Source organism: Bufo gargarizans, chromosome 2, assembly GCF_014858855.1.
Source record: "Bufo gargarizans isolate SCDJY-AF-19 chromosome 2, ASM1485885v1, whole genome shotgun sequence".
NCBI classification, from domain to species: Eukaryota; Metazoa; Chordata; class Amphibia; order Anura; family Bufonidae; genus Bufo; species Bufo gargarizans.
The window spans coordinates 114,406,220-114,550,398 of record NC_058081.1 but is presented as its reverse complement, the minus strand read 5'-3'; the positions used below and the strand labels follow the sequence as shown (position 1 = coordinate 114,550,398).

Sequence of the window (144,179 nt, the reverse complement as noted above, 5' to 3'; positions counted from 1 at the left end):
TTGATACTAGAAAAGGCTATAAGCGCATCTACCGACCACAAGGAAAAATCTACCCCCTTTATAGTCATATCAGTGAGTGGCTTAACAACCGAGGAATAATTCAAAATGAACTTTCTGTATTGGCAATACCCAAAAACAGCATCAGCGACTTCTGATTCTCAGGAAGCTCCCAATAAAGCACAGTGCAGACCTTCTCAGGGTCTATGCGAAAACCAGAAGCGGAGAGAAGAAAACCAAGAAATTGAATCTCCTGAACTGCAAACACACATTTTTCCAGTTTAGGGTACAATTTATTCTCCCGCAGAATCAGCAAGACCTGACGTAGGTGGTCTCGATGAGTCTTGAAATCAGGAGAAAAAAATTTGAAATGTCATCTAGATACAACAGTACAAATTTCCCCATTAAATGATAAAAAAATGCTGTTCACAAAATGTTGGAAGGGCATAACCAAATTCTCAAAATAACCCTCAGGGGTATTGAAGGCCATCTCCATTCGTCCCCTTCCCTGACCCTGACTAGGTTGCATGCCCCTCTTAAATCCAACTTAGAAAAAACTTTTGCCCCAACAATCTGGTTAAACAGGTCTGGGATCAGAGGAAGCAGATATGGGTCACGAATTGTGATACGGTTCAGCTCCCTGAAATCCAGACAAGGTCTTAACCACTTCAACCCCCCCTAGCTGAAACACCCTTAATGACCAGGCCACTTTTTACACTTCTGCACTACACTACTTTCACCGTTTATTGCTCGGTCATGCAACTTACCACCCAAATGAATTTTACCTCCTTTTCTTCTCACTAATAGAGCTTTCATTTGGTGGTATTTCATTGCTGCTGAAATTTTTACTTTTTTTGTTATTAATCGAAATTTAACAATTTTTTTGCAAAAAAAATAAATTTTTCACTTTCAGTTGTAAAATTTTGCAAAAAAAAGACATCCATATATAAATTTTTCGCTAAATTTATTGTTCTACATGTCTTTGATAAAAAAAAATGTTTGGGTAAAAAAAAATGGTTTGGGTAAAAGTTATAGCGTTTACAAACTATGGTACAAAAATGTGAATTTCCGCTTTTTGAAGCAGCTCTGACTTTCTGAGCACCTGTCATGTTTCCTGAGGTTCTACAATGCCCAGACAGTAGAAAACTCCCACAAATGACCCCATTTCTGAAAGTAGACACCCTAAGGTATTCGCTGATGGGCATAGTTAGTTCATAGAACTTTTTATTTTTTGTCACAAGTTAGCGGAAAATTATGATTTTTTCTTTTTTTTCTTACAAAGTCTCATATTCCACTAACTTGTGACAAAAAAAAAACTTCCATGAACTTACTATGCCCATCACAAAATACCTTGGGGTGTCTTCTTTCCAAAATGGGGTCACTTGTGGGGTAGTTATACTGCCCTGGCATTTTAGGGGCCCAGATGCGTGAGAAGAAGTTTGAAATCAAAATCTGTAAAAAATGACCGGTGAAATACGAAAGGTGCTCTTTTGAATGTGTGCCCCTTTGCCCACCTTGGCTGCAAAAAAGTGTCACACATGTAGTATCGCCGTACTCAGGAGAAGTTGGGGAATGTGTTTTGGGGTGTCATTTTACATATACCCATGCTGGGTGAGAGAAATATCTTGGCAAAAGACAACATTTCCCATTTTTTTTATACAAAGTTGGGATTTGACCAAGATATTTATCTCACCCAGCATGGGTATATGTAAAATGACACCCCAAAACACATTTCCCAACTTCTCCTGAGTACGGCGATACCACATGTGTGACACTTTTTTGCAGCCTAGATGCGCAAAGGTGCCCAAATTCCTTTTAGGAGGGAATTTTTTGACATTTGGATCCCAGACTTCTTCTCACGCTTTAGGGCCCCTAAAAAGCCAGGGCAGTATAAATACCCCACATGTGCCCCATTTTGGAAAGAAGACACCCCAAGGTATTCAATGAGGGGCCTGGCGAGTTCATAGAAAAAAAAATTTGGGCATAAGTTAGCGGAAATTGATTTTTTTTTAGTTTTTTCTCACAAAGTCTCAATTTCCGCTAACTTGGGACAAAAATTTTAATCTTTCATGGACTCAATATGCCCCTCAGCAAATACCTTGGGGTGTCTTCTTTCCAAAATGGGGTCATTTGTGGGGTGTTTGTACTGCCCTGGCATTTGAGGGTCTCCACAATCATTACATGTATGGCCAGCATTAGGAGTTTCTGCTATTCTCCTTATATTGAGCATACAGGTAATGAGATTTTTTTTTTCCGTTCAGCCTCTGGGCTGCACAGATTTCTTCATTCGCATCGATCAATGTGAATGAAAAAATCTCTGCCCAAAAAAAAAAAAAAGGAGGGGAAAGGCGTCTGCCAGGACATAGGAGCTCCGCCCAACATCCATACCCACTTAGCTCGTATGCCCTGGCAAACCAGATTTCTCCATTCACATCAATCGATGTGGATGAATAAATGATTGCCGGGATTTTTTATTTTTTTTATATACAAAGTGTTTGCCAAAGCATATGAACACCGCCACCTCCTCAGCTCATATGCCTCGGCAAACGTATCTTTTACCGCAGAGGAGAAATCTCGTCTTGCAGCGCCGCATACACCGACTTGTGTGTAATCTGACAGCAGCGCAATGCTTCTGTCAGAATGCACATCAGTGCTGCAGCTAGTCGATCGGTTGGTCCACCTGGAAGGTAAAAAAAACTAAACAAAAAAGAAAAAAACAGGCCGCAACGCAATAAATTTTATTAACTATATAACTTTAGAACAGAACATATAAACTTTTTTTAACTTTTGAAACTGAACTTTAACTTTTTTGCTTACTGGTGCTACAGACACGACATCTTTTTCGGGGTGACGGTTGGGTTGAGGTACCAGGAACGACATTGGGGAAATGTCGCTCGTGTAGACGGCTAACTACACTGGTGGATGGGGCCACGGAACCTCCTGGGTACAGGAGGTTCTCGATGATCTCTTCCTGAAATTTGAGGAAGGATCCTGTTCTCCCAGCCTTACTGTAGAGAACAAAACTATTATACAGAGCCAATTGAATCAAATATACAGACACCTTCTTATACCAGCGTCTGGTGCGTCGGGAAACTAAATACGGAGACAACATCTGGTCATTGAAGTCCACCCCTCCCATGTAAAGGTTATAGTCGTGGACTGAGATGGGCTTTTCAATGACACGGGTTGTTCACTCAATTTGTATTGTCGTGTCTGCGTGAATGGAGGAGAGCATGTAAACGTCACGCTTGTCTCTCCATTTCATCGCGAGCAGTTCTTCGTTACACAAGGCAGCCCTCTCCCCCTTGCAAGACGGGTGGTAACGAGCCGTTGGGGGAATCCCGCGCGACTAGTTTGCGCGGTGCCACAGCAGCCAATCTGTTCTAGAAACAAATGCCTGGTTGAAGTGGTCTATGAGGGGCCGAATTTTGTGGAGCCGGTCAAAAGCTAGGTGGCCTCTGGGACGGGAGGTGGTGTTGTTGCTAAAGTGCAGGAAACGCAGGATGGCCTCAAAACGTGCCCTGGACATAGCAGCAGAGAACATGGGCATGTGATGAATTGGGTTCGTGGACCAATATGACCGCAATTCATGCTTTTTGGTTAGACCCATGTTGAGGAGAAGGCCCAGAAAAATTTTAATTTCGGAAACTTGGACTGGTTTCCACCGGAAAGGCTGGGCATAATAGCTTCCCGGGTTGGCGGATATAAATTGAGTGGCACACCAATTTGTTTCTGCCACAACTAAGTCCAAGAGCTCCGCAGTCAAGAACAGCTAAAAAAATCCCAGGGCCGAACCGATCTGAGCTGTCTCAACCCGAACTCCAGACTGGGCGATGAAAGGGGGAACTACAGGTGAGGCTGAAGTTGGGGACTGCCAATCAGGATTTGCCAGCACCTCAGGGATTCTAGGGGGTCTACGGGCCCTTCTGTGCGGTGGCTGCGACGGGGTAGCTACTGCACGTGCCACCGTACCAGCTTCAACTTCCCTTCTGGTGCTCGCCACTTCACCATGTTGCACGGCAGTGCTGGTACTAGGTCCAGGGAGGGCTGCGCTGCTTGTGTATTCCTCACCACGTAATCCGACAGTGCCAGCCCCACTCTGCTGCCCTTGAATCGGATCCTGCACAACCTGTGGTCTAGCGACACGGGGCCGGGTACGCCTGGTGGTATCAGGGACCTCAACCTCCTCGTCCGAACTTTGGGTCAGACTGCCACTGCTTTCTACAGGTTCATATTCTGACCCGCTAGATTCGTCAGATGAGGGTTCCCATTCCTCATCCGACTGGGTCAGAAGCCTGTAGGCCTCTTCAGAAGAATACCCCCTGTTTGACATTTGGGCAACTAAATTTAGGGGTATTCCCTGAGACTACCCAAGAAAAAAAGCAAGCCTGTCTTACAAATGGGAGGCTAGCAAAGTACCGGAGGCCACTGCGGTTGATAAAAAATATCAAAACTGATTTTTTTATCGCCGCAGCGCGTGTAAAGTGATTGTGCGAACGCACGTGTGGGCGACCGATCAGGCCTGATCGGGAAAACACTGCGTTTTGGGTGGAGGGCGAACTAAGGTGACACTAATACTATTATAGATCTGACTGTGATCAGTTTTGATCACTTCCAGATACTATAAAAGTACAAAAGCTGATTAGCGATACGCTAATCAGCGAATAAGTGACTGCGGTGCGGTGGGCTGGGCACTAACTGATCGCTAAACTACCTAACCAAGGGGCCTAAACTATCCCTAAAACCTAACAGTCAATGCCAGTGAAAAACAAAAGTGACCGTTTACACTGATCACTTTTTTCACTAGTGATTGACAGGGGCAAGAAGGGTGATCAAGGGGTTAATTGGGGTGCAGGGGGGTGATCTGGGGCTATGTGTAGTGTTTGGTGCTACTCACTGTGAAGCCTGCTCCTCTGCTGAGACCAACCGACGAAAAGGACCAGCAGAGGAGCAGGGAAACCATTTAACACATCATATTTACTAATATGATTGTTAACTGGCTTCTGATTAGTTTTTTTAAAAATCGCCAGCCTGCCAGCAACGATCATTGGCTGGCAGGCTGGTGACGTGACCCCCCTCAAACTTTTGCCGGCCCGCGATGTGCATGCGCGGGCCGGCTAAGCGCGTCATCTCGCGTCTCGCGAGATGACGCGTATATGCGTGACTCTGCGCAGCGCTGCCGCCTCCTGAACGCGAATCTGCGTTAGGCGGTCCGGAGGCGGTTAAAGAACCTTCTTTTTTCTTAACAAAAAAAAACAAAAAACAGCAGCAAACAGGTGATTTTGAGGGTCAGATGTGTCCCTTTCTCAGGCTCTCAGATATAAGTACACATAGCGACTCTTTCAGGTTGGGAGAGATTGTATAATTGTGATTTTGGCAGCTTGGCATCTGGGATGAGATTAATAGGGCAGTCGTACTACCGGTGAAGGGCAACTCCTGGACACCACTCTCGGAAAACACATCCGAAAATTCAGAGAGAAAAGATGGTACAGTCTTGGTAGAAACCTCTGAAAGAGACGCCGTGAGGCAATTCTCTCTGCAAAACTCACTCCAACCATTTATTTGCCCTGCTTGCCAATCAATGGTGGGGTTATGTTTAGTGAGCCAGGGTAGCCCCAACACTAGAGGAGTAGGTAATTCACTTAGGACGAAACACGACATATCCTCAACATAAGCGTCACCCACAGTCAAACGGATATTGTGAACTATGCCCTTTAACGATCTTTGAGAAAGTGGAGCGGAATCGATAGCAAAAACAGGTATATGTGGATAGGGCACTCTCAGAAATCAAGGACCATGCAAAGATACAAGAAATATATTTATTTATGCTGAATATTACTATAACCATATATAAAAGGTAATCAACAGTCAATAGCTTATAGCAGATAAAAAATGATAATATATTAATGGAAGAATAGCAGCATGATAGATTTGTTCAAATGCACCACTCCTAAAAACACCTGCTTAGGTCAGCAGTAAATTATTAACAGCAAAATACAAGCAGTAAATCAATAGCAGCAACATACTATCGAATGGGTAAATAGCAGCAATATAATCGAATATGGATCCCAATAGTAAAAATCCCAATAGTAAAAACTCGATGATATAGAAAATGGGTAGACTGCAATAAATGGAAATGCAAGAAAATCAAACTGCAAAAAAAATCGAAAGTCAATAGTATCCACTACTAATAATCAATATGAAGACTTCAAAGTTCCTTACTTAATTCCACCAGGGCCAATCCGTCCTATGAACATTGGTTGTGGTTAATTTCGTGTAAAAACTTTCCTGAATAAAGCGGATGGGTAGCGGCATCCCGCTACTTAACAGCTTGCAAGCGATTATTCGTTTACCTTTAATCCAGATTACATCTAATCAGACTTTACCGAACCTTGGGATATTGTCACTCCCTGCGTTGTGCCGGCGATGTTGTCGCACGCTGGTATCGGGAGTTTTTTCTTAATGGAGACCACGCTGGCGGGCTGTTGTTCAACACGTGGGCCAGTGATGTATCGGTCCCTCTATATGTTAGCCGTCAGATCACGTAGGTAACTTACGAAAATGATAAATCCCACTTTTTTTGGGTCAGTTGCAGTCGATGGTTGGTAAATGTATCTGGTCACAAATTTTGGGGTATTTGCAGTGGTAGACCCTTTGGCATTCCTCTTTTATAGTGATCACACTATTATGTAATTCATGGACTGGATGGTTAATTGAAAAAAGCCAGTTCCGGTTTATAAGGTGTGTGTAATTACTCAGATTGGTATTGGACTCAAATGTCTGTTGTTAATTAATATATATTGCCCAAAAATTAAAATTAAAATGGCAAATTTCATGCTTAAGCAATTACCTAGATGTATATTATTGCATACATTTATTCATAGTAGATCCATGTGTCATCTGAAGATGGCTTTCTTGCTAGCGCTGCGATACTATTGGGGAACTGAGTATATACAGTTATGTCCATAAATTAATTTGAGTGTATTTACATCCAAATCAGGTGAATGGTGTAGGAATCACAACAGTTTTCATATATGCCAAAAGTAAAGGGACAGAATAATAATCATAAATCAAACTTTCACTTTTTAATACTTGGTTGCAAATCCTTTGCAGTCAATTACAGCCTGAAGTCTGGAACGCATAGACATCACCAGACGTTGGGTTTCATCCCTGGTGATGCTCTGCCAGGCCTCTACTGCAACTGTCTTCAGTTCCTGCTTGTTCTTGGGGCATTTTCCCTTCAGTTTTATCTTCAGCAAGTGAAATGCATGCTCAATCGGATTCAGGTCAGGTGATTGACTTGGCCATAGCATAACATTCCACTTCTTTCCCATAAAAAACTCTTTGGTTGCTTTTGCAGTATGCTTTGGGTCATTGTCCATCTGCACTGTGAAGCACCGTCCAATGAGTTCTGAAGAATTTGACTGAATTTAGCAGATAATATTGCCCGAAACACTTCAGAATTCATCCTGCTACTTTTGTCAGCAGTCATATCATCAATAAATACAAGAGAACCAGTTCCATTGGCAGCCATAAATGCTCACGCCATGACACTACCACCACCATGCTTCACTGATGAGGTGGTATGCTTAGGATCATGAGCAGTTCCTTTCCTTCTCCATACTCTTCTCTTCCCAACATTTTGGTACAAGTTGATCTTGGACTCATCTGTCCATAGGATGTTGTTCCAGAACTGTGAAGGCTTTTTTAATGTCGTTTGGCAAACTGTAATCTGGCCTTCCTGCTTTTGAGGCTCACCAATGGTTTACATCTTGTAGTGAACCCTCTGTATTCAGTCTGGTGGTCTTCTCTTGATTGTTGACTTTGACACACATACACCTACCTCCTGGAGAGTGTTCTTGATCTGGCCAACTGTTGTGAAGGGTGTTTTCTTCACCAGGGAAAGAATTCTTCGGTCATCCACCACCATCCATTTTTTGTGGTCCTCTAGGTCTTTTGGTGTTGCTGAGCAAACCGGTGCGTTCCTTTTTTTTAAAGAATATTCCAAACAGTTGTTTTGGCAACACCTAATGTTTTTGCTATCTCTCTGATGTTTTTTTTTTTTTTTTCCAGCCTAATGATGGCTTGCTTCACTGATAGTAACAGATCTTTGGATCTCATCTTGAGAGTTGACAGCAACAGATTCCAAATGCAAATAGCACACTTGAAAGGAACTCTGGACCTTTTATCTGCTCGTTGTAATTGGGATAATGAAGGAATAAGGAATAACACACACATTACTTTTGGTCCCTTAACACATGGGAGGAACATATGCAAACTGTTGTAATTCCTACACCGTTTACCTGATTTGGATGTAAATACCCGCAAATTAAAGCTGACAGTCTGCAGTTAAAGCACATCTTGTTGGTTTCATTTCAAATCCATTGTGGTGGTGTATAGAGCCAAAAAGTTTAGAATTGTGTTGATGTCCCAATATTTATGGACCTGACTGTACTATATCCCCATACTCTTATAGTATATACAGTGAGAGTCCTGTGGGATAATCTGGACCAGGATTGCATGCTATTACCAGTAATATAATAAGCAACATAAATCTGCATAAAATCTTATATGCATTTATATACTTATGCTTTTATTACTATTTATTTTTAAGTTATACAGTATACTGTATGTTGATTTGAGTAAATACATCTCTATTGAAATGTCTTCTAATAATAGTTACTACTGTAATGACCCAGAAGAGCATTACCAACTTTGCATCCCGCTACTATCTACTATGGTTAACCAAATGTCATTCTATGTATTTGTTTCCAGGTCTTGTATAATGTGCATATCTATTTCCATGTAACTGTTTATGTTTAAGTGTAATATGCCTGGTTCACCAGCAGGTGGCAGCATCAATGGCAGAGTGACAGGTACATAGAATGGAACCTTTCTTTCCATTCTAACCCCCCTCTGAAGTGCGGTGGGCGTGTCCCACTTGCTGCAAGGAGGGAGGAGTCTAGTTAGAGAGTCAGTGTGGAGAGTACCCCCTGCTAGGGGAAGGAAGCAGGAGCCCGTCCCTGTTGGACGATCCCTGTCTAGACCAGCTGGAGCACCTTCAGCTCAGCTGGACATAGAGGCAAAAGCGTGGAGCCTCAGAAGCCAGGAGGAGAAAGTTTTCCCTGGACAAATCTAAAAACAGACCAGACCACAAAGTTAACTACACCATAAAGAAGAAGCTGAGTTCTATAGCTATTCTGTCAGTACAGCAGAGCCAGAGAGAAACAGATATAGTAAAGAGGAGTTTGCCTGCCACAGTTAATGTTAAAGCCAGCTGGAACAAAGTTAAAGATTGAAGATTGTATCTTACAAACGTTTATGCAAACTAAAGCTGCTGTTCAACATTATACAAGGTCTGGACTCAGTGTTATACAATGTCTGGGTTTATTTGTTCATTCTACCATTCAACTAGCCCCTTTTTATTGCTGTGAAGCCAATGCCTAGGGTGCAGCATATTATAGGCTACCCTACACCACTCTGGCATTACTACACCTGGGTACCATCCACTATATCACTAAAAGGGGCCCTGTGCCCTCGTTGCTTCATTGCAACTTGCGTCACAAAAACAAGTACTACTTTTTTCCTCTTAAAGGGCCCGCTGCACTACTATGTCCCAGAGTGGCAGAGTTGGAGGGGTGCCAGCCTTTGTTTGTTCGCCTTTAGTATTATAACTGTTAGGTAGTCAGCTAGCTCGAGCATGCAAGTTTTTTCCATACATGGATATAGTTGAGGAACCTTACTTGCGTTTGGATTACAACTCAGAAGTAGTACAAAGTCATCATACTGTTATGTGCATGAAGCTGGACGTGAATCTACCCCTTTTATCACCCTACCATTTTTAGGTCCACTCACATGACACCCACACGATTGACTATGTGGCCGTGTATCTACAGAAACATAGAAAAGATGGTGTGAGGTGATTAAGTGGTTAAAACGAAAACGCTTCACAGCAACACTAAAGGGGACTGTCTTCCTGGAGGCTCTCTTCCCTATCACAGGAATGTCTGCTTTGCTTGCTGCCAACCTAAATGAAATAAGATGCAATACTTAATATCTTGGAATATCATAAATCACATACACACATTACTATTTTACTAAATGGTACACAAGAGGATCAACATCCAGCTATGTACCATACACAACTGCCTTCTGAAATCACTGATTTGCAACATATATTCTAATAATGTAACTATCATTGGTACCAGGTGCAAAACAATAAGCCCAAAACACCATCAGGGATTAAAATGTGCACCAAATGGGTCGCAGAAATTGCATCTTGATGATCTAAAGGGGCTAAATGATATCTGTGCACCTGAGGCTCAATGATAAGTGTGTGGATGACCCACGAGAAGCAGCCTGTACTATGCGCCACATTAAAATTTAAGGCTTATTAGACTTGGCTTTCTATGTTACTACTTCTACCCAAACCCATACCAATCATACAGATTGTGCAATTATAGAAAAGTGAGGAAACTGTATAATTGCTGTAATTTCTTAGTATTAATGGTCCTGCAAACCCTAAAACTTGCTTGAATTGTTTGCATGCTTTCTCCATGTGTGTATGGGTTTCATCTAGATACTCCAGTTTTCTCCTGCACTCTAAAAACATACTAATATGTTAGCTATGTATAGGAATTGGTAAATGAATCGCTATATAATAGTTATCCAAAATTATCTTAATCCAGCAGCCAGCCCCAAATTACAATTTATTTAAAAATGCTATGACTGTGCTGTTTAAGTTCAGAAGTGTTTATAATTTGGTAGCTCTAAGGCCCCTTTCACACGGGCGAGAATTCCGTGCGGATGCAATGTGTGAGGTGAACGCATTGAACCTGCACTGAATCCGGACCCATTCACTTCAATGGGGCTGTGCACATGAGCGGTGATTTTCACGCATCACTGGTGCGTTGCGTGAAAATCGCAGCAAGATCTATATTGTGCGTTTTTCACGCAACGCAGGCCCCATAGAAGTGAATGGGGCTGCGTGAAAATAGCAAGCATCCGCAAGCAAGTGCGGATGCGGTGCAATTTTCACGCATGGTTGCTAGGAGACGATCGGGATGGGGACCCGATCATTATTATTTTCCCTTATAACATGGTTATAAGGGAAGATAATAGCATTCTTAATACAGAATGCATAGTAAAATAGTGATAAAGGGGTTAAAAAATAAAAGAACTATTAATAAATTCACCTTAATCCACTTGAACGCTCAGCCTGGCATGTCTTCTTTCTTTTTTGATGAAAAGGACCTGTGGTGACATCACTGCTCTCATCACATGATCCATCACCATGGTGATGGACCATGTGATGAGCGCAGTGGCGTCATAAATAGTGATGAGCGGCAGGTGCCATATTCGATAGAATATTCGTTTTATATTCGTCGAAATCGAATATTCGTTATTATTCTAGTTATCGCGAATAATATGCGATTTAAATAATCGCACATGCGATTTTTAACTTAAAGGCTACTCTCCTATTGAAATAGCAATGCGATTAATTCAAGTTATATTAATCGCATTTGCGATTTCAACGTAATTCTCAAATCCGACAGTACATTCTAGTATATGGAGACGTTCCCATGGTGATGGGGACGCTCCATGAGCATGGAATATAGCAGTGCTAACTAAGTTGGCACTGCTAAGTTGAAATCGCCATGCGATTATTTCGTGTTATATTAATCGCATTTGCGATTATCTATTTTTTTTATTTTTTTTATTTTTTTTACTATGGTTGGCTTCAATGGTAGAATTAGCGAATATGACGAATATATTCGTTATATTCCACAAAACTAATATACGAATGTATTCGTCATATTCCACAAAACGAAGATAATGAAGTATTCTGCATCTTCGTTTTAGCTACCTATTCATCAACTTCGCTAATTCTAGCAATCATATAGGAAAGTTTACTATAGAGACAGCTAAGTTTAATTCGCTATGCGATTATATTACTTTGCTTTTTTTTATAAATAGATTATAATAATTATCAGGTATTATAATTATTCTATTTATATAAAAAAAGCAGTCATATAATCGCATAGCGAATTAAACTTAGCTGTCTCTATAGTAAACTTTCCTATTTGATTGCTAGAATTAGCGAAGTTGATGAATAGGTAGCTAAAACGAAGATGCAGAATACTTCGTTATCTTCGTTTTGTGGAATATGACGAATACATTCGTATATTAGTTTTGTGGAATATAACGAATATATTCGTCATATTCGCTAATTCTACCATTGAAGCCAACCATAGTAAAAAAAATAAAAAAAATAATAGATAATCGCAAATGCGATTAATATAACACGAAATAATCGCATGGCGATTTCAACTTAGTAATGCTATATTCCATGCTCATGGGAACGTCTCCATATACTAGAATGTACTGTCGGATTTGAGAATTACGTTGAAATCGCAAATGCGATTATTTCAAGTTATATTAATCGCATTTGCGATTTCAACGTAATTCTCAAATCCGACAGTACATTCTAGTATATGGAGACGTTCCCATGGAGATGGGGACGCTCCATGAGCACGGAAGGCGGCAGAAGCGGCAACGGGCACTGACTGGAGCAGCCAGGAAGCCAGGAATCCAAAGGACAGGTAAGAACAACTTTAGGGAAGTGGGAAAGGAAAAAATATAACAATTAAAAAAAAAACTAAAACAAAAACGAATATTCGAAATATCGAATTTATAGCACTATATTCGAAATATTCGCGAATTAGCGAAGTGCCGATATTCACGAAAAAAATTCGCTATTCGAATATTCGCGCTCAACACTAGTCATAAAAGGTCCTTTAGCCAGGTCCTGAAGAAAGTAGAAAGAAGAGGAGATCTGCTACGCAATCAAGTGGATGGGGTGAGTTAAATTTGTTTATCATTTTTAACCCCTCAATGGACATTTTACTAAGCATTCTGTATAAAGAATGCTATTATTTTCCCTTATAACCATGTTATAAGGGAAAATAATACAATCTACACAACACCGACCCCAAACCCGAACTTCTGTGAAGAAGTCGGGTTCGGGTCTGGGTACCAAACATGCTGATTTTTCTCACGCGTGTACAAAATGCATTAAAACACTTTGCACCCGCATCTTGTAAGGCCCTCACACGCGACAGCCGTGTGAAAGCGGCCTAAAGGATGGGGGAGTCTTTAGCAAAGGGTGATGTAGTGCAATGTCTAGTGCATGTCCTCCAGAGCAACAGACATTTTTTGTATGCTCTCCACTATGACCAAGAGATGAAGATCCTGAACAGGGAACCCCTTCTATTAAAGGGGCTATTCCATCTCAGACAATGGGGGCATATTGCTAGGATATGCCCCCATTGTCTGATAGGTGCAGGTCCCACCTCTGGGACCCGCACCTACAAGGAGAACAGAGTCGGGGAGAGTTGTGGCTGGGTTTCCCGGGGTCCGTCCACAACCAGGCGCAGCTCCCCGTCTCTCCCATTGAAGTGAATGGGAGCGCACCGCGCATGCGCGGCCACCGCTCCCATTCATTTCTATGGGGCCGATGGAAATAGCCGAGCCAGCGCTCAGCTATTTTCGGCGGCTCCATAGAAATGAATGAAGGGCGGCTGCGCATGCGCAGTGCGCCCTCCTCAACTTTCTCCGCTCCGTTCTCCTTGTAGGTGCGGGTCCCCGAGTGATCCTAGCGATATGCCCCCGTTGTCTAAGATGGGATAACCCCTTTAACTGTCAAGTGGATTTTCTAAACTGGACCACTATTATAACCTCTTAAGTACCAGGCCCATTTTTGGTTTTACATAGTAACATAGTCTATAAGGCCGAAAAAAGACATCTGTCCATCCAGTTCGGCCTGTCATCCTGCATGTTGATCCAGAGGAAGGCAAAAAAAAACTGTGAGGTAGAAGCCAATTTTCCCCACTTTAGGGGAATAAAAAATTCCTTCCCGACTCCAATCAGGCAATCAGACTAACTCCCTGGATCAACGACCCCTCTCTAGTAGCTATATCCTGTAATAGTAGCTATAGCCTGTAAGACCCCTGAAACACAAACACACATTAACACATACAAAAAGTACGCCACCTGCCACACTCAAAATCCTGTCTGAAATGACAACGGAGACTGAACAAGACACTACAGAGAGAGAAAACAAGGCTGGAGAAAGGCCAGAGTCCAGGTAGGATCAAACTTGAGTGTTCAGGCAGTACATCTCCTTTTGCTGATTTGCATCAGCCTGGTGCAGCACATGAGAAAATGGCTCCATCATGTTGAGGATACTGGATGCTGAAGCTTATGCTGCTTGTGGTGGTAGAGACAGTGAGAGGTGAATTACTCTGTGGAGGGCAGAGGGGGGCCTCTTGGTCAGACATGCAGGTGGAAAGTGTCTGCTTGCTGAAAGCTTGAAAGCTGTGGCAACTGGCAAACTGCATATACAGTAACATAGTCACATAGTTTATAAGGCCAAAAAAAGACATTTGTCCATCCAGTTCGGCCTGTTATCCTGCATGTTGATCCAGAGGAAGGCAAAAAAAAACTGTGAGGTAGAAGCCAATTTTCCTCACTTTAGGGGAATAAAAAATTCCTTCCCGACTCCAATCAGGCAATCAGAATAACTCCCTGAATAACGACCTCTCTCTAGTAGCTATAGCCTGTAATATTATTAAGCTCCAGAAATACATCCAGGCCCCTCTGGATTTCCTTTATTGTACTCACCATCACCACCTCCTCAGGCAGAGAGTTCCATAGTCTCACTGCTCTTACTGTAAAGAATCCTCTTCTATGTTTGTGTACAAACCTTCTTTCCTCCAGAGGCAGAGGATGTCCCCTCGTCACAGTCACAGTCCTGGGGATAAATAGATGATGGGATAGATCTCTGTACTGACCCCTGATATATTTATACATATTAATTAGATCTCCCCTCAGTCGTTTTTTTTTTCTAAAGTGAATAACCCTAATTTAGATAATCTTTCAGGGTACTGTAATTCCATCATTCTCGTAATTGCTTTAGTTGCCCTCCTCTGAACCCTCTCCAGCTCTGCTATGTCTGCCTTGTTCACAGGAGCCCAGAACTGTACACAATACTCCATGTGTGGTCTGACTAGCGATTTGTAAAGTGGTAGGACTATGTTCTCATCACGGGCATCTATGCCCCTTTTGATGCAAACCATTATCTTATTGGCTTTGGCAGCAGCTGCCTGACACTGGTTTTTGCAGCTTAGTTTGCTGTTTATTAAAATTCCTAGATCCTTTTCCATGTCAGTGTTACCGAGTGCTTTACCATTGCTTGCTTATGCAAGCCTTCTACAAGATCATTAATAAATATATTGAAGAGAATAGGGCCCAATACTGATCCCTGAGGTACCCCACTAGTGACAGTGACCCAATCTGAGTGTGTACCATTAATAACCACCCTCTGTTTTCTATCATTGAGCCAGTTACTTACCCACTTACAGACGTTTTCTCCCAGTCCGAGCATTCTTATTTTATATACTAACCTTTTATGTGGTACAGTGTCAAATGCTTTGGAGAAGTCCAGATACACGACATCCATTGATTCGCCGTTGTCAAGTCTAGAACTTGCCTCCTCATAGAAACTGATTAAATTAATTTGGCATGACCGATCCCTCATGAAGCCATGCTGATATGGTGTTTTTTGCTTATTTCCGTTGAGATGCTCTGACATAGCATCTCTCAGAAAACCTTCAGTTTACCCACAACAGATGTTAAACTTACCGGCCTATAGTTCCCAGACTTTGTTTTTTGGACCCTTTTTGAATATTGGCACCACATTTGCTATGCGCCAATCCTGTGGGACATTCCCTGTCAGTATAGAGTCCGCAAATATCAGAAATAAGGGTCTGGCTATGACATTACTTAATTCCCTTAGGATATGGCGGTGTATGCCATCCGGTCCTAGCGATTTGTCTATTTTAATCTTTTTAAGTCGCTGATGTACTTCTTCCTGGGTCAGACAGGACACTTTTAATGGGGAATTTATTTTTACATTCAGCATGTCATCTGACAGTTTATTTTCCTCAGTGAATACATTGGAGAAAAAAGGGCCAACATCATCAGATTTATACTTTTTAACATTTATATAATTGAAGAACATTTTAGGGTTAGTTTTACTCTCTTTGGCAATTAATCTCTCGGTCTCTAGTTTGGCCGCTCTAATTTGTTTTTTACAAGTTCTTTTTTTTTTCCTTATAGTTTTTCAGTGCTTCCATGCTACCCTCCTGTTTTAGTGTTTTATATGCTTTCTTTTTGTCATTTATTGTTTTCTTTACAGTTCTGTTTATCCACATTCTGTTTTTACATTTTCATTTTTTCCTCCCCACATTCCAATAGCCATAACTTTTTTCTTTTTCTATTCACATGAGGGCTTTTTTTTCTTTGCGGGAAAATGTGCATTTTTTAATGGCATCATTAAATTTAACATCTATGTTATTGGAAAACCAGAATAATTCTTTATGGAGTTAAATTGAAAAAAAAAAACATAGCGTTCACTGTGCACTAAAAATGACATGACAACCTTATTCTTCGGCTCAATATGAATCCAGCGATACCAAACTTGTGTGTTTTATTTTTTTTTATTAGATGAAAACCATTGGGAAAAAAATCAAACTTTTCTTTGCATCACCATTTTCTGACAGCCATACATTTCCATCCACAGAGTTGTATAGAGACTTGTTTTTTGCAGAATGAACTGTAGTTTTTATTGTTACCATTTTTATGGCACATACAACTTTTTGATCACCATTATAAAAAAAAAAAAAATGGGGGGGGGGGGGGGAGGTTTTTTGCCATTACAACGTTCGCCATGCAGGAATTTTTTTTATTTTTCAATAGTTCCGAGATTTTGGTACGTGGTGATAGCTCATATGTTTATTTTTTTATTGTTAATATATTTTTCTATGTAAAATTGGGAAAGGGGATGATTTAAACTTTAGAAGTTTTCTTTATTTTTTTTAATTTAATAACTATTAGTTCCCTTAGGGGGCTAGATTCTAAGATCTTTTAATCCCTTGTCCTTTTCACCCTAAGGGCTCATGCACACGGCCGTTGCCCGGCCGTGGTCGTATTGCGGCCCGCATACAGCGGGTCCGCAATACACGGGCACCGGCCGTGTGCACCCCGCATCACAGATGTGAACCCATTCACTTGCATGCACTACTTTTTGCGGTAAGGACCGTTGGATGCGGATCGCAGACCCCATTCACTGCGATCCGTGATCCACATGCGGCAGCCCCACAGTGCCCATGCATGAGCCCTAATAGATATCTATTAGAGTGAATAGGATTTTTACTCTGTACCTGCTGTGCTGTTCTTCGTGCACACATAAGAAGGGAGCTTACCATGACAGCCATGGATGGCTTCAGAAGCGTCCATTGTAACCGATTGGAGCGCCGCAATTTTACTGCCGTACCAGCGTTGATTGCAGCACCTGTGGGGTTAAATATCGGGGGTCCAGCTTGATCGATGTTCCCCATCATTGTGGCCGGGTGTTAGTTGTATGATACAGCTGACACCTGACGCATATGAAGCATGCTCACTGCAGCAGCCCACTCCTTACATTCTCTCTACCAATCTGCCTCTTGCTGCTCCTTCTGCTAGCCAAGTAATGCATGCTGCCGGCTCTGCTCCGCTTTTCAACTAGAATGAGCTTTGTGAGGACAGTTAGCAGTTACAGGCTTGAAGGAGAGGTCCGCTGCATACTCCTTTAGAAGTGCAACTCCCGATTAGGACAGTTAGGTGGGAGCACATGTTGCGAGAGGTAAGGGACATGCGTAAGAAACAAGTGAGGGTGACACAAGTGATGACAAAACTGATGTAGATGATGTAGTCGATCGCACGTGGGAGCCAGGTGAAAAGGGGAAATCATCATCATCAGGAGGAGAGGGTGGCAGTGTGCCCGTGAGACAGCTGGGTGGAAGCAGTGGGAGATCTGCAGCCAAACTTGGGATTAGCACACTGTTACTTGAGAGACTACCTGTGAGTAACACACTAGCAGCGCACGGGTTTATAAAAGCAGTGGAAGGCAGGCATGTTGCAGTGGAGGGAAAATGCCATACTTGCCAGTGCGGCAATCTTTCACTAAGTCACTGGGGGATGTTAGAGAGGGGGTATGCAGGATGTGTGGGAGAAAAGTGAGGCGCAGTCAGGGTGCTAATGTTGGCACAACGGCCCTGCATCAACATATGGAGCATCACCATAAAGTGGCATGGAAAACCATGCCACTTGTTAAAGGGATTGTCTCACCAAGCGAGTTTGAGCCATCCTCAGTCCTTCCAGTGTGCCCTTTAATGCTGGATGTGGGAGTTTGAATAACAGGTTTAATCATCCAATGAGGTGCAGGCCCTGAATCATGTAACCCAACCCCCCTATGTACTCCGCTCGGCTATGTCTGTCAGCCCCATACAAGTGGTTGGAGGGCAGCCGTGCATGCGCCCTCCTTCAATGCTGGCTCCGAAGCTGTCAGGAGCTAGTGAGCATGGTAGCTATGCATGCTGACTCCCGACAGATTCCAAATACAAAGAACGTGGCACAGCGCGTGTGCGGCCATGCTATTAGTGATACAGAGGTGGCCGATTCCCCTTGGCAATGAGAAAATAAGAGGGCAGTAATCTTTATATATCAAGCAAGGGATCCATTACAGAAAATAGATGATATTTATAAAAATGATCATAGCAATGTTATTGTTATGGTTTTGGTGAGACAACCCCTTTACATGTTACAGCCTGATGCATCTCCCACCCCGCCCCATATAAAGAAGGAAATAATGGAAGTCACCAGGCCTGTAAGCAAGGATAGAAAAGATGCAAACCTCTAATCCAAGCCTCATCCTAGCCCTGATCTCCTGACAGTATGAGCGCCCCCTAATGGTGGGAGGACTCATACACTGGAACCTGGGCCAGGAATAGGAGACTACCGGTTCCTTAAGGACACAGACGAACTGGAGTCTCCACAAGCTAAACAACCAAAGACAAAGGTAAAAACAACAGAACTACTCCTTGTACATGAAAAAACATCGGAAAGAAACTACTCTTACTGTCATGTTCTATAGTGGGTCCACCTGACCCCCTAGAACACCACCACAACAGTAGGAGAGACAAGACAGTGAGCCCTCAACAGAATAAACAGGTAAAAACCCAGAGACCTGAATCCCACCTGGATAACAGGTCTGGGAAACAAGACACTTACCTGCCGCTGCAACAGGATGATGGTGGATCACTGACTTGACAATTGGTTCACCCCTCCAGGAAACCATGAAGCCCCCTTTCCGGAGGAATAACACATAGGGAAACATCTTGCATACATACTGAGACAAACAACACCAACAGACCAGACATGTAATTACAACAAGACGTACAACACACCCAGAACGCAAACCCACACCAAACATACAGCAAATGAGGCAGGGTACATGGAGGAAACATAAGGAAGACAATTTATGTCCAACAAGGTGGCCCTCAAAGACTGGGCAGGTTCACCCAGGAAAGGAGCTAGGGAGATAGGAACCATAGTTACCGATAATGGGAAGAGCGCTGCGTCAGGGAGGGCTGACCGATCACCCTGCATGGCGCACGTTTTAATCTCATTGTCACCCAGTTCCTCAAGACTTCCACTGAACTGCAAGAGACATTTCCACCTGTTTGAACTCCACGCTACATATATTAGACCGCCTGTACAAGCAGAGGTAGGTGGTCAATGATTTCTTAATGCAGCAGACAGACTGGTCTACTACCTGGTGTAACTTCCACGTTAGCCAGTGGCAGCTAATGTATGACACTTGCCGTTTGCTCAGCCCCTTTGAGGAGGCCACTTTATTTGTCAGTCAGCAGAACAACATTATGAATCATGTAATTCCACTCCTTCACGTCCTGGAGGGGATGCTGACAAATGTGATTGGCGAGGTGACAGAAGATGTGGCACCTACATTTCACGGCCACTTGAGTTCTGAAGACGATGAATTGGCAGAGGAGGAACAGGACATAAACACCCAGGAATTTTATACACAACTAGGTGGTTTACATGTATCTGCCCAAACAACAGGAGAGGTGCAGTAGGAGCCTGAGGAGCTGGAGGATGAGACGAAGACGACGCAAATGACCCCAACAGACTGTGGCAGCATGAGGTGGAGATGGAGGCAGGGAGGCCCTCCGAGTCCCTTGCGCAAATGGCCAGATGCATGCTATCATGTTTGTGTAGTGACAGCCGCATTGTCAGGATTAGGCAGAAGGATGACTACTGGCTGTCCTCCCTACTGGTCAAAAATGGGGTGTCACGGAAGGTGTACAGGAAATAAGACAATACAAAATGAATATATGACTCACTGGATCCAAAACTAAGGAACAAAAAGGGAGACCCCTGCATAAGACCTGGCACTCTCCCTGACTGCTCAGCCTATGCGAACATCCCAATGGTAGATGATCGCATATCCTCGTACCTCAACTGTATAACACCTGAACACCCTACAATAGTGAGGGGACACGACCATCGGCTCCCTACACTAGAAACGGAGGGAGTCAGGGTCACCTGGGATCCAGCAAACAGAAAATGATCCAGCAAAAACACAAATGAATGTACAACACTTATCTTGTAGAAGACTGGGAAATAGGATCAGCATGCACACACACTCCAGGAAGTTGTATAAACCGCACACTAATGCATTATGGGGAGGAATTTAAAGGGATGCAATCAGTCCAACTACATGACAGCTGAGAGAGGCTAACGAGATGAGGAACTGAAAACCAAAACAAAGAAAGCTCAAGGAGGAGGTTCTGAAAGGCATCTGTCAGAGCTTCTCAGATGTCTGGTTGTGACATGGGGGCACACTCCACTACCATGACTGGGGGGGTGGGGGGCAGGAGCAGCACCAGCTCCATATGCAGCAACTTCAGTTTGGAGCCTTTGATTAATAGTTTTCTTCTGCCGCCTACTGAAGGAACCACCCAGAAGCAGCAGGACATGCAGCAGAGCCTCAACCAGCAGGTGGTAGCATACTAACATACTTAGACTGCACTCCGTCACCCATGATCCAAGATTCCCTGGACTACTGGGCGTTCAAACTTGAAGTGTGGCCACAATTGGCCAATTTTTACATGGGCATGCTTTCCTGGCAGGCTAGAGGTGTGGCATTAGAAAGGGAGCTCAGTGCAACAGGGGGCAGGTGCATAGTTACCCCGGCCCTAAGTGAACTCGCTTTTCCTCTTAAAATGTTGAGAGACTAACCTTTATAAGGGCTCATGCACATAAGCATTTTTTTCTTTCCGTGTCCGTTCCATTTTTTTGCGTTTCAATTGGTCCGCAATAAAACCAAAGTTACTCCGTGCACATTCAGTTCTCGTATGTCCGTTCCGCAAAAGAGTAGAACATGTCCTATTATTAGGGGCCAGCTGTTCCGTTCTGCAAAATACTGAATGCACATGGACATCATTCGTATTTTTTGCGATCCGTTTTTTGCAGACCACAAAATACATATAGTCATGTACATGAGCCCTTAAGATGAATCAGGTGTGGATCAACCAGGATTTCCAGACACCGGTGCCTGATGCAACAGAATACATCATTCTGCCAGGAATGATCATAGTGTAGTGTGCTGCAACACCGGAATATACTGCAAAATGGGCTGTTACTTCTGGCCACGTGCTACTGCCACCATTCTGCTGCTGCCACCTACCTGATGCCATCCGCTTGCTGGTACTACTGCCATTCCTGGGGCTTCTTGGCATACTGATATCTACATGTTAAATTTTTAAAAGGATATGCATGCCACTGGGCCTTGCTATTACACTGCTGTTTTGGGGTTCTGCTACTACTGTGGTCTGCCACCATCTTGTGCTGTATGCCAATGCTGCTACCCCCGTAACCCCCCCCCCCCCCACTCTGTCATGTGGTGACTATTTTCATTGTCACTGCTGCTGCCTCCCTCCCCACTCTGTCAAGGGTCCACTATTGACCGTGTTACTGCCACTGTTGTTGGCTCCCATCTTCACTCTATGGGGCCACTATTGTCCCTGTTACTGCCACTGCTGTTGGTCCGATTCCCCACTCTGCTATGGGGCCACTATTGTCCCTGTTTATCCGTGTTGACATCACCATTTATTTTTCCGTTCTTCTTGTCCGTCAGAAGAACAGAAATATTTTTTAAATCCTGTATTTTGAGCATCCATAAGGCCTCTTTCACAGTATTTGGTCAGTATTTGTAAGCCAAATGCAGGAGTGGGTTCAAAACACAGATGAGATGCAACTATTTCCATTCCATTTTATCTGTTTTGAACCCACTTCTGTTTTTGGCTTACAAATTCTTATCAAATACTGACTGTCTGTAAGAGGCTTTATGGATGCTAAACATACAGGCTTTGTTTTTATTTTATTCTGATGTGTACACAGCCTAAGTCACTGCTGCTGCCCCCACCCCACTCTGTCATGGGGCCATTATTGTCACGTCAGTGCTACTGCCCCCATCCCCACCCTGCCATATGGCCACTATTGTCACTGGTACTGCCACTGCTGCCACCCTCCCCACTCTGTCATGAGGCCACTACTGTCACTGCCACTTCCGCTGCTGCCACCCTCCCAACTCTGTCATGGGGCCACTACTTAAATCTTGGGGCACTACGCGGTTAAGTCCACAGTGATAAATTAGACCTGATGCTAACATTGACCTATAATACTGATGCACAGTAAATCTATAGCTAACAGAAGGGATTAAAAAGCATGTGTTTGGACTGCCACAACATGCATTAAAATAACTTTTTTTTTCTCCCCTACTTTAATGGCGCTGCCTCTATTTCCATAGGCAGAGTTGCCTGGGTATACCTGATTTATCATGATTTGTGATCAGCCAAATCAAATTTTTTGAAAACTTCACTCATCACTTCTTTTCAACAACACTGCTTTAACAAATTACGATCAGCTTTTTGATCCTTGCCTTTACTTGTGACTGGTCTAGGTCTGAGACCTGGCTTGGGCTTCTACTTGAATGTCTATCTTTTGTTCAGTCGTCAGCACAAATGTCTATTGATCAGTTGGACAGTTATCAGAGTATGCATTTTAAAGAAAGACAGTTCACTTAGGGTCTATTTTTTGCCACCAGAATTTTGGCACAGATACCACCATATGGGAATCAGTGCTGCCGCTCACATGGCCGGCGGTTAAGAGCAGCAACTGGGACATGTCCCTTCTTGGCACTGTGAGACATTGCTGGAGGCTGCTGCAGGTCAGGTGTCTGTTGGTGGTTTAGCTCCATTCAATGGGCCTAAACTAAGCTGGTCTGCAACATTCAAAGTGAAAAATTGAGGTAAGTCAAGTGATTATGATTTGCAAGCACCTAATTCGAATACATTCAATTAATCTTGAATAGAGAATTTCATCAACTATGTTAGAATTGCATAAAATGGACACATACACAACTACCAGGTGCTGTGGGGCTCAACAACTAAGGGGCCCATTTCCACTCAGACAAACTGTGCAGTTAGTGAAAAAATGTATATAAGGGACCATGAAAAATTTCATAGGACCTCATTCTTAATTTTACTATGGATCCTCGTTACTTGTGCTGTCTGCATTATCCCTTCTGTGCATCCTTATTTCTGTCCTGTTACATCATATGTACATTATACTTGCATGTGACATCACTGTATAATTCTAGTGTTGCAATATCACTAGATTAGTAGATTATCTAGAGTAGATTATCCCTGTACTGTGTTTAATTGCAATATTGTGACATCAGAGTGTGGATCTGTCACTATACTGTGACTTCACTGTCTACATTATTTCATTATTACATCACTGTGTACATTATCCCTGTACTGTGATATGACTTTGCATCATCCTTGTACTATGACATCACTGTGTGCCATATCCCTGTGCACTAGGGAGACCAATCATCAGTTGTTGTTTTTTACATGTTGCTGAAAGTATTCATGTGGCCCCACGTTTTACGATGGGGCCACATGATTATTTATTACACCCCTGATTATACATGACATATGGTTGTTGAGGGCCTGTTACAGATTTGGCAGGGACCCAGGAACTTGAAGCTTCACCTAGGCTTGTATTTATTACCACAATTGCTTTCCTTTACCGGCGAACTTTCCAGAATACAAGTACTTTTCCTATTCTCCAAAACACTAAAAACAATTGCTATACAAAGCCTCTCGGCAAGCTTGTTCTGCAGCACCTAGCAGCGCCTACAATCAGAAACTGTTCAGATGCATTAAGTGCAATGTGAAAATGCAGGAAAATGTGGATTCCTTTCCAAACGGGTTGAAATAGCACGCCTATATTTATATCTAGAAAAGTCATCAAAAATTGCATATTGTGCCCTTAATGTGCATCATACTTAGTGTGAACCTTTCATTAGTCTGCTGAAAAAAAGACCACACATTCAATAATTTGAAGCAAAAGGTTAATGGTGTTATTACAACTATTATGCCTTTTAAAATCATTATCCTCTTGTATGTTGTATGTGTGGATTACCTTCACCTTTCTCTGAACCCACTTTACCAGCTGTTTGCCTCAGCCATAAAGTTTTCTGAACATCATCCAAGGGATAGGATAAATGCCACGTTTTATCAATCAAGCCTTGGGGGATATTCAGCTTCCCAGAACCTGAGGACTATGAGGAGCTCATTGCAAAGTTCCTATTTTGATTTTTAAATTGGTCATCAGTGAAATCCTTACTTAATGTCAACGCACAAAATGATGCATAGGAAAGAAGACCGGGGAAGTGATGTGTGCAGCAGAAGTTGTCCAGGCCTAGGCTGGAGCACGCTTTCAATCTAGTTTTCTAATCATAATTTCAGGAAGCACATGCTCTTATGTGCTTTGTTAGCATTCAAGATCATTGAAGCTATCTGACACAAAGTAGCTACACATAAAGAATTTGTTATTTGCACCCTACAGTATTAATAACATGGAGGTACAGATCTTGGTGGTTGCTCTAACAAATCCTTCAGTGAAACAGTTTGATGTTTGCAGGTATGACATCCAAGGAACAATAACCATACCAGACATCCCTTTGGGGATGTTACATTTCCTCACTTCCTATGCTGTGAGCACGGTTCCCAGAATACTTGTAGCCACTCTCAAAAAGAAAAACCACCTTCTTACGAGCAATATTGGTACATCTGGCACACTAGCTGGTGGTGGTTGGCCCAGGGTCCATCCCACAGGGAAAATTGCCTTTTCCAGAACTTACACACAATAGAGCTTCAGTACCAGAACATGTAATGTCTGTCTCTTATTCCCAGGATCCATGGTTACAATGGTCTGGATTAAACCTTATTTCAACCTAGCTGAGTACTCTCTCTTGCATCAAAAAAGGCAAGCATCACTTTTCTATAGACCTCATCTCCCTCACAGGGGACAACACAGTCCCAAGCCACCAGCAGTATTGGTCTTGTGTTCTCAGTCTGACGGAATTGGGCAATATAATAGGGTTATACGCAACACTAGTGCATGTGCCCAACCACTCTTTGTTGGTAAACCCTGTCCCAGAGTCCAGGGTCCTAACTCCCTCCCCAAAAGAGCAATTGCACAATGTTTCCATGACAATACTCTTTGAAGTGACCACAGGGTTACCAACAACAACGCAAGGGACAAAAACTTCCTGCGAAATGTTGGGAAGAATCCAATACCCGCTGTTATTCCCGCATGTATAGTCAGGAGGCTTGTGCCAACCACGCTCCCTACGGTACATGCCTTAATCCAGCATTAAATAATAACCTTGAAATATTGCAAAGCACAAAGTATACAGCACAAAGATACTGTAAATACAGCACAATAAGTACACCCATTGTGAGAGTAACTACTTATACTATTACACTATGAAAAATAAAATTAAAGGTACATTTAAGGACCTTTTATGATGTAATGTGTGAAAGGAGCCTAAGGGGGTTACAGTACATTCTGCAGATGTTTCTTCTGTTGACTGTGGGTCATAAAATCCTGTTCTCCAAGGTTTAGATAAGATCACTGTGCCAGATCCTGTTCTCCATGTGTTAGACAAGATCATTCTACCAGATCCTGTTCCTCAAGTTTCAGATACGCTCACAGGTTGGGCAAATGCCAATATTGGTTATTATGATGCATTCATACAATATAACTATAAACGTGGTTTATACTAGTTTGACTAGTCTACCAACTTGTCACATAACAGTGTGTTTAAGTGTTTGACTGAGTGAGTGTCTGCCTGTGTATTTATGTCAGTGAGTGAGTGTATGTATGGCTGTCTTTCTGTCAGTAAATGTATGTTAGTCTGTCATTGAGTGTCTGCGTGTGTATGTCAGTGAGTGAGTGTTTGTCAGTGATTGTGAATGTCTGTTGGTCAGTAATTGTCTGTGTGTTTGTCAGTGAGTATGTGTATGTTTGTCAGTGAGTATATGTGTGTGTTTGTCTGCCAGTGAGTGAGTTTCTGTGTGTGTGTATGTGTGTTTCAGTGAGTAGGTGTATGTCTGTCAGTGAGTGTCTGTCAGTGAGTGAGTGTGTGTCTGTCTGTCAGTGAGTGTATGTGTGTCTGTCAGCGAGTATGTTTGTCAGTGAGTTTCTGTGTACGTCATTCAGTGAGTGTCTGAGTGCATGTCTGTCTGTCAGTGTGTGTGTGTGTCTGTCAGTGAGTGAGTGACATGAGGGGGCGGCAAAATAGATCTTTGCCTAGGGCGGCAATAATCCTTGCAACGGCCCTGGCAGAAAGGGAGGCAAAATAGCATTATTAACAGGATATACTGTTAATAATTGTATGTATACTAATGCCAGAAGCCTGACTAATAAAACTGGTGAACTGGAATTAGTGATGTGTCAGGAGGACTATGACATAGTGGAAATAACTGAGACATGGCTGGACGATAGCTATGACTGGGGAGTTATTGTACAGGGTTACAGTCTGTTTAGAAAGGATCGCCAAAATTGGAGAGGCAGAGGGGTCTGCCTTTATGTAAAGTCCTGTCTAAAGCCCACAGTCCGAGAAGATATAAGTGAGGGACGTGAACATGTGGAGTCACTGTGGGTAGAAATACATGGAGGCAAAAACAATAATAAAATACTAATAGGAGTTTATTATAAACCACCTAATATACCAGAGTCCACAGAAAATCTGCTACTAAACGAGATAGACGAGGCGGCAAATCATAACGAGGTCGTTATTATGGGGACTTTAACTTCCCAGATATAGACTGGGAAACTGAAACCTGTACATCTCATAAAGGAAACAGGTTCTTGGCAATAACCAAAGACAATTACCTTTCCCAACTAGTTCAGGACCCGACTAGAGGGACAGCCATACTGGACTATTTATTAACCAATTAGACCTGACAGAACAACAGATGTGCAGGTTAGGGGACACCTGGGAAATAGTGACCATAAAGTAATAACCTTCCAATTATCATTCAAAAGAGTAATACCAAACTTCAAAAAAGCAAAATAAAGCCAACTAAGAGAAGCCATAGGCCTAACTAACTGAGACAAAGTTCTCAAAAATAAAAATACAGCCACAAAATTGGATATTTTTAAAAGCATCCTCAAATCTAATTGTGAGAGGTACATACCTTTTGGGAATAAAAGGTTAAGGAACAAGAAAAAAACAATGTGGATAACTAGAACTGTAAAGAAAGCAATAAATGACAAAAAGAAGAGCATTTAAATCAGTAAAACAGGAGGGTGGTGAGGAAGCACTGAAAACTATAATGAAAAAAATAGAATAAGTAAAAAAACAATAAAAGCAGCCAAACTGGAGACCCTGATCACCCCCTGTCATTGATTACCCCCCTGTAAAGCTCCATTCAGACGTCCGCATGTGTTTTGCGGATCTGATCCATGTATCAGTGGATCCGTAAAAATCATACGGACGTCTGAATGGAGCCTTACAGGGGGGGGTGATCAATGACAGGGGGGTGATCACCCTGATCACCCCCTGTCATTGATCACCCCCCTGTAAGGCTCCATTCAGACGTTCGCATGTGTTTTGCGGATCCGATCCATGTATCAGTGGATCTGTAAAAATCATACGGACGTCTGAATGGAGCCTTACCAGGGGGGGATCAATGACAGGGGGGTGATCAGGGAGTCTATATGGGTGATCACCCCCCCTGTCATTGATCACCCCCCCCCCCCCCCCCCTGTAAGGCTCCATTCAGAATTTTTTTGGGCCCAAGTTAGCGGAAATATATATATTTTATTGTTTGTTTTTTCTTACAAAGTCTCATATTCCACTAACTTGTGTCAAAAAAAAAAATCTCACATGAACTCACCATACCCCTCACGGAATCCAAATGCGTAAACATTTTTAGACATTTATATTCCAGACTTCTTCTCACGCTTTAGGGCCCCTAAAAAGCCAGGGCAGTATAAATACCCCACATGTGACCCCATTTCGGAAAAAAGACACCCCAAGGTATTCCGTGAGGGGCATAATGAGTCCATGAAAGATTGAAATTTTTGTCCTAAGTTAGCGGAAAGTGAGACTTTGTGAGAAAAAAACTAAAAAAAAAACCAATTTCCGCTAACTTATGATCACCCGCCTGTAAAAAATGGCCGGCGAAATCCGAAAGGTGCACTTTGGAATATGTGCCCCTTTGCCCACCTTGGCTGCAAAAAAGTGTCACACATGTGGTATCGCCGTACTCAGGAGAAGTTGGGGAATGTGTTTTGGGGTGTCATTTTACATATACCCATGCTGGGTGAGAAAAATATCTTGGTCAAATGCCAACTTTGTATAAAAAAAATTGGAAAAGTTGTCTTTTGCCAAGATATTTCTCTCACCCAGCATGGGTATATGTAAAATGACACCCCAAAACACATTCCCCAACTTCTCCTGAGTACGGCGATACCAGATGTGTGACACTTTTTTGCAGCCAAGGTGGGCAAAGGGGCACATATTCCAAAGTGCACCTTTCGGATTTCGCAGGCCATTTTTTACACATTTTGATTGCAAAGTACTTCTCACACATTTGGGCCCCTAAATTGCCAGGGCAGTATAACTACCCCACAAGTGACCCCATTTTGGAAAGAAGACACCCCAAGGTATTCCGTGAGGGGCCTGGCGAGTTCCTAGAATTTTTTATTTTTTGTCGCAAGTTAGTGGAATATGAGACTTTGTAAGAAAAAAAAAAATTAAAGTTAAAATCATCATTTTCCGCTAACTTGTGACAAAAAATAAAAAGTTCTATGAACTCACTATGCCCATCAGCGAATACCTTAGGGTGTCTACTTTCCGAAATGGGGTCATTTAATGGGGTCATTTGTGGGGTTTTTCTACTGTCTGGGCATTGTAGAACCTCAGGAAACATGACAGGTGCTCAGAAAGTCAGAGCTGCTTCAAAAAGCGGAAATTCACATTTTTGTACCATAGTTTGTAAACGCTATAACTTTTACCCAAACCATTTTTTTTTTTGCCCAAACATTTTTTTTTATCAAAGACATGTAGAACAATAAATTTAGTGAAAAATTTATATATGGATGTTGTTTTTTTTTGCAAAATTTTACAGCTGAAAGTGAAAAATGTCATTTTTTGGCAAAAAAATCGTTACATTTCGATTAATAACAAAAAAAGTAAAAATTTCAGCAGCAATGAAATACCACCAAATGAAAGCTCTATTAGTGAGAAGAAAAGGAGGTAAAATTCATTTGGGTGGTAAGTTGCATGACCGAGCGATAAACGGTGAAAGTAGTGTAGTGCCGAGGTGTAAAAAGTGCTCTGGTCATGAAGGGGGTTTTAGCTAGCGGGGCTGAAGTGGTTAAAAGACAAATCACCAGGACCAGATGGCATACCCCCTCCTAATAGAATTAAGTAATATCATAGCCAGACCCAAATTTCTGAAATTTAAAGAGGACCTTTCTTCTGGCAAAAGATTGTGAACAACGTGTCATGATCTGTACAGGGATCTCACTGCACTTACTATTATCCCTGGGTGCCGCTCCATTCTCTTGCTATGCCCTCCGGTATGTTCGGTCACTTGGTTATAGTAGGCGAAAACTTAGGGGACTTGGTTATAGTAGGAGGAGACTGCCCTTGTTCTCCTGGGCGTCTTCTTCTCCCACGCTGTAGCACTAGCCAATCGCAGCGCAGAGCTCACAGACTGGGAGAAGGAGACACCCAGGAGAACAAGGGCAGTCTCCTCCTACTATAACCAAGTGACCGAACATACCGGAGGGCATAGCAGGAGAACGGAGCGGCGCCAGGGATAATAGTAAGTGCAGTGATATCCCTGGGCACCGCTGTACAGATCATGACACTTAGTTCACACTGTTTTGGCAGATGAAAGGTCCTCTTTAAGGACTCTATACTGACAGGGAGTGTTCCACTGGATTGGCACTTGGTAAATGTGGTGCCAATATTCAAAAGAGTCCAAAAGCAGAGTCCAGAAACTATAGGCCGGTAAGTTTAACATCTGTCGTGGGTAAACTGTTTAAAGGTTTTCTAAGAGATGCTATCTTGGAGCACCTCAATGAAAATAAGCAAATAACGCCATATCAGCATGGCTTCATGAGGGATCGGTCATGTGAAACTAATTTAATCAGTTTCTATGAGGAGGCAAGTTCTAGACTTGACACCTGAAAATCAATGGATGTCGTATATATCTGGTCTTCTCCAAAGCATTTAACATTGTAGCGCATGAAAGGTTAGTATATAAAATGAGAATGCTTGGACTGGGTGAAAATGTCTGTATGTGGGTAAGTAACTGGCTCAGTGATAGAAAACAGAGGGTGGTTATTAATGGTACACACTTAGATTGGGTCACTGTCACTAGTGGAGAACCTCAGGGGTCAGTATTGGGCCCTATTCTCTTCAATATATTTATTAATGAACTTGTAGAAGGCTTGCACAGTAAAATATCAATTTTTGCAGATGACACTAAACTGTGTAAAGTAATTAACACAGAAGAGGACAATATACTACTATAGAGGGATCTGGATAGATTGGAGTCTTGGGCAGATAAGTGGCGGATGAGGTTTAACACTGACAAATGTAAGGTTATGCACATGGGAAGGAATAATGCAAGTCACCTGTACATACTAAATGGTAAAACACTGGGTAACACTGACATGGGAAATGACCTAGGAATTTTAATGAACAGCAAACTAAGTTGTAGAAACCAGTGTTAGGCAGCTGCTGCCAAGGCCAATAAGATAATAGGTGTCATCAAAAGGGACATAGATGCCCGTGATGAGAACATAGTCCTACCACTGTTACAAATCACTATTCAAACCACACATGGAGTATTGTGTACAGTTCTGTGCTCCTGTGAACAAGGCAGACATAGCAGAGCTGGAGAGGGTTCAGAGGAGGGCAACTAAAGTAATAACTGGAATGGGGCAGTACCCTGAAAGATTATCAACATTAGGGTTATTCACTTTAGAAAAAAGACGACTAAGGGGAGATCTAATAACTATGTATAAATATATCAGGGGTCAGTACAGAGATCTATCCCAGGGCCGGCTCCATTTTTTACATTGACATGTCCCCCTGTGGCTCCCACACGGTATAATGACCCCCAGTGGCCCGTATACAGTATAATGACTACTAGTGGTCCTTCACACAGTATAATGAACCCCCAATTCCCCCCCCCCCACTGTATTATGACCACCTGTGGCCCTGCATTTAGAATAATAACCCCCAGTTGCCCCCATTCAGAATAATGACCCCAGTAGCCCCCACACTGGGGGAATACTGTATGGAGGGGGCTCTGGGGGGTCATTATACTGAATGGAGGGTCATTGGTGATCATTATATTAAATGGGGGACACTGGGGGTCATTATACTATGTAAAGGGACCTCACAGTATAATGACCCCACAGTGACCCTCTATTCAGAATAATGACCCCCAGTCACCCCCACACTGGGGGTTATACTGTATGGAGGGGGCCCGAGGGGTTATTATATTTAATGGGGGCTCTGGTGGTCATTATGCTAAATGGAGGGTCAATGGGGATCATTATACTAAATGGGGGGCACTGGGAGTCATTATACTGTGTAAGGGGCCCTCACAGTGTGATGAATGACCCCCCAGTGGCCCCCTCACATACCTATGATTGCAGGGAAGCTAGTGGTCCTGTCATTCACTAACCGCAGCTCCCTGCGCTCCTTCTCTCCGGCGGCCCGCTGCAGCAGTGAGCCAGGCCTGGAGGAGAGAAGGAGATGTGCAGTGATGTAGCTAGAACTGACTGGGCCCCACAGCAAATTTTAGTACGCCCCCCCCCCCCCCCCCCCCCAATGTGTGCTCACATCACGTTTTTTCCTATCGGTTTGATGTATACAAATGTGCAGCACTCGACGTTTTTGTATCCTGCAGAGTCAAGTAAAAAATGCATACATTAACGTATATGTTTTTTTACAATGGAACTGTATGGTGAACGGACGCCACTGTACGGCATCAGTCTGAGGCATCTCTTAACGCATAAATTTTTGGTATACATTAAATGGCTGGCACAAAGGGGATGTGAACCCAGCCCTAGTGTCAGAATAAGCCCCAGTACACAGCGGAGCAGCGTGGCGGAGAGGGGAGGCCGCCATGTACCGACAGAGCGGTACCTGGTCCTGGTGGTCAGGGATGAGGACTGTGCTTCCCAAGGATCATTTTCTACTGGGAAATACAGGGCAAAGTATATACACTAGAATCTATATAATATAAAGATATTAGCCCTACCCCCAAATAATAATACAATTAGGGGGTCATTTATCATATAGAAATACGTCTATATTAGGCGTATTTCTGACACAGACTGTGGCGCAAAGGTCCTTAACACCGCAATCTGTATCTTTTCCCGCTCATGCCAGGTCTAAAAAAAGTGGTGTGGGCATGGAAGGGGATACAGTTATGGCCACCCAGTTATTGGCTACTACTGCCATACAGTGATAACACCTCCATACAATGATAAAACCACCATACAGTGACCGGATAAAAGGGTATAAGAGGGCACAGTACAGGGAATGACTATGGGCACTGCACAGGGTGTGGTAAGAGGGCACAATGCAGGGTATAAAGGGGCACAGTACGGGGTGGGGGGCACAGTCACATGACCCTGTGACGTTAGAAGGTCCTTATGGTGAATGCGGTTCAGATGCCACGATAATAAGAGGCAGAGGAGTGAGACAAGGGCCCGGGGCCCTGGATGGACAGGAGGGGTGGACACAGGAAGTAGGTAGAAGGGGCTCTGAGGGGGATTCATACAAGAAGTAGGGGCAGGAGGTCTGTGCAGGGCAGCAATAGGAGATCAGAGGGTGGAACAGGAGCTCTGGATACACGAGGGAGGAAAGGAGACAACAGGGGCCCCATGAGGATGAGATAGGACAGGATATGTGGGGGGGGGCAGGTGTCATGGAGACAAACTGCTTAATGAAACAGTAACACAACTAAATAGAATGAAGCAGCAGCAGATCGAAGAGACAGACAGTCACAGTGCAGACTTACTCACAGACTGTCTTCACACTTCTCTGCTCCAGCTCCAGCCCTGCGGTCTCTCTCCTCAGGCAGCATGTGTCCTGTGTAGAGGGGGCGTGTCTGAGTCTCTGCAGCTCAGAGGGCCCACCAGAGGGGTACTGCGTAAGTGAAGTGACAGCAGTGAGAGCTCCCATCTGTATTGATGGAAGTGCTCATAGCAGCTCAGTGGGCCCCCCCAGGAGCATTGGGCCCCGGCACTTGCCCGGGGATGCCGGTTATGACGCCAGCCCTGATCTATCCCATCATCTATTTATCCCCAGGACTGTGACTGTGACGAGCAGTGAGACTATGGAACATGGCTGACAGTAAATATTAATCCATATTCCTCACACTATGTGACTATGTTACTGTATATGCAGCTTGCCAGTTGCCACAGCTTTCAAGCCTTCAGCAAGCAGACACATGCCACCTGCATGTCTGACCAAGAGGCCCCTCTCTGCCCTCCACAGAGTAACTCACCTCTCACTGTCTCTACTACCACAAGCAGCATAAGCTTCAGCATCCAGTATCATCAACTTGATGGAGCCATTTTCTCATGTGCTGCACCAGGCTGATGCAAATCAGCAAAAGGAGATGTACTGCCTGAACACTCAAGTTTGATCCTACCTGGACTCTGGACCCCTTTCTCCAGCCTTGTTTTCTCTCTCTGTAGTGTCTTGTTCAGTCTCCGGTGTCATTTTAGACAGGATTTTGAGTGTGGCAGGTGGCGTACTTTTTGTATGTGTTAATGTGTGTTTCAGGGGTCTGCCCCCTTTAAGACATAATTTTGGACACTTGGTCCCAACCAAGCACCATTTTTTCTGTATAACACTGTGTGTGTGTTAACACACCGTAAGGAACAATTGTCTCAAATCAGCAACTGCCATGCATAGCATTCATGGTCACATATTGGTCCAGGTCATCATCCAATAAAGCATTGTGAGTCCTGCTGAAGTTGGGCAAGACTACACAGGCCTAAATAACCAGGGTAGCATTGTCTGGATCCATCTGTAGGGACGTAATGAACACCCTTCCCTTGGTGGAAAGTATTACAAAAGCGTACTCCACATACCAAGGGGCAGGGTCGGATTGGGAACTAAAAGTGGCAAAAAAATTTAAAAGTGTCCTCTTGTTGTAGGTGGGACTAAACTAATAGAAGACAGGGCAACATAAGTAGGCAGGGCCAATACAAGTAGGAAGGGACAACAGAGGTAGTCAGGGCCAGCAATACCTTAGTGCAGCACAAAGTACCGCCCCAGCAGAATCAAATACCACAGTGCAGGACAAAATACTGGCACCCTCTCTACAGTATTCAACTGTATCAACGTACTCAGGACGGCAATATAGTTAAAGGGGTTGTCCGGGTTCAGAGCCTCCATTTTCACCCCAGCCCCCCTGACTTGAGCATCGGAGCAGTTCATGCTTCGATGCTCTCCTTTGCCCTGCGCTAAATCGCGCAGGGCAAAGGCATTTTTGGGGGATCCAGTGATGTGCCGGGGCTCTCCATTGGGCTGCCAGCATGAGATGCTCCAATGCTAGCCTCAGGGGGGCTGCCTGGGTGAAAATAAGGGTATGTCCGGGTTCAGCTCTGAACTCAGACAACCCCTTTAAGTTTAGGAGGACCCCTGTGGCTGTTGAGCATCAGATCATTATGGACCTGGCCTTCGGCCATCAGGAGAGCTTGGGTGGCCCCCTGGGCATCAGCCCATCGGGAGATTTCCCTGTAGGGTCTATAGCCCATCCGGCTCTAGTCAACCGTTAGTTGAAAATACACCTTCTATCGTAGAATTCATGCCTTTGCGAAATGCTGCATCACATGGAGTGACAATGCAAAGCCCTCATTAGCCACAATGACAAATTGTGTCGGTGGTCGTGTCTATGGGTGTTTTCTGGAGTTTGGGGCTTAAATTATGACAATTTCCTCCTTCCATTTTTTTAGTAGACCACTAAAAATGAAAGGCAAGCGGAATTTATGGAGTTGCAGAATGGATGCTGGGAGCACAATTAAATCACAGCGCACAAAAATCCGGACCCATGGTTTGCGGACCGCAAACCGTTAATGGTCATGTGCAAAAAGTTTAAGAAAGAGCTTTCATGGGGGGACATCCAATCTTATTGAGGAACATCTATTTATACATTATCCCAGTCCTATATATTATAAACCTGCTTTAAAGAATAAATGCTAGATGGGTTGTCCCCCTTTGCATAACATGTGTCCTGCTGTCAGGTGTGTAGTTAAGAATTCGCTTTTCCAAGAATATTTCTATAGATATGGAGCCCAATAGAGCATGCCTTGATTTTTCTTTCAGTCAGATTCACCTGGAATAGTCAAAGTCATCTTTATAAGCTTCCATATGAGATAGAGGCCCAATGTAGTGGTGGTAATATGGCCGTTATTTCATATTCTATGTGAAGATCCAGAACTACAGTAGACACTGCTGAACCAGTTTCGGTCAAAATATTCTAAGTAGTGTATGTTTATTATAAAAACTTCATTAAGATGAAATAATGCTGTGTGGTGAGGCATTCCTTTATACATTTTTATACATTTCATTGCAGAATTTTACAATGGTAAACATACAGTACTGTATGTCCACAGTGTTGTAACAGTACTAAAGTATGAACTATTTCACTTTAGGTTTAAATAAGCTCAGAACAGATATACCATACTAAGCCCTAGATCTAATATACCGTACCTCACTGCATCTAAAACTAGGTTTTGACACAGTAATAATCATAGTGGTTATTGTCCAGTATAATGATAAGTGATAAAACTATCATTTATCACTAATCATCTAACATTCACAATACATATATCACTAAATATGTAAAAAATTGGTGGTGTAATAATGATAATTGTACTGCTCAAAATGTTTGATACTTGTGAAAATCAGTTTTTCATCCATGGTTCCAAAAAGTGCTATTTGTAAATGGGATTTTAATATTAATACTTTTATTCCTCTTCAATGTCAAGGAGCGGTCCTGGAAGAAATCCTTAAATGGATTATCCAATTTCTCAAACAACCCCCCCATGTGCAGGTCCCCTCACAGATAATATACTTACCTCGCTCCCAGCGCCGCTGCTTCTCCCTGTACATGGATGAAAACATCCGTTGTCAGGGGGGAGCAGCCAATGGCATTGTGGGTGACGCTAGGGAGGCTCGTCCCCGTCACCGCCTGCCATTGGCTGCTCCCCCTGACAGTGGATGCTTTTATCCGTTTACAGGGAGAAGCAGCAGCGGTGCAGGGACCAGGAGCGGCGCTGGGAGTGGAGTAAGTATATTAACTGTGAGGGGCCCGGCACATGGGGCTGGGGGGCTGTTTGAGAAATTGAATAACCCCTTTGAAAATGGCCCCATGTTACAGACAGTACTAAATTGACAGATGGTGGGACAAAAGAAGTAGGCAGGGCCAGTAATATCTTCATGCAGCACAAAATACTACCCCAACACAACAAAATACCTAACCCCACTGCAGCATTCTGTAAAACCCCAGAGTTGTGTTACTACACTCCTCTACCCCGCTATCTTCTAGGAGCCGTTATATTGTCATCTGATGTGATTTTGATTTTGTCTTCACAAATGTGCATGTAAAACCTTAAATACAATGTTTCCTGTAATTTTACAGGTCCACCAGCAGGTGGCAGCATCATTGGTAGAGATAGTTTTAATGTTATGGCCGTTCAGAGTGGAACGATCCTATTCTATTCTGCCCCCCAGCTTCCTGCAGCAAGGGAGGAAAAAAACTGTTAGATCAAGTTCTAGTTGGCCCCTGCATAGGGAAGATTAGTCTGTCCCCACAAAGCAGAAATTATAGAAAAGCGCAGAAGATTAATTCCTGTCACAGTTATAGAGCTACCAAGCAGACGTCCTATCCTGCAAGCTCCCCACATATCAAGCAGAAGCATTTATTCCTGCCAATGATTGCTAAAACCTGCTGGGACCAAAGACCAAAGCTGTATACTGCTTGGATACAAGTTATCTCCAGTAAAGAAAAGTTTGAACTTCATCTAAATGACTGGACATCATTTCTGCTGCAAAATTCCTCTATTACTCCTACTATCACTACACTCAAATTTATTGCAAGTGAGCCAGGAGTCCAGCCGTACCCAGGTAGGAGACACCATTGACACAATTATCACCACCCTAAAGAGACATTATAGGCCATTACACCACTCTGGCATTCCTAACCTGGGACGTGTGTTATAACACCTTGGGAGGTTCCTGTGATAGTACCCTGCGCACGCTGCAATTGGCGTCACAAACAAACTATAGACTATGAACCACCCATATCCTGACCCACTGCATAAGTGGCATCAGTGTGCCTGTTCCTGTTCACTGAAATTCTACTGTATCAATGTCTTGAGGATCGCAATATGGCCACCAGCCAGGGGCATAAATATCTAGTGCTTCTAGCATTAATTTATGCTGACTGCATCAGATCATTATGTATTCGACCGGCACCCGTGAGGAGGGCTTGGACGACCCCAAGGGCATAGGCCCACTGGGAAATTTCCCTGTAGTCTCTATGGCCAGTCCACTCCTGTTCTGATACAAGGCCTGCCAGGATATTGGATCCTCTGGGTTGCCATGGATGGCTGGTCAACAGCTGATGGAAGTAGAAACCAGCTCATTGTAGCAAAATCAGGAGATGGGATTTAAAATCAATCAATCAAGCAAAAATTCTGGACTGGCAGTTCATGCAGTACAAAAATTTAAGCAGACAAGGTCAATGGCAATAAGCAGCTGTCCCAAGTGCATCAACTGATGACGTGGTACTCACATTTACATATTCATTCTCTTGGCTCATGTGCCATCTTCTGTTGAGGGATAGTCTGTGTGACGGACTGAACCATCACTGGGGCTGCTGGAGAGGCCTGAGGGCTAGCCTCCTTCCTATGAAATGTGGACCTAGAACTATGGAGTAGCCTAAACCCCCCAGCCCCTCATTATTCTACAAAGGGAAAAATGGGTAGTTTCTGCCTGTGAGTGATTACGTTATCCCATTGTGTTGATTAATTGTATCACATGTGTGTGTTTTCTGCCTGTAATTGCATGTGATTGGTTTATGTAAGAAACTGTCTCAGTCTTTCACAAGGTCCCCCATTGAGTGTCCCTTGCTGAAAGACCTGCATAAAAGGCTGACATGTTGCCCCATTAAAGGGTCCTGTTCTACCCTTCATGAAGACTGGGCTCATGTTTGGGGGATTGAAGAACTACACTCTGGGGATTACTATAATCATTATACTCTCCAGAGTATAATCCCTAGCTCTTGTAAAAGCTTGTTCCTGCATCGCTCTCTGAAGGAAGAGAGGTGCACCCACTGGAGCCTGGAAGCCTTGTCGTAGGTCCAGGGTGGGTAGAAGATGGCGAGATCCCAACCAAGCTACAGCGGTTCGTGGGGTCGGCAGTGCTTATGGTGTCAAGTGGAGTGCTTGGAGTCCTCGGGAAGCATGAGGAGCATCCATCAACAGAGGTACCCAGTCGGGGTGCCAGGAGATGCATTACAGGCTGCTACTATTTGGTGCGCGTCTGTCATGCGAGACAGGAGAGAAACACTTATGGTTTGTGAGGAGATGCTCAGTCTGAATATGAGGAAGCCGGTCATATGTTGGTTAGAATATGGCCTATTCAAGGGGGGTCTTTTTACTCTCATCAATTTGAATCCAGTGGGAGGCATTCTATCACAGGTGACCTACCTGTATGGTGGGCCAGACTTTATTGTTATATAGCACCCCTTAATGAGGTGTTTGCCAGCCAGACCCTGTGCTGGTACCTTTTAATATGCACCTTCTAGTGGACATTGCTTCATGGTTTATTTACTATTCTGTAAACAAATGGAAACACGATTTTATGTGAGACTCTTTGCCCACTGAAGACACTGGATTAATCACTAGCAGAAACAAGTCTGGAAACAAGTCACAAGGCATCTGTCTGTCACAGTTTTTAGAATAGGGACATCTAGGGTGTAACAGGGTTACTGAGTAGGGTGCTCTGCAGAAGGACAGTGCAGGGACTTGCTCTGTAGGGACAGTTAGGGATTTATTTTCAATATTTAATCCCTACCAGCTGCTTTTAGATTTCATGTAAACAAAAGAATCGGTGACCTTCCATACTTGGACTGTGAGATTCATCTTAGGAAGCTCTGGGGCAAGACCACCAGATCAACATATAAAAAAATGCCACTGGATTAATAGACCACAAGATCATTTGAACAACATCTACAGTGAGACCTTTATATGAACGAAGAAGTGGGAGGGCGAGTGCCCACCTGGGTGTATCAGACTGGTCTGCCTTATACTGTGCTACAGCTTGACTCTATGGATTGCACTAATACTGGATATAACAGTACTTGACCCTAATTGGTGAATGGTGACAGTAGAACTGATCTGGCTGACATATCTTTGTATTATTCTTAATCAGATTAATTAAAAGTTATGTTTTAGATGGTATCCTGTTAGTGATAGGTGTATTGTTTTGATGCCATTCATTTTTATTTAGTAATTGCCTGACCACAATTTGATGCTCATTCCCCAAAAATTATCAGAAAATGGTTAACCCCTTTAAAATTATCATGTTAAACCCAGCACCAATTGAACAATATGTCCTCTTTTCTACCCACTCAATTTGTAATACTCTGGCTCTCCTAGTGCATTCTTTTTCCTAAGTGACGTATGAGGACATTGGAGGGTTAGATTTTAAAGGGGTTGACTGCTGCCGCCAGTAATTGGCTGCAGTGATCACATGCGTGGGAATAGCAAGTCATCATTTCCAGTCTGGTGGAGACCAGAAATGGTGGGGATGGGAGCTGCGGCACTGGAATGGCTTTTATTAGGTGAGAGACTATTTATGAATTGTTTATACCCGTGTCCCCACATCCTCTCTCCTTAGTTCTCCTGTCCATTTAATTTACTGCTCGCATTCCCTATGAAAAAACTATGTTGTAGCAGTTTTACTTACAACTCTGCATTGTGCAGTTCCTCTATTATTAGTCCAGGAACTATTTCTGTTCTGTAACTGTAGCTTTGTACAATAATGCCGGCTGTAAAACAGGACAAGTACAATATAATGAATACAGCATAATTATACAATAACTTAAAGGGTTTCTGTCACCAGATTTAAACCTATTAAGCTAGCTGACATTAGCGATGTGCTAAACATACAGTAGACATAGTCCTACTTTTATCTATGCCCCCGTTATGCCAGATATTGAACTTTTATAATATGCTAATTAGCCTCTAGGAGCATGGGGGCCATTGTCCTGATTAACAGGGCCAGGCAGCGCTCGCATCTGTCTGCCAGCCCTGTGCTCTGGTGAAATCTCACGCCGTTCAGTATTCGGCGCAGGCGCGGTGAGGAAGCTGGCAGCCTGCGGGTGTCTTTCCCTCACCGCCGCGCGAGATTTCACCAGAGCACATGGCTGACAGACAGATGCGAGCGCTGCCTGGCCCTGTTAATCAGGACTTGGAGGGAGGCAACAAAGGTGGGAGAACTGAGCCTCTAGGAGCAGGAACAACGCCCCCCCGCTCCTAGAGGATAATTAGCATATTAGAAAAGTTTGATTTCTGGGGTAACGGGGGCATAGATAAAAGTAAGAATAGGCTAGTTAGGTTTAGCTGACATTAGTACATCGCTAATATCAGCTAGCTTTATAGGGTAAAATCTGGCGACAGACTCCCTTTAACATTTTATGCACTTATATATCTTTGAGAAACAGTTTAAAGGTGGAAAATCCTTCCAAAGTTGATGCTTTTTTTCCTGATATTTCTACAGTTAAAACAAAAACACTTGTTTTTTAATGTGTTAAATGAGAATGTTTCTTGTTTGATAAGTGCTTCAAATGTAACCTACTTTGAGTTTCTGTTAGTCATTCAGCACGATTCAGTTGTTATAATGTTTCTGAAAGTTTTGTCTGAATACAGTGCAATCACCTTGGTCATAAGATTGTGTGCTACAGTTTGTCTTTTATCCAGTCAGCCTTCTGATTATGCTCTCTGCTATAAACTTGTTCTATAATGTTGGTATTTTCTATAGAACCAATTTATTCGGGCTGAGCAATTCTTTTGGAACAATACAACAGAGCGTAGGCTGAACAATGCCTGAACAGAGTGAATATTTTGCAAGCCATATGATGGCAGCACAGAGCAAGGACATCTAACAAGGTCTGCACTGTCTGTCGTCCTAAGCAGTTGTCTCATGGGACAACATAGGAAAGCAGGACTGTCTGATTTCTCAAAAAGCAGCACAATCACTTAGTAGAAAGGAGTGATACCGACTGTCACAAGTAGAGAAGTCGGCGCTCTCATACTGAAAAGGGCGAACTGTGCTCCATATACTTACTGAAAACGAATCTTATTTCCATCATTGCACATAAAGAATATGCAAACTGCTTCCATGTCACAGGACGGGTTTCTTTATGTCATTTGTTTTAGCAAACTGGTGAAATATCGATATGAAAAAGAGACAGCCTTAAAAGGGTTGTCTGGCAACCTGACAAGTGGTACCTTGGAATCGAACCCGAGTTCGGTAAAAGTTTTTTTTTTTTTGCAGTAGAAATTAATTTATGAAGTTATTACCCAAAGTCTCGCGAGACTTCGCGAAGTAATAACTTCGGCTCATCGGAGCCAATACTTTCTATCACTGTCCGGAGATCCTGCTCCGTACAGTATTCTAACGAATTTTTAAGCGAATCGACTTTGGATGTTTCATTCGTAGTCCATTCGCTCATCCCTAATTAAAATGTAATATCTGCAAAAAAAGTTAAATTTTGAAATGTCGCCTCCATTTTCTGTTAATTCTTGTAAAACATGTAAAGAGTTAATAATGTTTTTAAAATCAGTCTTGAATAACTTAAGGAGTCTACTTTCTAAAATGCATTCATTTATGGGTGTTTTTTGTTACGCAAGCCCCACAAAGTGAATTCAAAACTGAGTTGGTCCTGAAAAAAATGGATTTTGGAAATGTTCTTAGAAATAAGAAAAATTGCTTCTAAAATTCTAAGCCTTCTAGCATCCTAAAAAATATTTTTTTGATGTAATCATACAGTAGACATATCTCATCCTTTTTTTTATTTTTTTTGCGGATCCGTGTTTTCCAGACCTCAAAATAAATATGGTCGTGTGCATGATCCCTAAGTAAAAGCATTCCAAAGTTACTACTACATAAAATGACACATCAGATAAAAAAAAAAAATAGGCTCTTTTTTTGAAGGGGTTAAAGCTATTTGTTTTCTAATTGTTCTAATTTCCTGACTGTATTTTCTCTATGTGATTATGGAGTCGACCATCTTGCCTAAACTGGTGCTCTATTCCTGCAATATTTCAGGATATTTCTTTAAAATATCTGAAATAACAGAAAATAAAAAAAATAACAGCAGTTTATTTTACCAAATATTTTTAACATAAGAAACTGATTTAATCAATGTGTTAACAATATATCTTTAACAAATCCAAATCTAACAATCGTTTTCTCTCTCTCTACCAAAAATTCTCTAAAATCAGCACAAATTCTCAGGTCAAATTTGAATACTACAAGGTACAGAATCGATTCTCTCATCTCTACTAATAGGATTTAATATGCGCAGACCATATTCATCACTACTGACATGGATTGCATTTTAGACACATGAGCAAAGTGAAGGCTAATAAACAATGATTATAGAGTAGTGATTTTGTATATTATGTAATGATATAATATGAGCAAGCACAGACTTTCACAAGGAAACAGTGATCCACGATCCACTTAAACAGCTCTTCTATAATTGGATACAGGCTCATTTTCAGTTTGCTGACATGTATGACATGGCCACCTGTCTATGCAGGATGTTTTTCTGCAGTACAGCAGTCTCACCAGTCCCAGACCACTAAATAGAAGACTGACCAACAAATCTATTTTCATACACACTTTCATAGCAACAATGGCATGCATCCCTTGCTCCTGAGATCTACACAAACTTTTGAGTGGCAAATAAAATTTCCAAATCCTGTGTGTGGGTGTATATGATCTCACAGAACATAATAGCACTCACATAGCACTAAATATAAATGATAGACTAATACCGTACCTCATTTTGATATGATAAATAACTGAGGTTCTTGACCAATAGATTTTGATCAAAATACATCTGTGTCCACCTACCACGGCAAGGTGATCTCAATCAGACAGGAACTTACTCTATTTAATATCATTATGCCATTGGGCATTTACATTCAGGAGAGCAGACCCTGCACACATACATTGTTACTATTTGTTTTTTTGTGTGAATTTAAAGGAGTTAGCCTCTTTCTGGCTACTTGTGACCAATGTATAGATAAGATGACAATATGATATATATTAACATAGTGACTTAGTTAAAATTTCCTAAGTCCTTTTCCATGTCAGTGTTACCCAGTGATTTGCCTGGTCTCATGACCCTCCATCAGTGGCCATCTTGGGGACGGCACAATAGACTTTGTAAACAAGGGAGTACACCATATAAAATATAAAAAACGGTGCAGAGTTTCAACAAAGGCTATATTAGTAATCTAATGAGAGCAAGAGCAAAATAAGCCGCCTCCAAGTCTAAATGCACTTCTATTATCCCACCTATTCCACAAGGTGCTTTGATTAGGTGATACATATAGCAGAGTTTGCTCTTCCTCTCATAGGATGCTTAAATCCACACAGAGGTACCAAGTAGCTATACAGTGGGGGTCACTGATTAAGGGACTTGTGACTATTTTAGTAAAAAAATAAAATAAAAAAATTGTCACAGGTCCCCACTGGCTGTTTACAATATTTATCATGCCATGTACAGCAGTTGGGCGGACCAGGGCAGCGCTAGGGTTTGTCGGTGGCTGGGCAAATTTAATTTACTAACATTTACACCTGTAAATGTTCGCAAAGAACTACGCCTGCTAGGGTCTGGAATAGTTTTTTCACCAGGTGCAAGAACTGTGCTATGTGAGCAGGAGCGTAGCTAGAACTGACTGCGCCCCACAGCAATTTTTTTAACGCCCCTTCTTGCCCTCACTTACTTAAAATAAAACCTTTGAAAATAACAATTTTTCTTTGTATCACCAGGTCAGGAGTGCATTCTATGATATGAGTGAAAGAAGCAGTGGCATGCCTAAGGTGTTTGGGACCTGGGACAGGTCTTTTCTCTGGCCTCCCCACCTCCATAATTTAAAACATTGCGTCCCTGACAGTTATTATGCCTTCATTTTTCCCCTCACAGTAGTTATGCTCTCATTGCACCCTTTCACAGTAGCAATTTCCTCTCTGTGCCCCCTTCACAGTAGTAATGCCATCTCTGTGCCCCTTCACAGTAGTAATGCCATCTCTGTGCCCCCTTCACAATAGTAATGCCATCTCTGTGCCCCCTTCACAATAGTAATGCCATCTCTGTGCCCCCTTCACAATAGTAATGCCATCTCTGTGCCCCCTTCACAATAGTAATGCCATCTCTGTGCCCCTCAGTGTTAATTAAAAAAATAATTAAAAAAAACAGTAACTACTCGCTTGTCCCGTTCCTGATGATCAGATCACCTCCAGAACTCCCCTGTAGGCACAAATCGTGCTGCAGCACTGTGCGGGAGGAGTGCACAAGAATATTCCTGAGCTCCCCCTACACAGTCCGGCAGCAAAATCTGCACCTATGAGGCTGAATGGTGAAGCAGCCGGCCAGGGGGACAGAAGGAGATAGGAAATAAGTGAAAGGACCACCAGCTCCCCTGCTCTTTAGCAATGAGAGCTTCAATCTGTATTGATGTAAGCGCTCATTGTATCAACCCCCCCTTACCCGTTCCCAACAACTGGCACCCCAGGGCAGACTGTCCTAGGTTATCAATATCTGATCAGTTGATCAGCTGTTTGAAGAGAAGGCAGCGCTCTATGTGAGCGCTGCTTCCTCTTCATTACCTTGCCCGTAGTCTCAGAGGTGTAGTGTAATTACAAGTACTCACTCCATTCACTTAAATGGAGTGAGTACTTGTAACTGCACTACACTGCTACCGCCGCTGCAAAGGAAACAACATGCAGGGTAATGACCAAGAAGCAGTGGATGCATGGACCGCCATCTCCTCTTCAAACAGCTGATCGGCGGAGGTGACAGCTGAGAATATGTCATCAATATATACAGCCTGCACAGCCCCAAGGGGATGTCCGCTTTTTACTATTGATAACTTCATAAAATAATTTCTACTGTAAAAAAACATTTCCCGAACTCGGGTTTGGTTCCAAGGTACCATTTGGAATTGTACCCGAGTTCGGGAAATGTTTTTTTACAGTACAAATTAATTTATGAAGCAATAACTTCAGCTCATCGAAGCCAATACATTCTAATACTGTACGGAGCTGTACGAAGTTTTATGCGAATCGACTTCGGATGTTTCATCCGAAGTTGATTTGCTCATCCCTAGTTCCAGCACCCATCACTCTCGCCGATCAGCTGTTTGAAGAGTGGTGAATAGATATCCCCATTCACGTCTAAGGAACGGCTCCGCCTATTCAAGTGAATACTACAAAGGCGTCCCATAGAAGTGAATGGGAACGCCATTCTTGTAATTACATTGCTTACTGCTGCAATTGCTGCAGCAAGCAGGTAAACAGAGCAGAGAAGACAGTGCTCGCCTTCTCCTTAAACAGCTGACTGGGGGGGTTGCCGGGAGTCGGACCCAGGGTTGCCAATCGTCCAGAAATGGACAGTCTGTAAACATAGACAACTTTCTTCCTGTCCTGGAAAAAAATAGATGTGTCCGTGACTGGCGGTACATGACTAGATTATTTTGATGGTAATTCATATAGCTGTTATGAGAACCTTGCTGCATTCAACCTGTGCCTCAGTAGGCGAATATAATACTTTTTAGATGCAAGAAAAATCATACTGCAATATTGTATCTTGCTTAAAAATGACTCCAACTCAGGATGCTTTGATGCAGAGTACCTTTAGCTTTCTATATCATCATCAGTAGGTTTGCATAGCAGATAACTTATCAAGTAAAACAATTACTTTGTACCTCTGGAACATTTCAGAAAACTACTCCACTATGGAGTGGCCATATGAAATATTACATTTTCCCCTATAATGGCCTGAAAGGAGAAATGAGAAGCCAATGGCAACTCCCATAGCTGTTTGCTGGGGGTCTCATAAGCCATACTGGTAGCAATCAGCTGAAAGCTACCATGGCTCTCAACTTAAAGTGGTTGAAACGAGATGTCAGTGACAAGCTGCATTCAGACCCTTTAAGACTGTAAATTGCTTGTACCAAAGACTTCTTTGTACCTTGCAGAACAGACTTCTCCTATTGTACTGTCAAATCTGACACAACATGGAGCTAAATTAGAATTCAGAACCATAATTCCCACAAACAATATACTGTATGTGTCTGATTGGGTGGAAATACAAAGGGCAATAAGAATATATATGCAGTTGAAGGAAACACAGAAATAAAGGATTGTTTCTCCTAAACCACCAAATGTTCTCACCATTAGGGTCCATTCATACGTCCGTATGTGTTTTGCAGATCCGCAAATTGCAGATCTGCAAAACACGGACGCCGGCAATGTGCGTTCTGCATTTTGCAGACCGCACATCGCCGGCACTGTCATAGAAAATGCCTTTTCTTGTCTAAAAATTGAGGATAAGAATTGGACATGTTCTATTTTTTTTTGCGGAACGGAAGTGCGGATCTGCAAATGTGGATGCGGACAGCACATTTCGGCCCCATTGAAAATGAATGGGTCCGCACCTGTTCCACAAAATTGCAGAACAGATGCAGACCCATTTTGCGGACGTGTGAATGGACCCTTAAACTGTATACACGGACAGGTTTTAACCTTACGAACAAAATGGTTTGGACTACATTCTTATTGTCTAGTAGTCAAAAGGGAGGAAAAAACAAGACAAATGTCTGTTCGTTTCTTCACCAGACGCTAATAGCAGACATGTTACCACAGACACATGGAGTACCAGCCCTAATTATCGCTCTAATTATCTTTAGCAATATGCTAAGTGGTACTACTGTATCTCCCAGGGAAAGAGAACCATCTCACTGACATCACCTTCTCCCTATGAGTCAAAGTCCTACTTTTTAACAAGCTTTGGAACACAAGCCAAATATCCATCTGTATACAGCTGTTTCAGGGGGCTTGCCTCTCATCACTGGTCCACTCATCCACTGATGACAGACAAACCCCCTTTAAACAGCTGTCTACAGAAGGATATTTGGCTTAACTATTTCCCTTGTGTTCCAAAGCTTGTTAAAAAGTTGGACTTTGACTCGTAGGGAGCCACTTCCAGAAGGTGGTGTAGCAAGATGGTTCTCTTTCCCAGGGATATACATCTTTGCATATTTTTTTTCCCTATGGAGCATTGCCTAGAAGTCTCTATGCACGGATGGTCTCTTTAAAGGGGTTGTCTCGGTTCAGAGCTGAACCCGGACATATCCCCATTTTCACCCAGGCAGGCCCCCTGATATCAGCATCGGAGGCCTTGCCCTACACTGTATCACGCAGGTCAAGGGCTGTTTGTTTATATTTTTACATTGAAAGGCGGTGGCTTCCACCTAGCAATGTTGCTGATGTTCCGTTATTTTTTGCTACCAGTGAAATTTTGCTACCCTCGTCACTTCCTGTTGTGATGTAGCCACACAGGAAAGTTTGGAAGGAGGTGTGTCTCGCTGCTCACCACCAGAGTGGCTGAGAAGGAAGTGTGTCGGCGCAGGCGCACAATGACGGGGTAGGCAAATTTCACACTTAGAGTTGCTGGGAACACGCGGAGGGTAGGAAAAAATCATGGGCCACAATGTGTCTCAGACATTATCATATCAGGGTGAGGACTTAGTCCATATATAGTGCTTGCATCTGCTTTAATAAGTGCATTATTATCTTGTTTCTGTGGTTTTCTTTTGTATTATGTCTTCTATAGCCATGACGGATCCGTCATGAACACCAATAAAAGTCAATGGGGGATGGATCCGTTTTTTTCATTGTGTCAAAGAAAACAGGTCCGTCCCTATTGACTTACATTGTGTGTCAGGACGGATCCGTCTTGCTCCGCACCACATGGCGGACAGAAAAACGCTGCAGGCAGCATTTTAGTTTCCGCCTCCAGAGCGGAATTGTGACTGAACTGATGCAAACTGATGTATTCTAAGCGGATCATTTTCCATTAGGGCAAAACTGATCCGTTTTTGACCACCTGTGAGAGCCCTGAACGAACGGATCTCAGAAACATAAAGCCAAAACACCAGTGCGAAAGTAGCCTAAGCCTGAGTGGTCCTGGCAGAGGCAGGAGCCTGATCAGGCTTAGTGTCAGTGACAGGCTGACAATACACTGCATTACACTGAGTAAAAGTCTTTAAAATTGGGATTTGGTCATTTTAAGAGTACAGCTTGCACACAAGGGGTTGGCCACTTTCCCAAGATTGACTTATTACTGATGCACAGTATAGGTGATGAGTATTTCATTTATGGGGGGGTTTAACTGGTGGGGACTCACATGATCATCAGGGTCGAGTTCGCTCCAGTTCAGTTTCAAGTTTTTGAGTCAATTTCCCACTTTAAAAATCAAATACCGAAGTTATTCAACTAAGTCAATCGAGGATAACTTTTCAGGTCATCGGAGCCCATACATTCTAATACTGTACGGAGACTGATCTCCGTGCAGTATTATTCCGAAGTTTTCAATGAAGGGACTTCGGATAAAGCATTGATGAAGCTCTCTTCACTCAACTCTAATGGCTAGCTGTGAGAAGAACAATGTGGAGAGGGACCTGCAATGTTGTCATCATCATGTGATCAGGGCAAGATTACAGTGCTTTGCAGGTAAAGGACCTGTGATGATGTCATCATCATGTGATCAGGGCAGGAATACAGTGCTTTGCAGGTAAAGGACCTGTGATGATGTCATCATGTGATCAGGGCAGGAATACAGTGCTTGCATGTGAAGGACCTGTGATGATGTCATCATGTCATCAGGACAGTAATACAGTGCTTTGCATGTGAAGGACCTGTGATGATGTCATCATCATGTGATCAGGGCAGGCAAATGGAGTTCAGCAGTGGGGAGGAAAAAGCCGTTGGGCTTCTATGTTCAGGAGCGCAGACCCCGCACATATGGTGTGCTGCTCCTAGTAACCTCCATGTGCATCAAGCAACCAATGGGAGGAGGAGCAAGCACAGCCATATGTACCACCTAATTAAGGCGCTCATTGGATAGAGGAGGGGGGCAAAAGTGCAGAGGAATGCTACTCCCAAGATACTAGGTGCGCATTCACACTTGAAGGTGCCACTCCCTCAAGCAAACACTACATAAACAAAAAAATCACAGAAAAAACTAAGATAAAAACATCCTGCACGATATGATACAAATGTGCGGATGTCCCTGGCCATATTATTGAAGAAAACCAGAGAAACAAGATAATAATGCACTTATTAAAGCAGATGCAAGCACTATATATGGACTAAGTCCTCACCCTGATATGATAATGTCTGAGACACTTAGTCGATATATTTTGATCAAAACACATCTAAGCCCGCCACCAAGCGTCAAGGTGGTCTCAGGTCAGGCGGGTCCTACGCTAAACCTACCTAAGCCGTTGGGCTTCTATGTTCAGGAGCGCAGACCCCGCACATATGGTGTGCTGCTCCTAGTAACCTCCATGTGCATCAAGCAACCAATGGGAGGAGGAGCAAGCACAGCCATATGTACCACCTAATTAAGGCGCTCATTGGATAGAACAACCAGGGGAGGAATTGTGCTGTGCCTGGAGGAGAGGTTAGTGGTGTTCTGGGATAGCCAATGACACCCTAATGCTGGGAGTTGTAGTTCTGTCCTACTGTATCCCCCTCCATGTAATGTTCACTGATTCCCTACAATAACAATCTGGACATGCTGGGAGTTATAGTTCTCTCTTCTTGTAATATCCACTGATAATTTATAATAAGTCTGGTAATGCTGGGGGTTGCAGTTCTCTCTTCTTGTAATATCCACTGATAATTTATAATAAGTCTGGTAATGCTGGGGGTTGCAGTTCTCTCCTCTAATACTTCTCCCTGTAATGTCAACTTGTGTTCCATAACAACAGTTTGGACATGCTGGGAATTGGAGCTCTTTCCTCTTTTAGCCCTCCATATATTGGCCACTAATTTTCAGCAATAATGCCTGTTTTACACTGCCAGCAGTAGTTCCAGCAGGCTGTCAGAGCTCTCAGGATCCGGTGTTCTAACAAAAATCCTTACTTTTTGAAAATACCTTACCCCTCGTGACTTTTGGGGATGTGTGCCTTAACTTACGGGTGTGTGCCTCAGAGCAAGCGCACTACCACGGCACGGGTAGGATAAAATTACATCAGCCATCCGGGGGGTGGGTGGTGGGTGCAGTATATTGGGGGGCATAACCCTAACCCTAAACCCTAACCCTTGTGAGGGTAAGGAGATTTCACAATCCGTGCATGCGCAGTGTGAGGGTAAGGAGAAAAGACCGTCAGATCTCCTTACCCCTGACAGCGCACGCGTGGTGTCCGAGAGTCAGCGTTCCATGTAATTTTATCTTACCTGTGCCATGGTAGTGCGCTTGCACTGAGGCGCAAACCCCTGGAAGTTGAGGCGCACACCCCCAGAAGTCACGAGGGGTAAAGTATTTTCACGAAGTATGGATTTATGTTAGAACACCGGCATTGCTGGGGGTTACCAGAATGCCCACCAGCTACATTGTACCCAGAGAGCTCCGACAGACTGCTCTCTACTGGAACAGCTTGCTGGAAACTGCTGCCGGCAGTGTGAAACAGGCCTAAACTGGTCATGATGTGACTTGTAGTCCTCTAGTCACTGTTTTGATGCTCTGTAGTAGCTGTTTTGATGCTCACATCTTCGCCAGTGACGTTCACTGTTCTTCTCCGTCATAGAAGCACAACAAGGAAAATCACAGTAGTGCTGGATCTGGTGCCCCCAGACATAGGGGCCCAATTCAGTTTCTTGCTATGGGGCCCAATTATTTTTATGTAAACCCTGAAACAGAGGTATAAAGTAATCCATATATACAGTACATGAGAAAAAAAAACTCTGAGCTAAATGAGGTTGCACCACCCATAATTAATACTACACTTTTATCTCCCCTCCCTCATAATTAATACACTGGAGGAACATTACTCTTCTTCCGTCATTTAGATTTCATGACTCACCAGATTACAGTCACTGGCCTGCGCCTAGTCAAAAAAAGGAGGTGAATCCTCCGGCAATGCAATGTCAAAGACTGGCCTAAAAGACTGCCGCTTTGATGAATGACCCCCAATATGTTTTAGGCTGGATTTACAAATATTGGGGGGAATTTGTCTTTGTAGGTGTATTTGAGTTAGGTGTTTTTTTAGATTGGAGTTGCTAAATGCACCTGCTCTAAATTTATGAAAATGGTGCTCAGTAATAATAAGTTTTGAAACAAGTGGAATGTAGTTGTTCCTATTTCAGTAAAAGTACGCCTGGGGGATGCCTTACATGGAGCTGCGGGTTTCTAAAAAGTCGCACTTCATAAATGTGTCACAAAATTGATCTACCGCATTTTCACTCCAAATCTGTAGGTGTTGCTGGAAGGCGCACGGTTCAAAAAGTCACTACATTTTTTGTGCAAATGACTCCAAAAAGCCAGAAAGTCCCTACTTGCGACTTTTTAAAGACAGAATTCTGGCGTGCAGGGCATGATGACTTTCCACCATTGTGTTTAGAGCCACATTTGTGGCATTTTTATTTTCTGTAGATCAGATGCATGCTGCTAACAAATAGAAAAATCTAAAGTTCTCAACACATTTTTCAGGTAAGTACGGTATGTAGTCTTTCTTTACCGGTTTTGATCCAAGCAGTGTTTATTTCAAATGCTGTAGGAGTGGCATTTTAGGAGGTTGTCCTCACAGAAACAAATAATAAAAACATGCACTAAAAACACTGCTGCCCATGTGACTTACTTTATGTACCATTTTTATAGATTTTTTTGAGCCACTTCGATAGGGCTGGTTAGGGCAGATGCCCGGTGGCCCCCAGGAGCGACTTGAATTTGCTATTTACCCTTTCACTGCCGTAGATAACCAAGGGTTTTTCAGGAGGTTCCTTTCTAAACTGTCTCATTCTGTTCTAATTGTGTGTGCCCTGTGCTGCAGACTGCAAACAGCAGGCCGCAATGCACGGGCACGATCCGCAAGATTCAGTCTGCACTGCAAAAAAATAAAACATGTTCTATTTTTTTTGTGGTGCGGCGGCACGGACCAAAATAAACCAGAAGCGCTCCGTAGTGCTTCTGTTTGCTTCCATTCCATGCCTCCGCTCCGTTCCATATCTTGCAGATTGCAGACCCATGCAAGCTATTGAGGCCCACAATATGGGCACGTTCCGCACACATATTCTTGTGCATGAGCTCTAAGGCCTCATGCACATGACCGTATGTATTTTGCAGTGTGGTATCCTGTGCTGTGGGTACTTAGAAGCCATCATAGCCATGCCTACTAATGTCATGGCTGTGATTGGCCGGTGCATCATGTGACCCAGCCTCTATATAAGCTGGATCACGTGTAGCACCGCCCATCAGCTCTCAGTAGTGCAGGGACAGGAAGCAGGCAGCTGAAGTGAGGGACAGTGTTAGGAATCGCATCTGGCTATTTGTTCTTTTGGTGACCTATATTGAATTTTTTGTGGGCGCTATACACCAGCTTTTTATCCCTGACACAAAAATATAATAGATAATCTGTCTGTTAGTTCGGTGGGTGACATATACCCATTTTTTGTTTGAGGTACACCTGCATTGCATACCTGACAGGGAAATAAATATAGTTAAGGCTACTTTTACACTCGCGTCTTGGACGGATCCGTTCAGATAATACAAACGTCTGCATCCGTTCAGAACGGATCCGTTTGTATTATCTGTAACATAGCCAAGACGGATCCGTCTTGAACACCATTGAAAGTCAATAGGGGACGGATCCTTTTTCTATTGTGTTAGTGAAAACTGATCCGTCCCCGTTGACTTACATTTGGCTCAGTTTTATCCAAAGCGGAATGGAGACTGAACTGATGCAAACTGATGCATTCTGAGCGGGTCCTTTTCCATTCAGAATGCATTAGAATGCAAACTGATCCATTTTGGACCGCTTGTGAGAGCTCTGAACGTATCTCACAAACGGAAAGCCAAAAGGCGAGTGTGAAAGTAGACTAATCCATCTGTTAGTTTGGTGGGTGAAATATACCCAATTTTGTGTGAGGAATAGTGTTGAGCGCAAATATTCGAATTACAGATATTTATCTTGAATATCGCAACTTTAAGAATTTGCGAATATTTCAAATATAGTGCTATATATTCGCTATATAGAATATTCGTCATTTTTTAACATCTGAAAACATGTTTCCTTCCTGCTTCTTGCTTGTGGGCCAATGAATCATTGTCCCACAAGCAACCTAAGCATGGCGGAATCATGACTTTAAATGGGAAAAATTAAGAATATTCTAAAAAAACAAATATATAGCACTATATCGAATATATTAGTTTTTTAGAATATTCGTTTTTTTTTTTTTTCAGTCTGTACAGTTGTTCCACTTCGGCATACTCCTCCCCGACAAGCATCCCTGTCACCATGGGAATGCCTGGGGGTTAGAATATACCATCGGATCTGAGTTGTCACGATCTCAGTGAGATTGTGAAAACTCAGATCCAATGGTATATAGAGAAATTTAGCTAAGGCTACTTTCACACTAGCGTTCGGGTTTCCGTTCGTGAGCTCCGTTTGAAGGAGCTCACGAGCGGACCCGAACGCAGCCGTCCAGCCCTGATGCAGTCTGAATGGAGGCGGATCCGCTCAGACTGCATCAGTCTGGCGGCGTTCAGCCTCCGCTCCGCTCGCCTCCGCACGGACAGGCGGACAGCTGAACGCTGCTTGCAGCGTTCGGGTGTCCGCCTGGCCGTTCGGAGGCGTGCGGATCCGTGCGGATCCGTCCAGACTTTCAATGTAAGTCAATGGGGACGGATCCGTTTGAAGATGCCACAATGTGGCTCAATCTTCAAGCGGATCCGTCCCCCATTGACTTTACATTGAAAGTCTGGACGGATCCGTCCCAGGCTATTTTCACACTTAGCTTTTTTTTGCTAATATAATGCAGACGGATCCGTTCTGAACGGAGCCTCCGTCTGCATTATTATGAGCGGATCCGTTCAGAACGGATCCGCCCGAACGCTAGTGTGAAAGTAGCCTAATATAGTGCTATAATCTTCTTTGTCTAATAGTTGTAATTTTTTTCTCATCTGAAGTTCAGATTGGAAAAAAAATTACAACTAGAAAAAAAAATGATTATAGCACCATATTAGCTAAATAGTTCTATATTAGTTTTTTTTTTTCGAATTGCTATATATTCTTGTTTTAGAATATTACGAATATTCTGAAAATGGAATATAGCGCTATATTGTTATATATTTGTTTTTTAGAATATTCGTCATTTTTTTCCATCTGAAGTCATGATTCCTCCCTACTTAAGTAACTTGAATCATGACTTCAGATGGAAAAAATTCTATAGTGCTATATATTTGTTTTTTACCCACGCCTGTATTGATTGCGTAATATTTGCATATTACGCACTCATTACCTTGCCGATTTTTCTAGTAAAAAAAAGTAGAATATAATGAATATTCGAATTCGCGAATATTCAACGAATATTCTACTAAATATTAGCGAAATATCGTGAATTCGAATATGACCCCTGCTGCTCATCACTAGTGAGGAACAAGTGCATTGCATACCTGACAGGGAAATAAATATAGTTAAAGGGAACATGTCATCAACTTTATGCTGCTCGTACTAACAGCATAAAGTAGAAACAGGTGAGTTGATTTCAGCGGTCTGTCATTTAAAAGTTAAAAGTACCGTATTTTTCACCCTATAGGACGCACCGGCCTATAAGATGCACCTAGATTTTTGAGGAGGAAAATACGATTTTTTTTTAACCAAAAGGTGTGCTTTTGGTAGGTTTTGAACTAATGGTGGTTTGTGCATGACACTATTATGGGGGATCTGTGGATGACGCACTGTCATGTGGGGGATCTGTGGATGGCACTTTTATGGGGGATCTGTGGATGCACTGTTATGGGGATCTGTGGATGGCACTGTTATGGGGGATCTGTGGATGGCCCTGTTATGGGGGATCTGTGGATGGCCCTGTTATGGGGGATCTGTGGATGGCCCTGTTATGGGGATCTGTGGATAGCCCTGTTATGGGGATCTGTGGATGGCCCCGTTATGGGGGATCTGTGGATGGCCCCGTTATGGGGGATCTGTGGATGGCACTGTTATGGGGGATCCGTGGATGGCACTGTTATGGGGGATCTGTGGATGGCACTGTTTTGGGGGATCTGTGGATGGCACTGTTATGGGGAGGGGCATTTGTGGATGGCACTGTTATGGGGAGGGGCATCTGTGGATGACACTGCTATGGGGTGGGGGATCTGTGGATGGCACTGTTATGGGGTGGGGGATCTGTGGATGACACTTTTATGGGGGGGGGGGGAATCTGTGGATGACACTGCTATATATGTGTCATCCACAGATCCCCCTCATAACAGTGTCGCCCAATACACAGGCCCGCCGCTCACCGCAGTATTTATAAATATTAATCCTTAACCTGTTAATAAGTTTAATTAAAGCTGCGCTCTCCCCTGTATCAGTACTGTACTTACTAACAAGCTTCCATAGCAGGCAGAGCGGACAGCAGCAGTAACGTCACTCACTGACGTTGTGCGCCTGCTCCGCCTGCAAAGTGGGAGGAGCAGGTGCGCAACGTCAGTGAGTGAGGTTACTGCTGTCGTCCGCTCTGCCTGCTATGGAAGCTTGTTAGTAAGTACAGTACTGATACAGGGGAGAGCGCAGCTTTAATTCAACTTAGGTTGAGGATTAATGTTTAGAAATACTGCGGTGAGCGGCGGGGCCCGATGTAAGAGTACAGTGACTGCATCGGGCCCCGCCCAAGTTCTAGACTTCAGCCCCTAATCTCTCCCCGCTCATACATCGCAGGCTGCAATGTAAAATATAAGCATTCGCCCCATAAGACGCAGGGGCATTTCCCCCCTCACTTTTGGGGGGAAAAAGTGCGTCTTATGGGGCGAAAAATATGGTAAGTGGTTGCCGAGAACCAACATCACAATCATTGCAGACTGGGCCTGGAAAAGAGTCATGGCCACCTGAGAAGAGTAATGGTTATTCATGAATTCCTGCTCTCCTGCCCATCTGCTGATGAATGACAGTCTTCTACCTAGTTTTCTCCCTAGAAGAGAACTGCCAATCATAAGCAGATGAATGAGAGAGCAGGAGATGAATAACCATAACTCTTCTCAAGTAGATTTGACTCTTTTTCAGGCTTGGGCTACAATGATTATGATGCTGGTTCTCAACAACCACTTACTTTTAGCTCATGAGTGACACATCGCTGAGATCAGCATTTCTGTCACTATTTTATGCCTCCCTCAGCGAGGTCAGCATAAAGTTAAAGGGGTTCTGCACTTTGTTTTAGATCATTTGTATAGATCATCAGCATATGATCGGCGGGGGTCCGACACCCGGGACCCTCGCCGATCAGCTGTTTGAGAAGGCAGCGGCGCCCCAGCAGTGCCGCGGCCTTCTCACTGTTTACCTCTGGCCAAGTGATGTCACGACTAGTATCAACTAGCGTGGGCGGGCTAAGCTCCATTCAAGGAAACGGAGCTTAGCCGCGCCCAAGCTAGTTGATACTAGTCGTGACGTCAGTGAGTCAGCGGTAAACAGTGAGAAGGCCGCGGCGCTGCTGGAGCGCCGCTACCTTCTCAAACAGCTGATCGGCGGGGGTCCCAGGTGTCGAACCCCGCCGATCAGATGCTGATTATTTATCCAGAGGATAGATCATCAGTTAAAACAAAGTGCAAAACCCCTTTAATGACAGGTTCCCTTTAATTTGTCTGTTAGTTCGGTGGGTGACATATACCCATTTTTTGTGTGAGGTACACCTACATTGCATACATGACGGGAAATTAATATAGTTAATCTGTCTGTTAGATTGGTGTGTGACATATACCCATTTTTGTTGTGAGGTACCCCTGCACTGCATGCCTGACAGGGAAATAAATATAGTTAATCAGTCTGTTAGCTCGGTGGGTGACCTCAAAGAATAGGAAGAGCTTAAAATAAGGGACGTGGCCCTGCTTGTGGTGCTGCTGGTGTTGGTGGAGCTCCTGTTGCAGGGAGAGGATGTGGTCGATCTGTGCCAGCTACACGCACAAGTGAAACACCTTCCTCAGGTGCGAGTAGTCGACAGAGCGTTCAGCGTTATTTTGTAGGCCCGAATACCGGTGTACGAATGGTGAGGCCAGAACAAGAAGAGGTGGTAGTAGATTGGGTGGCTGACAGTGCATCCAGTTCCTTCACATTGTCTCCCACCTGGTCCCCTGCTAAAAGCGCAGAGTTGGCACCTGCAGCCCATGGGCATATGTCTTTCACCTCACCCCCTTGCAAATCAGCCAAGCAGTCTGAGCCCCAAGTCATGCAGCAGTCTTTTAGGCTTTTTGATGACATTGCTGGCAGGGCTTCTGTGGGCCGTCCACATAGCTCTGCCCCAGAAGTGGAAGAGATTGAGTGCACTGATGCCCAACCACTTATGTTTCAGGATGTAGACATGGGAGGACCACCGCAGCAAGTCTCTGATGATTAAGAAACACAGGTCATCAATATTAGATTGGCAGGGGCCTGACACCCAGCACTCCCGACGATGAGCTGTTTGAGGAGACAGCGCATGCAGTGTGCACTTGCCGTATCCCTTCTCTCTTCCTGCTCTTCTGCTGTAATCTATGAGACAGCAGCAGTGAACAGCAAGCGCCGTCTCCTCAAACAACTGATCGGCGGGGGTGTCTGATGTCGGACTGTGTTTTTATTATTATTATTATTAGATGTGGGCCCCCTCTTTTGATATTGCCCAGGGCCACGTTTTATCTAAAACCGGCCCTGCTTGGTGGTGTGCGATAACGAGCGAAATCTCGTAGCAGCTCTGAGCCTAGCCGGTTTGACGCACATCCCTTGCCTGGTGCATGTGCTGAATTTGATGGTGCAGAGGTTCCTGAAAAATTACTCCGATATGTCAGAGCTGCTACAGAAAGTGCGGGCCATCTGTGTGCGCTTTCGGAGTTCTCATCTTGCTGCTGCTTGCCTGTCTGCGCTGCAGCGTAACTTCGGCCTTACCTCTCACCACCTCATATGCGACGTGCCCACAAGGTGAAACTCCACCTTACACATGCTGGAGAGACTGTGCGAGCAGCAAGCGATAGTGGTGTTTCAGCTGCAGCACGCACAGGTGAGTCGCTCTGCGGAACAGCACCACTTCACCACCAAGTGGGCCTCCATGCGGGACGTGTGTGCCATGTTGCGCTGTTTCTAGTACTCCACCAACATGGCCAGTGCCGATGATGCTGTCCTCAGCGTTACTATCCCACTTCTATGTCTCCTTAAAGAAACACTTCGGGCGATGATGGAAGAGGATGTGGCACAGGAGGAAGAGGGATCATTTCCACGGTTATCGGGTCATTCATTCACAAGCGGCTCAGAGGGTGGGTTCCTGCACCAACAGAGGCCAGGTACAAAACTGTCCAGCGAGGGCACAGTTCTGGAGGATGATGAGGAGCAGGAACCGTGTTGACAGCAGAGTGGCACCCAAAGCAGGTTATGTTCATCACTGGAGTGTGGCTGGGGACAGAAGACACAGACAATGCACCTCCCACAGAGGACAGCTTGTCGTTGCCTCTGGGCAGCCTGGCACACATGAGCGACTACATGCTGCAGTGCCTGTGCAACGACCGCCGAGTTGCCCACATTCTAACCAGTGCTGATTACTGGGGGGCCACCCTGCTGGATCCCCGCTACAAGCACAACATGCCATCCTTAATTTTGTCACTGGAGCGTGATCGGAAGATGCGCAAGTACAAGCACACGCTGATGGTATTCCCACCTGACAACGGGGGCTCAGTGGAAGCACAAGGCGAAGGCAGAGGAGGAGGAAGAAGTTGCCAACACATCTGGGGCACCCCCAGCACCTCAGAAGGGAGGGTTAGCATGGCAAACTGTGGAAAAGCTTTGTCAGCACGCCACAACAACAAGCACCACCAGCTGATACGGAACGTCTTAGCAGGAGGCAGCATTTCAGCAACATGGTGGAACAGTATGTGTGCACATGCCTAGTACTGACTGATGGATCTGCCCCACTCAACTTCTTCTGGGTCTCCAAATTGCCCTGGCTTGCCCTTTACGCCTTGGAGGTGCTGGCCTGCCCTGCGGCCAGTGTATTGTCCAAATGTGTGTTTAGCACAGCAGATTAATATTTTTTTATTTTTTTCTATTCTATGTTATTTTATGTCATTTCCCTATCCACATTTGTTTGCAGGGCAATTGTCCAGCTCTTGCCCCCATTTTGCTTCCTTTTGCAGCCCTCTAGCCCTTACTATGACTATTTTACAGGCATTTTAGTGCCCCAAAGTTCGGGTCCCCATTGACTTCAATGGGGTTTGGGGTCAAGTTCGGGTCCCGAACCCAAACTTCTAAGCCGAAGTTCAGCCGAACCCGGCGAACCCGAACTTCCAGGTGTTCGCTTATCCCTAATCATGATATTGGTTGTGTCTGTCTCTAATCTGTGACAGGCCGGGTCCTGTGATCCCCTGTCTTCATTCTCCCTGCCCTGTTTCCCTCACTAGTGTGTTAAAATTATAAAAAAGTAAAATGTCAACTCTCGTTTTGCGCAATTTTCCCTAAGCGAATCTCCAAAATCTGGATTTGTTTGGCAGAAGAATTTTTGTGAAATTCACGACTTAGAATTGATTCTCTAATCTCTAAAATTAATCAATTCATTAATAAAATTATTTTAAAAAGTCATACTGTAGCCCAATTACTTGAGACTATACTTTTTTTGTAGTGTACTGTGTTTTATATTTCACTATAGACTTTAATTTACATGTTGCTGCAGCATTATTGTCCCTAAAAAACAAGCGCGCACAAAAGGTTGTGAAAACCTGGCTTTTCCTCAGCATTCTCGGTATTACTTTCTGTATCATGTATGCTCTCTCCATTCTGTACCTGCAGCACTCACAAGAAACTTCACAAGAAACTCAAAGCTATCCTCTGCAGTCCGCCATTCAGCTCCAGTGTCACATAGTCTGCAGTGCTATGCCAGACTGTGAAGGAGCCTGTGGTTGGAGAAAGGCATCCTGGCTATCAATTGGCTGTGGGTTAAGGAGTGAGGCAGGGCTGGTAATAACAGGGAAGTGTTTAGACTGTGAGCTCTCGCTACACCCTGAACTCAGCCACCTTCAGGGGTACAAAACAACAGTGACCTGACTGAAGGATCATAAGTGGGCAGTGGGACAAGAAGATTCATCTCAAGAAGAGCAGATCCTTGGAGAACTGTGTGCATTCTTACAAGCAGCAGCTGGTCTCTGCACACCAGGAAGTGTTCCAGATTTTCGCTGTTTTGAGCATGTCTCTGCATCTCATGGTCAGATGACTATTTAACCCTATAACACTATAATATTCAGCATTGTGCTTTCACTCGTGGTCAAAAGTTTCCCTTAAACCTGAATACGACTTATTGTGTGGACTTCTTGTTTCCATGACAGACAGCGGTGACTTATTCCAAGCAGCTGACCAAAGCTCCTCTTGGAAGCCACAAGATCATCTTGACATCTGCTTAGCAAGTATTACGCTTTTGCAACTAAGACGTAGCTGCGCCAAACTTGGCGCAGGTCTATCAGAGGTCTTTTTGCCCCCTTAAACCTACCCTTTTTTTTTTTTACATCTTTCTTTTTTATTTTTGCCAGTAGACCAGTATCTGTTCACTTGATGGTGCTTCATGATATTATTTTAATCATGTGCCTTGTTGTAGCTTAAGGACACCCCTAGAGTCCGTGGGTAAAATGGTTGGAGGAGTTCTAATGAGTATTGTGCTTGAAAATGAGAGGAAATACGGCTACGCTGCAGGAGAATCTGTATCTGGACAGGTGATTCTGGAGCTTCTGGAAGATACTCAAGTGTTAGGGCTTCAACTTCATGCACGTGGGGGAGCATTCACATCCTTTACGGTGAAGAGAGGAGGAGAATGGGTTGAATGTCTGAATAAGGAGATCACCTTACTGTCATCATCCGCAGGTGAGAACCCCCAATGAGGTTGCTGACTTTGGAGAAAAATGCATTGTAATACCTTCTTTTGTAGTTGTCTCCATATACAGTATAACTGCTACTTTCTGAATTGTACATCACATCAGTATTTTGGCACTGCCGTATATAAATGCAGTTCTAGGCATTTCCAAAAATAGAAATTGTTGAGGGGCCAAGATCACAAACTCCTTAGGGTACTGATGGCATTTGTCAGACAGATCCGGATGCGGATCTGTCTGACAAATGCATTAAAATACCGGATCCGTCTCTCCGGTGTCATCCGGAAAAACGGTATACATTTTGTGATTAGTATTTTTGGCCGGAGAGAAAACTGCAGCATGCTGTGGTATTTTCCCCCGTTCAAAAAACGTAAAAGGGACTGAACTGATGCATACTAAATGGGATGCTCTCCAGTCAGAATGCATTAGGATAAAACTGATCAGTTTTTATCCGGTATTGAGCTCCTGTAACAGAACTCAATACCGGAAAACAAAAAAACGCTAGTGTGTAAGTACCCTTATGATAGAATTACCTCTTTTACTTTATTTACCTTTTACCTGCATGTACAGCATTAGTATATACAGGGTATGGCCATGTGGTCAAGTTTCCAGACAAAAGCATTAGTGGATCATACAGTAAAATGAGAGAAAGTATAAAGGAAAGATGCGACGTCTTTGACTAGTTTTGACTTCCAAAGCTGCATCAGAAAACCTGATCACATGGCCATACCTTTATACAGTATGTTGACCTTTGGAGCTCCTCTGTAAATGCCTGTCTGCTCATTTTTACAACAGTTTACAACTAAGGCTACTTTCACACTAGTGTTTTTACTAGATCCGGCAGGGTTCAGGAAAAACGCTTCCGTTACTGATAATACAACCATCTGCATCCATTATGAACGGATCTGGTTGTATTATCTGTAACATAACCAAGACTGATCCGTGATGAATTCCATTGAAAGTCAATGGGGGACGGATCCGTTTTCTATTGTGTCAGAGTTAAACGGATCCGTCCCCATTGACTTGCATTGTGGGTCATGATCCGTCTTGCTCTGCATCTCAGGACAGAAAGCAAACCGGAGCATGCTCTCTGGTATGAGAACGGAATGGAACGCATTTTTAATCATTCCGTTCTGTTCAGTTACATTTTGTCCCCATTGACAATGAATGGGGACAAAACGGAAGCGTTTTTTTCCAGTATTGAGACCCTATGATGGATCTCAATACCGGAAAACACTAATGCTAGTGTGAAAGTAGCCTAACAGTAAAGTTAGGGTCTGTTCACACTAGCATAATGGCTTCCTTTTATAACAGAAGGCATGACTCTGTGCTGGATTTGGCAAATGGTGGACTTGGGGTCCTTCATGGGTAGAGAATTAATTTCCACAAATTCATTTTTTATTTTCATTTGATTTGGTTGAATCTGCCTTCAGATTTGATTCAATCCAAATTGAAGGTGCCCCAATTGCCCTGAAAATTGTGTATCAGGGCTCATGCACACAACCGTATGTATATTGCAGTCCGCAAAACACGGATCCGCAAAAAATACGGGTGACCTCCGTGTACAGTGTATACAATATATCGATCGGCACTGCGGGAAGTAGAGTGGCGGTGCGCGTGTCCCAGGGCAGGCGTCCCATGTAGATAAAAGGAAAGAAGGACGGGCACTCGCTGTTAGTATATAATCTAGTTGTGATTTATTGTCACATTCCAGTGACACGTTTCGGCATACAACCTGCCTTTATCAAATGGTGACAGTTTGATAAAGGCAGGTTGTATGCCGAAACGCGTCACTGGAATGTGACAATAAATCACAACTAGATTATATACTAACAGCGAATGCCGGTCCTTCTTTCCTTTTATTGACATCTGTGTGCATTCCGTATTTTGCGTAAAGGAACAGCTGGCCCCCAATAGAACAGTCCTATCCTTGTCCGTAATGCGGACAATAATAGGACATGTTCTATCTTTTTTGCAGAACAGCTATGAGGACATACAGAAACGGAATGCACAGGGAATCATTTCCTTGATTTTTGCGGCCCATTGAAGTGGTTGGTTCCACATATGGACCACAAAAAAAACTGAACGGACATGGAAATAAAATATGTTTGTGTGCATGAGCCCTAATACTGTGGTTTCCTAGGACTGTCTCTATCTCCATCAAGCTTTTTAATAGCAGGACAGCATTAGTAATGTCAAAGTGACTGTGACATTTATGGTTATATGAATGAAAGCCGTTGGTAATTTGAATGGATTTTTCGCGGCTGTCATGTAGCAGTTGTAGTATGTTATATGTCGCAGTGCGTCAACATTGACTGTCATTACAAAAAATGTCAAGCGACATTGGAGCGTCATGAATGTCACACAACACACACCGCAGTGTAGTTGTTCCCTTTTAGTCGCTGTGAAGCCCTAGCCTAATGTGTGTTGCCCTAATAATTGTAGCAACCAGAGTTTAGTTTTCATTCTTTAAACTGCTCTGGAAAAATGAAAGCTGCTATGGGCAACTAAGACAGTCTTACTATTAGACAGTTTTACTCACTGAGGCCTAGAGTTTTCATTGCTGGCAGTACATTCACACAGCACTTTCCAGTTGTTCATTCAACCCTATCTAAGGCTGTGTTTTTGTCCCCTGCTTAACGTACGTACAAAGTATACGCTAAAAGGACGTCGCAGACAGATGCTGCAACGTGGCACCCATAACCATAGGGTCTTATTGTCGAATAAAACATATCTGTTCAGCATATACCTTTAGTTGCTGGCCTTAACAGGATGGAACAAAAATGTGATGTGAACACACCCTAAGGCCTCTTTCACACGGCCGTAGTGCTCCCGTGGCCGTATTGCGGGCCGCATACGGCGGTTTCGCAATATACTGGTCACTGGCCGTGTACATTCCGCATCATAGATGGGTCCGCAAATCCGGAGGTGCGGAACAGTACCCCACGGAAGCACTACGGAGTGCTTCCGTGGGGTTCTGATCCGTGCTTCCGTTCCGCAAAAAAATAGAACTTGTTCTATCTTTTTGTGGAACAGACGGATCACGGACCTATTCAAGTTGAATGGGTCTGGACCTGTACCGGCCGCCGCCACAAAGGTGGGAGAACGGAGCCTCTAGGAGCAGGAACATCGCCCCCCCCCTGCTCCTAGAGGCTAATAAGCATATTAGGAAAATTAGATTTCTGGCGTAACGGGGGCATAGATAAAAGTAGGAATAGGCTAGTTAGGTTTAGCTGACATTAGCACATTGCTAATGTCAGCTAGCTTAATAGGGTAAAATCTGGTGACAGAATCCCTTTAAACAAACATTTCTTATTAAAGATTTACTATACTATATACTTTCTGTTTTCAATGTTGTACTCAAAGTTTTTTTTTAAGTCAAAAGGAGCTGCAGATAACCAAAAAAACTAAGGTTGGAGAACTGATGAGAAACTAAACAAAGTATAATTTATACATAACATTTACACATATATTCATAAAAGAGGAAATGAAATCTGAGGAAATCTGCAAAGTGAAAAGTACTGTATGTTCTCTCAATACAATTTCACAATTCACAGCATTGTGGCTGATGTGGGCTTCAAATGAATCACCACTGGTTCTGTTAATTTGCCACACATCAGCACTGAAATATTCAGTTCAGACCCGAATACCCCCAAAATCTTAGGGTCATACTAAGTTCAGACATTTCTTATAACGTGGCTGTTTGAAATGTTTCTCTGGCTTTATATTCCAGATATACGGAACTGCATATCAGTCTGCATAGTATACTTAAAAAATATCAAGTTACAAGTTACTTTCAAAACATCTGACGAGAGAACACTTACATACATTTAGTCTTTGTGCACGTGAGACATATACAGTATGATACTGGTGGGTAGATGGGTAGAGATGAGCGAATTTCCAGTTCTGAAATTCGTTCACGCTTAGTTTACTGGTAAAAGGTGAATTGCGTTATGGATTCCGTTACCACAGACCATAACGCAATTCTATGATGGAATGGCTTGAGAGGCATTCCGTTATTCATTCCATCATAATAGAAGTCTATGAGCTGCATAACGGATCCGTCCCGTTTCCGTTATGCAGGAGAGGTCTCCCCTAAAGCAGCAGGTAACAACTGTATCCATACAACATACATTTTTAGTTCACAATATGCCAATAATCACTTTTATCTACACAACAATATGAGCCCTTTTACACTGGCTGATACTGTAGAGCAGGCAGTGATCTAGAATGAGGAACATTTATTCCCAGTCATTGCCCACTTCTTAAATGCCTTCACGTGCAGCAATTGTCACTTCTATATGGGAGATGCATGATCACTACTAGGATTGTTCATCCCCATACAATTGTATTGCTTGGCACCAGTACATCTGTGTACATACTACATAGGGTAATTTGCTGCTGACAGTCAAGGCTTTCTAGAGCTGCTTGAAAGATGTGATTACTTGAAAAACAAGCATTTATTCATTTGTCAGGTCTTTAGCAGAACATTTAAACAGGCCAGTTATTGGAATAAGTATATGTATAAACATTCTGTTATGCAGCAGAAGTGGGCCCACTGTGTCACTTCAACAGTTTTGGCCTGGGGCCAAGACTAAGGGCATTATCTAAGTTTACCCCGTGGTTTTCACCCTTTCACCCTCTGGAGTGGTCTTCACTCCAGAGGGACCACCAGACCGCTACCTCTCTGTTCAAGAGATGACTGGCCCACGGGGGTCAAGACTCACTGGTGTGCAGCACCGACGGAGCAGACAAAACTGTAGTCAGGGACAGGCCGAGGTCAGGGCAGGCAGAGTTTATGTGATCTGATAAACAGTAAAAGGTCAAGGCAAGCAGCTTTTGGTCAGAACAGAGATCAGGCAAAGGTCAGGTCAGACAGCAAAGGTTCAAATCAAGAAAGCAGGCAGAAGTCAGTATACAGGCAGACAAATGTTCACTTAGCAGGGCACTAACATATTATAACTTACTGCTCAGGCTCCTTCTTATAGGGGAAGGTCCCTTAAATTGTCCATGGCAGGCAGTTATTGGTTGAGGAAGAATAGGGTGTGCACACTGGCCCTTTAAGAGCTAGATGGAGCATGTGCCCTATGGGCAGAGAGAGGCCTGGCCAGAAATCGGCAACCTGTGTGGAGAGACAGATCTAAACCGGCGGCTGGGCACAGAGAGAAGAGGAGAGAGAAGCCAACTGCTTTGTGCCACCAGGACGAGAAGATCCCAGAGTGGGTAGGAAGAGCATTGGCAGCAATGGTCCACCACTGTATCACATTTGTTCCCTACAGTTGACCCAGTCGTTGACCTGGGTAAAAAGGTCCTCTGGCTGGGTTTCCACATTCAGTTTTTTGTAGCAGCCTTTGAAGCCAAAGCAAAGAATGGATCACAAACAGAGGACACAAATCTTCTCCTCTGTTTGAATCCTACCCTGGCTTTGTTATAAAAAAAAACCTTAAGGTGGAAACACACCCTACAAATGTTGGGGAGTGTACATACAGGGTCATACAGCTGCAATCACTTTCTCCTTGTCTAATTTTGTAGTTCCGCGTTTGTCTAGAGCTGTGGTTCCCTCCTGACAACAGGGAACTGTGCTCTAGGTTTTTTATTTGGGTTATCTCTTAGGCTTTTTCTAGAAATAGCCCATTTGAATGGCTATACATCACTATGATGGTCTCTGGTCAATGAAATATCATGGGTTCAGTGGTCTCCATGCCCTGCCTCCTGAATTTTGTCACTAATCTGGTTGCACCGAGGTGCTTCTCCTTCCTGTTAGTTGTGAACAGAAAATGTAAGAACTTTGTTGAACTTGATTTTATGTCTTTTTTCAATTAACTATGTTACTATGAAGTTACATCCTCAATGGTGTATCTCCCTGGGGCTTGTCTCTCTGAACAAGGCTACTCTGCCGCTGTCTATATAGGAATCCATGACTTTCTCCTTCTCCCTGCTGCCACAAACATTTTACTGTGTTCTACTGAGCAGGTTCCCAGACTACCTGGCCTGGTCTTGCTTGTGCCCCCTTTTTTCTTTTTTTTTGTTTCCCATGCCAAAATGCTGCACACCACTCAACACTTCCTCTTTCCCCCTCTGCGCTGCTATTCCCAATGTGGTACCACTTTCTGCTCTTCCTCTTTCACCAGGGATCCAAGCCCTCTGCCCTGGTGCACCACTTGCCAGTGGCTACACTTCCATTCCAAGTAAGTGACCTGGTGAATAGTGACTCCTGTCTACATGTAAAATGTAGCTCTCCATATGCAGGGTAAAGCTAATCATTTACAGAAGGGTCAGCCTACTTCTATGCTTATGCCTATTTGGGGAAAGAAGAAACTACTCCAGTTGGCTCCATATAATTGAGCATTTACTTTTAAGGCCCACAGTTCCATATGTAGATTTTGATAAAATGGGATAACCAGTTGCAGAGGAAGCTTCTGTTGATGGCACCAGACTAATAAGCTATGTACAGACATGAGTTTTCATGTTGTATGTGACCCTGTGACCGCTGAGTTTCAGACTTCCAGCATAGTGAGTTGCCCAATGCAACAGTATCTGCTACTGCTAATTATATCCCCCATATTAGCAGAGCACAAGCGTGTTACTACTTATTGAATGCACAGGAATAATGCCACACCTGTATGTCCTACCACTGCACCGCACCATGGCACACACTGTGGTTGCTATATCTTTCTACAGTATTTCCTAAAATAAAAATACTATGTTTCAAATGCTCCTGCCATTTGGATACCCAATATCCTGTTCTTGCTATTATTAGTACCATACAGTATAAATGAGCTAGAGAGGCTGAAGAACGATTTGTATATGGTTTTTATTCTCTGCCACTCGATGACCAGGACCTTGGCGTGGGATCACACATTAGCTGTTATGATAAGTTCTGATACATAAAGGACGATCATATATTCAGAATGTTTGGGGGGTTTCTGGATAAAAGTGGACACCCCATGGAATAGCTCCAGAGCAACACACCCTGGTGAAATACCTCTAAATACATCTGCAAGATGCAGAAACAAGGATAGGTGGGTATTTGCAGTGTCTTGTCTTTGGTCTGTATTCATTTAGGGGTCTGAGCTGGTGTCTGCATGTATTTTGGTTTGCAAGGAATTGGTCCTATGCACTCTTCTGGTGATGAATAAACAGGGTATATGCAAAAAAATGTGGCACTAACATCGTTACTTCATGTCATCCCCTGATGTCCTTTTTAAAAAAAATGAAGTTGGCAAGAATTATTTAATTACATTTTTCTGTATATAGAAAATGTGTTTAGATTTTTATGGGGATCTACTATAAATGCAGTATTGTAGACCGGTCACAGTACCTGATCTTACAATTGCATGGAACAAGTCTACTGTATACATTGCCCTTCATTGCCCCTTCATTCTTTGAAGCAGATGTATCTAAAATCTAAAATCCTTGCTTTTAAAGGGAACCTGTCACCGGGATTTTGTGTATAGAGCTTTTATTGTGTAAAAATACTGATTTGATACATATGCAAATTAACCTGAGTCGGGGACAGGACTCATCTCAGGTTAATTTGCATATGTATCAAATCGTTTTTATTTTTACACAATAAAAGCACACAGAGCTATGGGGACTGGGTATTGCGGATATGCTAGCTTCCATCTAGCAACCCATGTCCTCAGATCTATACACAAAATCCCGGTGACAGGTTCCCTTTAAAGGAGCTGGCTGTGTGGTACATGTGACAACAATCTCCCGTATTCTTCATATGTCTGGACTATGGGGTAGAGTGGCAAGACGAAAGTCTTTTCTTACGAAGAAAAACATCCAAGCCAGGCTACATTTAGCAAAAACACATCTGAAGTCTCCCAAAAGCATGTGGGAAAAGGTGTTATGGCGCAAAAACAACACTGCACATCACCAAAAGAACACCATACCCACAGTGAAGCATGATGGCAGCATCATGCCAAGGGGCTGTTTTTCTTCAGGAACTGGGGCCTTGGTGAAGCTAGAGGGAATTATGAACAGTTCCAAATACCAGTCAATATTGCCACAAAACCTTCAGGCTTCTGCTAGAAAGCTGATCATGAAGAGGAACTTTATCTTTCAGCATGACAGCGACCCAAAGCATACATCCAAATCAACAAAGGAATGGCTTCATCAGAAGAAGATTAAAGTTTTGGAATGGCCCAGCCAGAGCCCAGACCTGAATCCGATTGAAAATCTGTGGGGTGATCTGAAGAGGGCTGTACACGGGAGATGCAACCATATTATTTTATTTTTATATTTTTTCTGCCCTCAACCTAAAAGATTTCAGTTTGTTTTCAATTGAGTGGTACAGTTTATAGGTCACATTAAAGGTGGAAAAAGTTCTGAAAAGATTTATCTTTGTCTCATTTTTTTACATCACAGAAACCTGACATTTTAACAGGGGTGTGTAGACTTTTTATATCCACTGTCATATATATATATATATATATATATATATATATTGAATGCATATTCAGTGTTTAAATTGAATGTGTGTGTGTGTGTGTGTGTGTGTGTGTATATATATATATATACAGTACAGACCAAAAGGTTGGACACACCTTCTTATTCAAAGAGTTTTCTTTATTTTCATGGCTATGAAAATTGTGGATTCACACTGAAGGCATCAAAACTATGAATTAACACATGCGGAATTATATACATAACAAAAAAGTGTGAAACAACTGAAAATATGTCATATTCTAGGTTCTTCAAAGTAGCCACCTTTTGCTTTGATTACTGCTTTGCACACTCTTGGCATTCTCTTGATGAGCTTCAAGAGGTAGTCACCTGAAATGGTCTTCCAACAGTCTTGAAGGAGTTCCCAGAGATGCTTAGCACTTGTTGGCCCTTTTGCCTTCACTCTGTGGTCCAGCTCACCCCAAACCATCTCCATTGGGTTCAGGTCCGGTGACTGTAGAGGCCAGGTCATCAGGCACAGCACCCCATCACTCTCCTTCATGGTCAAATAGCCCTTACACAGCCTGGAGGTGTGTTTGGGGTCATTGTCCTGTTGAAAAATAAATGATGGTCCAACTAAACGCAAACCGGATGGAATAGCATGCCGCTGCTAGATGCTGTGGTCACCATGCTGGTTCAGTATGCCTTAAATTTTGAATAAATCCCCAACAGTGTCACCAGCAAAGCACCCCCACACCATCACACCTCCTCCTCCATGCTTCACGGTGGGAACCAGGGATGTAGAGTCCATCCGTTCAACTTTTCTGCGTCGCACAAAGACACGGTGGTTGGAACCAAAGATCTCAAATTTGGACTCATCAGACCAAAGCACAGATTTCCACTGGTCTAACGTCCATTCCTTGTGTTCTTTAGCCCAAACAAGTCTCTTCTGCTTGTTGCCTGTCCTTAGCAGTGGTTTCCTAGCAGATATTCTACCATGAAGGCCTGATTCACACAGTCTCCTCTTAACAGTTGTTCTAGAGATGTGTCTGCTGCTAGAACTCTGTGTGCCATTGACCTGGTCTCTAATCTGAGCTGCTGTTAACCTGCGATTTCTGAGGCTGGTGACTCGGATGAACTTATCCTCCGCAGCAGAGGTGACTCTTGGTCTTCCTTTCCTGGGGCAGTCCGCATGTGAGACAGTTTCTTTGTAGAGCTTGATGGTTTTTGTGAGTGCACTTGGGGACACTTTCAAAGTTTTCCCAATTTTCCGACTGACTGACCTTCATTTCTTAAAGTAATGATGGCCACTCGTTTTTCTTTACTTAGCTTCTTTTTTCTTGCCATAATACAAATTCTAACAGTCTATTCAGTAGGACTATCAGCTGTGTATCCACCTGACCTCCACAACGCAACTGATGGTCCCAACCCCATTTATAAGGCAAGAAATCCCACTTATTAAACCTGACAGGGCACACCTGTGAAGTGAAAACCATTTCAGGTGACTACCTCTTGAAGCTCATCAAGAGAATGCCAAGAGTGTGCAAAGCAGTAATCAAAGCAAAAGGTGGCTACTTTGAAGAACCTAGAATATGACATATTTTCATAGTCATGAAAATAAAGAAATCTCTTTGAATGAGAAGGTGTGGCCAAACTTTTGGTCTGTACTGTATATTATATATATATATATATATATATATATATATATAATATACAGTACAGACCAAAAGTTTGGCCACACCTTCTCATTCAAAGAGTTTTCTTTATTTTTATAACTATGAAAATTGTAGATTCACACTGAAGGCATCAAAACTATGAATTAACACATGTGGAATTATATACATAACAAAAAAGTGTGAAACAACTAAAAATATGTCATATTCTAGGTTCTTCAAAGTAGCCACCTTTTGCTTTTATTACTGCTTTGCACACTCTTGGCATTCTCTTGATGAGCTTCAAGAGGTAGACACCTAAAATTGTCTTCCAACAGTCTTGAAGGAGTTCCCAGAGATGCTTAGCACTTGTTGGTCCTTTTGCCTTCACTCTGCGGTCCAGCTCACCCCAAACCATCTTGATTGGGTTCAGGTCCGGTGACTGTGGAGGCCAGGTCATCTGGCGCAGCACCCCATCACTCTCCTTCATGGTCAAATAGCCCTTACACAGCCTGGAGGTGTGTTTGGAGTCATTGTCCTGTTGAAAAATAAATGATGGTCCAACTAAACGCAAACCGGATGGAATAGCATGCCACTGCAAGATGCTGTGGTAGCCATGCTGGTTCAGTATGCCTTCCATTTTGAATAAATCCTCAGTGTCACCAGTAAAGCACCCCCACACCATCACACCTCCTCCTCCATGCTTCACGGTGGGAACCAGGCATGTAGAGTCCATCCGTTCACCTTTTCTGCGTCGCACAAAGACACGGTGGTTGGAACCAAAGATCTCAAATTTGGACTCATCAGACCAAAGCACAGATTTCCACTGGTCTAACGTCCATTTCTTGTGTTCTTTAGCCCAAACAAGTCTCTTCTGCTTGTTGCCTGTCCTTAGCAGTGGTTTCCTAGCAGATATTCTACCATGAAGGCCTGATTCACACAGTCTCCTCCTAACAGTTGTTCTAGAGATGTGTCTGCTGCTAGAACTCTGTGTGGCATTGACCTGGTCTCTAATCTGAGCTGCTGTTAACCTGCGATTTCTGAGGCTGGTGACTCGGATGAACTTATCCTCCGCATCAGAGGTGACTCTTGGTCTTCCTTTCCTGGGGCGGTCCGCATGTGAGCCAGTTTCTTTGTAGCACTTGATGGTTTTTGTGACTGCACTTGGGGACACTTTCAAAGTTTTCCCAATTTTTCAGACTGACTGACCTTAATTTCTTAAAGTAATGATGGCCACTCGTTTTTCTTTACTTAGCTTCTTTTTTCTTGCCATAATACAAATTCTAACAGTCTATTCAGTAGGACTATCAGCTGTGTATCCACCTGACTTCTCCACAACGCAACTGATGGTCCCAACCCCACTTATAAGGCAAGAAATCCCACTTATTAAACCTGACAGGGCACACCTGTGAAGTGAAAACCATTTCAGGTGACTACCTCTTGAAGCTCATCAAGAGAATGCCAAGAGTGTGTGGCGAAACCAACCTCGCCACTGGGTTTTGGAGAGGCCTGTTTACCAGCCTCTTGCCTCAGGATTATGACCCATACTAACTTTAAAGGAGAAGACAGACCGGCCGCACAGCTTAAATCTGTCTTTGGAATTGTATTTTGTTATGTGAGGGTACCCAGATAGCTAATTTTATTGTATTCGTGTATTCTGAGTGCCATTCACCTAATGATATGCACTCAGACTTGAGCTATCTGGGGATATGTTAAATGTCAGTGTTTGCTGTGGGGGTGTGACATTGTATCTTTGGGTGGTGATTTCTGTCCTGTTGTCCCCACATGTGTATTGGCGATTTCCCTTTGTCCTGAGAGATAATTTAATTACTCCTCGGGTGTCTCCAGGGCAGAGAGGAGGAAACCATGATGCATTGTGGGGATGTGTTGTCTGTGTATCCTGAGTTGCTACGTACCTGTCCTGTGTCACAGTCTTCCTTCTGGTCCCCTAGGGGCGTGTCCACCAGATGGGGACCTGCATAAATATGGGCGGGTAGCCCTCAATAAAGAGTGCCTGTTTTATCCTTCATCATGTTGAGACTGGTGTTTGGATAACTGATCAAAACTGGGGGATTGCTATACGCTGAAGATTTGCTATACTCCCCTGGCATAACTACTAGCTCTTGTAAGAGCTGTTCCTGCTCTCGGGATTTAGGAGAGGTTCACCCACTGTAGCCTGGAGCCTTGTCGTAGGTCCAAGGTGGGTAGGAGACAGTGAGACCTCAACCAAGCTTCAGCGGTTTGTGGGGTCTGCAGTACGTACGGTGTCAAGTGGAGTGCTTGGAGTCCTCGGAAAGCACTAGGAGCATCTATCGACGAAGGTACCCGGTCGGGGTGCTAGGAGATCCGTTACAGTGTGCAAAGCAGTAATCAAAGCAAAAGGTGGCTACTTTGAAGAACCTAGAATATGACATATTTTCAGTTGTTTCACACTTTTTTGTTATGTATATAATTCCACATGTGTTAATTCATAGTTTTGATGCCTTCGGTGTGAATCTACAATTTTCATAAAGAAAACTCTTTGAATGAGAAGGTGTGTCCAAACTTTTGGTCTGTACTGTGTGTGTGTGTGTGTATATATATATATATATATATATATATATATATATATATAAGAGAAAAAAGAGGACTGCACTCCAAATTGTGATGGAAATCCAAGCTGTTTTATTCACCCATAGTATGGCAAATCTTGCGACGTTTCAGCTCATACGAGCCTTCCTCAAGCATGGAGATAGTGAAAGTGAAGACATATAAAGCATTTACAAAACGTGTCCCACCCATCGGGGTGTGGTTACAGTTAATTTAAATTACAGACACATGATACAAATATAAAGTGCATATTTCCAAAGTGACTAGCGTCATACGTTCCTTAATAATAGGATACAATCCCCTTTATATAGAACAAGACATATACAAAACTTGATTCCAATTAGAATAATAAAATAGTGACAAAATATTGGATAAGGATCATAGAAATGAAAACAAGGAAAGCCATGGAGCCCACATATACCGTCACGTTCCATGAGCGTCTTGATCTCCTCAGTGCGCATGCCCAGAATTACATCATCGCGTGAGTCACAATTTGACGATCGTGCGCATGCGTTCTGCAAGGTTTTCGCTTGTCAATGCCATTTTACTTAAGGGAAAATTGCCCTATAGATCCGTTCACATTCATCACATAGATGATAACTAGACATATTTACTCAAAGCAGTGACTGTAAAACGGAACACATTGAAAGTATATAGCGAGCCGCTGTAGGGATTTCCTACAAGTACCAGTATCAGGACCGGGATCCCCACATCTCGGAAGGGATACCGGACCACGGGGTCGTATATGTTGGAGGGGGACATCTCCATGAACCCCGCTGACAACCGTAGCCCAATTGCTGGCAAAAAAAGGTCATAAAGGGGTTATCCCTCACCATTACAGTAACATCATCGCACTAGAGATTGATTACATGTCTGGAATAGCGCATAGAAGAGAGGACGCTATAGTCGGTACTTGGCTGCATCGCTTCCAACAGGTTTAAAGTTCAGGGATCCACATCCAACACTGTGAAGATTAAAACATTCTAAAAAGGCAAAAAGAAATAGATACATTAGGTTCCGAGTTTACATTCTGTTGCATTTGTAATTACGCATAATTCTTTCACAAATCTCCCGCACTATTACATGTGTAGGGGAAAAGCATCACATGCATGCAAGGGAAGCAGGAGCGTGCAACAGATCAACAGGCACCTACCTAAACTCAGCATTTAAACCTCTAGGGTGCAAGCTATCCAAATCATATATCCATCGCAACTCTCTTTTTTTCAGAATTGCTAAACGGTCCCCGCCTCTTGTAGGAAGCGCAACATGATCCACAATCCAGCATCTTAGATCCCGCTCAGTGTGCCCAAGGGATCCAAAATGTCTGGAAACTGGTAGAACAACGCGTTTTTTTCTTATTGAATTCCTATGGTTATTCAATCTCCGTTTTAATTCTGTAGACGTTTCACCAATATATATCAAGTTGCAAGGGCATGCCAACACATAAATTACATATGATGATGAGCAATTCAAGTGAAATTTGATGGAATATTCCTTATGTGTGGAGGGATGTATAAAGGACCTGGATTTGCATATATAGCGGCAATTGACGCAATTGAGACATGGGTAACATCCAAGTCCCGAGTGCAACAATGTTCGCTGTACGCTGATTTTCTTAGGGCCAACATCCGCTTTAACTAGATGATCTTTGATGTTTTTACTTTTCCGATAAGATAGAAGGGGAGGAGACTTAAATTCTAGTACATCTTTAATAGACCTACCCAAAATACTCCAATTATCCTTGAGGATACGTCCCATCTCCACACTACATTCAGAGTATGTGGACATAAAAGGTATCCTCCGGATCCTTTTAGAAGCGGTGGATGTCTTTTTTGCATTATTACGCAAAATCCCGTTTTTTTGGGCATCTAGTAATCCATGAGGACACCCCCGCTCCCTAAATTTATCTGCCATCATTTCCAATGTACTCACTAGCTCGGTCTGATACCTTTTTTCCTTATGTAGATGAGCCTGCTATAGAGGCCTTTATATCCCCAGTTAAAAGGGATGTCAGAGAGTTAAAATCTTCCTTTGGGGATACAGCTAGATTAAATAAACCTAATCTGACAACTGCTGAAATTGAGGCACTATCCCAGCTCAGGAATAACACCCGATTAACCATTAAACCCGCGGACAAAGGCGGTGGAGTGGTCGTTCTTGATACGTGCAATTATGTAAAAGAAATTGAACGCCAACTCAATGATACGGATGTGTATGGAGTGTTACGGAATTATCCTAAATGTCAAATTATGAATACTATCAAAAAGAGTCTGTCCGATGCGGTGGCCGAGGGCATCATCGATGAAGAGCTAAGGGAGTATTTGACTGTGACATCTCCCATTACTCCATTCTTATATATACTGACCAAAGTCCACAAAACTCTTGTGGACCCCCCCCGGTCGCCCCATCGTATCTGGCACTGACTCTGTCTTTAGTAGAATTGCTATGTTCCTAGATAGGAACAGCTGGAAAATCATATATTCGGGATACAGGGCATTTTCTGCAACAACTGAGAGCGGTGGATACTGCTGGCTTGCAGACTGTCACTCTCGTGCCCTTTGACGTTGTATCTCTATACACGTCAATAGGACACGAGAAGGGCATTTCTGCTGTCAACAAATATTTGGATGATTCGTCCATAACACAACATTCAAAGCACTTTATCAATATCTTGTTGAGACTGATTTTGGAAAATAATTATTTTCTGTTTCAAGATACCTTTTTTAGTCAAAAACGTGGCGTTGCGATGGGGTCCAATGTGGCCCCAACGTACGCAAATATCTACATGCGGCACATGGAGGAGGACTTAATCTATGTATCCCACCACTTTCAACATGTTGTTGGGTGGTGGCGGTACATAGATGACGTCTTCCTCCTGTGGTCAGGCACAGAACCACAATTGGTTGAGTTCCATACATATTTGAATAGCATTGACTCTGATCTTCAATACACTGTGTCTTATTCCAAGACACAACTGTCCTTCTTGGATACTAATGTTAGATTGGTCAATTGTTCAATTAACACAGGCCTTTATGTCAAGTCAACTGACAGGAATACAATCCTGCAGTATGAAAGTAATCACCCCCGTAGTTTAGTCAAACACCTTCCGCCTCACAATTCCTATGCGCAAAACGCATTGTATCAGATCAGACCGAGCTAGTGAGTACATTGGAAATGATGGCAGATAAATTTAGGGAGCGGGGGTGTCCTCATGGATTACTAGATGCCCAAAAAAACGGGATTTTGCGTAATAATGCAAAAAAGACATCCACTGCTTCTAAAAGGATCCGGAGGATATCTTTCATGTCCACATACTTTGAATGTAGTGTGGAGATGGGACGTATCCTCAAGGATAATTGGAGTATTTTGGGTAGGTCTATTAAAGATGTACCAGAATTTAAGTCTCCTCCCCTTCTATCTTATCGGAAAAGTAAAAACATCAAAGATCATCTAGTTAAAGCGGATGTTGGCCCTAAGAAAATCAGCGTTCAGCGAACATTGTTGCACTCGGGACTTGGATGTTACCCTTGTCTCAATTGCGTCAATTGCCGCTATATATGCAAATCCAGGTCCTTTATACATCCCTCCACACATAAGGAATATTCCATCAAATTTCACTTGAATTGCTCATCATCATATGTAATTTATGTGTTGGCATGCCCTTGCAACTTGTATATATTGGTGAAACGTCCACAGAATTAAAACTGAAATTGAATAACCATAGGAATTCAATAAGAAAAAAACGCGTTGATCTACCAGTTTCCAGACATTTTGGATCCCTTGGGCACACTGAGCGGGATCTAAGATGCTGGATTGTGGATCATGTTGCGCTTCCTAGAAGAGGCGGGGACCGTTTAGCAATTCTGAAAAAAAGAGAGTTGCGATGGATATATGATTTGGATAGCTTGCACCCTAGAGGTTTAAATGCTGAGTTTAGGTAGGTGCCTGTTGATCTGTTGCACGCTCCTGCTTCCCTTGCTTGTATGTGATGCTTTTCCCCTACACATGTAATAGTGCGGGAGATTTGTGAAAGAATTATGCGTAATTACAAATGCAACAGAATGTAAACTCGGAACCTAATGTATCTATTTCTTTTTGCCTTTTTAGAATGTTTTAATCTTCCCAGTGTTGGATGTGGATCCCTGAACTTTAAACCTGTTGGAAGCGATGCAGCCAAGTACCGACTATAGCGTCCTCTCTTCTATGCGCTATTCCAGACATGTAATCAATCTCTAGTGCGATGATGTTACTGTAATGGTGAGGGATAACCCCTCTATGAGATGTACCCCTCCGACATATACGGCCCCATGGTCTGGTATCCCTTCCGAGAGGTGGGGATCCCGGTCCTGATACTGGTACTTGTAGGAGATCCCTACTGCGGCTCGCTATATACTTTCGATGTGTTCCGTTTTACAGTCACTGCTTTGAGTAAATATGTCTAGTTATCATCTATGTGATGAATGTGAACGGATCTATAGGGCAATTCTCCCTTAAGTAAAATGGCGTTGACAAGTGAAAACCTTGCAGAACGCATGCGCACGATCGTCAAATTGTGACTCACACGATGATGTCATTCTGGGCATGCGCACTGAGGAGATCAAGACGCTCATGGAACGTGACGGTATATGTGGGCTCCATGGCTTTCCTTGTTTTCATTTCTATGATCCTTATCCAATATTTTGTCACTATTTAATTATTCTAATTGGAATCAAGTTTTGTATATGTCTTGTTCTATATAAAGGGGATTGTATCCTATTATTAAGGAACGTATGACGCTAGTCACTTTGGAAATATGCACCTTATATTTGTATCATGTGTCTGTAATTTAAATTAACTGTAACCACACCCTGATGGGTGGGACACGTTTTGTAAATGCTTTATATGTCTTCACTTTCACTATCTCCATGCTTGAGGAAGGCTCGTATGAGCTGAAACGTCGCAAGATTTGCCATACTATGGGTGAATAAAACAGCTTGGATTTTCATCACAATTTGGAGTGCAGTCCTCTTTTTTTTCTCTTTTATACCATTGGGGATTGCCGTCACCCCTTTCTGGACTTTGCACCCACTCTCAGGTTGGTGCTCCCATTGGACTTTCTCTTTTTATTTATATATATATATATATACACACACACTGAATATGCATTTTTGTTTGGGTATAAAACTTCCTTTGCTGTATATACAGTAATTAGTGCAATCAGGGGTCTATACGTGGGCTTATTCAAAAACCTGTTGATTGATAATACTGAAAGTGCTTCCGTTTTTCTCGTCTGGGAAGCTGTTAAAAAATCCTGTTCAGAGATATGGCAAGGGGACATCTATGTATGAAGGAAAGAAGGTTTCTATATCAACATATGAGAGGATTCTTTACGGTAAGAGCAGTGAGACTATGGAACTCTCTGCCTGAGGTGGTTATGATGGTGAACTCAATAAACGTGTTCAAAAGGGGCCTGGATGCATTCATGATTATGTGGAAGAGTGTCTTCTGGGTTCCCTGAGTGTCTTCAGGGCCTAGTTGTGACTTATATGCTCTACTTCCTTATACAATGCATTTGGAAAGTCGTCAGACCATTTTACATTTTTTCACATTTTGTTATGTTGCAGCCTTATGCTAAAATAAATACAATCACGTTTTCCCCTTTCAATCTGCACTCAATAACCCATAATGAGAAAGTGAAAACAGAATTTTTGAATTCAGGACCCTGCCATTTTTCACCTTAAGTACCAGGCCATTATTTGCAAATCTGACATGTGTCACTTTATGTGGTGATAACGTTAAAAAGCTTTTATTTATCCAAGCCATTCTGAGATTGTTTTCTCGTCACATATTGTACTTCATGACAGTGGTAAATTGTTGTAAATTTGAGTCAAAATATTTCATTTTTATTTATAAAAAAAACCAAAATTTACCACAATTTTGGAAATTTCAATTTCTCTGCCTTTAAAACAGATAGTGATACCTCCTAAAATAGTTATTACTTTACATTTCCCATATGTCTACTTCTTATTTGGATTTCAGAATTTCACATTTTTGTCAGCTTTTCCATTTTAATAAAAAAAATTCCACTAAAAAAGCAAGGGTTAATAGCCAAACAAAACTCAATATTTATGGCTCTGATTCAGTAGTTTGCAGAATCACACCATATGTGGTCGTAAACTGCTATACGGGCACACGGCAGGGCGCAGAAGGAAAGGAATGCCATATGTTTTTTGCAAGGCAGATTTTGCTGGACTGTTTTTTTTGACACTATATCTCATTTGATGCCCCACTGATGCACCCCTAGAGTAGAAAAAGTTACCCCATTTTAGAAACTACGGGATAGGGTGGCAGTTTTGTTGGTACTATTTTAGCGTACATATTATTTTTGGTTGCTCTATATTGCACTTTTTGTGAGGCAAGGTAACAAAGAATAGCTGTTTTTGGTTTTTATTTTTTGTTATTTACAATGTTCATCTGACAGGTTAGATCATGTGCTATTTTTATAAAGCAGGTTCTTACGGACCCGACAATACCAAATATGACTTTTTGGGCGACTGTCTTATGTAGGGGCTGAATTTTTTCGGTATGAGATGACGGTTTTATTGGTTTTATTATAGGGTGCATATGACTATTTGATCAGTTGGTATTACACTTTTTTGTGATGTAAGGTGACAAAAAAATTGTTTTAGCACAGTTTTTATTTTATTTTTTCTACGGCGTTCAGGTTCATATACAATGATGCAAACCCTTTTGTTCAGATGATAGGCTGGTATGGCAGAAACATCGATGATCTGCTCCTGATATGGGAGGGTGATGTGTCTGCCATATCGGCCTTCATTATGTATTTAAATGATAACCCATACAATTTGAGATTTACTTGTTCTTTTGATTCACATACTATTAACTTCCTTGATCTTAAATTGACTGGTATCCCTGATAATGGGATGCAAACTGAAACCTATCGGAAGGAAATAACTGGCAATACGATTCTGAGAGCTAATAGTCACCATTGTATGCATACTATTAAGGCCATGCCTGTAGGAGAACTGATTAGAGCACGCAGGAATAGCAGTACAGATGTTTCTTTTAATAGAGAATGTGGTGAAATAATTTCACGTTTACAGGATAGAGGATATCCTCAATGGATGCTGACTAGAGCCCTCAGTATCGCACAAATCAAACGAAGAAGTGAGCTACTTTTTAGGACAGAAAAAAAGATCCAATACAGAGAAAATAAAAATAAATACAGAAAAGAAGGTAAAAATAATGTTATTTCACCCACATTAGTATTGACTTACAGTCGACAATTCTCCCAGATAAAGGATGTTATACTCAAATGTCTCCCCATCTTATATGAGGATGACATTTTATATGAAGTATTAAAAATGGTTGTAGGGTAGTATCAAGACGTTCACGAATATTAGCTAACACTCATTCCCCTTAATTTTTTTTCTAATTGACCAAAACCACAACCAACATTGATTGAAATACATGGGTTTTTTAAGATGTGGAACTCATCCATGTAAATATACTGTGACTGTCAAAAGCTTTCATGATTCAAAACATAGCTTGGAGTTTCCAATTAAAAATTACATTAATTGTAATACAGTGGGTATAGTTTATATTATACGGTTTGCTGACTGTGATTTGATGTATGTAGGCAGTTCTAGGAAATTTAAAACCCCCCCCGCCGGAGATATGAAAAAAAAATGATTCTACAGAGAGAGGCACTCTGGGTTAGTATGCTGAACACCAGATCTCCAAAGAGATTAAACATGAGAGAAGAGCTTATCTATTACTATTAAGTAATAATCTAAGTATATGTGTAGAAAAATTAAAAAAGGTACATTTTTTTTTTTTTTTTTTAGTTTTCTCATGTTTCCCTTGTGCAAAAACAAAGCAAATTCCATTATATGTTGTCAGAAAAGTATTACTTCTTTATATTATTAAAATTTTGACAGTGTAAACTAAGGAAATTAATTTTACAATTTTTACTTTTTATTTTGTTCACATTGTGCGTTTTTTGATGTTGTGGACCTAATTTTTGGTTGTGATTATATATTGGTTGTTACCTCACAGCATGAAATGTTGCATTTGATGTAATTTTATATGTTTATTCTATTAGTTGTTTGGCAAGTCAATGAGCATTCCTTAGCAAGAGGTTTGTATATCCCCACCTCTGACTTGATTGAGGGTGTGAAGTGTATTTAAAGCCCAGGAAGGATAGTCCCATTAGGTTAACGACTAAAAACACACCTGTGTTCGAAACTCGTCAACTATGCTGGGTTGAAGTTTTGTGTCCATCTGAGTTATATACTACAAGAAGAAATAAAGTGCAACTGAGTATTATTTTAAGTACTGGAACTATTTTCTTATATTCTCTACAAGAGTTATTTTGCTTGGCTCGTTCCGTGCACAGGGCTGTGGACTGTGAGGTGAGCTGGATTCTCTCTAATGGACTTTTTGTGATGTAAGGTGATAAAAAATTGCAATTTTTTCCACTTTTTTTTTAATGGTGTTCATCTGAGGGGTTAGTTCATGTGATATTTTTATACAGCATGTAGGACGCATCGATACCTAATATGTATACTTTTTAAATTTATTTAAGTTTTACACAATAACAGAATTTTTGAAACAAAAAAATCATGTTTTAGTGTCTCCATATTCTGAGAGCCATAGTTTTTTTTTATTCTTTGCCCGATTGTTTCATGTAGGGGCTATTTTTTTGCAGGATGAGGTGATGGTTTGATTGGTACTATTTTGGGTGGCATATGCCATTTTGATCTCTTGGTGTTGCACTTTTTGTGAAGTAAGGTGACAAAAAAATGACTGTTTTAGCACAGTTTTTATTTTATTTTTTCTACGGCGTTCAGGTGAGGGGGTTGATCATGTGATATTTTTGTATAGACGGTCGTTTCGGACACGGCAATACCCAATATGTCTGGTTTTCTTTTTTTTTTTTCTTTTTTTTTTACAAATTTGTGTTTTATTTTGGGACATTTTATTTCTTTTTTTTTTTTACTTGAACCCACTCTGGGATTTCAACTTCTGGGGTCTGATCCCCTTTGCAATGCATTACAATACAACCTGTATTATAATGCATTGGCTGTTAGCTTTTATGCCGACAGCTTGCCTGTGAGACCCACCCTAAGGGCTGGATCTCACAGGCTTCTGTAGAAGGCAAGCTCCAATGCCTATGGAAGGCATCAGGCTTGCCCTCTCTGCCATCAGGTCCCCGCCACTGCAGGGCGGGAACCCAATGGGTAAGCGGAAGGCATCCGTACCCTCTGTGAACACTCTGCATGCTGCGGTCAGCTTTGACCACGGCATACAAGGGGTTAACACGCTGGCATCTGTGTTTTCACTGATGCTGATGTATGCAGCAGCAGGGGCCCGGCAGTCATTGCCGCTGATCAGACAGACGCAGCTCCTGCACCCGCACGATCATCCCGCCGTACATGTATGGCACTGGTCCTTAAGTCACGTCCACCAGCGCCATACATGTACGGTGAGGGTCCCTAAGGGGTTAAACTAAAATTTTGAATCAACATAAGTATTTAGATTCTTGACATTTGGCTCTGGGGGCCTCTAATTTCTCTTTATCATCTTTGAAATGTTTGTACACCTTGATTGGTGTCCACCTTAGTTAAATTCAGTGGATTGAACATGATTTGGAAAGACGCACCCCTGTCTATATAAGGTATCACAGCTGATAATGTATATCAGAGCAAAAACCAAGCCAAGAGCAGGACTACTTGTAGAGCTCAGAGACAGGATTGTGTGTAGGCACAGATCTAGAGAGGGGTACAAAAAATGTCTGCTGCACTAAAAGTTCCCACGAGCACAGTGGCTTCCATAATTCTTTATTGGAAGAAGTTTGGAACAACCAGGACTTTTCCTAGAGGTGACCACCCCACCAAACTATTCAGGAGAGAAGGGCTTTGGTAAGAGGGGTGACCACACCCAGTGGTCACTCTGACTGAGCTTCAATGATTCAGTTTGCAGAGGGAGAAATATCCAGAAGGTCAACAATCACTGCAGCACTTCACCAATCTAGGCTATATGGCAGAGTTTCCTCAGTAAAAGACACATGAAAACCCACCTGGAGTTTCCAAAAAAGCACCTAAAGGAATCTCTGACTGTGAGAAACAAGATTCTCTGGCCTGATGAAATCAAGATTTAACCTTTTTGGCCTAAATACCATGTTTCATGTTTGGAAGAAACCAGGCACTACACATAACCTGCCAAATACCATCCCTACAGTAAAGCATGATGTTGGTGACAGCGTTATCCTGTCGGGGTGTTTTTCAGCATGTGGAACAGAGAGACTGGTCAGGGTTAAGGAAAAGCTGAATTGAGCAAACAGCCAAGATATTCTGAATTAAAACCTGATCCAGAGTGCTCTCGACCTCAGACTGGGCTTAAGGTTCACCTTCTAACAAAACAGTGACCCAAAGCTCGCAGCCAAGACACAGGAGTGGCTTGGGGACAACTCTGTAAATGTCCATGAGTGGCCCAACCAGAGCCCTGAAAATGGCTATCTACCGACCGTCCCCATCCAACCTGACACATCTTGGGCAGATCTGCAAAGAAGAATAGCAGAAAATCCCCAAATCCAGGTGTGAAAACCTTGTGGCATCATACTCCAGAAGACTGGAGGCTGTAATCGCTGCCGAAAGTGATTCAACTAAATAGTGAGTAAAGGGATAGGTCTGAATTCTTATGTCAATGTGATATTTTAGTTTTCCTTTTCAATAAATTAGCAAAGATTTCAAACATTCTGTTTTCACTTTCTCATTATGGGGTATTAAGGGCAGAATGATGGGGACAAACTTTATTTTTTTTTATTTTTTTTTATTGTACCACAAGGCCACAACATAGCAAAAATTTGAAAAATAAATGGGTCTGACGACTTTCCAAATGCAGTGTATGTCATGTCCATTTCCTCGTACTTTTATATCATATAGCTGTACTGCCTGGAATGGCTTTCTACCGTATGAATACTGATAAGCACACTTGTATATTACCGCTAGGTTTATCAGTCGTTGTCCTGGGCAGCATATCTTTTAGCTAACAAAGTAACTAAGTCAACATTTAAATTAGTCATTTAGCATTGTGGTCATCATAGTATTATGTGTTCAGCATGAGGGACCTGAAATAAGACCAGAGGACATATTTTTTCACTTCTTTATCATTTTTTGTTCCTTTTATTAACATTTTCATATTTGAAGAGGACCTGTCGTCTCTCTTGACTTGTCTGTTTTAGTTGCTATTTGCGTTTCGCATGTAATAACAATTGTGGAGAATAATTTTTTAACAGTCTGTGTTGTGCTATTCTTCTCTTATTCCTGATAGAAGTTTATGGAAAAAGGTGCTGATGAGTGTTAGCAGCTGCTGGGGTGTCCCTATGCAGTCTGTCACTAGCAGCACTGATTGGACAATGCTAGACTGTGTAAGGACACACCACCTACTGGTAACACCCACCTGTACTTTTAGCCATAAACTTCTAGAATAGAAGAAGAATAGCAAATATAGAGTCATAATAAATGTTCCAGAACTGTCATTTCATGTGTAATACAATAATTTACTAAAGCAGAAAGGTCAGGGGTGGTGACAGGTCCTCTTTGATAGAAGGTGGAGACAAGTTTGGTTTTCCCACCATTAGAAGTAATTTCATATTGTTAGGCTACGCTATCTCTTTCAAATCGGTGGAGGTCTGACTTCTAGTACCCCCAACTATCCTCTGAAAGTAGGAACCATTACGCTACCGCTTCTTCATAGTTTTCCGCTGCTCAGCTACAACACAGCCCTATTCATTTGAAGGTCCTCAATCCCTACATTCTTTGGGTCAATGGTAGTCTAAAGGTCAGACTCCCACCGACCATGGTGTAATGGCTTATGCTAATGCTATTCACTGAAAAGGGCCATACTTACTGATACAAGCAGGCAAGGACTGGCAATATACCATACTGGCCAGTCTTGTGGATCAAACAGTGGGCTACCTGACCTTGTCCTGATGCTATCTAACTTTTTGTCTTCCTCTGGATCAACTGGCAGGATGACAGGCTGAACTAGATGGACAGATGTGTTTTTTTTCAGCCTTATAAACTATATTACTATGTTACTAACACTTAACGATCTCACATAACTGCTCTTTCAGCCCTGGCTACTGCATGTGTTGTACTCCAGTTGATGATGTAAGAGAAACTTGTGTGAGAGGATGTCAGTATGTGCCTGTCCACATATGTCCTATTATGTTATCAGCAATACGGATCATCAGCAGATGTGACCAGCCAGCAGCTAAGCTGAGTACATCCATTGCTGCTGTAGTTCTTGCTCCGCATGGGCTGCTACTGACTGCAACAGAGCTGCCTGCCCTGTGTAAGCTATAGTATGCATTGCCCAAGATGGGTAGGAAGGGTGGGCAGAGGGAAGTGAAGTGGCCGTAGGCGCAAAAGGTGGTCAGATTTATTGACTGGGGAAAGAGCACAAAGAGGAGAGGTGTATTGTCTGGAGAAGTCATAGTAAAGGGGAATATCATGATTGGGCATGATGGGGTTAAAGAGAACGACGTGGATTGACAGAAGAATACTACAAAATAGCAGGTTTATCTAGGTTCGTGTAGGTAGGCAGGACGGTGCCTTGGTGGTCAGCACTGGTCTCTTGCAGCACTGACCAAAGACATCTGCATGGAGTTTGTTCGTTCTCCCTGTGTTTGTGTGGGTTTCCTCCGGGTACTCCGGTTTCCTCCCACAGATAGGAAACTTAGATGGTGAGCTCCTCTGGAGACAGCAAGCAATGATAATGTCTGTAAAGTGCTGTGGAATATGTCAGCGCTATATACAGTGAGTCAAGTGCATGGATTTTTGCATCTAGATGTATACAGCTTTGGCCTTGGCTGTCTATAAAAACGAGTGTAAGGGCCTTGGCATATGGATAAGTATTAGAGTGCCTATGTCTGGTTGATTTGATAAGTAAATAAGAACATCTCATAGAAACATAGAATGTGTCGGCAGATAAGAACCATTTGGCCCATCTAGTCTGCCCAATATACTGAATACTATGAATAGCCCCTGGCCCTATCTTATATGAAGGATAGCCTTATGCCTATCCCATGCATGCTTAAACTCCTCCACTGTATTTGCAGCTACCACTTCTGCAGGAAGGCTATTCCATGCATCCACTACTCTCTCAGTAAAGTAATACTTCCTGATATTATTTTTAAACCTTTGCCCCTCTAATTTAAAACTATGTCCTCTTGTAGCAGTTTTTCTTTTATTCTCTCCTCTTTTACCTTGTTGATTCCCTTTATGTATTTAGTAGTTTCTATCATATCCCCTCTGTCTCGTCTTTCTTCCAAGCTATACATGTTAAGGTCCTTTAATCTTTCCTAGTAAGTTTTATCCTGCAATCCATGTACCAGTTTAGTAGCTCTTCTCTGAACTCTCTCCAAAGTATCAATATCCTTCTGGAGATATGGTCTCCAGTACTGCGCACAATACTCCAGATGAGGTCTCACTAGTGCTCTGTAGAGCGACATGAGCACCTCCCTCCTTCTACTGGTAATGCCTCTCCCTATACACCCAAGCATTCTGCTGGCATTTCCTGCTGCTCTCCCTGGATTTCTGGTCAAATGTGGGTGTCAGGATGAATGATTACTTTGCAACACGTAGGCCTTTTAGTTTGCATATTATATGGCGTAGGCTGGGTTCACGTCATGTTTTTGTCATATGTTTAACATATACACATACCAGAAGGATTGTTCATGCAGTCATTGCACCAGAGTATGGTTTTCCTCCATGCTGACTGTAGAAGTGAAGCACATTGAGGCTATATGCTTCACCTGCACGTGTGACAGGACCGAAACCTGCATTGCAAAACCTATTCATACATTTCTGGAAGAATGACACAACACACAGTTTAAAAAAAGAGAAGGCTGTTCCAAAATGATTTTATGGTGAATACAAGTCTTCACTTATAGAGACATGTCAGGACAGCGGACATATCTCTGTTATGCATTTGTAACACCCCAGACTGGTCATGGACTCCTGCACCTGGCTTCTATATGTGTCTGCTAACATTAATGTCATCTATGCATTCTGTTCCAGGTTCACCACACTGTGCATTTCTAATGTTTGCAACTGTTTTATATGTAATGTGCCTGGGTCACCAGCAGGTGGCAGCAAACATGGCAGAGTTGCAGTTAGATAGAATGGAACTTTCCATTCCATTCTAAGCCCCCTCTGTGGAGAAATGGGTGAGTCCCATTCCATGCAGGAAGAGTGGGGATTAGTGAGAGTTAGTCTAGATTACCCCCTGCTAAGGCAAGGTGTGCAGGGCACGTCTCTGCTGGACTTGCCCAAGCCAGCCAGAGCACCCTCAGCTCTGCTGGCCATGGAGGCCAAAGCTTAGCGCTTCAGGAGCCAGGAGGAAAGTTCCCTGGCCTAATGTAGAGACAGACCATACAAATAGAGAAGTGCAGCATACAGGAACCAGCACAGTCATACAGTCAGCCTGTCAGTACAGCAGGGCCAGAAAGAAACAGATGTAGCAGAGTCGAGTTTGCCTTCCAGTTTTAAAGCTAAAGCCTGCTGGGACCAAGCCATGGTCTGTAAACCGTTTTGGAGAACGTTTATGCAAAGTAAAGCTGCTATTCACCTACCTACAAGGTCAATTATTACCCCTATTTATTTCTTCGGAGCCAACACCTGGGGTCTAGCTGTATTCAGGTAGGAGCACCGTGACACATATGAAGGGACATTTTAGGCCGGCCCTATACCACTCGGCATTCCTATACCTGGGTCGAGTTATATAGAGAGCACTAGGGGGAGGCGCCAGTTGCATATTCCAGTCTATCAGATTTTTTGTATAGTCTGCAGTGTGATAATCCTCTGTAGATTGCCTGTGTAGATCTGGTGACCAAAATATGCTTACGGTATGGAGGTATTTTGGGTTGTCCTGGTTCTTATAGTATGGTGGCATTCTCTTGTCCCTGAAAAGGTACCACCAAATATGTTGGAAATTGTATTTCATCCATATTGATAGACAAGTTTTATTGTGCTGTATTGGAAGATGCCAGCCTAGTTTGATCAGAGGTATAGCTGATAAGAAGACTGGTGACTGTTCCGACCTCCAATTGGGCTTGCTGAGGATTAGACCGTGTGATCCACCCTGGGTCTAGGGAGTGCTCAAGGTTCGGTTTCCTGTTTCTCACCAGAAGTCAGTGTTGCACAGCCAGTGGTCTGAGTGAGGAGTGCAAAGGCACATGAACCAGCAAAGTCATCCAGCACAGAGTTGTGGCATGATGCTAGCTGGGTAAGTGAGTAGACAAGTGCACATCCAGCGAAGGCAGTGACTGAACAGTGCTGATATCCAGCCAGTGTTCAAGTCAGAGAGAAAGAAAATGAATGGAAAAAAGTGAGACACAGGAGAAAAATATGTGAGTCTTATGAGACCTCAGTGTGACGGCGCGGTCTAGGAGGCGGGCATGTCCGGAGCGTGCACGCATCATCAGCGTGTCCAGCGTCGCCCGCGCTCCTGACAATACTATGCACGCCCCCCACGCCTCTATGCGCATTCATGGGAATGGTTTTAGGGCTGAGCGCCGAGCTGATAACTCGGCGCTCGGCTGTGTAGTCTGGCTCCCTAGTTAAACAGATAAACAAAAATGACCCAGGGTATCCCCAGGGCGGGTAAGGAACAGTGCCCACCCTTGGTAGCCACAGGGGATACGCCTAAAGTATAACTCGGTAGAAGCTCCCGAGTGAAATAGCAGAAACCAATGAAGAGAGAGCTCATATTACCAAAAATATATAAATTTTATTACAATATGTTAAAATAACAGAAAAAGAAAGAAAGTGGATTAATGCATGAGATGCCGTGAAGCAAGGTGATGAGAGCGGAGAAAACAGAGCGCCACCCTGGGAGGAAAAACACACGGATATGAACATAAAGAAATCGAATGTACAATCATGTCTAACATGGGAAAGAAGAATCTTGGGTACAGTGCCCAACCCATGAAATAAATGGATAGATGAAAAAACCATAAAATATCAGGTAGAGCAGGGTCAGCTCCTGCACCCCCACTGGGAACAATTGCAAACGCATAAGGTAGAAGTTTGTGGCATGAAGGGCAAGGTGCAGGTGGACACAGATGACCACACAACCAGCGGGGGGCAGGGGGGACCAGAGCTCACCTGAATGAACCGTGTGCAAAGAGACCCAGGGTGGCGCTACCCCAACGCGCGTTTCGGCGTGCCTCCGCTCTCATCACCTTGCTTCACGGCATCTCATGCATTAATCCACTTTCTTTCTTTTTCTGTTATTTTAACATATTGTAATAAAATTTATATATTTTTGGTAATATGAGCTCTCTCTTCATTGGTTTCTCCCTAGTTAAACAGGCAGTCTGCTGGCCACAGATTGCCTGTTAAGGTTCCACCTGCGGCTTTGTCTTTCCTGGCGTACTGACCTCCTGCTGAATTCCTGACGATCCCCTGCCTGCTCCTTGTGTACTTTGCTGCTCTCCTGGTATTCTGACCCTGACTTCCTCCAGACTCGAATTTTGAGCAATTAGCTCATCTGTAGGGGTCTGCTCTGTGGGGTGTCCTTAAAGGCTGTATAAAGGATGCCCGGCGTTTAAGTGAATGGGTCTGCATCCGCAAATGGCACTCAGTCAGTCAGTACCCGTGCACTGCGGACCGCTATCTGCGGGGCACACATACGCTCTTGTACATGAGCACATAAGGTATAATGGTAAGATTTGCTGCTATTCTGTGTTTTTGACCTGCCCCTGGTTTTGGCTCACAATCACTGATGGAAATCCCTGACCAAATGACTGAAGTGGCAACTCAGCCTTATCTGTGAATGTGTCCTGATGATATGCCAGAAAAATTATGTGAATATCCCTTTATGGACTCCATTCCATCAGTCATAACCTTATTTTCTTGTCCAACTGTGTCAGTCTTAATGTACAGGTGCACACCAGCATGGCTAGAAACACGAAGATAAAAAACACAATGCAACATGCACAATGGACAATGGTACCTGCATTCCCTGGATTTAATAGAGGCCGTTATGGTACCAAAAATGGTAAAAGAGTGGACCCAGCATACATGTGGAACCTGCACTCCCTGAATTTTATGGTGGCCAGTATGGCACATAACAGATAGTATTTAGTGTTAGGTTCCTGTCCTATAAAGCCATCCGGAAAAAAATTCAATTCATAGTAGTATACTGACCAACGTTTCAGTCTTATCCAAGAACTTGTTCACGGCCTAACATATAGAAAAAGAACAAAGTGGCATATCATAGGGTTCAAGTATTACATATGGTAAATAAAAAATATATTACATGTCACATGATTGTACTAGTATATGGTTACAGTAGAAGAGGCATGATTGTCATCAAAGGTACACGATTCATAGAGTGGTAGATGGGTATAGACAGATCAATACATCTACCACAGATGATAGTATTACATAGGTCAATCAGACAAATATACAAATAGGCAATGTGTAATGTCATGGCTGATTCAGCGACCTCGGCTGAGGAAAGGTTCATGGTGATGATAGAGAGAAAAATAAAAATAAATATATATATAACAAAATATAAGAAAATAAATAAGATATTTATGCAACATTCTTTCTTGAGTGCCGTGGTCTTCCTATCAACATTGGTATTATACTTACCACTCTTACCACTGAGCACCATCCATATTAAATGAGGAGTGCCGCTCAACTCTTGCCTTCAACCTGTCCTATAGAGATCGCCTTGACATTTGGCAGACGGGCCCAAATAATTTTGTACAAAATGTATTTGCCAAGCATCTCAAATTTGCTAAATAAGCGTAGAATTAGCACCAGAATAGTTTCTATAATTATGGCATTATTGTATGTTATTTGTGTTTGCAGAGTGCTGTTGTATTGTGTTTTTTTCCTTATTATTATTTTTTTGTCACCATCACTGCATAATTCCTTGGTTTCTTGCTTTAAAGAGCACCTGTAACCTCTCCTGGCATGTCTGTTTTAGTTCAGTATAGAATAGGAATGTCCTATGGCGCAAAAACCACCCAGTGGTTGGATTAGATTAGGGGTTCTTTTTATTGAGCAAGCAGTACAACGCATTTCAGGGATATACCCCTTCTTCAGGTACAAATAACTTGCATACATAAAAGCAAATTGCATACATTTAAATACATTTAAAAAACCGCCAAAAACACAGGGGGCGGGATGAGGGTGGGTTAGTGGGCAGTGCTGGGAAAGCTCTCAAAGCTTGCAAAAAATAGTGTGCCAAAAACTGAAATTTTATTTTTCCTGGTTTCCCTTTAAGTCTACAATAATAGAATCAATCCCCAGAGTAGTGTGATCTCTATTTCTTAATTAATACATGCAAATACTGGCTCCGAGATGCCTGAGTGGGCGCAGGACCTGGGAGAGTCATGTGAGCCGATCAGACCGCTCACATGGCCTATTGTGCGGCATGTGACCTCCGTTACCTGGCAACAGCAGGGAGAGTGTGGCCGCGTCAGGAGACGGCCGGCCACGTGATCGAGCGGCTGCACACGTCACCCCCGTCTCCTAGCAACCACATACATGCTAAGGCTGCGTCAGATCTTGAGGAGTGTGAAATCTGCTGGGAGGAGGGAGGCTCGTCCATTCTTATCGCACTATAGGGAATTTCTTAAGGAGCTCGCCGGCTCGGGATAACTGATTACAAAAATCCATTGTAAGTTTCTGTAACTATAAATAAATATGATTGTACTGTAGGATACAATATAATCAATAAGAAATAATACTAGTGCTGGCTATTTCAAGATATATAGTAATCATCACATGCAGTAAAGGATATTTTAGGTACAGGAAAGATAATTGTAATACATAAATACAATAAAATGGGTAAAATGTAAAATAAGACAATAATACAATAATTTATGTAGTATAAATTAAGTAAATATCAACAAGACATAAAAAATAATTATAATAATAAATTGATTAAGAGATATATTAAATATGGTGTAAAATAATGATAACATCCAGTAAACCTATTGGTACCAGATAAATAAATGCTATATGTGAAAAATAATATTATGAACAAAATAATATTATTGGACTGTCTGATGATATAATACTATATCAAATTGATAGACTCTATGTGGATGTTTTAGTAACTACCGTACTTGTATTCCTCACAGGGGCGTAGCTATAGGGGGTGCAGAGGTAGCAGTCGCTACCGGGCCCAGGAGCCTGAGGGGGCCCAAATACCCTTGTGCCACATAAGAAGACACACAATGCACTGAGGGAAGGGGGGCCCAAGCTGAACTCTTGCACCAGGGCCCATGAGCTGTTAGCTACGCCCCTGATTCCCCATGTAATAACCAGACTGTGCAGAGAAATCCCCCAACTGGCAAATTGCAGACAATTCATTCATAGCTTCTAGAAGGAATAATAAAGGAATGGCACATCATACTGATAAGAATAGATGCTCCAGAATCTTTATTGCAAGGAACATGCAAGAATTTGCTAAATAGACTTATCATGCTTCCAACTGATAAATAACAGTACTTGTTCATCCAGTTTTAGGAAACCTTTGGAATGAGATTGCTTTGTTAGTCATGTACCATCTTTTTTATAGTCTATAATATATAGCAACATAGTTTCCAGAGCTAAATAAAGACATACAGTACAGACCAAAAGTTTGGACACACCTTCTCATTCAAAGAGTTTTCTTTATTTTCATGACTATAAAAATTGTAGATTCACACTGAAGGCATCAAAACTATGAATTAAGACATGTGGAATTATATACATAACAAAAAAGTGTGAAACAACTGAAAATATGTCATATTCTAGGTTCTTCAAAGTAGCCACCTTTTGCTTTGATTACTGCTTTGCACACTCTTGGCATTCTCTTGATGGTTTTCACTTCACAGGTGTGCCCTGTCAGGTTTAATAAGAGGGATTTCTTGCCTTATAAATGGGGTTGGGACCATCAGTTGCGTTGTGGAGAAGTCAGGTGGATACACAGCTGATAGTCCTACTGAATAGACTGTTAGAATTTGTGTGTCCATCCAGTTCACCAGTTCAGCCAATTATTTAGCAACGTACATAGAAGTAGGCATGTAATAATCCATTGCTGCATTTACGTATCCTACTCAGTTCTCTTCATCAGGTATGGTAAAGGGCGATATTTTAAGAAATGCATGTTTATACACAAAAGGACATAGGAACAGTATGGTAAAGGAGCTTGCCATGTAGTTGTCTAATTATGTCCATGACGTGGAGGGAACTGTGGTCACTGGTGAATTATTTTCCCTAATAAAATACTTATATATCGAATAATCATGTATCCAAAGTAAAAGGCATCTTAATAAGCACCGTATAGAGTTTATCACTGCTCACATCAGTCCTTGTGCCCAGTTGGGCTCACATAGTCTACATGTCTCACAATTTTATAGGAGGCCTTTTAAACAATCTGTACGGTTTTGAAGTGCAGGATAAAACCCGGCAAGCATGAGGAGAATGTAAAAAGTCCATGTAGTTGTCCTTTCTCAGGACGTCAGTACTGCATGGCAGGATTGTAATGACCATATCAGCTCTCAAGTCACTACCAGAAAAAAACTGATTATTGCGGCTTTTTTTTGACCTTGTGAGTGTCACATGAGGTTTAGTGGGATGTTGGGATGCATTTTAGGAGTAATTGCTTAGATTTTTCACATTTGTACAAAGCTCCTGCCGTCAAAACTAATATTTTTTCAATTAATATATGTGTTTTAATTCAGTTCACATTGACCTCTATTGTTTCTTGTAGGTGAAACCCACATGTTTACAGCTGGGAATCACAAACTTCCCTTTCATCTCCAGCTTCCTAATGGGTAAGTGTATTCTAAAACATCAAGCTGGAAGTTATATCCACTTTGTTCTAATGTCATTTTACCCTTTTGAAATATTGGATGTCACAAAATTGTCCATACTATGGGTATGAGGTACTGTGCATGGCTGTGTTTGTTTCCCCCTGTAAGCTGTGCTTGGTCTTTACTAGAGAAACACAAGGTCAGCCAATTATAGTCATGGGCCTGATTTCTCCCGTGAGTGGTCAAACATGGACAATGGATGTCTGCAAAATAGAGGCAAAGTTAATTTGTTTTAGCTCGCTCTTGCCAATTTAAAGAAATTAAATCAAAATCTGAGAAACAATACATTAAAATGGCATGGATATGGCATGCTTACCAACCTGAATCACAAGTAGTGCCTATGAACTTATCACACCTCAAAAAATGAATAAGAGGTAACTTAAACAGACCTCCAGAACATACATCTAAATGAAAAAGACAGAAACAGAACTAAATAAACTACAGACCCTAAACCATTAAATTGATAAAGAGCCCATTTGTACTTCTAGACCTCCTAAATCCCTAAACTAATGCAGACAAGAGCCTCCAAGAAATAAAATAAAAAACGCTCCACTTGACAGCTTAAACACACCCCATAACCCAGACCTGCTAAACAATATACAGACCCCAGACCATTCCATACCCCAGAATATATGCCTTAATAAAAAAGAAACACAAATGTATTAAACAAATTCAGTAAAAAAAAATACAGACCATAGACCTAAACCTCTAAGCTAATGTACACCAGACACCCCTAAGTAAAGACCTTAGTCCCACTAAGTAGATACCTACCCCCTTACTAAATTCAGACCCAAGACCAGACTCTGTAAATACTCAGCTATGTTTGTACCTGACTCTTACAAGTCTCTGTAAGCCCTGAGAGTCAATGCAGACTACTGTACGTCTTGAGTTCATGGTGTCAGTGCAGCTGTCGGATTTCTGACGGGGGAATGTCTTTGACTATTGCTTCTTTGTTTTCATTTTTAAACTGTCATACTATGCAGAACCTTCATATGCATATGTCAGTATCTCTGTGTGAGTACAAAGTCATGTATGTAAGTGTTCATGTTGTAATTGTGTGTGTCAGTAAGTCAGTTTGCATTATGCCGTATATCATTAAGTCAGTGCACGTTAGAAAGTGCAGGTCATTACGCATTCATGTCGCTAAGTCAGAGTATGTCAGTAAGTGTAAGTAAATGCATGTGCCAGTCAGTTTATATGTGTCAGTAATATTGTATTTCAGTCACAGACACCCCAGGCTGCTATTATCTGTTTAAGCGAGAGACTAGAGAGACGGATCTTACAATTTTGAAGCCAGAGGTGGATTGGCCATAGACCCTACAGGGAAATTTCCCGGTGGGCTGATGCCCCAGGGGGCACCCATGTCCTCCTCTCTGCCGCTGACCGGGTACATAATGAGCTCTCATTAATTAAGTAATTAATGCTGTGAAAATTAGGTACTCATGAACCTGGCCAGCGACCGCACATGCCCTCCTAATTCCTCTTAAGCCCCCTATTCCATAGACAACCGGAGGAGGTGAAGATGGTAGCTATTGATGGCCACCACAGAGGGACAGCTTTTGCGGTAATATATTGTGCTACACTGTTATTTGGTTCTTCTGGTATGGTATTTTGCTCTATGGTATTGTTGACCCCGTCTACTTGTGTTGACCCCGCCTTCTATTAATTTGGACCTTCCTACAAAATGGGGCCACTTTTAGTTCCTTTTCCAGGGCCACTTTAAGTTCCCAGTCCACCCCTGTTTGAAGCATATCTGATATTTTACTGTGGCGTACCTCTATCTTTTTATTGGGTATAACATGATTTTCTCTTCCAGTGTGTCAGTAAGTGTGTTTGGCATGCCATGCATTAGTAAGTAAGTCTACTTTCACACTCGCTTTTTGTGTGGATCCGTCATGGTTCTGCACAGACGGGTCCGTTTAGATAATACAACCGTCTGCATCCGTTCTGAACTTATCGGTTTGTATTATCTTTAAGGCTACTTTCACACTTGAGTTTGGTGCGGATCCGTCATGGATCTGCACAAATGTATCTGTTCAGATAATACAACCGCATGCATCTGTTCACAAAGTCAATGGGGGACGGATCCGTTTTCTATTGTGCTATATTTTGTCAATGAAAACTCAGTTTCGTCAGCCAAACTGAGCCAAACTGATGAATTCTGAGCGGATCCTCATCCATTCATTCATTATCCATTTGCATTAAGGGCAAAGCTGACCGGTTTTGGACCACTTGTGAGATCCCTGAACGGATCTCACAAACGGAAACCAAAACGCCAGTGTGAAAGTAGCCTGAGTGTGTGTGTCATGCTGTTTCTCAGCAAAGTGTCAGTTAGGCTACTTTCACACTTGCAGTTCAGGAGCCGATCCGTATGGTGTCTGCACAGACAGATCCACACCTATAATGCAAACGATGGTATCCGTTCAGAACGGATCCGTCTGCATTATATTTCAGAAAAAAGTCTAATTTGTTAGTCAGACGGATCCGTCCAGACTTTGCATTGAAAGTCAATAAGGGACGGATCCGTTTTAAATTGCATCATATTGTGTCAACGTCAAACGGATCCGTCTCCATTGACTTGCATTGTAGGTCTGGATGGATCCGTTTGGCTCCGCACGGCCAGGCAGACACGAAAACACTGCAAGGAGCGTTCAGGTGTCTGCCTGCTGAGCGAAACGGAGGCGAAACGGAGCCATACTGATGCATTCTGAGCGGATCCTTATCCACTCAGAATGCATTAGGGCAGTACGGATCCGTTCGGGGCCGCTTGTGAGAGCCTTCAAACGGAACTCACAAGCGGAACCCCGAACGCAAGTGTGAAAGTAGCCTAAATCATGTGTTAGGCCTTATTCACACGTCAGTATTTTGATCCATGATTTCCATCAATGATTGTGAGTCAAAACCAGGAGTGGAGTCTACAAAGAGATAAGGAAAGATCTGGACCTGTTCTGTGTTTAGACCTGCACCTGGTTTTGGTTCATAATTAGTGCTGATCAAGCATCAAAGTGCTCGTGTTCTCTGGTGCTCGAGTAGAACACATCGGGATGCTCGGGTGCTCTACTGAGCACAATGGAATTCAATGGGAGAACCCCAGTATTAAACCAGGTACCCCCTGCTCTGAAGAGGGGAGGGTGTCTGGTTCATAGTAAAAGGTCAGAAATTGATGGAAACACCACTGAAATGGTTCGGGAACAGCATGAGGATGTCTGGATGCATCTTGGACTCCCAGGTCGCTGCTGGGAACGATGTTGTTTGAGTAGTACGCCACAATTTTGATAAAATCGATTTTAGAGGAAAAATTGTTAGGAAACATTCTTTCCTGTATATTTACTTGTATATAAAGTGCAAGTGCTGCCAAAAATTACAAGGAAGAGGCACTCCGATACAACCTGTATATCACATAAAGGAGGGTCTCATTCACATTGTGGTACAATTGTTCAGGTAGTGGGACACCTACACTCATAAAGACTATGCACTAAGTGAAAGGGCTGCCAAAAAATACAAGGAACCGGCACTACAATACACCCTTTATTACACATAAAGGAGGGCATCATACACACCCTTGAAAAATTATGATTGCTGGCCTGCTGGTGACCGTCAAAAGCATTAGGGGTGAGGGCCTGCTGCTGATCTGACCATCTAAAACATTAGGGGTGAGGGTCTGCTGCTGAGCTGACCATCTAAATAAATTTGTGGGCAAGGGCCTGCTGCCGAGCTGACAATCTAAAAAATTTAGGGGTGAGGGTCTGCTGTTGAGTTGACCCTCTGAAACATTATGGTTGAGGGCCTGCTGGTGACCCTCAAAAACATTATGGGTGAGGGCCTGTTCTATATTTTTACGGAACCGCGTACCGGAAGGTCGGCGCCGCGCTCTGGAAATGCGGATGCGGACAGCACATAGTGTGCTCTCCGCATCCATTCCGTCCCCATAGAGAATGAATGGGTCCGCACCTGTTCCGCAAAATTGCGGAAAGGATGCGGACCCATTTGCGGATGTGTGAATGGAGCCTTAGTGTTCTTCTAAGAACTGGAATGAGTTCTGAATGGAGCATGCTGGGAACTGTAGCTTCAGAATTGCTGGAGTGCCGATGGTTGCTGACCCCTGCCTTAGGAAGTTAGCTTCTTTCGTGCAATGTCAGTTGGTCAGTGTATGTCAGTAATTCAGTGTGTCAGTAAGTGACCCTATGTTCCATGCAGTGTGTGAAGAGGTAATTGTACACACCATAATATAGATGAAAATCCGGATCTACAGGAGAGACACCATGTCAGCTACCAGTCAGTGAAGATTTACAGTGAAAAGGGTTGATCTCTGACAGGTCTGACATAATGCAAACATCCCAAAGAGGTGATGAGCTAGCCGTACACATACACAGCGTCATGCCTGGTTTAACTGGGAATTTACTGGTGACAACATAAGCAGCAAGGTAAAAGTGCAAAATACAAAAACCTAAGCACACTATCAGGAACAGGCGAACACTCACTTTTAGAATGGGACAAGTGTAAGCTACTGCTATACCATCACTTATAAACTAATATTATCGCCATACAATGGCCGTATAGTGATCAGATGGCAGGTTTATCAGGCAGTACAGCACAAGCAATATACATATCAAATAAAGAGGACCTGTCACCTCTCCTGATCCGTTTTGAAAACCTTTTTTTTTCTTAGTGAAATACTTTTGGGAGGGTCCTTTCAAACGGTGGGGTGGAGGGGGTTGCTTTTGTACTCGTGTAACTGTATCTGTTTCAGAAAAAAATGGTTGAAAACCAACATGGCTAGTGTAACAGCATTTGTGACCCAGATTTTCTAGGGCCTGAATGGCAATTCTGACAATTTATGTGGCAGTAATGGAGAGGATGCATCTGTAGACAATTTTTCAGATTTGTTGTATGGGACTCTAGGAAAGCTGGGTAGTATGTGCGTGTGAGTGGAAAGCACATTAGTTGTTGGATCGCTATATGTTATACTGTGTATATATAAAGCAAGGGTTGCAGGAAATCTTGGTAACCACCATCATAGGAGACGTATTGAATGTCACTGGACTTTTCTAGAGCCCTGAATATCAGAACTGTTTTTTACAGTACTGGACCAGGAAAAAGTATATTTTGCACGGATGCTTTGTGTCCGCCGCTGCCTTTCTCCTTTCTACAGTCACAGGTGCTCCAAAAGGCATCTGCGCTCATTCTCGACCTCTTCAAGAGCCAGCTTGCACAGTTACAAATCCTTCCCCAACCAATGGCTCCTAATGCCTGAGTTTTAGGTTGTAGTCTTTAGTTTACCAGTAAAGATGCTATCTTCTGTCTGACTACCCATGTACCAAACTCTTGCCTGACAAGATTCTGATTATTCTGATTTCACTCCCCCTGTCTTGACCTTTGCTTGTTTCTCATATTGCTCCATTGCGCCTGCCCTGACCTTGGACTGTTTATCGGATAAATTTTTCTGCTGCCTGCCCTGATCTTGGTCTGACTACCTATATTGCCTAACCCCTCCATGCTTTGCACCAGTGTCTCTGATCCCAGTGGGTCAGCTGCCAACTACATTAGGACTTCCATCAAGTGGAATAGTAATAAAGGGTGAAAACCAGGGACTGCCAGGTTAACGCTCTTAGAGCGAGCCCAAAGCTAAACTGGTTATCTCAGGGATGCCCAACCTGCGGCCCTCCAGCTGTTGCAAAACTGCAACTTACAGCATACCTGATAGTCTACAGCTATTAGGGCATGCTGGAAATAGTAGCTTTGCAACAGCTGAATGGACGCAGGCAAAGCATCCCTGGGTTAGCTGATGCAGTGGGTCCACAACCCCTGCCTGTTACAACATGTATCCACAAGTTCACAACTATTCATCTCTAGCATTTAAGGCCCTAAAAACAGATTATGCACCACCATGGGTGATATATTGGATATCACCCTTTTCCAATAATATACATAACCAGATTATATTGAGTAATCTTTTTTCTGGATGAAGGACTCATGTGTCATGGAGACTTGTGTCCAGATGAGGTGTAGAGTGAGTCCTTTTGTCTGCAGCAACCTTCTTGTGAAATTTCCTGACCTCAGTGCTGACATCAATATGCCCTTTTTTACTGCGTTTATTTCCCTAAAATGGGGGCAGTCTTAGAGTAATGAACACTAATATTACATCTGATATGGCAGGTAACAGATGTGAGGCACAGAGGGGAGGAAAGGAGAGTACCCTTTCACCAGGAAGAGTGAGGAGTGGTGACCCCCTAACTCACCTGGCTGCCCTGGCTGCCCTAGATGGGCTGCTAACCCGTACACCGATCACGTGCCGTGTCCCTGGCTTACCCTAGGTAGTGAATAGGGCGATGGGAGCACTAGTCCTCACCACTGACACCTAGGGTAACAACAGGGAAAGGACAAACAACACAAACACCACAAACAATCCCTGAAGGGAGACAACAAACAGGAGAGAACAAACAGGAGTGAACCGGAGATCCGGCAGCTCCAGTTCCAACAGCTCCACAGCAACTCTAACTCCATCAGAGGTCAGAACAGAAGATCTGGAAAGAAGGTCTATATCTGGCAACAGGGGAAACAGAAAGGGAGAATATATAGTAGCTGGGAGCAGCTGACAGAGAACAACTGAAAGGAAAAGCTACAGATTCTTAACTGGGACAAAAAGGATCGCAAACCTAAGCAGGAAAACCTGGACCAGAATCCATTCCCACCACTAGGTCATGGAGCAATCTCTTGAAACCAAGCGAGTAGCCACCCACTGCGACCTACTGACCCCAGGCACAACAGGGTCAGCGATAGGTCGTGACACCCTTGTGACAACTAATCATACTACCTGACACACAGGGAGACTGGAGTCTGGTCTCACTGTATCACAGCTTCGGTCTTGGGCATGAGAAGGTAGAGGTGAGGAGGCTACTTGCACAAGCAAGACAAAAAGAGGGAGGCAGAACCAGCTATGAGCTCCACCTAGAGCAGGCAAGTGGCACAGGATATACCACATTGCATTAATTATGCAATTTAACAGCAGCGGGCCGGATAGAAGAAGGGTAGCCTGGGAATCCCATTCTGTGACCTACCAGACTGACTCACAAAATATTTGCCTATTCCAGCAGATTACCAATCCAGATGCTTGTAATTCAGGTTAGTTTAAACTTCAGTCTGGCGGTGACATGTGAGAAATACAGACAGATAGCACAGCTGGAACATGGATGTTTGGATCCCTTCTTAAACTACAAGAGCAGAGTTTGAATGAGATGGAGATCAAATTTATAATGCATGTAGTTTGTGTAGTGTAAATTGGTAACAAATCCTCTTTAATCATCTTAAAAGAATAAATATGTTTTTGGCACTCAAGACTAGCACATAGGGGCACATTTATTAAGACCAGCGTTTTAGACGCCGGTTCTACTAAAGCCCCATAGCTGGCGGAGGATCCATTAGAGTTATGAAGAGGCGCAGGCCTCTGCATAACTTTGGCGCAACCAGCACCAGTTCTAAATGTAAGAGCTTCTGAGCTGTCTTACATTTAGACCATTTTCTACGCCTTAGGCGTAATAAATGATGAATGAGGCGGCCTGCTGGCCCGTCCTCTTCCCCGCCCATGCCACGCTCACAATTTTAGACCTGAAGTGAACGGGGAAAAGTTGGAGATAAGGTTGGTTGCGTCACCATCTGCACTTGACATACGCTTAATTTAGTAGTTATGGTAAAGTGGAAAGATTTGCACCTGTTCTGTATTTTTGACCCAAACCTATTTTTGGCTCACAATAACTGATGGGAATAACTGACCAAAAAAGTGAAGTGTGAACTTGGCACAATTTAAAACCCAAAATGAAGAATACATTGCATTAATAATATCAAATAAACAAAAATCGGTACGGTAATTACAAATAAAAATAGATGAAAGTTAGATAAAAATACATAATCATGTATTGCAAGAATAGATATATCCATGAAGTCCAGGAAGCAATACGTTGAGTATGCCATAAGTTCATCTATTCAACAATAGAAATATTCCTTTAAAGGTTCCATGGCAATTGGATTAGCTTAACAAACCCATAGTTATAGTAGTAAATTAGAATACAAATCCATAATGGTACACTGCAGTTCATCAAGCCAGTAGTACTGCAGATATAATAGATGGCGTGATCGCTGACAGTATTTCAAAATAAAGTCTCAATTGACTGTATGTGATAGAAATGATTGGCAACCCACTGTTACATAGTCTATACCACTTGCCCAAGGCCCTCCTTTGTTTTGCAGTGAATATTTTCAAATGCCATCTCTTCTTGTCTTACATTCAAGTTTTAGGTTGTCACAGCATCCTGTATATACAAGAGAGCTAACGGCTGCGCAGTAGAGATGTTTGCTCTTGAAATTGCACAAATAATAATATGAATTTCAGTATCAAACTCCGTCATTAAAAAAATCCCTGTCACACGTCGTTTGCCACTGTCGTGTGAATGTAACCTTATAGGAACCTTAGATTGTGAGCCCCACTGGGGACCGCGTGATACTAATGTCTGTGAAGCGCTGGGGAATAGTTCAGCGCTATATAAGTGAGTATAATAAATAAATAGATGAACTTATGGCTTATTATTTATTAAATATCAATCAGCGATATGTGCAAGGGCCCTGCGTGATATTACGTTAATAGCATCCTAAACTCCCTGGATAGAGTGAGTGTTGCAATACATGACTATTTATTTTTATCTACTTTTATCAATTTTATTTGAAATGACCTGTTTTTATGCTTATTTGATATTATGAATTCATGATTTTTATGTAATATGTTGTTCATTTGGTATTTTTATTAAATTATTTATTCTAATAAATGAGCTAAAATGCAAACCATGGGGCACATTTATTAAGACCGGCATTTTAGACCCCTATACCTAGCGATGGCTCTGCCGGAGTTATGAAAAGGTACTGGCTTCCTTACATCTAGACCTTTTTCTACGCCTAAAACAACCGTTGAAAATGATGAATGAAACAGGTCGGCCAGCCCATCCGCGCCCATGCCACACACCCTTTTTTAGACCTGGCGTGAGTGGGGAGAAGTCGCAGATTGAGGAGCAAAGGCGTATTTCTGTTTGATAAATGACTCCCTATGTGCTAGTCTTGTATTTGTTCTTTGCACCTTTTTTGGTCCAAGGGTACAGGATCTCTCTTGAGCACTTGTCTATCGCACTAGTCCTAATTCACATTACTGCCACCAAATTATCCTTCTAGTTTAATCACCTACTACTGGTAGGTCTCCTTTAAAGAGAATCTGTCAAATCCGGCAACTCCTGATAAGTACCTTAATACCTGTACAGAACATCTGCCGCTGACTTAAAGGGGTTATCCGATTTCTTTGATATTGATGACCTATCATCGATATCAGATCAGCGGGGGGAGGGCTGCAGACTCCCATCATCAGCTGTTTGCAGAAAAGGCAGCACTTGTACTCGCTGCCTTCTCTTCGTTTTTACCTACTCGCCGTCGCAACTGCAGAGGTGAACAGTCTAATTGCAACAACGCCATCCCATTCACGTCAATGGGACGGCTCCTTCCTATCCAAGTGAACAGAAAGGGGCCGTCCTTTTGAAGTGAATCGGACCACTTAGATGTAGTTGCAATGGCGAGCAGGTAAACAGAGAAGGCAGCACTGATTGGTGTGGGTTCCGGGTGTTGGACCCTCCCCAATATGATATTGATCTATCTTGAGGATAGGTCATCAATATAAAAAAAAAAAAAAAGGGACAACCCCTTTAACTTGTATGTCAGTATGTCAGTATGCCCCCTTATTTCCCGTCTGTGTGCCCACAAACAAGCCATGGAATGCATTAAGAGGACTCCTGTGCAAGTGCACATAATGAAAAAAACAGTCATTTGTCGTAAACACATTTTTTATATTGTTTTCTGCAGAATATTCAGCAATCCTCACATGCTACAATGCCATTTGTCAATACGAATGTACAAATACACACTGTGTGTGCTCAGTGATGGAAAGATTTAACCTCTCTCTTTTCATTTTAAACTGGGATGAAAGCTGTGACTTGTCATAAGGAAATAGAAAATACTAAAACTAACGGTGAACATGGAAACATCAAAGCTTACAACTGGATATAAACCTACAAGTGGCACAAACATAGTCCTCTGTATAGTGTAACAAATAGAATTTTACACGTCCGCACGTTTTCTGTGCCGAAATGTTCAGAAACTATTTTTGTACGTTAGTTACTAGGCATACTGCATGTTTCAACTTGTCCCATCCACATTATCGGCCATATGTACTCACTGTGGTGCGGTTGAAAATAGAGAAGTTGATTAGCTGTCCTGGATTGTCTGCTTTTTAACATCAGGTCCAATATATTCAGTAGTACTCTTCATCCTTAGGGCTTGTTCACACGACCATGCCGTGTTTTGCGGACCGCAAATACAAATGTATGATGCGGGTTCCGCCGTATCACATACCTGGCACCCGGCCTCTATGCCGGGGCGCTGCAATCTGCCAAACTGTGACAATTTACTCCTCAGGTGCCGCACCTGAGGGGTTAATTGGCGAGGATCGCAGCACCTTGTCATAGAGGCCAGGTGCCAGGTATGTGACACCGTCGGCACCCGCATCCTACATTTGTTTTAACAAGTTCATTATTAATGCTGAGCGAGCATGCTCGGCTCAACTGCTGTTCGGTTCGAGCATCGCTATGCTCTGCACATGGTGGTACTCGGCCGAGTACCACATGTGCTCGAGCGCCATGCTCGAGTCTCCTCCTTACATGTTTCGTGGCTGCTATGCAGCCAATAAATGTGCAGGTAAGTACTGCCCTCACTGTAATGCCAGTAGCCATGTTGGCTACTGGTATTACCGTGATTGGCTTGCCGGAACCCGATGACACATGTTCGGCTCATTTGTAGTCAAGGAGAGCTGCTCTTAGAAAGGGACAGAGAGTGTAGGGAGTGTAATTGCAATCTATTTAGTAGAAAAACGTTTCAAAGACCCAAAAGTCCTTTTAAGAACTATTGTGTGTGGTGGCGGGCTGGCAGCAATATAATATAGCCATCAATTTATTTTCCCCAGCATTTTCAATACTTTTTCTATAGAGGGTGTCTGCAGTGACTTGTGACATCTGTCCAATACCTTCTGTGTGTCAGGGCCAGAGATAGGAAAAATATAAGTGAAAATTACTATATTTTTTCCTTCATTTTTAATACTTTTTCTATAGAGGGTGTCTGCAGTCACTTGTGACATCTGTCCAATACCTTCTGTGTGTCAGGGCCAGAGATAGGAAAAATATAAGTGAAAATTACTATATTTTTTCCTTCATTTTTAATACTTTTTCTATAGAGGGTGTCTGCAGTCACTTGTGACATCTGTCCAATACCTTCTGTGTGTCAGGGCCAGAGATAGGAAAAATATAAGTGAAAATTACTATATTTTTTCCTTCATTTTTAATACTTTTTCTATAGAGGGTGTCTGCAGTCACTTGTGACATCTGTCCAATACCTTCTGTGTGTCAGGGCCAGAGATAGGAAAAATATAAGTGAAATCTAATTTCCTTTTTCCATACTTTTACGTACTTTTTCCATATACTGTGCTTGCTGTGAACTGTAACATCCATGCCACATGTTGTGTGTCAAGCGTGCATATAACATTTAATATGAAGAAGGTGAGCATTAAGGGACGGGGAAGTGGCCGTGATGCTGATGGTGCACGCAGAAGCCATGGCACTGGGCGTGTTGAAACTGTGCCTGCTGCCAGAGAAAAACAATCCTCCACGATATCTAGCTTCATGTCCCAGTATGCAGGGCGTCACAGGACAAAACTCTAGAAGTCAGATCAGTGCGACCAGGTGGTCAGTTGGATTACAGCAGATAATGCTTCCAGTCGGTTAAGCACCACCCTGTCTTCCACCAAGTCCAATCTCAGTAGCCAAGAGTCTGGTCAACAGACTCCTCACCATGATCCTCCTTCCTCCCACCATGGAGAGTCTGGCCAAATAAGTGATCCCACACTCGGAAATTCCAAGGAGCTCTTTTCATGGCCATTACTTGATTTGGCCCTCTCGCCAATAACACTTTAAGAGGGACATGAGATCTTGTGCCCTGATTCCCAACCTCTTGAGCATCCACAGTCACAAGAACATGACGGTGGGGAATGGCAATTAGTGTTTAATGAGGTGGATGATGATGATACACAGTTACCAATTTGTCAACCGCAATTAATGTCTCAAGAGGTTGATGAAGAGGATAAGACACAGTTGTCAATCACTAAGGTTGTGGTTAGGTCAACAAATCAAGAGGATGATCAAAGTGAGGAAGTGGAAAAGGAGGCGGTGGATGATTTGGTCACTGACCCAGCCTGGGAAGGTGGAAAGCTGAGAGAGGACAGCAATACAGAGGGGGAAGGATCTGCAGCATCGCAACAGGCTGGACAAGGCAGTGGGGTGGCAAAAGGGAGAAGGTGGGCCACACCAATCAGGCCCGCAACTGTTCCACGGAGCACCCCCTTGCATAAATCTCCCTTGCCAAGGGGTAGGTGTTCCGCAGTATGCACTTTTTGAGGAAAGTGATCACGACAAAAGAATAGTAGTTTGCAACATGTGCCACACTAAAATTAGTCGGGCGTGAACACTAGCAACCTCACCACCAGTATGATCCGCCACATGACATCCAAGCACCGTAAAAAGTGGGACGAATGCCTGGGTCCTCAACCTGTGTCTGCGGGTCACACCACTGCCTCCTCTTCCCCTATGGTACGTGCTGGCCAATTGCCTGTTGAAGGCACAGGCAAGGATGCCTCCTGCCCTGCACCTGGACCTTCGCAAGCACCATCAGCGACCAAATCCACCTCCCTGTCCCAGCGCAGCGTCCAAATGTCATTACCCCAGGCATTTGAACGCAAGCGCAAATACCCAGCCACCCACCCACAGGTCATAGCATTAAATGTGCACCTTTCAAAATAACTAGCCCTGGAAATTTTGCCATTTAGGCTTGTGGACACTGAGGCCTTCCGCAGCCTGATGTCAGCGGCCGTCCCGCGGTACTCTGTTCCCAGCCGCCACTATATTTCAAGGTGTGCCGTGCCCGCCTTAGGCCCCTTGCAGACGAGCGTGTCCAGATAAGGTCCAGATGCGTCCCTGGTGCATTGCGGCAAATCTGCGCGAGTAGGTACGCAATTGCAGTCAGTATTGACTGCGATTGCGTTACGTTGTTCAGTTTTTATCGCGCGGGTGCAATGCGCTTTGCACGCCCGTGATAAAAAAACTGAATGTGGTACCCAGACCTAAACTTCTTCACTGAAGTTCAAGTTTGGGTCCGGTGTTGTGTAGATGTAATTATTTTCCCTTATAACATGGTTATAAGGGAAAATAATAGCATTCTTTAACCTCCTTGGCGGTATTCCCGAGCGTGACGCAGGGTTAATTTTCGCTGCTAGGGGCGGTAACCCCGAGTCACGCTCGGGGTAACATTGCTGATGTCCCCTCTCACCTTCTGCCGGCGATCCGGCGATGTCATCTCCTGTGTGCGCCGGCCGGCATCTGACTTCCTGGTTCCGTTCCCTGCGAGCAGCAGCTGCGCATTGGGGGCGGAACTGGGCGGGAAATTCAAAAAAATATAAACACTAAAAGTGACACAGCCTCTTGTTCATTCTGACTTTATATGGAAGGTGGTTGAGCAGATTTTTGTCAACCACCAGACGCCATCAGTAGCTGTGAACAGACCTGGACATCGTGCTGTTGACGTCGTCAACCCAGAACGCCTGACTGGTCGTCACTTTATCGACTTCATCCCGCCAACCGCAAAAAAGGCAGCACCTACCAGGATGTGCGTGGTTTGCTGCTCAAAGAGAGATGGCAATAGAAAGAAAGTCCGAAAAGAAACCAGGTTTCATTGTCCTGATTGTGAAGTCGGACTTTGTGCAGTCCCATGTTTCAAAATTTATCACACTCAGGATGTTTATTGAATTTTCTGTGTTTGACAAATTTCATTATTTTTATTACATTATTAAATAAAATTATACTATTTATTAGATTATAATTCATGATTTTGTGTTTGAAACTTTATCACATCTAGGATGTCTACTAAAGTCTTGTTTGGTCAGGTTTAAGTAAGTAATTACTAAGAATTGCAAGCCTACAGTACATAACACCAAATTTCATGCAAAAAAACACTTTTGGTACAAAATTCCTGACATAATCATACTGCCAGGGAGGTTAATACAGAATGCTTAGTACAAGGTCAATTGAGGGTTAAAAAAATAAATAAATCACCTCCTCCAATTGATCGCGTAGCTGCCGATCTCCTGTTCTTTCTTCAGGACCTGTCAAAGGACCTGTGGTGACGTCACTGAGCTCATCACATGGTGCAATCACACGGTCCATCACCACAGTGATGGACCGTGTGATTGGACCATGTGATGTGAGGTCACCACAGGTCCTTTAGCCGGCAGCTCATGATTAAAGAAGTAATAAGAGATCGGCAACTACGCAATCAAGAGGAGGAGGTGAGTAATTTTTTATTTTTTTTTAACCCTCAATTGACCTTCTACTAAGCATTCTGTATTAAAGAATGCTATTATTTTCCCTTATAACCATGTTATAAGGGAAAATAATACAGTGAATAGACTGTCATCTTAGCAACCATACATGAAAATCGCACCGCATCCGCACTTGCTTGCGGATGCTTGCAATTTTCACGCAGCCCCATTCACTTCTATGGGGCCTGTGTTGCGTGGAAAACGCACAATATAGAGCATTCTGTGATTTTCACGCAACGCACAAGTGATGCGTGAAAATCACCGGTCATCTGCACAGCCCCATAGAAATGAATGGGTCCGGATTCAGTGCGGGTGCAATGCGTTCACCTCACGCATTGCACCCACGCGGAAAACTCGCCCGTGTGAAAGGGGCCTTACACAAACATCTGTCCCGAAAAGTCGCACATGCCGTGACCAACACAGTTAGGCCCCATGCACACGGCCGTGTTTCACAGCCGTGTGCGGGCCGTGGAACCGCGGCCTGGATCCCTCCTGAGAGCAGGAGCGCACGGCGTCACTGGTTGCTATGACGCCGTGCGCTCCCTGCTGCCGGCACAGTACAGTAATACACTGGTATAGATCATACCAGTGTATTACTGTATTGCGGCGGCAGCAGGGAGCGCACGGCGTCATAGCAACCAGTGACGCCGTGCGCTCCTGCTCTCAGGAGGGATCCAGGCCGCGGTTCCACGGCCCGCACACGGCTGTGAAACACGGCCGTGTGCATGGGGCCTTACTGGAAAAGTCCACTTAAACACGGACACATGGACAAGTGCATTTGGCCAGGGATGTTACATATTCCTGACAGCACACTGGGGGAACATTGTGGAGGCCGGGAGCGAGTCGTACCATGGGTGGCACAGGTGCTACAAACACCAAGGATTGCAAGCACTAATTCCATCAGGGTTTCCACCAGCACCTACATTAGTGGCTCCAACCCCCACTTCTCCTCCTCCACTTCCACCTCCAAATTATCCACGTGCAGCACCAATCGACCATCAGCCGGTAGCTGGAAGCAGTGTAGCGCTGCAGTGGGCAAGCGTCAACAGGCCGTGCTAAAGCTGATATGCTTAGGGGACAGCTGTTGCATGGGATAAGAGACCAGACTAAGCTGTAGCTCTCACCACTCAACCTACAACCAGGCATGGTTGTGTGTGATAATAGTTGTAACTTGGTGGCGGCTTTGGAGCTCGGCAAGCTTACACACATACCATGCCTAGCCCACGTCTTAAACTTACCTAGCCCACGTCTTAAACTTCTCAAAACCTACCCCAATTTGCCTAAGCTACTGGTGAAGGTGCACTGCGTGTGTGCACATTTCCGCAAGTCATCAACAGCTTCAGCCGGTCTGTCAACGCTGCAGCAGCGCTTTAACTTGCCAGCTGTTGTGTGACGTGAGCACGCGCTGGAACTCCACGATCCACATGTTTGCTAGGCTTTGTGAGCAGCAGAGGGCAGTAGTGGAATACCAGCTGCAACATGGTTGTCGCCTTTCCAGTCAGCTTCTGCTAATCAGAAACGAAGAGTGGGCATGGATGCCTGACCACTGTACGTTTTAAGAAACTTTGAAAAATCAACACAGATGGTGAGCGGCGATAACGCTATTCTCAGCGTAACCATCCCACTTCTGTGTCTACTCAAATGCTCGCTGCTCACAATTAAGGACGACGCTTTGCATGTGGAAGAGGTGGAAATGTGGGAAGAAGACATTACACAGGGTGATAGCCAGACCACCCTCCGTCTGTCTTGTCAGAATAGGACGATAAAGAGGAGGAGGAGCAGGAGACGGTTGCCTCCACTACATAGGGTAGTACCCATGAAAGTTTAATTCCATCTGTTCAGCGTGGATGGGCAGAAGAGGATTAAGAGGATGAGGAGATTGAGAGTGATCCTCCTGATGATGACAGCAAAGTCTTGCCTGTTGGTACTCTGGCACACATGGCTGACTTCATGTTAGGTTGTCTTTCCCGCAACCTGCGCGTTATACGCATTTTAGATAACACGGATTACTGGGTGTTCGACCCCCGCTACAAAGAGAACTTCTCATCTCTCATTCCTCAGGTGGAGAGTACGAGAAAAACGGTGCAATACCATCTCCATCTGACAACGCTGGCGGCAGAGTCCGTACTTCCTTGGGCAACCGAGGAGGGGAGACAGGGGGGGGAGACAGGGGGAACCCACAGTAGTTCCAACAGAGGCAGGGCAACACTCTCCCATGCCTGGGACAGTTTCATGACACCCCGCCAGCACCCTCACCCTGATGCGTGGCCTAGTGTCACAAGAAGGGAAAAGTTTTGGAAGATGGCGAAGGAGTACATAGCAGACCGTGTCAGCATCCTCAGTGATCCCTCAGTGCCTTACAACTACTGGGTGGACGAGCTGGACACGTGGCACGAACTGGCGCTCTACGCCTTGGAGGTGCTGGCCTGCCCTGCCGCCAATGTTTTGTCTGAGCGAGTATTTAGTGCTGCTGGTGGCATTATAACCGATAAGCGTATCTGCCTGTCAACTGAAAATGCTGACAGGTTGACTCTTATAAAAATTATCAAGGCCTGGATTGCCCCAGACTTTTCGACTCCACCAAAGGAAAGCGGATGAACAAAGGCACTTTAAATGTGTTATTTAATGTAATCAATACACTGTATTCCCATGCACCCCTTCCACTACAAAAAAGGGTATATGGTTAAATCTTAATTTTCACATCCTCCTCCTCCTCTTCCATCATATCAACATGTTTATTTGTCGCATGTAATCCCCTGGCATATATGTCCTTGCATATAATTTTTTAAAGGTTCAGCTCACCTGCAGGCCCTCGCATATCATATAATGTTTTACAGGGTCAGCTCAACTGCAGGCCCTCGCATATAATGTTTTACCGGGTCAGCTAACCTGCAGGCCCTCGCATATAATGTTTTACAGGGTAAGCTCAACTTACACCAAACAAGTAGCCACGCATAAATAAGTAATGAAAAATATACACTCTTTATTTAACACACAAATTACAAAATATAATGATATCAATGCGGTTAAAAACAGATCCTAAGCAGTAGCATATGGTCGGTCAAACATCAACACAGCAGTACATTCATATGAATATTATCACTGTTATACCACACAAAAGCCCCAGTATATCAATATGACTGAGGCCCCTCAAACCTGTCCCATGCAGTACTAACACTGTAGAAAGTGCCAAGTGGATAAAACACTAAATAAAGATATACAAAACCACCTGCAGGCATATTATCAATCTTATTCCACGCAGAGGCAAAAGTATATCGATAGGACTAAGGCCCCTCAGACATGTCCCATGCAGTAGTAACACTGCAGAAAGTGCAGAGTGCACGGTGGGTAAAACATGAAATAAATATATACAATACCGATCGCAAGCTGATGTGACCTCCTGTCATGGTCTTACCTTCTTGCTGTTCTCCTTCGTTTGACATGTGCTGGCGGCCATCTTGGTTTCTGGGTTTCTTGTAGCCTCCCACCCTGCGGCTTCTCCTTCCCACTGGGAGGAGCTGGATGCCTAGCTCATATATATAGGAGGTCTGTGGCTTCAGTTCCTTGCTTGGTCCTCCTGTGTTCACATGCTTCTAAGACTGCTGCTGCTTCTGGTTCCTTATCCTGGCCTCGTCTGACTACCCCGCTGGTTCCTGATCCTGGCTTCGTCTGACTACCCTTCTGGTTCCTGACCTCTGGCTACGCAAGACCCTGCTTCGGTTTAGCCATCCGTTTGGACTTTTGCTTACAGCTTGATTTTCAATAAAGCCTTCTTATTCCCACTTATCTCTTGTTGTACGTCTGGTTCATGGTTCCATGACACCTCCAAAGACTCCCTGACGCGCATTTTGCTTGATGGCTTCTTCCAGGGGTCAGCTCAACTTCAGGCCCTCGCATATAATGTTTTACAGGGTCAGCTCACCTGCAGGCCATCTCATATAATGTTTTACAGGGTCAGCTCACCTGCAGGCCCTCACCTACAATCTTTTACAGGGTCAGCTCACCTTCTGATGACGACAGCGAAGTCTAGCCTGTTGGTACTCTGGCACACATGGCTGACTTCATGTTAGCCTGCCTTTCCCACGGCCCTCACTTACAAGTCCAGTCTCAGTAGCCAAGAGTCTGGTCAACACAATCCTCACCATGATGGCACACTGGGTGAACGTTGTGGAGGCCGGGAGCAAGTGTACTCATTCCAATTACAGGGCCTCTTAAGAGTGCTGTATTGTTTTTTTATCGTCACTACCTCCCCAAGTCTTGAGTGGGTTATTGCCACGCGCCTGCTGCCTTCCTTGGACGCTTGTGCTTTAATAACTTGTCCCACCCTCTCTGGGTGGTTCATAATTAGGAAATAAAAGTGGCAAGGCAACAACAGCCAATTAGATTTCAGCCATTGACCTCCCTTGGATGTGGTAGCCCTTTCTCAGGCTCCCTCTCTGGCATCAAACCCTGATTCCCCGTTACCCGTGATCACCATGGTAGGCGCAGAAAAGAACATCGAAAGTTGATAGGGCAGACATCCGAATGGATCGTTACCGTCACAGGGACGTGCAATCGCCCAGAGGTTATCTAGAGTCGCCAATGCGGCAGCAGGCCCTTGCCCCTAATATTTTAGATGGACAGATCAGCAGGCCCTTGCTCCAAATGTTTTTGAGGGTCACCAGCAGGCCATCAATCATAATTTTTCAAGTGTGTGTATGATGCCCTCCTTTATGTGTAACAAAGGGTGTTTTGGAGTGCCGGTTCCTTGTAATTTTTGGCAGCCCTTTCACTTAGTGCATAGGCTTTATGAGTGTAGGAGTCCCACTACCTGAATTATTGTACCACAATGTGAATGAGGCCCTCCATTATGTTATATACAGAATGTCTCGGAGTACCGCTTCCTTGTAATTTTTGACAGCACTTGCACTTTATATACAAGTAAAAATACCTAAAAGATTGTTTCTTAACAATTTTTCCTCTAAAATTTTTTTTTTTTTCTTGTTTTGTGTGTATTATTCTCAGTCTGTAAAAGTGGTGTACTACTTGGACAACATGGTTCCCAGCAGCGACCTGGGAGTCCAAGATGCATTGAGGTATCCTCCCTATGCTGTTCCCGAACTATTTTGGTGGTGTTTCCATCAATTTCTGACTTTTTCCTATGAACCATGTACCCTGCCCTCTTCAGCGCAGGTGGTGCCTGGTTTAATTCTCGGGTTCTCCCATTGACTTCCATTATACTTGGGTGCTCGGTAGAGCACCCGAGCATCCCGATGTGTTCGGTCCGAGCACCCCTGCACTTTGGTGCTCGATCAACACTATTAATAGATCCCAGGTTCTAGCCCCTAAGGGGGGAAATAGTTATTAAATAAAAAGTTAAAAATAAATATTAAGTTTAAATCACCCCCTTTCCCAATTTAACATATAAAATATATGAACAATAAAAATTAAACATATTGCCTTGTCCGAAAAAGTCCAAACTATTAAAATATAAAAAAATATCTCCTATGGGCGAACGCTGTCGCCGAAAAAAAAATAAAAACCGTGCGATTCACCATTTTTTTGTGACCTTGTCCCCCAAAAAAATAGGGTAGGACTTTGCTATTATGGGCTGGACGTTCCATAAAATGCAGAATGCACGCAGCTTTTTTTGGTGTTTTATTTTTGGGGTATTGAGTATCGCAATACTTTTTCATGGTATCGAAATTTTGGTATCGTAACAACCCTATTTATAACTGAATTGGTCCTTTTTTAAAAGCAGGTTTTGGAAATGTTCTTAAAAATGGTAACAATTTGCATCTAAAATTGTACTGCATCTAAGATCCAAAAACAAATGAATAAATAACATTTACAAAATTATGCCAACATAAAGTGGACATATGGGAGATATAAAGTAATAATTTTATGAGGTACCGTATTCTGTCATAAAAGCAGAGAAACAAAAAATTGATAATAAAAAAAAAAAAGGGGGAAAACTTTGGATTTTTTTTTTTTTAGAAATAAAAGTATATCTACTCAAATTTACCACTGTCATGAAGCACAATGTGTCATGAGAAAGTAAAAGCGTTCCAAAGTTTTTTCCACATGAAGTGACAAATGTCAGGTTAAAAATGTCTGTGTCCTGAAGGGGTTAAAGTGAATGGGAATGGAAAGAGTGGCTAATATTATTTACATATGTAAAGTTTTTGGAGATATGAATTGAAAATGTGTGCAATAAAAGTAGCGATCACTGGCAGGGGGTAGATTGGCCATTTTTCTAGAGAATATGTCAAAATGACTCAATGACACAAATGCATAGCGACTGTAGATCTTATAGATTTATTGTCACTTTTCTACCCTGTTTCTCTTTTTGTCACTTCTAGACCACTGGTCACCTCTTTTACTGGTAAATATGGCAGGGTGCAGTATCGGCTCACTGCTGTTTTGGAAAGACCCCTAGTGCCTGCTTACAGTGTCCACCGTGAGCTGCGCGTCAACAGCCGCATTGATGTCAACTCTCCACCACTTCTTGTAAGAAACTTTATTTTCCTGAAATCCTTATTTTTCTCTATTATGACTCCATGTTATTTGTGTTTACCTTCCAATGGCAAGTACTTTTATATGTCTGCAGTTGGTGTCTGCGCTGGTAATGTATGCAGGTGTGCCAATTTGTTTTATTAGCTGTACATCACGCAGCCCCATTTACCGCAGAGCCTGCATTTGTAAGGCTTGCAGTCCTAAACGTGAATAATGACAGCTGCAGAAGACATAATTATGGGAGACTTATTATTAATCCTTGTAGGTCTGCTATCTAACGCAGACCATTATATGTCACGTATCCATCCATTTTTCATGCCATTTTCTACCACTAAGTAAGTGTATGCAGCTGCTGGCGGAATCCTTTCAGCTATCATGCCCTAATGGCAAATTGGATCACATTAAAGCATTGAACTCCATAATGACTGCAAATACATAGTATGGCAGGGAGGATCAGAGCATGAGTAACAACACAGTGGTGAGATGTGGAGCTAATGAGCTTTATTCTTTTATCTGCGCCCATTTTATCAAAATAATATACAATTATACCTTGCACTTTCATGACAGCTATACAGGAGCCTAATGGTTCAGTATTTAAATATGAATGATATCATCACAGAAAAATACTCTAGCAGTTGAAGCTGATTTTAAGCAACACCAATTTGACATAAAATATCCTGGAATTTTTTTGGGGGAAATAAAAAATATAAAAGAGACTTATATAACTTCACAAACTCCAGGACTTTTAGCCATTCCACAGTGCCGATACAAAGTACTCGCCCCCTTGGAATTTTTCATTTAGTATTATGTAGCAATATTGGATTGAATAATATATATATTTTTTTTTTTACTCTTCTGAAAGAAAAAGAAGCTAAGCTTCTAAGACCCCCAGTCGTAATGGTCATTCATTATCCCCAGGGGAAACGCTAGCCAGCTATACATGTAACAGTACAGTAGTACTACTTGCTGGCCACTCACATAAATGGCTGTCCACATACTACATGAAAGGAAAGTTCCATCAGATTAAGATCTTGGTTCTTGTTAATAGTAGGCGACTGCAAGCAGGGCAAACCGTGTTTATGGTGCCTCTATGTGGTAAAATAAAATTACAAAACATACAAAAATATATTTCTCCTCCTTTCTCATGATTTTATGGTGCCTCATGTGACAACTAAAAATGAGCAGTCCTAGGAGATCAACCATGACCCCCTCTTCCTCCTCACTGTCCTGTGTCTGTAAGACAACTGGCTGGATCAGGGGCTTCCCTCCTCTGCCCTGTTTGCAGGAGGATAAAGTGTGTTAAGCCCCACCCCCTTTGCTATGCCCTGCCCCCTCAGCTGACATAGAAGAGATCAGTAGGAGATTCACCCTGTTGGTCTCTAAAGAATTTGATCCTGGCACAATGAGGGCAGCTATATTTCTTGTTTACTTTTAGCAGGGTTTTTTTTTTTTTTTTTTTTTTTTTCATGTGAAATAAAAGAAATCTGCAAAAGGGTCTACCTTAATAACAACATGTGCCGAAAACTATAGCACAGCTGTGGATATTACAACCTTTCTCCATTACCCTTTATAAAAACCGTTCAAGCTTTGTCTAGTGACATTGAGATTGTTACAAAACCAATCAATTCTTTTTTTTAAATTTATGGACTCCATGCACTACGGGTATGTGCGTCCATGTCGCAAAATATAGGACATGTGTACTATCTTTGGTCACATCTTGAGGTCAATGGGTCCGCAACGTGAGGCAGAGTGTACGCTGCCGGTGTCCATGTTTTGCGGATCCGCGTTTTGCAGTCCAGTAAACTGACATGGTCATGTGAATGAAACCATACCCCTTGAACTTTTCCACATTTTTCTACATTAAATCCACATACTAGGGTCCATTCACACGTCCGTTTTTTCTTTCCTGATCTGTTCCGTTTTTTCAGGAACAGATCAGGACCAGATCTGGACCCATTCATTTTCAATGGGTCCTGGAAAAAATCGGACAGCACAATGTGTGCTGTCCGTTTCCGTTGTTCCGTTCCGCATGTCCGTTTAAATATAAAACATGTCCTATTCTTGTCCTGAAAAATCGGATCCTGGTACAATACAAAGTCAATGGATCCGCAAAAAACGGATGACATTCGGATGTCATTCCGTTTGTCATCCGTTTTTTGCGGATTCCGTTCCTGGAAACACATAACAATTTTTTTATTTATTTATTTTTTTTCAATTTTTTTTCAAAGAAATCCAAACAACTTTATTTGATTATTGAAATGTATACATGTTTCCGTTTTTTGCGGATCCGCAAAAAACGGATGACATACGGAAACATTTTCAGGAACAACGGATCCGCAAAAAACGGACCGTTTTTCAGGATGAAAAAAAACAGGATGTGTGAATGGACCCTTAAATATATTTTATTGGGATTTTATGTGATATACCAACACAAAGTAGCAAGTATGGTATGTGTTTAGTGAAAAGAAAGTGATACATGGTTTTCAAATCTTTTTTCAAACTAAAAATCTGAAAAGTGTGCTGTGTATTTGTATGCAGCCCCTTGTACTCTGATACCCCTAAATAAAATCCAGTGTGAGCAGTTGCCTTCAAAAGTCACCTAATTAGTAAATAGTCCACCTGTGTGTAATTTACTCTCAGTATAACTACAGCTGTTCTGTGAAGGCCTCAGAGGTTTGTTAGACATTAGTGGTCAAAGAACATCATGAAAACCAAGGAACACACCAGACAAGTCAGGGATAAAGTTGTGGAGAAGTGTAAAGCAGGGATAGGTTATAAAAAAAAATTGTATCCCAAGCGCTGAATATCTCACAGAGCACTGTTTAATCCAATGTCCAAAATGGAAGGAGTATGGCACAACTGCAAACCTACCAAGGCATGCTTGTCCACCTAAACTGACATCCCAGGCAAGGAGAGAACTAATTACAGAAGCAGCCAAAAGCCCCATGGTCACTCTGGAGGAGCTGCAGAGATCCACAGCTCAGGTGACAGAATCTGTCCACAGGACAACTATTATTTGTGTACTCTACAAATCTGGTGTATATGGAAGAGTGGCAAGAATAAAGCCAGTTTGAAAGAAAGCCATAAGAAGTCCCATTTGCAGTTTGCCCCAAGCAATGCAGGGGACACAGCAGAAGATGCTTTGATCGGATGAGACCAAAGTTAAACTCTTTTTATCCTAAATGCAAAATGCTATATATGGAGGAAAACTAACACTGCCCATCACCCTAAACTCAGCATCCCCACTGTGCTAATGGTGATGGAAGCATCATGCTGTGGGGATGCTTTTCTTCAGCAGGGACAGGGAAGCTGGTCAGAGTTGATGGGAAAATGGATGAAGCTAAATACAAGGCAATGCTGGAGTAAAACCTGGTAGAGGCTGCAAAAGACTTGAGACTGGGGAGGAGGTTCACCTTCCAGCAGTACAACGACCCTAAGCGTACAGCCAGCACTACAATGGAATGGTCTTTAGACCAAAGCATATTCATGTGTTACAATGGCCCAGTCAAAGTCCAGACCTAAATCCATTTTGAGAATCTGTGGCAAGACTTGAAGATAGCTGTTCACGGACGCTCTCCATGCAATTTGGCTGAGCTTGAGCTATTTTGCAAAGCAGATTGGGCAGAAATGTCAACCTGCAGATGTGCAAAGCTAGTAGAGACATATCTCAAAAGACTTGCAGCTGTAATTACAGTGAAAGATGGTCCTACAAGTGCACGCCACAATTTCCTGAATTTTTTTAATAAATTCTTTTGAAATTGTATCATTTTCTTTTCATCTCACCAATACTTGCTACTTTGTGTTGGTCTATCACATAAAATCCCAATAAAATACATTTACGTTTGTAGGTGTAACATGAAAAATGGGGAGAAGTTCAAGGATATAAATACTTTTTCAAGGCACTGCCTTTGATTGCAGGACCTTTTGTTTTTCAAAGAATATCCTCACTTTTGCAAAAATTTTTCTAAAATGTATCTAAAATATAAATGTAATGACTTTGCAAATTAAAGATGCTTACGTGGGTGTCACTTCCAGATTAACAGACCTAGCAGGTTTTACAGGAATGAGAGACCAAGAAAAGAGGGAAAACATACATACAGTAGGACAGAGTATATAGCAAAGCAATCATCAGATTTTCATGTGGTCAGGGTGCAATGGGGCCCCATTCCAAATTTGTTCTGTGGCTTTCTCCATCTTTGTCATGCAAATTCAGAATTTTTTGACTTTTTATATTAAAATATATTTTTCTCAGACTTTCTGGGCCAGTGGAATCATACTTGTATCATACTTATCATATGTATGTGTGTGTGTATATATATATATATAATTGCATAACATACAGTCTATTGGAGTTTTAGCTTTAGCTTTATTTAGTTTTAGAACCACATTTATATAATGTTTTTCCTATACTGGATTGTGTTTTCACCTAAGTGTGTTTTTAAGCAGAATGTTATCCTGTGGAAAGGGAAAGGGTAAGCCATTAGCACTGCAGGCAATCAATGCTGTATAAACACTGTAAAACCTTGTAAATTGTGCCCATGTGATAGACATATTCTTCTGTTTGCCTTTATATGATATGCCTGCTATGTTCCTATCTCTATAACCTATTTGCTATCTAGTAATTGCACCTTTTAATCACAGCAGATTTCCCTTAATGCATGTCTGTTTTCAACATCCCCATTACTTGTGTTGTATGTGTATTTATTTTTTTCAATGCAATATGAGACTATTTTCTTCCTTTCTTAGACACCTGTACAACTATCTAAAGAGAAAATGGTTGGCTGCTGGCTGTGCACCTCGGGACCAATTTCTTTAAATGCCAAAATTGGGAGAAAAGGATATTGTAATGGTAAGCTTCAATTTTTTATACCACTTAAGGGGTTACTCCACAAATTAAAAAAATTACATTGATAAGTAAATGTATCAATGCAAGAAATGCTGCTCTCCAGTGTAATTTGCATTCTTACACACTTTTTTGTGTATGGACAGTAGCTCATCCCATGGGGCAGCCAAGTACCTGCATCGCCTAGGATTGCACTGCAGTCAGTCCCTACCGTCCATTCCTCCCTGCATAGAAAATAGTCCCTTACACACCGCCCCAGTCAGGGCCGGGACAAGATATTTTGGTGCCCTAGGAAGAACAGGTTGCGCCCCCGCCCTCCCACTCTCTTTGAATAATTTCACACTGCCCTATTTTCTAATAAAGAGATTTAAACATATTTTATAGGCTGTGGTCATGTGTATACATAATATAAATCCAGTGACTCACAGGTGACGTCTCCACTGATTTCATTTGTTCACTTCCTTTTTCTTCTCCATTTGGTCCAGACCATCATATGTAGATATCTTTGGCCAGGGTGTACTAACCCATCTGCTATATAAGAAGGTACCAGTATTAATAAATGGCACATGATATATGGGGGCTGTTTCAAACCTCTGCCTTGACTCATTGCTGCTGCAGTTCATCCCCACCCCTATAGCAAAGAACCCCCCTATCCAGCTTCCCCTTTAACACGGTCATCCTCCAACATCCACCAATATTGTGCCTGCTGCTGCCCTATGTACCCACATTACTGTACTGACATTGCTGCCTAATGCCTCCAATTAATGTACTGCCAAAATAAAAGAGCCAAAGACATAGAAGTAGAAAATGATGGGACCCAAACAAAACTTTAGGTATCACACCCTAGACCAGTCACCAAAATGAATACAGACCTCCTGATAGACCCTAAAATGAATACAGACCCCAGATTAGCCCCACATTCATACAAACCACCGATAAGACCTCAAATGTATACAGACCACAAATTCATACAGACTCCAGGATCAGACCTCAAATTCATGTGGCCCCCTAAATCATGAAGATCTTTTCAGATCTCAGATCAGACCTCAAAATTCAAATGCCTCTCTATACCCTTTCCATCAAAGCCCTGCAGACCCCCAATATTCATGTGCCCCTCATCACTCCTATCCCTGCAGACTGCAGATCATACCCCAGAATTCATGTGCCCCCCCTACTTAGATCAGACTCCATTATTCATACAGTATGCTTCCCCACTCAGATCAGATCCCAAAATTCATGTGCCACCCCTCCTAAAGATTTCTGAAGACCTCAGATCAGATTCCACTCCTTTAGATCCCTGCAGACCTCAGATCAGACGCCCTCACACACACGCCCAGATCCCTGAAGACCTCAGATCAGACCACCCAGATACCTGCAGATCTCAGATCGGAACCCCACCCCAGATCCCTGCAAACCTCAGATCAGACAACAATAAATATAAACTCCTCTCCAGCCCCGGACAGCTTTGTCACTCTTCTTGCTGCTCTGCACTGTGACAGGTCAAAGGATATGTCTACGTGCACTATTACCTGGCTGTACTAAGTCAGGACACAGTTGGGTTGCTGGAAGAAGCCTAGAGATTGGAGAGTGATAAGAGCAATAGTCACGGTTCCCTGGTTCGCAGCTCCTGTGTACAAATTCCATTGTGGAAGCGCTCATGAGTAACGATTGCAAAGTTTTGTTTTTCTTACTTACATAAAATTGCACCATTGCCCTCTCAGGCAATGCTAGCCACCCCATCACTCCAAATTTCCTTCTTTACTGTCTAGAGAGTGATCTAGCTATATATTTTTATGAATTTAGAAATACGAATTAATAAATTGATGAATGATTAATGAATGAAAGGTGTTTTGGCCACTTCTCTATGAGATTACTATGTCTGCACTAAGAGGGAAAAGTGAGTCGAGAAGCTACTGAGCATGTTAGTTCGCCACTGAATGCAGGAGAAGATGGACCAGAATTTCTGCCAAAGGAGGTGCTGCCAGAGAGGAAAGTTAATAAAGAATTAAAAACCCCCCCAAAAAATAGAAATATTTTTATTGCATGTACAGTATATTGGGTTAATACTTCACATGAAATGCTCTATTCATTATATAGTAATACTTTTCATGGAAAACATGTGTTAGATATTAATTGCTAAATAATTAGTCGCAATCCCATTAGCTAAACTAGGCATCCTCAAACTGCGGCCCTCCAGCTGTTGTGAAACTACAACTCCCAGCATGCCCGAACAGCCTACAGGTATCAGCCTACAGCAGGGCATTGTGGGAGTTGTAGTTTTACAACAGCTGGAGGGCCGCAGTTTGAGGATGCCTGAGCTAAACTATGCCTTCAGTGGAATTTTAACCATTTTAATTACAAAACCTCTAGCACAATGCAAACATGCCTACATTCTCTCTTTCATCAATGCTCACACAATAACTTTCTTACATTGTGAGTCATCCAAAAATATCTGCCGGTGATGACAGATATTAGGGGAGATTTACTTAACCACTGCACCAGAAGTCTGAAATAACATGTGCCAAAATAATGGAGTGCATGTCGAACATCAAATGTACTGTATTATGTGTATTTAACTATTAGTACTGACTATTAATACTGATTATTAGTACCATGTTTTTTTCTTTTTAGGAGAAGCCATACCCATCTATGCAGAAATTGAAAATGGATCATCACGATTAGTGGTTCCCAAAGCTGCTATATTCCAAGTTCAAAGGTTCTTTGTCCACGGGAAGATGAAAACCTATAGACAAATGTTGGCCAGAGTGCGCGGGAATCATATAGCATCTGGAAGCACTGAGATCTGGAATGGAAAGATGCTGAAAATACCCCCAATAACACCAACAATTACAGACTGTCCCATCATCCGTGTAGAGTATGTACTAGCGGTAAGTATATGTGTGGAACGTTCCAGATATTCGCCCTTCTACCAAAAAGTAAACCTTTAGTGCCATCTGCACCAGCCTTCTTTTCATAAACTGCTAAAAGATGGTGACGTGGAGAGGTTGCACTGACTGTAATCCCTTATCTCACCTTTTAGTTTTTTATGTGTGTACTGAATGAGCCAGCAGATTTCAAACTACTGTATCGGGTATACGCACTTTTAGATTGATTATGTGCACTGCCACTCTATTCATCTCTATGGGACTGCAGACGATGGCCAAGTACAGTGCTTTGCTGTCTCTGGCAGTCCCATAGGTTGTAAATAGAGAAGTGGTGGACATGCTTGAATATCCTTCCAATCAAAATAGGAACAGAGGACCCTCATTCTTGTGATCGGTGCCAACCCTATCAGTTGGTCACCAGTGGATAGGGGATAATTTGTTTAATCAGAATGTGCCTTTGAAGGAGTTTAAGGGGATAAACCTCATTTTCAAATAGTCTATTTAAGATGATTTTTCAGGACATCAACTATCAGCTAATGGGAAAAGCAGGTCTAAAGAGCATCTCTCCTCCTGGAAGACCCAGCACAACTGTGTTTTTTAGGGACAACTCTCTAATTTCAACGAATATTGTGTATATTGCATTACTATCCCTCTAGTTGTGCTTCAAAAAACTTCCCCACAGATTAGAGCTAATCGATGAGGTCTAAGCAGTGGCACACACTGTGATCAGCTCATTATTGTGATACTCAACAAAAGGCTGTGCACCGCATTTATGAAGTGTCACAGACACCTTCTTTGCCTCAGTCAACACTGGGAGGGAAAGGGGACATGGCTGTATATTTGCCAAATTTGAGGAGCACAATTGAGGGCACAAGTAAGTAGTCTGATAGGTGGTAAAAACTAGGCAGTCTAAAGTCATAGTAAACTAAACCGGATTGCAGGAACCATACAAAATAAACCAAATACTGTATAAATACGGGGTGCTTGCGCATGTGTCATAAACAGCAATAAAGAAGGAGAATGGGCACATGAAAAGAACTGGGCACATCCAAAAATAAATATATTTCATGCTGTCCTTTTTTATTATTTTGAGCCTGTAGAATGCTTTTCATGTGCCTCTTTTCTCTTTCTTCTTCATAGACAGTCTAAAGATGGGCCAGATTTATCATCCAGCATCAGCCAATCTTGCACATTTCTAGAAGGTTTAGTCTGCACTTAGACACAATTAGTAAATCTGCTCCTGTGTATCAGTTTCTCCTGGATTGATTCTTTAAACTCGATTGCAAACTTGCAGCCTGAGGACCAAATGTGGTCCACAATGCCATTCTGATGTAGCCCCAACCACCTCTAGCATATTTGGGACTTCTCTCTGGACTATTGAGTACAAATGGTTGTGCAGGTGGCTCTGTCCATTGTATTTTATTGGACAAGTAGTCAGCAACCTTCAGCACTCCAATTGTTGTGAAACTACAACTCTCAGCATGCTTCATTCATGTCTATGGTCGTAGCTCCAGGAACAGCTGAACAAGTGTAATTGCTGGGAGTTACAGTCTCACAGCGACTGTAGTGCTGGAGGTTGCTGACCCCCATTATGGATGTGAAATGCTTGGGTGTTTCTGAAACTCTCATAAATACCAGGGGAGATAACATCACTTATACTTGGCCACTTTGACTATTTTTTTTCTCCTGAAGTTCCAAATGGGAGAGCAGGGAACCCCTATTTTCCGGGGTAAATGCTAGTTTTATTTATAGAATCCCACTTATGAGATGTATGGCAAAAAGTTTGTGTACTCTTGTTTTAACCCCTTCCCAAAATCTGCCATACATGTACAGTGGAAGTTGGGGCTTTAAAGATGGTGCTCGGTCAGCAGACTCCTACCACCAGTGTCCGTGATCAGAGACAATGCCAATCACGTGCATTTAACCCCTCAGATGCTGTGGTCAATTGTGACCTGCACAATTAAAGTAAAAGTACCAGTCACACAGCTAGAAAAACAGTTAACCCTCTGTGGCAGAACAGCTCAATATTTATTAATAAAGGCCAATTGAAAATATTATTTTTAGCCAAGAAAATGTGTAAAGGTGATCAAAAACAAAAATTGCCTCCAAAGGTGTACATAGTCTTTAAGGTCCTATTGAGCCCAGCCTGAAATACACCAATTTTCCCATAGACTGCTTTGAAATACCATTGCAGTGTATGGTAAACATAGGGTTAATAAAAGTTTCTAAAAATATAAAAAATACAAATTGAAATGAATAAACATCAGAAAATATTGTATTGTTGTATTAACAAAAATGCCTGAACTATTAAAATATAAAAGTATTTATCCTAAACCGTGAATGCAGTAACGAAAAAAGAAACTAATTTGAGAATTGCTGTGTTATGGTCATTTTACCTCCCCAAAAAGGATGAATAAAAAGTGATCAAAAAATCATATATGTCCCTTACCAACTCCATAGACAGAAATCTAAAAATGTTATGAGTGTCAGTTTTTTAATTTTTTATTAATAAAACATAATAAGGCTGAGTTTACATCACCGTTTAGCTTACCATTCTTCTGATCCATCAGAAGAAGAGAGAAAGAAAAAAAAAACAGGATCCTGTAAAAAAAAAAAAAAAAAAGATCTTGTTGCATCAGTTAGAGCTTGTTCACACGAATGTTTTTTTGCGTTCTGCATATGGGCAGTTTTATCGTTCCGTATATGGAACCATTCATTTCAATGGATCCTCAAAAAAACCAGAAGGTACTCCGTGTGCATTCCATTTCCGTATTTCTGTTCCGCTAAAAGATAGAACTTGTTCTATTATTGTCCGCTGTATGAACAAGGATAGTACTGTTCTATGAAGGGCCAGCTGTTCTGTTCCACAAAAAACGGAATGCACACGGATGTCATCCATTTTTTTGGGCAGACCGCAAAATACATACGGTCGTGTGAACGAGCCTTTATGCATAGGATTGCATAGGATCCGTTTTTTTACAGGGTAGAGTAAAAAACGGATCCTGTTGCATCCATTTGAGCCATTTCCGCCTGAGATCCGTTTTTTTTTTTAAACGGAAACGAAAGTACTGCAAAAATGGATCTCAGACAGAAATGGCTCAAACGGATGACAACTGATGCAACAGGATCTGTTTTTTTTTTATAGGATCCTGTTTTTTTTCTCTTTCTCTTCTTCTGAGGGATCAGAAGAACTGAAAGCTAAACGGTGATGTGAACTCAGTCTAAACAGTATATCATTTTGGTATTGTTGTAATCATACTGACCCACAGAATAAAGATAGTGTGTCATTTTTACCATACAGTGAATGCTGTAACAGCTAAACTTGGAAATCTGTGGCACAATTGCATTTTTGTTCCAATACCACCCCTTTAATAATTTGTTTTTGCTTATCAATACATTGTATGGAATGTTAAATAGACCATTAGACGCTATAATTTTCCTCATACAGCTATGTAAATAGTAAAATTTAAATAAAAACTGTTATGGCTTTTTTAATCACAAGGAGGAAAAAAAGCAAAAAAACATAAATTGCTTACGCCAGGAAGAGGAAACAGAAAACCATATGCTTCTGTTCAGCCTCATCTTACACCCTTTCTATCTTCTAGCAATGTTTCTACCATCAGTTACAATGCATCAATTTTTTGCAGATATCACAAAACTATATAAGACCTTCAATAACAAAAATAATTCCAGACAGTATACTGTATATTTCTGATAGAATGTAGTTACCTTACGGTATAAACTTACACTGGCGCTGGTAGGTAGAAATATAACAGATTGAGTACAGTGGCTAGATAAATGTTCCGCTATAATAGAGAATATTATAGACTTGAAGGGTTAGACCATCCCCGATGAAGGAGCCCGACGGCTCAGAAACGCGTCGGATGAACTTTGATCTCTGGGAGCACCAGTAGTACTTTGCGGTGACGTCACACGCACAGAAGATCCTGGACGCCGAATCTGCAGTCTGCTCCCTCGCACCACACAACTACCGGCCGGAGCAGTGTGAATGCCGGTAGGTGAGCAGTAATGATTTGTTTTCTCCACACTTCCCTGCACACAGGAACGGGAACTGTGTAAGCATCCAAAGGACCTAGATCGTTTTTCCAGCTCACATCTAAAGAAAAGGTAATTATTTAACCGCATCGTCAATTGATACTTGTTCTCTATTATAGCGGAACATTCATCTAGCCACTGTACTCAATCTGTTATATTTCTACCTACCAGCGCCAGTGTAAGATTATACTGTAAGGTAACTACATTCTATCAATTTTGTATCCTGGGCGGCAGAAGCAAAGCCCGTTATATACACTGTGCAGCGGACCTCTAACTGGAGGTTGGTGGATTTTTTGTATGGGAGCGCGGGAGTGCTCTTGATTCTTACTGTATATTTCTATTTAGTGCTGTTTTTTATTTGCCATAATCAGATGACAGATTCTTTCTTGCAGGTCTACATACACATTCCTGGTGCAAAAAAGCTGATGGTGGAACTACCTCTAGTTATTGGCACAGTCCCATTTAATGGATTCTTGTACAGGAATTTAAGCAGTGCCAGCCAGTTTACTGTAGACATGAGCTGGCTCGCCTTAACACTGCCAGAGCAGCCAGAAGGTTAGAAGTATTACAGAACAGCATTATATTATATGTGTTGTAAGAATTGTTCTGTATAACATGAGAATTATATGGTGGCTGAACTTGTAACTAGGACCCTCACTAATAACCTCACTCCTCAACACTGACATTGCAACACCAAGAAGGAAAAGTTGTGGAATTATGGAAATCACAGAATTGATAGACATGTTGTTAATGATATGCAAATGATAAAAAAAAAGTGGAAATAAAATATTGAAAACATCTCCATTTCCAGTATGGAGTCTGAGCACCCTTGCTATCATTGAGGTTATTAATGTTGTCTAAGGAATGTTCTGCCACACTGAATGCATTTGGGCATCAAATCATCAAGATCCACTGCTTGCAGCTCTCTTTGCAATTGTCAACCAATGATGTCCCAGATGTGCTCTATGAGAAACAAGTCCAGAAACTCTGCAACCATGCTAGCACATTTAAGACATGCAGGATGCTCACAGTAGCAAGACCAATATGTGGCTTGGCATTGTCCTGTTGAAAAACAGTTCCTGGAACCCTTTGGAGAAATGGCTGTACCAATGGTTCCACAACCAAATCAATGTAATGCTACACTGTTAGCGCACCTGAAATGAAGTCCAGCTACCGTACATAATGCCACTTCACACAATGATCCCTGGAGTAGCACCGGTGTGACATTCCATTGTAAAGGCCACTTCATGGAATTGTCCACATGATCTCCAGACCAATCTGCAGCTATCATTATGTCTGAGACAAAAGTAGAACTCTTTGCTGAAGAGAATAGACCTCCATTCAAACCTCCATTGCAATTTTACTGCGCACTATGATAGCCTTGGAGAGCAGTGGCATGAGGTCAATGGATCACCTATAGCTGGACATCTGGCTCGTAGCCCAGTGTCGTGCAAATGCCTTCTCATGGTTTGTGTAGACATTGTTTGACTTGCAGTACAAAATGGATCACTATGTGCCATTTTTCTCCAAAGGTTCTCCTCTGGGCACCTCTTGCTGTCATTCCATGTTGTTTTTGTTCTCCCAACTATCGAGACACGCAACATTGAACAGTGCTGACATCTTGACCTAGACGTGTAACAATATGCCGGAGTGATAAACCAAGGTTTCTCAGTTCATGGATTCTGTCCCTCTCAGATTACGACCAGTAGTGGTAACTGACACATTGGCTAAACAGGAGACATCTCACAATCATCCCACACAACTTTTGAGGTTTCATGTGGCTAAAAAACTTTGCTTTCAATTTGCCTTTATGCCCCTCCCACATGCCACAGATTAGAGTGAGGGGCTTGAAAATCTGATCATCTGCAGATTTTAGGAACACCTGCCACTTCCTCAATTTGCATAACCTTATGGCTTATCCTTCTTAGTGTTGCAATTTCAATGTTGAAGAGTGTATCCTGCTGATCTCCTTACAGAAGACCTAACCATAACTCACAGGCCTGTAGCTAAAGGGGGTTCTGAGATCTGCAAACCTTTGGCCAGTGGTCTCATATTATACACTGCTGAGGCTGGTGATTAGCTGCAGCAGTAACATGGGTAGACAAGCATGTACTGTAATTGATGCGGCATAGTAAAGAAAGATTGGCGGGAACCATTGACACTTAAATGGCAAGGGATTTAGTCTTTTATTATGTTATGACATTTGGCACCCCTTGTGCCAAATTTTTGCTCATCTTAAAAAGCATTTGAGCAATGAGTGTTTTTCCTCAACAACTGGAAGTGCACAGATTGAGTAGTTGTCTGCTGCCCATCATTGCCAGCTTTAGGTCAGACACACACGAGCGAGTTCAATGTGATAAAGTCACAATGTGTGTCAGTGCGAGCTCCCGTTCTAACCTCCGCTCTTCTGACAGGATCGCAGTATTTTAAGGCCTCTTGCACACAAACCTATTTTTTTCCATTTCCGTTCTGTTTGTTTGCGTACCGTATACGGAACCATTCATTTCAATGGATCCGCAAAAAGAAGGGAAGGTACTCCGTATGCCTTCCGTTTCCATATTTTCATTTTTCCGTTCAAAGATAGAACATGTCCTATTATTGTTCGCATAACGGACAAGGATAGTACTGTTCTATCAGGGGCCAGCTGTTCCGTTTCGCAATAAACAAAATGCACACGGACGTCATCCGTATTTTTTGCGGATCCGTTTTTTGCGGACCGCAAAAGTATATGCAAGAGGCCTTATATTGATTTATTCGGCTGTGTGACACTGAGAGTCTTGGAATCTATTGAATTACACTGACATAATGCTGTCAGTGTAATACAATAATGCTGTGAGATCCTGTCAGGGGAGCAGAGGTCAGAACGGGACCTCGCACTGACACATGGTCGGCAATATCAAAGGAAGAAAACCTTCTAGTATTCTAACTTTTATTCATCAAAATGATGCATCTTTTTGGTGAATGAAACCTGGAATACTAGAAGCGGACACGGAGCGCTGCGGTTTTCTTCTTTTGATACACGTGTTCCTTCATGCTAAAACAAGATCATATAACTATATCAAGTCAACATACATTTTAGTATGGTTATGTTTTCAACAGCACCACCAAATTATGCTGATATCGTGTCAGAAGAAGAACTTTCTTGGAGATCCCCTATAGGCATCAACCAAAGCGATTTAATTGAAGGATCTCACGTTCCACCATTTACCATGATCCAGGAGTTCAGGTTCCAACCACCGCCACTGTATTCAGAGGTAAAACAAACTATGAACGAAGAACATGTTATTCATTTTATTTGAAAATATGGAAATCACTCTTTAGTTTCAGACGATTCATCATAAAATATGACATAGAAAAAAAATCATTATTCTATTATAGCGAATCACAAACTAAAATCTAGCATGAAAGGTACACGGAAGAGTTGCCTTTTTAGGTTGCATATGACATCCAAGATATTTTTTACTTTTTTTTCTTTCAAACGGGACACGTCACAGGGTATGGTTTATTAGCATGAGCTTTGCTGCATATTAAAGGGGACCTGTCACCTCTTCTGACGTGTCTGTTTTAGTCACTAATCATTTAATAATTCTGCAGCATTCATTCTATTCCTGCTAGAAGTTTTGAATGAATTGCTAGTAGTCTGCAGTAAAGGTCTAGTTGGGTGTTACTAGTTGAGGTCGTGCCCCTGCACAGTCTGGTATTATCCAATCAGTGTTGCCAGTGTCACACTGTGCAGGGACACAACTCAAACTGGTAACACCCATCTGGACCTTTTATTGGAAACTGCTAACAATTCATTCATAACTTCTAGTAGGAATAATAAAGGAATGGCACAACATAGAGCCATGAGAATAGATGCTCTAGAATTATTATGATATGAGGAATGAAAGTAGTTACTCGAATACGTCAGAAGGTATTTATTAAAAAGTACACGGTGAAGATTCCTATTGGGTGAGCTTGAAGATTGAATACAGAAAATATATTGGAATATTGTATAACATTTCATTAGCCAAGATGCCCTTATAATTGTGAACAGTTTTGTATAGCACTTAGGAAACCCCTGCTGTCAATAATTCTCCCTGTTTTGTATCTTGTCTACACAGGTAGATCCCCATCCTGACAACCGCACCCCAGAACAGAGGACGGCCTCATTTATCCTGTAATAATGACGGCCACTTTACGTTTAATATGATCTCGAGGACGGGGCGAATACTTTTTACATACTGTAGTCTGGCATATGTCGTAGATGTTTCCTAAGAAGTTCCTTGTTCTTTTGAGAACGAGATCGCTTTGAAAAAGTAAAAAATCTGTGAAAGTTGGCTACAAAAGTGCAGCAGAATGGAGAGCCGCTTCTGAAGTCCTCCTCGTGACCGTTTTATTATTTTAAGGTTGTAATATAAGTAACAGTGTATTATATAGAAGCAGAAGCTCAGGGAATATACAGCATACTCTGACCTGCTGTACTGTAAAGGGAAATTGTACAATACCGTTTTGGTATATAGATATATATATATATATATATATATATATTTTGCTACATGTTTTATGCCACCTTTATCAACATTTAATGGTAGTCTGTGGCCTACATTGTACATCTGCAACCAACACCAGTGTACTGTAGTGGACTTTGCTAAAAGCATACTCTTTATTACCTTATCACAATTTCCTATCCCTAGAAAAAGCACTTAGCGCCTGTTAGCATCTTCTTTCTTCCATAGAGCCCAAGGCCGTCTCTTTAATCTCTCCTAGCTCGTACCGCCTGTGCTCTTATGTCCTTTCCCGCTCCAGGCGACGTCACTTATATCCTGCAGCCAAATCTCGCACAGGTGCAGACTACCCCTCAGAACCTACGTATTACAACATATTGTGGGCACGGACTTCACAGTATGTACTGCGCATGCGCTGCTGACCTGCACAGTGCAGAAATACTGGAAGAGGCGGATGGCCTTCAGATAGAGCAGTAGTGGGGCCCTACAACACATGCACAGTACATACTGTTAAGCCTATGGTCACAGTATGTATTGTAAGGCACAGACATAGACTGAGTGGTATTCTGCTTTCTCTGGGGACTGGAAACGACAAAATATTATCTCTAATCTGCCAGTATACATGTAACATGGATGAGGCCATTACTGTCCTTGCACTAGAGCTGGCTGAGCATATAACAGATACATCGCCATCTAATGGAGTATGAAGAAACTATTCTATAATCCAGCTCCTTTACTGTAAGCTGCCTATAGTCATAGGCCTCATGTGTCTAAAGCAGGCATGCTCAACCTGCGGCCCTCCAGCTGTTGTAAAACTACAACTCCCACAATGCCCTGCTGTAGGCTGTTCGGGCATGCTGGGAGTTGTAGCTTTGCAACAGCTGGAGGGCTGCAGGTTGAGCATGCCTGGTCTAAAGGAATATTCAGCTGTGTTCATCCTCCTTTTTGTTTTCATTTTTTTAAAGCTTCTCCAGAATGTGAGCAGGACAGCTTGCCCCCATTTACACAGCTGCCTAGGAAAGTGAGGATAGGGGGCCTCACGGCACTGCTCTACAGTACATGGTAACGATGTGATCCTGCCTATAATATGCCATTATGCCTGAGCAGCCTGACAGGAACACTCACCAATGTGTACTATATGCAAGTGCCAGAGTGTAGTGTGTCGTGAGGCCTCACCCCCATAGACAGCTCTGCAAGTGGAGGCAACCAGTCCTGCTCACATACTAGGACAGGTTGCTGGCGGCCATTTTAAATCATGGTCATTTTAACCCTATGCAGTACAGAAAACAAATCTCTTGCTCTTACCTGGAGACCATCAACAAATTGCTGTTGATGGCTCTCTTATGTATATGCATCTCTATTTAGTATTTCTTGTATGTATTGATATCCTGTTATGAATGGGCTGTTGGACGGAGTGACTTATAAGCACCGTATTACCCTCCGTTTGATTAACCCATGATTTAGATAATAATAATAATGAATGTGTAAATGTTATTAAGCATCAGACATTCATGTGTTAATACCCTGTATACTAACCCATCCTGGTTGTTCAAACAAGCCGTGATCTAACCTGCCAGTAACAAGTAGCCTAAAAACAGGATGTGAAAAACATTAAAAAGGGAAGTGAAATTAATGTCCAAAGATAATGGGCTCTACATGTATGGACTGAAGAGCCATTGCGACATTTCACTTTAGTGAACCTTTGCAAATTGTCGTGTAACCAAAAATATTCCTTTTATTTTTTTTGTATCATACTGTGTATGTACTGTATGTGTACACCTTTAGAAATGATGTTAATATGTCATAGATTAATATGAAAAGATCACATTGGAGTTTGTCAAGGAGTTCCATAATGAGAACGACCATCCTCTTGGTTGGTACAGTAAAATGCTGCATATTTGCAGCGCACAAACCCTTGGCAGCAAACGCACATTCCATCTAGACATACCCACGAGGAGTTTTCTGAGAATGCAAAAAATTAAACTAAAGGCAGAAACAATGCTAAAATACAAAATAAGTGATATTCGCCTGTTAAATCCCCTGCCACTCCTGCACCGCAGCTCTGGTGGTCCTCAACGGTCTTTGTTTACTTTGGGATGATATGTCCATAAACCCACGTGACTTATTTTCCCTACACTGTTGAGGCCACTGATTGAAGTAGACAGGCACGTCATCACTGCAGTAAAGTATACCAAGATTGGCAGCGGCGCTGGAGGGTTTAACATGTGAGTACTGCTGTTTTTTAAATATTATCATAATTGCTACTGTTAGCCAATTTTTTGGCATTCTTGGAAAACTTTGTAAGCTCTTTGGTATTGCTACTGCTCTCTGCTTCCAGTAATGGAAGTCTCTGAACAGTGCCAAAGGGGTTTAATATAGACTCCTAATTCTGGAAATCCATCTCCAATCTTAGGGTACTTTCACACTAGCGTTTTCGTTTTCCGGTATTAAGTTCCGTCACAGGAGCTCAATACCGGAAAAAAACTGATTAGTTTTATCCTAATGCATTCTGAATGGAGAACATTCCATTCTGTATGCATCAGGAGGCATCAGTTCAGTCCCTCTTACGTTTTTTGGCCGGAGAAAATACCGCAGTATGCTGCAGTTTTCTCTCCGGCCAAAAAGCCTGAACACTTCCGTTGAAATGCATTAATGCCTGATACGGCCCCAAGTGTTCCAGCAAAATGGATCCGGTTTTGCAGTCTGCGCATGTGCAGACCTTTTAAAAATGAGAAAAAAATAAATACCGGATCCGTTTTTTCCGGGTGACAACCGAAAAGACGGATCCGGTATTGCAATGCATTTGTGAGACTGATCCGGATCGGTCTGACAAATGCATCAGTTTGCGTCCGGATTGCGATTGCGACAGAACTGCCTGCCGGAATACTCTGCTGCAAGTGTGAAAGTACCCTTAGGCCTTGTTCTCCATTAGTGAGATCCAGCTGCCTGATCCGGCGCAAATGCCGGCTGTCAGCCGGACAAAAAAAATTACATACAAAAACTCTGCATTTATGCTGGAAAGCGGCTGTATCACCACCTGACCTCACTGAACTCAATGGGGATCAGGTGGTGAAGTAGAGGGTCCGGCAGGCTGTTCTGTGCTAGAACAACCTGCTGGATTTCCTAATGGAGATGTGAACGAAACCTTAGACTTCACCCACAGGATCTTCTAATATTGATCTAGGACATCATCTGTGATATTTTTTTTTCCGTGTATAAAACGGATCAGAGCCTTCATTTTCTTTTATGCTACTGCTTTGGCTAATCGCCTAGTGTCACAGTTCTTCCTTCAGAGAGTGCTTTGAATAGCTGTATTGATGTTGATTTGGATGTGTACTTGTATACTACTTTTTGCTGCTTTGGAGGACAGAGGAGTCCATGCCCAAGTCTGGCTAATCTAGGGGCAGGTTGTAATTTCAGATATATTGCATACTTGAAATCCACTGTAATGTCTCTGCCAGATATACGGTGCCTTGCAAAAGTATTCACCCCCTTGACTTTTTTTGTGTTTTGGTGCCTCACAACCTGGAATTAACATGCATTGTTTGAGGATTTGCATCATTTAATTTACAGAACATGCCCACAACTTAGAAGATTTAAGTTTTTTTTATTGTGAAGCAAAAAACAAAAAGGACAAAATAACAGGAAAAGTCAATGTGCATAACTATTCACCCCCCTAAAGTCAATACTTTGTAGAGCCACCTTTTGCGGCAATCACAGCTTCAAGTCACTTTGGATAAGTCTCTATGAGCTTGCCACATCTTACCACTGGGATTTTTGCCCGTTCCTCCTTGCAAAACTGCTGCAGCTCCTTGGATGGTTTGCATCTGTGAACAGCAATCTTTAAGTCTGACCACACATTTTCTATTGGATTGAGATCTGGGCTTTGACTAGGCCATTCCAACACATTTACATGTTTCCCCTTAAACCACTCAAGTGTTGCTGTAGCAGTGTGTTTGGGGTCATTGTCCTACTGGAAGGTGAACCTCCGTCCTAGCCTCAAATCAGACACAGAGTTGTACAGGTTTTGCTTAAGAATATCCCTGTATTTAGCACCATCCATCTTTCCTTCAACTCTGACCAGTTTCCCAGTCCCGGCTGCTGAAAAACATCCCCACAGCATGATGCTGCCATCACCATGTTTCACTGTGGGAATGGCGTTCTTTGGGTGACGTGATGTGTTGGGTTTGCGACAGACATAGCGTTTTCTTTGATGGCCGAAAAGTTAAATTTTAGACTTGTCAGACCAGAGCAACTTCCTCCATACATTTTGGGAGTCTCCCACATGCCTTTTCGCAAACTCACAACGTGCCTTTTTGTTTTTAGCTGAAAGTAATGTCTTCTGGCCACTCTGCCATAAAGCCCAACTCTATGGAGCATATGGTTTATTGTCATCCTATGTACAGATCCTCCAATCTCTGCTGTGGAACTCTGCAGCTCCTCCAGGGTTACCTTAGGTCTCTGTGCTGCCTCTCTAATTAATGCCCCTTCTTGAGTTTTGGTGGGTGTCCGTCTCTTGGCAGGTATGCTGTTGTGCCATGTTCTTTCCATTTGGTTATGATAGATTTGAAGGTGCTCCTGGGGATCATAAAAATGTTTGATATTTTTTTATAACCTAACCCTGACTTGTACTTCTCAACAACATTGTCCCTTACTTGTTTGGAGAGTTCCTTGGTCTTCATAGCATAGTTTGGTTAGTGATGCCTCTTGCTTAGGTGCTGCAGCCTCTGGGGCCTATCAAAAAAAGCTGTGTATATGTAATGACAGATCATGTAGCACTTAGATTGCAAACTTACGTACTGTATGCTCATACAACGGGGCATAACTTGACATGGCATTGATTTGTGAAGCTAACTTCTGTATAGTGAATATATATGGTAGGCCTGGACTGTCATATATGCAGGCTTGCACTGGCCCACAGGGGAATCTCCTGATGGGCCCCTAGTCTCCCGACCTACTGCACAAGTGGCACCTGGCACACTACACTGACTGCACTACATACAGATATTCAGTGTACAGCATCCTACCCAGCCTATGTCACGTAAAAACCTGGGTAGATTAAGAAACTACCCAGTTTAATATTATAGATGTATTGACGGCTAAGATGACTTTTAAGCACATAGACAATGGGGGAGATTTATCAAACTGGTTTAAAGTAGATCTGACTTTGTTGCCCCTAGCAACCAATCAGATTTCACCTTTCATTTTCCAAAGGAGCTGTAAAAAATTAAAGGTGGAATCGGATTGGTTTCTATGGGTAACTAAGCCAGTTATACTTTAAACTGGTTTGATAAATCTCCCACAATATCGCACAGGCTACTAATGAAAATAAATGTAATTTGGTGCAGTTTTAGGGATTTGCGTCTGGGTATTCGGATGATATTTTCATGTAGTTGTATAGTAGGCCCCCCAGAATTAAAAGGGGTTTTCCAAGATATCTTTACTGATGACCGATCGGCGGGAGTCCGACACCTGGGATCCCTGCCGATCAGTTGTTTGAAAAGGCACTGACGCAATAGCTACGCAGTATTCTCTCTGCTCACCAAGAACAGTGCCGTCTATTTGATAGCGGTTGTGCTTCATATCGCAGCTCAGCCCCTTTCACTTCAATAGAGTTGAGTTTTTCCCCTTAGGCTATGTGACCGATGAACGTAATGTTATATGGCCTAGGGAAAGCTGCGAGAAGGCCGCGGCCGGTGCCTTCTCAAACAGCCGGATGTTGGACCCCTACCGATCAGAAACTTTAAGGGTGGTGTCATACACTGCTTTTCTTGGCAGTTTTTTTTTTTGCATTTCTTTTTAGCCAAAACCCGACATTAGTTGGTGGAGAATGAAACATGTAAAGGAGGGACTTTTCCTTCTTCCTGCTGGATCACTTCTGCCTAAAAAAAACTGGCACAAGCTGTGACACCACCCTTAGGCCTTTTTCACATGAACGATACAGATTAGGTCCGGATGCATTCAGGGTGCCTTCTGGGAAACTCACACCATTTTGCAAGCAAGTTCTGGAATTGCGTTCAGTTGTTTTATGCGCGGGTGCAATGCGTTTTGATGCAATGCGTTTTTAACACGCGTGATAAAAAACAGAAGGTTTACAAACAACATCTCCTAGCACCTGCTTGCGGATGCAATGTGTTTTTCACTGAAGCTTCATTTACTTCTGTGGGGCCAGGGCTGGGTGAAAAACGCAGAATATAGAACATGCTGCATTTTTCACGCGATGCAGAACTTGAAAAAAAAAATCTCATGTATACAGAACGATTGAAATGAATGGGTCAGGATTCAGTGCGGGTGCAATGCGTTCACGTCACACATTGCACCCGCGCGGAAAACTTGCTCGTGTGAATGGGGCCTTTCACACGGTGGGTGGAATTTATCAAAGAATGCCGTTTTACACCGGTCTTGCTGCTGAAAGAGGTGTAATATGCCTGGTTTAATAGGGTTAATCATGCTCTTTCATTTATGATGAGACGCAGGCCTCATCATAAAATTAGGTGCATCCTCTGGCAGTCCTTGCTCCTAATCTGAAATCGATTTCAGCCTTCAGTTACGGCAGAAATCTGCCATAAATGATGATACTGCCATAAATGATGACACTCCAGCCCCACAATATCATTTTTTTTTTTCAGAAAGGGGCGAGGGTGGCCATTTGCCCCTAGATTTAGGTACAATGGCGTTTAAAAAGTTACAAATCTGGGGTTTGCAACTTTTTTACACTAGAAAACTAAATTTCAAAATGCTTGAAAAAAAAATCTTAAAACGCCAATTTTTTATGCTGGTTTTGGTGGAGTTTTTTTTTTATTCATGCATTAATACATGTATTTTTCTTTACCCAGAGCATACTGCATTGTGAAAAAAAATGCCACTAACCTAAAAAAAAAACACCACCTACTGTACATACTATAAACCAAAATGCATTCTATTTGGTGCATTTTATATTGTAGTGTAAAGTAAAAAATGAGCACAAAATGAACAGAAATGGTGTTAAACACTCCAAGAAAAATGCTGTGTGTGTTCGTGCAGCCTAAACTTGTTGGATGATGAATTGAAAAAAGTTTGCATTATTTCTTTGTTCGGTCTGCCATCCATTGACCTCAATGATTTAGAAACTGGTGACGTCTGATGCACTTTGTCATTTAAATCATATAAAAAAAATTATAGATCTTTTATGATCCTATTTTAGTAAATCTGCAAAACATTTTGATATTTAGAAAGCTATTCATTGGTATTTGCTTAGTGGCACCACCTCCCGGTGCTTAAGTCAGTGCCTTAAAGTGCTTTAAATGATCTCTGAAATAATCCAAACCAAATGTAGCACTTTATTTTTCTTCTATCTCAGGATAATATCTGGGTACTTAAAGGGACATGCTGTTCAGGAGCTGCATTATTTTTCCAAACTTAATGTGAAAAAAAAAAACAAACAATGAATGTAAATGTGTCATTTTAATTTGTCATAGTATTTAAATATTATTTTGATGGACTTGAATATACTAATATGGTCTGCATGAAGTGTCAGTGATGTCATTACTTACCATGAGCCAATAATTAGGACATCCAGGAAGTACACAAGAGGGAGCATATAACCGATATATATTTATGATAGTGTCTGTATTCTGGCTTCATCACCTGAACCTTCACGGTTCCATTCAAGTGAACTTGGATCATAGAACTGCACAGATGTTGCGTCCTATACTAGGGTATGCTCTCACATGGCGGACATGCTGCAGTTGTTCTACCACAGAATTAAGGACGGAAAATCTGTAACATAGAACAGTACCAGTAAGTGTGGGTTCACATCAACGTTATGAATTCCGTTATTGCTTTCCATCATAACATGTTAATAATGGAATTTGTAAGACTGAACTCAAAACGGAAACCTTTAGAGGCTGTCGACAGGACTTTCTTTTCCGTCCTGCATAACGGAAACCAGACGGATCCGTTATGTTTGCCCATAGACCTCTATTATGATGGCTCAAAACGGAATGCCTTTAAAGGTTTCCATCTTGAATTCCGTCTTACAATTCCGTTATAACCATGTTTACCATCATCAACATAAATCTGCATGGACCTGAATGGATTTTGCTATTGATTCATCACATATTTGCCTCACATGTGGACGTGCCCGTACCCTGTGTTAGGGGATGCCAGCTTTGCTGATAAATTTTGTTGGCTAAAAGACAGTCATTTACTAAGGAAGTCTGACATATGCAACATAAATGTTTCTATGCATGAGTCTGTGCATACATGTGCGGTCGTGCGTACATGTGAAGTCTCCATTTAGACCTACACTGCTATATTATCTTCACACAAGCTAGGTCATACTCCAGTCTGCTAAAATGTAAGCTTGAGGCCATCTGCACACTGTGTGTGTTTTTCCGCACGGATTCCAGTGCAGAAAAACTGCTGCTTAATACAGTACCAGCAAAGTGTATGACATCAGTGGCGTATCTATCATGAGGAAAATAAGGCATTTGCCTAGGGCGGCACTTGCCAATGGGGGGGGCAAAATTCCTTGTTTGCCCCTTGTCCCATCCGTCTTATACACCGGTATACTGAGATCCAATGGTATATTCCCAGATGCTTGCCTGGGGGTTAGAACATACAGGGCCACGCCGCTCACAGGAGTATATTTATAAACTGTAATCAGTAACTTTAACTTTAATCATCGCTGATCTCTTTACTTGGCACGTGACGTCAGTGAGTGAGCGCTGCCCGCACTGCCTGCTGTGACCAGAGCTAAGCGTAAGGTATTCAAGTAAAGAGATCAGCCATGATTAAAGTTAAAGTTACTGATTACAGTTTATAAATGTACTCCTGTGAGCATCGGGAGGTGGATCTGTGGGTGGCACTGTTTAGGGGAGGGGGATCTGTGGATGGCACTGTTTAGGGGGGATCTGTGGATGGCACTGTTTAGGGGGGAGATCTGGGGAGGGGATCTGTGGATGGCACTGTTTAGGGGGATCTATGGATGGCACTGTTTAGGGGGGAGATCTGGGGAGGGGATCTGTGAATGGCACTGTTTAGGGGAGGGGATCTGTGGATGGCACTGTTTAGGGGAGGGGATCTGTGGATGGCACTGTTTAGGGGGGATCTGTGGATGGCACTGTTTAGGGGGGAGATCTGGGGAGGGGATCTGTGGATGGCACTGTTTAGGGGAGGGGATCTGTGGATGGCACTGTTTAGGGGAGGGGATCTGTGGATGGCACTGTTTAGGGGGGATCTGTGGATGGCACATAGGAAGGGGTGGGGTTTAGAGAGGAAGGGGTTTGGCCTTGACAGAAAGGGGTGCGTCAAATTTATATTAGGGGGGTGCCCGAGTTTAGTCTCGCCTAGGGCAGCACAAAACCAAGATACACCACTGTATGACATTGCACAAATGTCGTGTACACTTTGAGGATTTTTTTGTGTGCGGAAATTGACATGTGTTGCAGTTTTCAAATTTAATAGCATGTCAATTATGTTTGCGAGTTTAGCTGCGGATTTCATCCTTTTCAATGGTGAGATCTATGGCAGAACTGCATCTAATCCACACCAAAAACTGCTGTTAGACATTGCGGATTTAGGTGCAGATGTGCTGCAGGGAACCGCACGGAAATTTGTGCGCATCTTATGTACGTTCACCTGTACCTGTGTGCAGGTAGCCCAAAGGGGTCGTCTCACTTCAGCAAATGGCATTTATCATGTAGAGAAAGTTAATACAGGGCACTCACTAATGTATTGTGCTTGTCAATTTTTTTTCCATCGCATTAACACTGCTCATTTCCATGGCTTGCGACCACCGCTGCAGCGCAGATACAATGTAGCCGGACAGAAGCTGTTGCGCATTTGTGCCTATAAGCGCTCCTACAGTCCTGAACACCAGAGAGGCTGGCACTTCTTCCTATAGTGTGCAAGCACGACCACCGCTGATAGATTGCATGGTGGTCGTAGGCATGGAAATGAGCAGTGTATAATGTGCTGGAAAAAGGAATCAAGCCAGCAAAAAAGGCAAAATGGACAATAACAATACATTAGTAAGTGCCTTGTGTTCACTTTCTCCACGTGATAAACGCCATTTGCTGAAATGGAAATGAAACATGAACATAAAAACTTCTTTATACTGAAACAGTCCCAGCAATCAGGTGATTGCTACGAGCCCTAGTTTATAATCTCCAAGCAATCAGCTCTGCAGACCGTTCATTTACCTTGTAGTAAGATGAGATGGTCAGGGGAGGAACCTGTTTCTATCAGCTCTCCTCCAAGGCTAATAGAGGATGGTCATGAGTGAGGAACCACCTCTTAGAAGAGCAGATGTCCTAAAAGGGGAAGTTAGTGAAACATGGATATGTCACACATCTATGCACGGACTCAATAAAGACGTTTTTACATTATGACTTATGATAAGCTTGCCATAAATGTTTAAGTGCAAATAATGAATATAAAATAAAATATATTCATTAGATTTTTTATATATATATATATATATATATATATATATATATATATATATATATACACACATACAGTGATTCCAATGTGGCTTTCTTATTTTTAAAATCTAATACATGCACTGATTGTGGCAGATTTCATTTACTGTGACTTTTGGTATATTAAGTGCAATTATTTTACCTGCTAATACATATGAAGTCTATTGATATGAGCCAGTACTACTTGAGATTGTTTGCTAAGTGAGTGTAACTAAGACCTCCTGCACACGAACAAGTGCGCCCAGTGGCCGTGCTGTGGGTCGCAATGCACAAACACTGACCGTGGGGCAGCCGCAGTGGATCGCGGACCGATTCGCTTTAATGTGTCCGTGATCCGGCCGTTCCGCAAAAAGATATGACATGGTCTATCTTTTTGCGGAACTGAAGTACGGGACGAAACCCCACGGAAGCACTCCGCAGTGCTTCCGTAGTGTTCTGTTCCGTGCTTCCATTCCGCATCTCTGGATTTGCGGACCCATTGAAGTGAATAGGTCCGCATCCGTGAATGTGGTCCACAGTACGGCAACGGGACACCTGCAGTCGTGTGCAGGAGGCCTCAGGCTGAAAAAACAGAGGAGATTGAGTGCTTTCATAAAAAAGTGTGAAGAATCTATAATATATTTACAGTACATACATGCACAAACATACAAAGGCTTATATTAGTCAACTACAGCACTATCAATGCTAAGTTCTCTAAACTTTAGGGGTACGGCCACACGTTCTGCTTTCCTGATACAGTTATGGAAGCAAAACCCAGAAGAGGAAAAGTAATATCTGTACCTAATACAGTCTTTCTCTACTTGTATCATTCACTCCTGATTTTGGCTTCTAAAACTGCATCTGGAAATCCGAACATATGGCTTTACCCCGAAATTTCTTTGATGTAATAGCCTAAGGGTGATTTAACAAAGGTTATTAATGTGACTGCATATACCTTTGCCTTGTATTTGTGTGTTTGTGATATTTTGTAATAAACCGTGGCCTTAACATTTGTTTTTGTATGTCTTCAAATAAATGTAATATTTTGTGTAACAGATTACTGTACTGTGCCTACTGTATATGTCTCACAGTTACTTCTGTATTAAGAGCTGTACAAGTGCTTTTTGTGGGCCAGGATTAGCTTTATACAGTATCTATGACCATCTGCTGCAGGAGGCGCAAAGTGGAGGACGGGAGGGGTAATGGATCTGGCTACAACAGCTATTCACATAAATCGCAGTGGCAGTCCTCACACTGATGCTCCCTAGGGCTAGCAGTGACAGGAAGGCACACCCTTTCTTCTACTGTTGGGGCTCCTGCCTGATGGTACTTGGGTTGCCCTTAGCAGTAGGAGTTTGATAAGGGGTCAAGGCAGGAGATGTACAGTCAG

The 144,179-nt window shown here is 42.7% G+C and overlaps 1 protein-coding gene across 2 annotated transcripts; it reads left to right on the top strand.

The window, feature by feature from the left end:
* The first annotated feature begins 60,635 nt into the window (after positions 1-60,635).
* On the top strand, positions 60,636-132,320 carry ARRDC4 (arrestin domain containing 4). Of its 2 annotated transcripts, XM_044279435.1 has the most exons (9): positions 60,636-61,088; positions 61,277-61,539; positions 94,970-95,033; positions 115,920-116,067; positions 120,820-120,922; positions 123,548-123,804; positions 128,250-128,412; positions 130,957-131,111; positions 131,961-132,320. In XM_044279435.1, exons 2-9 carry the CDS (start codon positions 61,308-61,310, stop codon positions 132,018-132,020), a joined length of 1,182 nt encoding a protein of 393 aa, XP_044135370.1. In that variant the 5' UTR covers positions 60,636-61,088; positions 61,277-61,307; the 3' UTR covers positions 132,021-132,320. The 2 variants fall into 2 exon arrangements, with proteins under 2 accessions (XP_044135370.1, XP_044135371.1); XM_044279436.1 differs by lacking the exons at positions 60,636-61,088; positions 115,920-116,067 and having other exon boundaries at positions 61,472-61,539.
* The last annotated feature ends 11,859 nt before the right edge of the window (positions 132,321-144,179 follow it).

Bases quoted from the DNA above. Each gene is read 5' to 3' on its own strand.
- ARRDC4 (XM_044279435.1), top strand. From the start codon at position 61,308: ATGGTTGGAGGAGTTCTAATGAGTATTGTGCTTGAAAATGAGAGGAAA. The intron at 123,805-128,249 runs GTAAGTATATGT...TCTTTCTTGCAG, and splicing joins GTGTAGAGTATGTACTAGCG to GTCTACATACACATTCCTGG. The intron at 128,413-130,956 runs GTTAGAAGTATT...TGTTTTCAACAG, and splicing joins ACTGCCAGAGCAGCCAGAAG to CACCACCAAATTATGCTGAT.